The sequence below is a fragment of the Salvelinus fontinalis genome, chromosome 2 (genome assembly GCF_029448725.1).
Source record: "Salvelinus fontinalis isolate EN_2023a chromosome 2, ASM2944872v1, whole genome shotgun sequence".
NCBI classification, from domain to species: domain Eukaryota; kingdom Metazoa; phylum Chordata; class Actinopteri; order Salmoniformes; family Salmonidae; genus Salvelinus; species Salvelinus fontinalis.
The window spans coordinates 92864176-93008354 of NC_074666.1; the positions used below are offsets into that span (position 1 = coordinate 92864176).

The 144179-nt window shown below is 42.6% G+C and overlaps 4 protein-coding genes, 1 long non-coding RNA gene and 1 pseudogene across 6 annotated transcripts; 4 read left to right on the plus strand and 2 right to left on the minus strand.

The window, feature by feature from the left end:
• The first annotated feature begins 9566 nt into the window (after window positions 1–9566).
• LOC129867645 (NLR family CARD domain-containing protein 3-like) lies at window positions 9567–21454 on the plus strand. The gene is made up of 6 exons (XM_055941214.1): window positions 9567–9585; window positions 14291–16076; window positions 16342–16515; window positions 20066–20239; window positions 20415–20461; window positions 20904–21454. Exons 1-6 carry the CDS (start codon window positions 9567–9569, stop codon window positions 21452–21454), a joined length of 2751 nt encoding a protein of 916 aa, XP_055797189.1.
• A 10831-nt stretch (window positions 21455–32285) lies between these two features.
• Window positions 32286–41621, plus strand: LOC129867651 (uncharacterized). Its single transcript, XM_055941227.1, has 3 exons — window positions 32286–33184; window positions 33305–34034; window positions 41604–41621. Exons 1-3 carry the CDS (start codon window positions 32994–32996, stop codon window positions 41619–41621), a joined length of 939 nt encoding a protein of 312 aa, XP_055797202.1. The 5' UTR covers window positions 32286–32993.
• Window positions 41622–44298: 2677 nt separating this feature from the next.
• On the minus strand, window positions 44299–45385 carry LOC129832051 (uncharacterized). The gene is made up of 3 exons (XR_008755861.1): window positions 44947–45385; window positions 44852–44899; window positions 44299–44325 (listed from the first exon to the last, which is right to left on the minus strand). It is a non-coding gene; the product is annotated as an uncharacterized LOC129832051 (long non-coding RNA).
• Window positions 45386–49874: 4489 nt separating this feature from the next.
• Window positions 49875–67906, plus strand: LOC129831990 (NLR family CARD domain-containing protein 3-like). Its single transcript, XM_055895690.1, has 9 exons — window positions 49875–50058; window positions 53313–53429; window positions 53805–53889; window positions 54014–54242; window positions 54648–56439; window positions 56704–56877; window positions 59150–59323; window positions 66198–66244; window positions 66659–67906. Exons 1-9 carry the CDS (start codon window positions 49931–49933, stop codon window positions 67207–67209), a joined length of 3297 nt encoding a protein of 1098 aa, XP_055751665.1. The 5' UTR covers window positions 49875–49930; the 3' UTR covers window positions 67210–67906.
• Window positions 67907–85697: 17791 nt separating this feature from the next.
• LOC129867658 (NLR family CARD domain-containing protein 3-like) lies at window positions 85698–88189 on the plus strand (annotated as a pseudogene).
• A 9769-nt stretch (window positions 88190–97958) lies between these two features.
• On the minus strand, window positions 97959–140937 carry LOC129831838 (protein NLRC3-like). 2 transcript variants are annotated; one of them, XM_055895336.1, is made up of 18 exons: window positions 140883–140937; window positions 131577–131633; window positions 128010–128129; window positions 127593–127712; window positions 126317–126436; window positions 125900–126019; window positions 124569–124688; window positions 124152–124271; window positions 122880–122999; window positions 122463–122582; window positions 121132–121251; window positions 120715–120834; window positions 104009–104244; window positions 102042–103842; window positions 101540–101713; window positions 100096–100269; window positions 99888–99934; window positions 97959–99443 (listed from the first exon to the last, which is right to left on the minus strand). In XM_055895336.1, exons 3-18 carry the CDS (start codon window positions 128075–128077, stop codon window positions 98920–98922), a joined length of 4104 nt encoding a protein of 1367 aa, XP_055751311.1. In that variant the 5' UTR covers window positions 128078–128129; window positions 131577–131633; window positions 140883–140937; the 3' UTR covers window positions 97959–98919. The 2 variants fall into 2 exon arrangements, with proteins under 2 accessions (XP_055751311.1, XP_055751319.1); XM_055895344.1 differs by lacking the exons at window positions 131577–131633; window positions 140883–140937 and adding an exon at window positions 130933–131162.
• Between the last annotated feature and the right edge of the window lie 3242 nt (window positions 140938–144179).

Consider the following 144179-nt stretch of genomic DNA (forward strand, 5'->3'; position numbering starts at 1 on the left):
GGGTATACTGCACCAGCCCTACGCATGGTGTCCCCGGTTCGCCAGCACAGCCCAGTGCGACCTGTTCCAACTCCCCACACTTGCCGGGCTACAGGGGGTATCCAGCCAGGACGAGTTGCTCGAGACCTCCAGTGCGCCTCCACGGCCCAGTGCATCCGGTGCCTCGGCCAAGGACAAGGCCTCCTGCATGTCTCCCCAGCCTGGTGAGTTCTGTGCCTGTGCTAAGCCCTAACCCTCCTGCATGTCTCCCCAGCCTGGTGAGTCCTGTGCCTTCTCCCAGAGCCAGGCCTCCTGTGTGTCTCTCCACTCCAGTGATGATCCATGGCACGAAGCCTCCAGTGATGATCCATGGCAAGAAGCCTCCAGTGATGATCCATGGCACGAAACCTCCAGTGATGATCCATGGTAAGAAGCCTCCAGTAATGATCCATGGCACGAAGCCTCCAGTGATGATCCATGGCACGAAGCCTCCAGTGATGAACCATGGCACGAAGCCTCCAGTGATGATCCATGGCAAGAAGCCTCCAGTGATGATCCATGGCACGAAGCCTCCAGTGATGATCCATGGCACGAAGCCAGTGATGATCTTTGCCACGAAGCCTCCAGTGATGATCCATGGCACGAAGCCTCCAGTGATGATCCAGGGCACGAAGCCTACAGTGAGGATCCATGGCACGAAACCTCCAGTGAGGAGTTATTGTACGAGGCCTCCAACGAAGGCCGTCAGTGTTCCAGAGTAGATAGTGTTCCAGAGTAGAGAGTGTTCCAGAGTAGAGAGTGTTCCAGAGTAGAGAGTGTTCCAGAGTAGAGAGTGTTCCAGAGTAGAGAGACACACAGTAGCAACTCTAATTGAGTACTGACAGTGTCTGCTGTGGCAGGTGGGAAGGTGCAAATTACCTGAAAAATATCTAATTTCTCAATGTTCTAATCTCTCAATCTCAAAGTGCACCAAATTCATGCATTTAGCTGTTGAAATGCCCCGGACCCCAATACTGGCTTTGGGCTAAGCCCCCAATGTCTTCAAATCCTAGAAAAGCCCCTGGACAGGCCTCACTCCAGTCACAGCTACAACCACCACCACCGACTACCACCGCTGCTACCTCTGAGAGAGAGTAACTTCTACCCCTGGAGAGAGAGGAGTTGCTACACCTGGAGAGAGAGGAGTTGCTACCGCTGGAGAGAGAGGAGTTGCTACCCCTGGAGAGAGGGGAGTTGCTACCCCTGGGGAGAGAGGAGCTGCTATTAGGAGAAACTTCGACCCTGCTCGGGAAATGCTTGCCAGGAGCTTTAGTGACGAATGTTTGGCAGGAGCTTCAGTGGCGAAGACTGCTCAACTTGCTGATGTTTCACAATATGCCATGGTCGTCTCAGTAACCAGGTCCCAACCCAATTGAACACTTATGGGAGATCCTGGAGTGGCGCCTGAGACAGTGTGTTCCACCACCATCAACAAAACACCAAATTACGGAATTTCTTGTGGAGGAATGATGTCGCATCCCTCCAATAGAGTTCCAGACACTTGTAGAATGTATTTCAAGGCGTATCTACACCAAGGAGCATTGTTCTGGCGGCTCATGGTGGCAAAACGTCCTATTAAGACACTATGTTGGCGTTCACTTTATTTTGGCAGTTACCTGTAGGTGTATGTCGCTCATCGCTGCAATTCATCTGTTGTTGTACTTTATGCTGGTCTACATCATTGACATAGATCCGTTGTTGTACTTTATGCTGGTCTACATTGACATAGATCTGTTGTTGTACTTTATGCTGGTCTACATTGACATAGATCTGTTGTTGTACTTTATGCTGGTCTACATTGACATAAATTTCATACAATCATGTCTCTTACATACATTCTAATGCCTCAAATGAAAGTTGAATTGATGAGTCAGTTGGTACTAAAATATTATATTTCTTGGAACTTTTGAGCCAATGATATGTTTCTGTACATTTCTGTTTAATTTAGTAAATGTTTTATTTGTTCCATTGGTTGGCTGTGTCTGTGTCTGTGTGTGTGTGTGAGAGAGAGAGAGAGAGAGAGAGAGAGAGAGAGAGAGAGAGAGAGAGAGAGAGAGAGAGAGAGAGGAGAGAGAGAGAGAGAGAGAGAGAGAGAGAGAGGAGAGAGAGAGAGAGAGAGAGAGAGAGAGAGAGAGAGAGAGAGAGAGAGAGAGAGAGAGAGAGAGAGAGAGAGAGAGAGAGAGAGAGAGAGAGAGAGAGAGAGAGAGCAGGCAGAACAGGCAGAACCTGATATGGAGTTTAGTTGAGCAAACAAAAGTATCTTTCGATGACCGAATGATCATTCCAGACTCTGCTTCTGTTGAGAACAATTAAAGGTAAGACGACGATTGTTATGTGTATTCATATAGTTGATGATATTGTTATGTGTATTCATATAGTTGATGATATTGTTATGTGTATTCATATAGTTGATGATATTGTTATGTGTATTCATATAGTTGATGATATTGTTGTGTGTATTCATATAGTTGATGATATTGTTGTGTGTATTCATATAGTTGATGATATTGTTATGTGTATTCATATAGTTGATGATATTGTTATGTGTATTCATATAGTTGATGATATTGTTGTGTGTATTCATATAGTTGATGATATTGTTGTGTGTATTCATATAGTTGATGATATTGTTGTGTGTATTCATATAGTTGATGATATGTTGTGTGTATTCATATAGTTGATGATATTGTTATGTGTATTCATATAGTTGATGATATTGTTGTGTGTATTCATATAGTTGATGATATTGTTGTGTGTATTCATATAGTTGATGATATTGTTGTGTGTATTCATATAGTTGATGATATTGTTGTGTGTATTCATATAGTTGATGATATGTTGTGTGTATTCATATAGTTGATGATATTGTTATGTGTATTCATATAGTTGATGATATTGTTGTGTGTATTCATATAGTTGATGATATTGTTGTGTGTATTCATATAGTTGATGATATTGTTGTGTGTATTCATATAGTTGATGATATGTTGTGTGTATTCATATAGTTGATGATATTGTTATGTGTATTCATATAGTTGATGATATTGTTGTGTGTATTCATATAGTTGATGATATGTTATGTGTATTCATATAGTTGATGATATTGTTATGTGTATTCATATAATTGATGATATTGTTATGTGTATTCATATAGTTGATGATATTTTGGGTGGACAGAGTGTTATAACAGGCCTACTCTCCTTAAAATGTATTTGATGTAAATTAGATGCGGGGGGTGAATTGGTTCCGTGCCCGTCTGTGTTCCCCAGGGTGATCTCCTACTGTATCATAGGCCTATAGGATTGTCTTCTCCAAACAGCCTTAAAACACAACAAACAACACACAAACATTTTCTCTTTCTAATCTACTGTTAACTCTTTTCACTCTGGAATGTATTTTGTGTGAAAGAGAGACAAATAAATATTGTGGAAAGACTAACAGCAACTTACACTTTCTCAAAACAGGTTGTGTGTGTTCATTAGTGTCCACCGTAGCAAAACGTTTGGCAACTTAAACCGTTTAGGTCACCTTGTACGGCGTTTGGAGCAAATCGTTTATGCATTGTTGCAAAACTTGTGGCTGCGGTGTAAACTAATGAATACGACCCAGGTAGTAGCCTATGACTCGGTTTGTTGATGCCTGCCTGATGCTGAAACCTGAGCGTAGCCTGAGGGGTGTACTATGATGCAAGCTAGATATACTGGTTTTCTAAAGTTAGCTAGCTTCAGTTGGCTTCACATTCCAGCTCAAAGCCTCATCCATAGGAATGTACAGAGCGCTAGTCATCAGGAAGGTGCTCTCAGCAGAAGGGGAAAATATAAAATGACTTGACAGTTTAATCATACAAAATGGCGCTAACTGGACGTGAGCAAGGCAAATTCAATCAGTGGAGGCTGCTGAGGGGAGGACGTTCCACCTATTCCGCTCCAGCCATTACCACAAGCCCGTCCTCCCAAATTAAGGTGCCACCAACCTCCTGTGAATTCAATATATAAATTTTCATTCATCCTAATTCTACATTTCACATTTTGTATGATAAATGTAATTGTATCATAGTTCAACTATAGTGTAGTGATCTATACAACTTCCGGTGTGCGTTTACTGTGAACACTGAGGGTGTACCCGCCTCAGTTACAGTTTTAACAGTGACCAAGTAGGATATTTGATCACAATGTAGGCCTACCAGAGTGGCCTACAATCAAAAACAATGTAAAAAAGGCGTCCAATAACATTTAACATGGAAATAGCTGTTCTATCATTCGGTGTACAGTAGCAGCCAATGTGTGGTGTTCTACATTCCATTAGACTTATTTTTTAAACATGCAGAGCTTGACAAATTAAGATCTTACATCTGTACTCAGAATTTTACTTGGTGATATGGTGCTGCTAGTGATAGACAACATTTAGAGACAGAATACAGACAGAGGAGTTTACACAACAGTTTATGTATAACATCATACATAAATAGCTAGAGTGAGCATTGAGCTATAAGAGAATGAGGAGGATATACACATTTATACACAGAGGATATACACATTTATACAACGGGTGGGTCTAATCCTGATTGCTGACTGGTTTAAACTGCATTCCAGCCTGTGTCTATTCCACAAATTACCACCGGATAAATATATGATATTAAATTCCTATATACTCTGTTCCATTTGACTGCGCAATCCACTATCTCATCAGCCCAGCCAGGCAATTTATACAGTTGATGTCCACTGTAAAAAGCATCTAGACATTATCTCACGTCTTTTCTTTTTGTATAAACCTTGCTGTCTGTCTCTCCGACAACATTGTTTCAATATTCAAATTCCATCTCTAGCTGTCGCAAAGTAATGAACGTGTCATGAATCGGGATGAGACAGATTGGCAGGAAGCTTTTCTCAGCCAGCCGAAATCATGAATACAAAGAAAGTCATTCCAGCTTCTATTTGAAGTTATTGTGTTAGCTGTGTTGTTGGCTAGCTCTTCTGAATAACAGTGTCCTGACGAGAGAGCACATATTCTATGCCAGGTGAAATTGTGCATCATTAGCTCATTGTCATGGATTTATCCAAATAAATGTCAATAGAAAACAGCTTAAACAAACGCAAATGCAGTTACTTTGCTGTTATTCTGGCTGCACTCTTTGACGTGACTAAGTTATCCGTAGTTGGTTAGCTAGCAAGGGCAGGAGATAAGAACTTTGCCACCCAGTATGGGAATGGAACATTTAGAACGAACGACTGGGTCGCGTCCATAGATACAGAACGAAAGACTTAACTACTGGATTGCGTGTCTGGCAACCGAACCGATAAAACAAACGACCAGCCGGCTTGGGTATCAACACTAGATTTGTGTCAGAACTATATCTTGTGGAAGGATGGAATAGTATGAATAAATTCATCAATAAAGTTTTGAATGAAAATGTGTCAATCATTATTTAAATATGTTGGTAACCCATTGAACAAAAGTGATAATGCCCTCGAAACCGGTGTTTGGAGGATATTTTGGCACAGTTTGCCTTACAAAACCCGTGCCAATATATCTTCCAAACAACGGCTTTTCTTGCATTATCACTTAAATACAGTACAGTGGGTATACAGTTGATTTACATAAATATATCTGAGAGAGATAAAAAGAGTGCAAATGCAGTGCAGTTGTTTAGTGTCCAGTTCAGAGATGGCCACTCAGAGGTGTGGTAGATCAGTGGTAGATCACCAACAATGATGAAACAACCTATAGGGAGGAGGTCAGAGACCTGGCCGTGTGGTGCCAGGACAACAACCTCTCCCGCAACGTGATCAAGACTAAAGAGATGATTGTGCACTACAGGAAAAGGAGGGCCGAGCATGCCCCCATTCTCATCGGCGGGGCTGTAGTGGAGCAGGTTGAGAGTTCCTTGGCGTCCACATCAGCAACAACCTAACATGGTCCAAACACACAAAGACAGTCGTGAAGAGGGCCCGACAAAACCTATTCAGGAGACTGAAAAGATTTGGCATGGGTCCTCAGATCCTCAAAAGGTTTTACATCAGGACCTCTATACCAGGCAGTGTCAGAAGAAGGCCCTAAAAATTGTCAAAGACTCCAGCCACCCTAGTCATAGACTGTTCTCTCTGCTTCCGCATGGCAAGCGGTACCGGAGCGCCAAGTTAAGGTCCAAGAGGCTTCTAAACAGCTTCTACCCACAAGCCATAAGACTCCTGAACAGCTAATCAAATGGCTACCCAGACTATTTGCACCCCCCGATACGCTGCTACTACTCCCTGTTATTATCTATGCATAGCCACTTTAATAACCCTACCTGCATGTACATAATTACCTCAATTACCTCGACACCGGTGCCCACCGCACATTGACACATTGACTCTGAACCGGTACCCCCTGTATATAGCCCCACTATTGTTATTTACTGCTGCTCTTTAATTATTTGTTTTTCTTATCTCTTACTTTTTTTGTATTTTCTTAAAACTGCATTGTTGGTTAGGGGCTTGTAAGGAAGCATTTCACTGTAAGGTTCACCTGTTGTATTCAGCATTTCACTGTAAGGTCTACACCTGTTGTATTCAGCATTTCACTGTAAGGTTCACCTGTTGTATTCAGCATTTCACTGTAAGGTCTACACCTGTTGTATTCAGCATTTCACTGTAAGGTTCACCTGTTGTATTCAGCATTTCACTGTAAGGTTCACCTGTTGTATTCGGCGCATGTGACAAATACAATTTGATTTGATATTTGAGGGTTAAAAAGGCTTTTGAAAAATGTCCAGTAATTATAATCCACATAATAATTAAAATGTCCTGTTGCTTCACGATTATTTTCCTGCTGTAGCAAACTAGTTCAAATTAAGATCCAACATCTGTATCAATATACCTGTCTTTAATGTACATGACTATATCAGGAGGACATGATTCTCTTTTGACCATTGTTTTTTGACCATTTGACATTTTATTTACTGTTGTTCAGGCTGGTTGAATGAGTTCCCTATGCGAGGCTACTTCATCTGCAAGAAAACAGGCGGCCGCACCAGTTTCCTCATATGAAATTAAAAGTAAGTTTGTGACCTAACACACTTACAAATTGGCTGTTGAAACTGTGGGACATATTTCTCTGCAACATTAGAAGTTGGATAAATGTGTCGATTTGAAGGAAAGATGAGCAGACTGGTAAGTCTAGGCTACATAGAACTATTATATTATAAAGGTAAGTCGTTGTCAGACTTTCAATATTCAGAGTAGGTTTGATATATGATCACTTCTCATGCTGACCAACCTGATGGTCTCGTTGGAAATGTGAAAAATATCAGGTCTATGCTACCTGCTCTGTCCTGACACTGGTAGGCCTATATTGTTATATGAACTAGCACTAACAAACCACTATTATACAGTTGAAGTCGGAAGTTTACATACACTTAGGTTGGAGCCATTAAAACTCGTTTTTCAACCACTCCACAAATGTCTTGTTAATAAACTGTAGTTTTGGCAAGTCAGTTAGGACATCTACTTTGTGCATGACACAAATAATTTTTCCAACAATTGTTTACAGACAGACTATTTCACTTATAATTCACTGTATCACAATTCCAGTGGGTCAGAAGTTTACATACACTAAGTTGACTGTGCCTTTAAACAGCTTGGAAAATTCCTGAAACTTATGTCATGGCTTTAGAAGCTTCTGATAGGCTAATTGACATTATTTGAGTCAATTGGAGGTGTACCTGTGGATGTATTTCAAGGCCTACCTTCAAACTCAGTGCCTCTTTGCTTGACATCATGGGAAAATCAAAAGAAATGAGCCAAGACCTCAGAAAAGAATTATAGACCTCCACAAGTCTGGTTCATCCTTGGGAGCAATTTCCAAACGCCTGAAGGTACCACGTTCATCTGTACAAACAATAGTACGCAAGTATAAACACCATGGAACCACGCAGCCGTCATATCACTCAGGAAGGAGACGCGTTCTGTCTCCTAGAGATACATGTACTTTGTTGCAAAAAGTGCAAATCAATCCCAGAACAACAGCAAAGGACCTTATGAAGATGCTGGAGGAAACAGGTACAGAAGTATCTATATCCACAGTAAAACGAGCCCTATATCGACATAACCTGAAAGGCCGCTCAGCAAGGAAGAAGCCACTGCTCCAAAACCGCCATAAAAAAGGCAGACTACGGTTTGCAACTGCACATGGGGACAAAGATTGTACTTTTTGGAGAAATATCCTCTGGTCTGATGAAACAAAAATAGAACTGTTTGGCCATAATGACCATCGTTATGTTTGGAGGAAAAAGGGGGATGCTTGCAAGCCAAAGAACACCATCCCAACCATGAAGCACGGGGGTGGCAGAATCATGTTATGGGGGTGCTTTGCTGCAGGAGGGACTGGTGCACTTCACAAAATAGATGGCATCATGAGGTTGGAAAATGATGTGGATATATTGAAGCAACATCTCAAGACATCAGTCAGGAAGTTAAAGCTTGGTCGCAAATGGGTCTTCCAAATGGACAATGACCCCAAGCATACTTCCAAAGTTGTGGCAAAATGGCTTAAGGACAACAAAGTCAAGGTATTGGAGTGGCCATCACAAAGCCCTGACCTCAATCCTATAGAAAATTTCTGGGCAGAACTGAAAAAGTGTGTGTGAGCCAGGAGGCCTACAAACCTGATTCAGTTACACCAGCTCTGTCAGGAGGAATGGGCCAAAATTTACCCAACTTACTGTGGGAAGCTTGCGGAAGGCTACCCAAAACGTTTGACCCAAGTTAAGCAATTTAAAGCAATGCTACCAAATACTAATTGAGTGTATGTAAACTTCTGACCCACTGGGAATGTGATGAAAGAAATAAAAGCTGAAATAAATCATTCTCTATACTATTATTCTGACATTTCACATTCTTAAAGTAAAGTGGTGATCCTAACTGACCTAAAACAGGGAATTTTTACCAGGATTAAATGTCAGGAATTGTGAAAAACTGAGTTTAAATGTATTTGGCTAAGGTGTATGTAAACTTCCGACTTCAACTGTACATTATAACTTAGCCTACATTACATAATATAAAATAACTTACTTGTTGCAAAAATCTTACTGAATGTATAAATTATTTCCCCCTCATATCAATTATTCCCATTTTAGCCCTTCAGTCTACATTCTCAGATTCGTTTAGAAAAGAACAGATTGACAGATAATAAATAGCCTACTTTTAGTGAATACAAATAAGTGTGAGACATGGCCTTGTGTTGCTGCACAGTCTATAACTACCTTAACAAACAGTGACTTATTATTAGTAGTATTAGTGACAGTTACCATGGAGATGAGATGTCACAACTACATGTTCATGTGATTGCATTTAATAATCTGACTGTTTCAATGTGTCTGTTAGTAAATGTTTTTATTTCTGAGAGATAATGAATAAAAGAGAACATTTGACATTCAAGAATTAGTTGTCACTATGTTAACCACAACCAACATGCTGGATCTCTGTTTAGTTGTCAGTGGTCTAAGATGAGTCTCTCTGGGGAGAGAGAGGAGGGGGGCCCTGCCTCTAAAATGAGTCTCTCTGGAGAACATGACACCACAGCTAAAAGGTGAGATGACAAGTTTGTTCATATGAAGAGTGTATTTCCAACATGCTATATCCCAATCACATTTGTTTTCATCAGAAATGATTGCTCATGGTTACTTTCTATCGGTTGGGTTGCCAGAGACGCGACCCAGTAGTTAAGTCTTTTTGTTCTGTATCTATGGATGAGACCCAGTAGTTAAGTCTTTTTGTTCTGTATCTATGGATGAGACCCAGTAGTTAAGTCTTTTTGTTCTGTATCTATGGATGAGACCCAGTAGTTAAGTCTTTTTGTTCTGTATCTATGGATGAGACCCAGTCGTTAAGTCTTTTTGTTCTGTATCTATGGATGAGACCCAGTAGTTAAGTCTTTTTGTTCTGTATCTATGGATGAGACCTAGTCGTTAAGTCTTTTTGTTCTGTATCTATGGATGAGACCCAGTCGTTAAGTCTTTTTGTTCTGTATCTATGGATGAGACCCAGTCGTTAAGTCTTTTTGTTCTGTATCTATGGATGAGACCCAGTCGTTAAGTCTTTTTGTTCTGTATCTATGGATGAGACCCAGTAGTTAAGTCTTTTTGTTCTGTATCTATGGATGAGACCCAGTAGTTAAGTATTTTTGTTCTGTATCTATGGATGAGACCCAGTAGTTAAGTCTTTTTGTTCTGTATCTATGGATGAGACCCAGTAGTTAAGTCTTTTTGTTCTGTATCTATGGATGAGACCCAGTAGTTAAGTCTTTTTGTTCTGTATCTATGGATGAGACCCAGTAGTTAAGTCTTTTTGTTCTGTGTCTATGGATGAGACCCAGTAGTTAAGTCTTTTTGTTCTGTATCTATGGATGAGACCCAGTCATTAAGTCTTTTTGTTCTGTATCTATGGATGAGACCCAGTCATTAAGTCTTTTTGTTCTGTATCTATGGATGAGACCCAGTAGTTAAGTCTTTTTGTTCTGTATCTATGGATGAGACCCAGTCGTTAAGTCTTTTTGTTCTGTATCTATGGATGAGACCCAGTAGTTAAGTCTTTTTGTTCTGTATCTATGGATGAGACCCAGTCGTTAAGTCTTTTTGTTCTGTATCTATGGATGAGACCCAGTAGTTAAGTCTTTTTGTTCTGTATCTATGGATGAGACCCAGTAGTTAAGTCTTTTTGTTCTGTATCTATGGATGAGACCCAGTCATTAAGTATTTTTGTTCTGTATCTATGGATGAGACCCAGTCATTAAGTCTTTTTGTTCTGTATCTATGGATGAGACCCAGTAGTTAAGTCTTTTTGTTCTGTATCTATGGATGAGACCCAGTAGTTAAGTATTTTTGTTCTGTATCTATGGATGAGACCCAGTAGTTAAGTCTTTTTGTTCTGTATCTATGGATGAGACCCAGTAGTTAAGTCTTTTTGTTCTGTATCTATGGATGAGACCCAGTCGTTAAGTCTTTTTGTTCTGTATCTATGGATGAGACCCAGTCGTTAAGTCTTTTTGTTCTGTATCTATGGATGAGACCCAGTAGTTAAGTCTTTTTGTTCTGTATCTATGGATGAGACCCAGTAGTTAAGTCTTTTTGTTCTGTATCTATGGATGAGACCCAGTAGTTAAGTCTTTTTGTTCTGTATCTATGGATGAGACCCAGTAGTTAAGTCTTTTTGTTCTGTATCTATGGATGAGACCCAGTCGTTAAGTCTTTTTGTTCTGTATCTATGGATGAGACCCAGTAGTTAAGTCTTTTTGTTCTGTATCTATGGATGAGACCCAGTCGTTAAGTCTTTTTGTTCTGTATCTATGGATGAGACCCAGTAGTTAAGTCTTTTTGTTCTGTATCTATGGATGAGACCCAGTCGTTAAGTCTTTTTGTTCTGTATCTATGGATGAGACCCAGTCATTAAGTCTTTTTGTTCTGTATCTATGGATGAGACCCAGTAGTTAAGTATTTTTGTTCTGTATCTATGGATGAGACCCAGTCGTTAAGTCTTTTTGTTCTGTATCTATGGATGAGACCCAGTAGTTAAGTCTTTTTGTTCTGTATCTATGGATGAGACCCAGTAGTTAAGTCTTTTTGTTCTGTATCTATGGATGAGACCCAGTCATTAAGTCTTTTTGTTCTGTATCTATGGATGAGACCCAGTCATTAAGTCTTTTTGTTCTGTATCTATGGATGAGACCCAGTAGTTAAGTCTTTTTGTTCTGTATCTATGGATGAGACCCAGTAGTTAAGTCTTTTTGTTCTGTATCTATGGATGAGACCGAGTCATTAAGTCTTTTTGTTCTGTATCTATGGATGAGACCCAGTAGTTAAGTCTTTTTGTTCTGTATCTATGGATGAGACCCAGTAGTTAAGTCTTTTTGTTCTGTATCTATGGATGAGACCCAGTAGTTAAGTCTTTTTGTTCTGTATCTATGGATGAGACCCAGTCGTTAAGTCTTTTTGTTCTGTATCTATGGATGAGACCCAGTCGTTAAGTCTTTTTGTTCTGTATCTATGGATGAGACCCAGTAGTTAAGTCTTTTTGTTCTGTATCTATGGATGAGACCCAGTAGTTAAGTCTTTTTGTTCTGTATCTATGGATGAGACCCAGTAGTTAAGTATTTTTGTTCTGTATCTATGGATGAGACCCAGTAGTTAAGTCTTTTTGTTCTGTATCTATGGATGAGACCCAGTCGTTAAGTCTTTTTGTTCTGTATCTATGGATGAGACCCAGTAGTTAAGTCTTTTTGTTCTGTATCTATGGATGAGACCCAGTCGTTAAGTCTTTTTGTTCTGTATCTATGGATGAGACCCAGTAGTTAAGTCTTTTTGTTCTGTATCTATGGATGAGACCCAGTCGTTAAGTCTTTTTGTTCTGTATCTATGGATGAGACCCAGTCATTAAGTCTTTTTGTTCTGTATCTATGGATGAGACCCAGTAGTTAAGTATTTTTGTTCTGTATCTATGGATGAGACCCAGTCGTTAAGTCTTTTTGTTCTGTATCTATGGATGAGACCCAGTCGTTAAGTCTTTTTGTTCTGTATCTATGGATGAGACCCAGTCGTTAAGTCTTTTTGTTCTGTATCTATGGATGAGACCCAGTCGTTCGTTCTAAATGATCCATTGCCAAACTGGGTGGCAATGTTCTTATCCATTGCTAGCTAGCCAACTACAGATAACTTAGTCACGTCAAAGAGTGCAGCCAGAATAACAGCAAAGTAGCTGCATTTCCATTTGTTTAAGCTGTTTTCTAGTGACATTTATTTGGATAAATCCATGACAATGAACTAATGATGCACAATTTCACCTGACATAGAACATGTGCTCTCTCGTCAAGACACTGTTGTTCAGAGTGTAGTTTAAACTATCAAAGCAAATTTACCAACATTTCTGAAAACGGATATATAGCGTTTTGGAATGAAACTCTTCTTATGTTCACCCATCTGAGTTCAGAGGAGATGAGAGATGTAATGTTTGTCTCTGTTGTGTTGAAGCCCAATCAAGCAGGAGAGACCAGCCTCCCCTGTACCCAGCTGTGTGTCCATGAAGAGTGACCGGTCTATGGGTCTACCTATAATGTTTAGAGAGGGAGACTTTTCTACTGAACAAAGGTAAGAGGAACTCATGGGTCATGGTCAGTGAGTTAAACAACACTGTCTCTAGTCATTTCTACTCTCCCATTTTTTTATTTATTTTTGTTGTTTTAATAATCCATAGGTGAATCCTTTTTTTCATTTTCATAGTTCATTTTCATTTTCATAGTCCTAAGCAATGTTAAACAACCACAACATTCCCTGTGTCTGTGTGTGTGTGTGTGTGTGTGTGTGTCTGTGTGTGCGCGAACTCCTTGGATGTTTTGTCCACAGAAACCATCAGGAGAGATCAGAGTCAGAGATTCTCAGTGGTCAGTCTTCCCAGAGTCATCAAACAGACCTGGCCTCCATATTCAGTGTATGTGGTCCTGTTATGTACATTTGTTTTTGTTTACCTCAAGAAAAAGTTGATCTGTCAATTATTTATTATTTATTATTCATTATGTGTTAATGAGAAACTATTTATTTCATTGCTTAACTTATTTACTTTATTTATTTCAGTTGCTTGAAGAGAATATTATGACATTTGTGAAGAACGAGCTGAAGATGTTCAAGAGGATTCTGAGTCCAGAACTCCCAGAAGGCTTTGAGAGTCAGAAGCAGGATAAGGAAGTGGTGGATGCTGAAGATGAGAAGCAGGAGAGCAGTGCCAGAGAGGGGGCTCTGAAGATCACACTGCACATCCTGAGGAAAATGAATCAGAAGGAGCTTGCTGACACACTGGAGAAAAGTAAGATCTGTCTAACTCATGTTAAATGCTGTTTTATAACAAACATTTAAAAGCTGTAACTAAAGTAGAGCTAAAGTAGCTGTGTAACTCAATGATATTGTAGCAGACTTAACACAACACCGAGTGACCTCATCAAGTACAGTACCAGCAGGGATGTGTTGTGGTGATTCATTTAGACGAGAGTGAATTAATATAGATATATATAATATAGATAGACAGACAGAGAGAGAGGAACGAGACAACACGAATAATACCATCAATAATACCAATAATGATATGAATCAGTCACACATCATTATGAAAACATTTACATATTTATACAGGAAGTTACAGTAATAGAATAAATTATTACAATTTAAACATTATAGCACAGTCTAACAATACTGTAGGCATTAAATCAGACTAAATAATATTAATATCCTTTGTGTTGTTTCTTCATTCAGATGAGCTTGCTGTGATTTGCCAACGTGATCTCAAATCTAATCTGAAGAAGAAGTTTCAATGTGTATTTGAGGGGATCGCTAAACAAGGAAACCCAACACTTCTCAATAAGATTTACACAGAGCTCTACATCACAGAGGGTGGAACAGGAGAGGTCAATAATGAACATGAGCTGAGACAGATTGAGACAACAACCAGGAAACAAGCAAGGCCAGAGACTGCAATCAAATGTAACGACATCTTCAAACCGTTAACTGGACAAGACAAACTTATCAGAACTGTGCTGACAAAGGGGGTCGCTGGCATTGGAAAAACAGTCTCTGTGCAGAAGTTCATTCTGGACTGGGCTGAAGGAAAAGCAAATCAGGATGTCCAATTTGTATTTTCATTCCCTTTTCGGGAGCTGAATTTGATGAAAGGGGAAAAACACACTTTGATTAAACTTCTCAATCACTTCTCAATGGAAACCAAAGAATCAAGAATCTCCAACTATGACAAGTACAAGGTTCTGTTCATCTTTGATGGTCTGGATGAGTGCCGACTGCCCCTAGACTTCCAGAAGAACAAGATCTGTTGTGACGTCACAGAATCAACCTCAGTGGATGTTCTCCTGACAAATCTCATCAAGGGAAATCTGCTTCCCTCTGCTCTCCTTTGGATAACTACCCGACCTGCAGCAGCCAATAAGATCCCTTCAGGGTGTGTTGACCAGGTGACAGAGGTACGAGGGTTCAATGACCCACAGAAGGAGGAGTATTTCAGGAAGAGATTCAGTGATGAGGATCTGGCCAGCAGAATCATCTCACACATAAAGACATCAAGGAGCCTCCACATCATGTGCCACATTCCAGTCTTCTGTTGGATTTCTGCAATAGTCCTTGAACCCATGCTGAAACATAAGAAAGAAGAGATGCCCAAGACTCTGACTGAGATGTACACACACCTTGTGGTGTTTCATACCGAACAGAAGAATGAAAAGTATCTTGGGAAAGAAAAGACAGGTCCACACTGGAATAAAGAGAGCATTCTGTCACTGGGAAAACTGGCTTTTCAACAGCTTGTGAAGGGCAATCTGATTTTCTATGAAGAAGACCTGAAAGAGGCTGGCATTGACTTCAATGAAGCCTCAGTGTACTCAGGATTGTGCACACAGCTCTTTAAAGAGGAATGTGGGCTGTACCAGGACAAGGTGTACTGCTTCGTGCATCTGAGCATTCAGGAGTTTCTGGCTGCTGTGTATGTGTTCCTCTCATTCATCAACAACAATGAGAATCTAATGGCCAAACCACAATCAACGTTCATGAACTTTTATGTGAGGATCAAAAGTAAAGTCACTGTCTACAAGAGTGCTGTGGATAAAGCCTTACAAAGTGAGATGGGAAACCTGGACCTTTTCCTCCGCTTCCTTCTGGGCCTCTCACTGGATTCCAATCAGAAGCACTTACGAGGTCTTCTGACAAAGACAAGAAGCAGCTCACAGAGTCATGAAGAAACAGTCAAGTATATCAAGGAGAAGATCAGGGAGAATCCCTCTCCAGAGAAGTGCATCAATCTGTTCCACTGTCTGAATGAACTGAATGACCATTCTCTAGTGGAGGAGATCCAAAGATACCTGAGATCAGGAAGTGTCTCCAGTGAAGAACTGTCACCTGCACAGTGGTCAGCTCTGGTCTTTGTGTTGCTGACTTCAGAAAAGGATCTGGATGTGTTTGACCTGAAGAAATACTCCAGATCAGAGGAAGGTCTTCTGAGGCTGCTGCCAGTGGTCAAAGCCTCCAGAGCTGCTCTGTGAGTACATAAAACAACATTTAAGTACTAATCATCAGGAAGAAATATTCAGTTTAGAGAAAAATATATATTATTGCATAACATATTGAATCAGTGCATTGCTGTTCACATTAGTATAACAATAGGACCATACAATTCTAGGAGACGGAAGATGAATCTATATGTTGTTTGAGAGAATAAACCAAATGCATCTACCATTGTCCTTCTACACTGCTGGTGTTAAATTAACAGTGAGTTTGAGAAATGATGATGATCTCTCTGTCAGGCTGTCAGGCTGTGGAGTCACGAACAAAGGCTGTGCTTCTCTGGTCTCAGCTCTGAGGTCAAACCCCTCACACCTGAGAGAGCTGGACCTGAGTAACAATGACCTGAAGGATTCAGGAGTGAAGCTGCTTTCTGCTGTACTGGGGAATCCCCACTGTAAACTGGAGACTCTGAGGTCAGTATTCCTGTAGTTGGTCAACAAGTGATAACTGTTCACCAGATCCACGTGTTTACCAGGCACACATAGTCCACACCATATGTGTTTTGACAGTGAAGCTTACAGTTTTAAATTTGGCACTGGAGACATGGTGCGTATAAATCGGCACACATTGTACCGGAACGATGACACTCTCCTCAAAGCGAATGTGGAGAGCTGGCACAGGTGGTATCGGACGGCTAACACGCTCCTCAGGGCGACTGTCTTGCCTCTCCAGCCAAACCAACAGCTCTCTCTCATCACTCTTCTCAACTTTCACCAACCAGTCCTCGCTCAATCTATCCCAATATTCCTCCTCGGTCTCTGACTCACCCCTCAGCTCCACCGACCACCCCGTGTGCCCCCTCCCCAAAAAATGTTGAGACTAATTCTTGGGCTTACGTCATGGCCGCGAACCCCGGTGTCGTCGCTGTCTCCTGCCAGTATTTCGTCCCAAGTCCAGGATGTCCTCCACTCCTGGCTTTCCTCCCAGGCCCAGGATCCCTGCATCTCCTGGGCACGCTGCTTGGTCCGTGGGTGGTGGGATCTTCTGTCACAATCGTTGATGTAAAGATGGTCGGACCAAAGTACAGCGTGGTTTGGGTTCATCATCTTTTATTATGTGAACCGGCACAAAAACGAATGAAAAGAAACAAATGTGCAGCTTTGTCGTGCTCAAAGGCAACAATACAAAAACAAGATCCCACAACAAACAGGTGGGAAAAAGCTGCCTAAATATGATCCCCAATCAGAGACAACGATAGACAGCTGCCTCTGATTGGGAACCATACCAAGCCAACTAGAATGCCCACCCTAGTCACACCCTGACCTAACCAAAATAGAGAATAAAGGATTTCTAAGGTCAGGGCGTGACAACAGGATTAAGATTGAATCCTACTACACCGGCTCTTACCCTCGTCAGATGTGGCAGGGCTTGAAAACTATTACGGACTACAAAGGGAAACCCAGACGCGAGCTGCCCAGTGACGCAAGCCTACCAGACGAGCTAAATACCTTTTATGCTCGCTTCGAGGCAAGCAACACTGGAGCATGCACGAGAGCACCAGCTGTTCTGGATGACTGTGTGATAATACTCTCAGTTGCTGATGTGAGCAAGACCTTTAAACATTTACAAAGCCACGGAACAGATGGATTAAAAGGACGTGTATTTAAAGCATGTGGAGACCAACTGGCAAGTGTCTTCACTGACATTTTCAACCTCTCCCTGACTGAGTCTGTAATGCCTACATGTTTTAAGCAGACCATCATAGCTTGTGCCCAAGGAAGCATAGGTAACCTGCCTAAAATGTTTACCTGTAGCACTCACGTCGGTAGCCATGAAGTGCTTTCAAAGGCTGGTCAAGTTTCACATCAACAGCATCCTCCCGGATAGCCTAAACCCACTCCAATTCGCATGCAACCCCAACAGATCCACAGATGACGGAATCTCAATTGTGCTCCACACGGTCCTTTCCCACCTGGACAAAAGGAACACCTATGTGAGAATGCTGTTCATTGACTACAGCTCAGCGTTCAACACCATAGTGCCTATGATGCTCATCACCAAGCTAAGGACCCTGGGACTAAATACCTCCCTCTGCAACTGGATCCTGGACTTCCTGACGAGCCGCCCCCAGGTGGTAAGGGTAGGCAACAACACGTCTGCCACGCTGATCCTCAACACTGGGGCCCCTCAGGGGTGTGTACTTGGTCACCCACGACTGCGTGGCCAAACACGATTCCAACACCATCATTAAGTTTGCTGACGACACATAAGTAGTAGGCCTGATCACAGACAACGATGAGACAACCCATAGGGAGGAGGTCAGAAAACTGGCAGTGTGGTGCCAGGACAACAACCTCTCCCTCAATATGGGCAAGACAAAGGAGCTGATAGTGGACTTCAGGAATAGGAGGGCCAAAGAGGCCCCCATTATTTTATTTTTATTATATATTTTTGTATTTCACCTTTATTTAACCAGGTAGGCTGGTTGAGAACAAGTTCTCATTTACAACTGCGACCGGGCCAAGATAAAGCAAAGCAGTGCGACAAAAACAACAACACAGAGTTACACATAAACAAACGTACAGTCAATAACACAATAGAATAATCTATGTACAGTGTGTGCAAATATAGAAGAGTAGGGAGGTAAGGCAATAAATAGGCCATAGAGGCGAAATAATTACAATTTAGCATTAACACTGGAGTGATAGATGTGCAGATGATGATGTGCAAGTAGAGATACTGGGGTGCAAAAGAGCAAGAGGTTAAGTAGCAATATGGGGATGAGGTAGTTGGGTGTGCTATTTACAGATTGGCTATGTACAGGTACAGTGATCTGTGAGCTGCTCTGACAGCTGATGCTTAAAGTTAGAGAGGGAGATATAAGACTCCAGCTTCAGTGATTTTTGCAATATGTTCCAGTCATTGGCAGCAGAGAACTGGAAGGAAAGGCAGCCAAAGGAAGTGTTGGCTTTGGGGATGACCAGTGAAATATACCTGCTGGAGTGTGTGCTATGGGTGGGTGTTGCTATGGTGACCAGTGGGTTTGGCAACGAATATGTAGTGAGAGCCAGCCAATGAGAGCATACAGGTCGCAGTGGTGGGTAGTATATGGGGCTTTGGTGAGAAAACGGATGGCACTATTTTTTGCTATTTTGTAAATGACATCGCCGAAGTCAAGGATGGGTTAACATCAATGGGGATGTAGTGGAGCGGGTCGAGAGTTTCAAGTTCCATGGTGTCCACATCAACAACGAACTCATGGTCCAAACACACCAAGACAGTCGTGAAGAGGGCACAACAAAACCTTTCCCCCCTCAGGAGACTGAAAAGATTTGACATGGGTCCCCCGATCCTCAAAAAGATCTACAGCTGCACCATCGAGAGCATCCTTACCGGTTGCATCACCGCCTGCTATGGAAACTGTTCGCCATCTAACCGTAAGGCGCTACAGAGGGTAGTGTGTACGGCCCAGTACATCACTGGGGCCAAGCTTCCTGCCACCCAGGACCTATATAATAGGCGGTGTCAGAGGAAAGCCCATAAAATTGTCAGAGACTCCAGTCACCCTCGTCATAGACTGTTTTCTCTGCTACCGCACGGCAAGTGGTACTGTAGCGTCAAGTCTAGGACCAAAAGGCTCCTTAACAGCTTCTACCCCCAAGGACATACGACTGCTGAACAATTAATCAAATGGCCACCTGACCATTACATAGACCTTTAATAATTTTTTATTTAGTTTTTTACTTTAGTTTATTTGGTAAATATTTTCTTAACTCTTCTTGAACTGCACTGTTGGTTAAGGGCTTGTAAGTAAGCATTTCACGGCAAGGTCTACACTTGTTGTATTCGGCGCATGTGACAAATAAAGTTGGATTTGATTTTGATTTGATTTTGTTTGGTGTGGACTGAATACTCAATACAATCTAAATATGATACCTCACTGTGTCTTTTGACTGATACTGTTTTTTAAATGGTCTGGTCAGTTAACAGTGTGTTTGTGAAATGGCAATGATCTCTTTGCAGACTGTCAGGCTGTCTAGTCACAGAGGAAGGCTGTGCTTCTCTGGTCTCAGCTCTGAGGTCAAACCCCTCACACCTGAGAGAGCTGGACCTGAGCTACAATCACCCAGGAAACTCAGGAGTCAGACTGCTCTCTGCTAGACTGGAGGATCCACACTGCAGACTGGAGAAACTCAAGTATGTAGAAGGTTTATGTCAATGTTCATATCAGACATGTTGGACTTATCAGACTAGTTAAGACAAACATTCTTACCACCACTTGGACAAATTATATGCTGACTGTGGGTGTTGTGTGTGTGTGGGTTGACGTGTATCCCTCAATGACTGTCTGTTCTTCTGCTTACCGCTACAGTGTGGAACATGGTGGAGAGCACACAATGAAACCTGGGCCTAGAAAATGTGAGTGTTGACTGCTGTGAAGAATATGACTAAGAATAAGTCTTAATTCAAGTTAAGTCAAAGTCAAACACCATCATTACTTACTTGATCATATTAAATATAAGCTGTTGTTCTACAGAAGAAGAAATCAGGGACACCAACGTTTATAAAGTGTTGCTTTGACAATGTTTGTGTCTGTGTATGTGTGTGGCATGTTCGTGTTACATTAGAAATGTGTGTGTGTTCATGCATGCATACAGGTGTGTGTGTGTAATTATTGTGAATAAGTGTGTTTTATATTACCATACAGTATAACATATGATCATTCAACAAGTCTCAAGTTACCTTAACTTCTCCTTTTGATACCTAGAAACATCTACATTAAACAAATTAGTGAAAAGTGAGTTAACATTCTAATGGAATGATGATGATTTCTAATATTGTGTCTGGTTTCATCCATCAGATGCCTGTGATCTCACACTGGACCCAAACACAGTAAACAGACTCCTCTCTCTGTCTGAGGAGAACAGAAAGGTGACATGTAGGAGACAGGAGCGGCGGTATCCTGTTCACCCAGATAGATTTGAGGACTGTGAACAGGTGCTATGTAGAGAGGGTCTGACTGGGCGCTGTTACTGGGAGGTAGAAAGGAGTGGGAGAGGGGCTGTTATGGGAGTGACATATAAAGGAATCAAAAGGAGAGGAGGGGGTATTGACTGTGGGATTGGATACAATGACAAGTCCTGGAGTCTGGTCTGCTCTGACAACAGTTACAAGGCCTGTCACAATAATAATCACATTACCATAGACGTCCCCTCCTCCAGCTCCCACAGAGTAGGAGTGTATCTGGACTGGCCAGCCGGCACTCTGTCCTTCTACAGAGTCTCCTCTGACACACTGACCCACCTGCACACATTCAACACCACATTCACTGAGCCCCTCTATCCAGGGTTTCGGGTTTATGATGTTAACTCCTCAGTGTCCCTGTGTCAGGTGGTCACTGTGTCACTCTAATCATGTGTTTTATGTTTGATCACAATATGACATTTAAATACATGGAGTAACACAAACCAGTTTGGACCAGTTTATTCCTTTAAATAATAACCATGGTAACTCTGTGTCTGTATCTTTCTGTGAACCTGCGCCCTGTGAGAACACACACATTGTACACACACACTGGACTCACACACACACACAAGTAACGGACACACACACACACGCACTAGACACACATACAAATACTGGACACACATACTGGACACACACACACACACTGGACACACACACACACATACACTCACACACACACTCGTACATAAATGGCGCCGGAGAAGAAGGCAGACGTTCTACGTGTCTCCAACCGATTGTGTTTTTTTGTTAGTTTGTTTGCGTTGTTTGTAACTTATTTCTTTACTTATTTTGTACATAATGTTGATGCTACCGTCTCTTATGAACGAAAATAACTTCTGGAGATCAGGACTGGGATTACTCACCACGGACTGGCAGAAGCCTTTTTTCCCTTTAACGAGTCTGACGAGCCCGACGCGAACGATATACTGCTTTCTCGGGAACAGGCCCGGATCCTCGTGAATTGTGTGAAGAGGATGCGGAGAAAAAGGGGCCGGAGGGCGGGCTGGGTGTTGGGGTGGTCCCAGGAGGGGTTGGAGGGTGGGCTGGGTGTTGGGCTGTGTTAGAGGGTGTGTTGGGGTGGTCCCAGGAGGGGTTGGAGGGCGGGCTGGGTGTTGGGGTGGTCCCAGGAGGGGTTGGAGGGCGGGCTGGGTGTTGGGGTGGTCCCAGGAGGGGTTGGAGGGCGGGCTGGGTGTTGGGGTGTGTTGGGGTGGTCCCAGGAGGGGTTGGAGGGCGGGCTGGGTGTTGGGGTGGTCCCAGGAGGGGTTGGAGGGTGGGCTGGGTGTTGGGGTGGTCCCAGGAGGGGTTGGAGGGTGGGCTGGGTGTTGGGGTGTGTTGGGGTGGTCCCAGGAGGGGTTGGAGGGCGGGCTGAGTGTTGGGGTGTGTTAGAGGGTGTGTTGGGGTGGTCCTATGAGGGGTTGGAGGGTGGGCTGGGTGTTGGGGTGGTCCCAGGAGGGGCCGGAGGGCGGGCTGGGTGTTGGGGTGGTCCCAGGAGGGGCCGGAGGGCGGGCTGGGTGTTGGGGTGTGTTAGAGGGTGTGTTGGGGTGGTCGTTGGAGGGTGGGCTGCCTTCGGAGAATTCGTAGGCGATCGAATAAACCCCCACTTCCCTCCATTCTGCCAGCAAATGTGCAATCTTTGGACAATAAAATAGATGACCTACGCGGAAGATTAAACTACCAACGGGACATTCAAAACTGTAACATCTTATGCTTCGTATCTGAACGACGACACTATCAACATACAGCTGGCTGGTTATACACTGCACCGGCAGGACAGAACAGCGGCGTCTGGTAAGACAAGGGGCGGCGGACTATGTATTTTGGTAAATAACAGCTGGTGCACGATATCTAAGGAAGTCTCGAGCTATTGCTCGCCTGAGGTAGTGTGGTCTACAGCTTATCATGAGATACTCTATCTACCTAGAGAGTTTTCATCTGTATTTTTCCTAGTTGTTTACATACCACAACAGTCAGAGGCTGGCTCTAAGACAGCATTGAATGAGCTGTATTCCGCCATAAGCAAACAAGAAAACGCTCACCCAGAGGTGGCGCTCCTAGTAACCGGAGACTTTAATGCAGGGAAACTTAAATCTATTTGACCAAATTTCTATCAGCATGTTAAATGTGCAACCAGAGGACAAAACACTCTGGACCACCTTTACTCCACACACAGAGACGCAAACAAAGCTCTGCCTCATCCTCCATTTGGCAAATCTGATCATTATTCTATCCTCCTGATTCCTGCTTACAAGCAAAAATTTAAGCAGGAAGCACCAGTGACTAGATCAATAAAAAAGTGGTCAGATGAAGCAGATGCTAAGCTACAGGACTGTTTATCTAGCACAGACTGGAATATGTTCCGGGATTGCTCCAATGGCATTGAGGAGTACACCACATCAGTCATTGGCTTCATCAATAAGTGCGTCGATGATGTCATCCTCACAGTGACCATACGTACATACCCCAACCAGAAGCCATGGATTACAGGCAACATCCGCACTGAGCTAAAGGCTAGAGCTGCTGCTTTCAAGGAGAGGGACTCGGAAGCTTATAAGAAGTCCCGCTATGCCCTCCAACAAACCATCAAACAGGCAAAGCATCAAACAGGAGAAGGGTCAATACAGGACTAAGATCGAATCGTACTACACCGGCTCTGACACTCATCGGATGTGACAGGGTTTGAAAACCATTACAGACTACAAAGAAAGCACAGCCGAGAGCTTCCCAGTGACACGGGCCTACCAGACGAGCTAAGCTACTTCTATGCTCGCTTCGAGGCAAAAAACACTGAAACATGCATGAGAGAACCAGCTGTTCTGAAAGACTGTTATCACGCTCTCCATAGCCGATGTGAGCAAGACCTTTAAACAGGTCAACATTCACAAGGCCGCAGAGCCAGAAGGATTACCAGAAAGTGTACTGTGAGCATGTGCTGATCAACTGGAAGGAGTCTTCACTGACATTTTCAACCTCTCCTTGTCTGAGTCTGTAATACCAACCTGTTTTAAGCAGACCACCATAGCGCCTGTGCCCAAGAACGATAAGGTAATCTGCATAAATGACTACCGACCCATAGCACTCACGTCTGTAGCCATAAAGTGCTTTGAAAGGCTGGTCATGGCTCACATCAACACCATTATCCCAGAAACCCTAGACCCACTTCCATTTGCATACCGCACCAACAGATCCACAGATGATACAATCTCTATTGCACTCCACACTGCCTTTCCCAACTGGACAAAAGGAACACCTATGTGAGAATGCTATTCATTGACTACAGCTCAGCGTTCAACACCACAGTGCCCTCAAAGCTCATCACTAAGCTAAGAACCCTGGGACTAAACACGTCCCTCTGCAACTGGGTCTTGGACTTCCTGATGGGCTGCCACCAGGCGGTAAGGGTAGGTAACAACACATCTGCCATGCTGATCCTCAACACAAGACAAGACAGCCTATAGGGAGGAGGTCAATGACCTGGGCGTGTGGTGCCAGGATAACAACCTCTCCCTCCACGTGATCAAGACAAAGGAGATGATTGTGAACTACAGGAAAAGGAGGAACGAGCACGCCCCCATTCTCATCGACGGGGCTGCAGTGGAGCAGGTTGAGAGTTTCAAGTTCCTTGGTGTCCACATCACCAACAAACTAGCATGGTCCAAGCACACCAAGACAGTCGTGAAGAGGGCACGACCAAACCTATTCCCCCTCAGGAGCCTGAAAGATTTGGCATGGGTCCTCATATCCTCAAAAGGTTCTACAGCTGCACCATTGAGAGCATCACGACTGGTTGCATCACTGCCTGGTATGGCAACTGCTCGCTGGACACACTGGACACACACACACACACACACACACACAAACAGACACACACACTGGACACACACACACACACACACACACTGGACACACACACACTGGACACACATACACACTAGACACACACACACACACACACACACACACAATACAACACACACTCTCTGTAAATGAACATTTTAATTGTATTTGTCCACATAACTGAGCATGTGACTAACCTTGTGAAACTGTCCTATTATAATCTCCTGTTCTTCTGAGTATAATTCTGTGCATAAATCAGTTTGCTCCTGTGTCCTTGTATAGATAAAAAGGGAACAGAGAGTTCCGCCCAAGAATAGGAACTAGAAAGATATGTGCTGATCAACCAATGCTTTGGAATTCAGGCTGTCTACACTTTGTATTCTGAGGTCAGAAATAAAGAATCTTGGTTTGACTCCAGCAGATCCTCATTTTTATATATCCACAACAACACACACACTGGAAACACTGGACACACTGGACAGGAGGGGTTGTGGGGTGGGGTGGTCCCAGGAGGGGTTGGAGGGTGTGTTGGGGTGGTCCCAGGAGGGGTTGGAGGGTGTGTTGGGGTGGTCCCAGGAGGGGTTGGAGGGTGTGTTGGGGTGGTCCCAGGAGGGGTTGGAGGGTGTGTTGGGGTGGTCCTAGGAGGGGTTGGAGGGTGTGTTGGGGTGGTCCCAGGAGGGGTTGGAGGGTGTGTTGGGGTGGTCCCAGGAGGGGTTGGAGGGTGTGTTGGGGTGGTCCCAGGAGGGGTTGGAGGGTGTGTTGGGGTGGTCCTAGGAGGGGTTGGAGGGTGTGTTGGGGTGGTCCCAGGAGGGGTTGGATGGTGTGTTGGGGTGGTCCCAGGAGGTGTTGGAGGTGGGTTGTGTGGTGGAATATTCTATTCAGGTGAGAGATACTTTTTTATTTCCTCAAACAGTCTTGACTGTTGGGCTGAGAGCCTACCCTTTACAGACCATGCTGTTCCTTATCCTTATATACCTGATACCAAGATTGCTCAGTCATAGCTGGTTCAACTCCCCACCCCATATAGATTGTCTCTAGCTGTATAACCATTCCTGCTGCTATTTGTTCTGATATATATTTTAACACTATTGTGTCTCCAGCTGTATAACCATTCCTGCTGCTATTTGTTCTTGTCTGTGTTCCTTTAAAATAAATAAAAAGTTGATCACAAAAAAGGAAAAGTGCACAGAGTTTCAACTGAAAATCAGAGACCGGGAAATCAAGTCACATGCTTCCACTGTGGCAAGGTGGGACGTCAGGCTTCTACATGTTGATGTAAGGACATGGATTGTCCAGCCTGTGGTAAAAAGGGACGTCAGGTTTCGACATGTTGATGTAAAGACATGGATTGTCCAGCCTGTGGTAAAAAGGGACGTCAGGTTTCTACATGTTGATGTAAGGACATGGATTGTCCAGCCTGTGGTAAAAAGGGACGTCAGGTTTTTACATGTTGATGTAAGGACATGGATTGTCCAGCCTGTGGTAAAAAGGGACGTCAGGTTTCTACATGTTGATGTAAGGACATGGATTGTCCAGCCTGTGGTAAAAAGGGACGTCAGGTTTTTACATGTTGATGTAAGGACATGGATTGTCCAGCCTGTGGTAAAAAGGGACATCAGGTTTTTACATGTTGATGTAAGGACATGGATTGTCCAGCCTGTGGTAAAAAGGAACGTCAGGTTTCTACATGTTGATGTAAGGACATGGATTGTCCAGCCTGTGGTAAAAAGGGACGTCAGGTTTTTACATGTTGATGTAAGGACATGGATTGTCCAGCCTGTGGTAAAAAAGGAACGTCAGGTTTTTACATGTTGATGTAAGGACATGGATTGTCCAGCCTGTGGTAAAAAGGCACGTCAGGTTTTTACATGTTGATGTAAGGACATGGATTGTCCAGCCTGTGGTAAAAAGGAACGTAAGGTTTTTACATGTTGATGTAAGGACATGGATTGTCCAGCCTGTGGTAAAAAGGGACGTCAGGTTTCTACATGTTGATGGAAGGACATGGATTGTCCAGCCTGTGGTAAAAAGGAACGTCAGGTTTCTACATGTTGATGGAAGGACATGGATTGTCCAGCCTGTGGTAAAAAGGAACGTCAGGTTTTTACATGTTGATGTAAGGACATGGATTGTCCAGCCTGTGGTAAAAAGGGACATCAGGTTTTTACATGTTGATGTAAGGACATGGATTGTCCAGCCTGTGGTAAAAAGGAACGTCAGGTTTTTACATGTTGATGTAAGGACATGGATTGTCCAGCCTGTGGTAAAAAGGAACGTCAGGTTTCTACATGTTGATGGAAGGACATGGATTGTCCAGCCTGTGGTAAAAAGGAACGTCAGGTTTCTACATGTTGATGTAAGGACATGGATTGTCCAGCCTGTGGTAAAAAGGGACATCAGGTTTCTACATGTTGATGTAAGGACATGGATTGTCCAGCCTGTGGTAAAAAGGAACGTCAGGTTTCTACATGTTGATGGAAGGACATGGATTGTCCAGCCTGTGGTAAAAAGGAACGTCAGGTTTCTACATGTTGATGTAAGGACATGGATTGTCCAGCCTGTGGTAAAAAGGAACGTCAGGTTTCTACATGTTGATGTAAGGACATGGATTGTCCAGCCTGTGGTAAAAAGGGACATCAGGTTTCTACATGTTGATGTAAGGACATGGATTGTCCAGCCTGTGGTAAAAAGGAACGTCAGGTTTCTACATGTTGATGGAAGGACATGGATTGTCCAGCCTGTGGTAAAAAGGGACGTCAGGTTTTTACATGTTGATGTAAGGACATGGATTGTCCAGCCTGTGGTAAAAAGGGACGTCAGGTTTCTACATGTTGATGGAAGGACATGGATTGTCCAGCCTGTGGTAAAAAGGAACGTCAGGTTTCTACATGTTGATGTAAGGACATGGATTGTCCGGCCTGTGGTAAAAAGGGACTTCAGGTTTCTACATGTTGATGGAAGGACATGGATTGTCCGGCCTGTGGTAAAAAGGGACATCAGGTTTCTACATGTTGATGGAAGGACATGGATTGTCCGGCCTGTGGTAAAAAGGGACGTCAGGTTTCTACATGTTGATGGAAGGACATGGATTGTCCGGCCTTTGGTAAAAAGGGACATCAGGTTTCTACATGTTGATGTAAGGACATGGATTGTCCGGCCTGTGGTAAAAAGGGACATCAGGTTTCTACATGTTGATGGAAGGACATGGATTGTCCGGCCTGTGGTAAAAAGGGACATCAGGTTTCTACATGTTGATGTAAGGACATGGATTGTCCAGCTTGTGGTAAAAAGGGACATCAGGTTTCTACATGTTGATGTAAGGACATGGATTGTCCGGCCTGTGGTAAAAAGGGACATCAGGTTTCTACATGTTGATGTAAGGACATGGATTGTCCGGCCTGTGGTAAAAAGGGACATCAGGTTTCTACATGTTGATGGAAGGACATGGATTGTCCAGCTTGTGGTAAAAAGGGAGATCAGGTTTCTACATGTTGATGTAAGGACATGGATTGTCCAGCCTGTGGTAAAAAGGGACGTCAGGTTTCTACATGTTGATGTAAGGACATGGATTGTCCAGCCTGTGGTAAAAAGGGACATCAGGTTTCGACATGTTGATGTAAGGACATGGATTGTCCAGCCTGTGGTAAAAAGGGACGTCAGGTTTCTACATGTTGATGTAAGGACATGGATTGTCCAGCCTGTGGTAAAAAGGGACGTCAGGTTTTTACATGTTGATGTAAGGACATGGATTGTCCAGCCTGTGGTAAAAAGGGACGTCAGGTTTTTACATGTTGATGTAAGGACATGGATTGTCCAGCCTGTGGTAAAAAGGAACGTCAGGTTTTTACATGTTGATGTAAGGACATGGATTGTCCAGCCTGTGGTAAAAAGGCACGTCAGGTTTTTACATGTTGATGTAAGGACATGGATTGTCCAGCCTGTGGTAAAAAGGAACGTCAGGTTTTTACATGTTGATGTAAGGACATGGATTGTCCAGCCTGTGGTAAAAAGGAACGTCAGGTTTTTACATGTTGATGTAAGGACATGGATTGTCCAGCCTGTGGTAAAAAGGGACATCAGGTTTTTACATGTTGATGTAAGGACATGGATTGTCCAGCCTGTGGTAAAAAGGAACGTCAGGTTTCTACATGTTGATGTAAGGACATGGATTGTCCAGCCTGTGGTAAAAAGGAACGTCAGGTTTTTACATGTTGATGTAAGGACATGGATTGTCCAGCCTGTGGTAAAAAGGGACGTCAGGTTTCTACATGTTGATGTAAGGACATGGATTGTCCAGCCTGTGGTAAAAAGGGACATCAGGTTTCGACATGTTGATGTAAGGACATGGATTGTCCAGTCTGTGGTAAAAAGGGACGTCAGGTTTCTACATGTTGATGTAAGGACATGGATTGTCCAGCCTGTGGTAAAAAGGGACGTCAGGTTTTTACATGTTGATGTAAGGACATGGATTGTCCAGCCTGTGGTAAAAAGGGACGTCAGGTTTTTACATGTTGATGTAAGGACATGGATTGTCCAGCCTGTGGTAAAAAGGAACGTCAGGTTTTTACATGTTGATGTAAGGACATGGATTGTCCAGCCTGTGGTAAAAAGGCACGTCAGGTTTTTACATGTTGATGTAAGGACATGGATTGTCCAGCCTGTGGTAAAAAGGAACGTCAGGTTTTTACATGTTGATGTAAGGACATGGATTGTCCAGCCTGTGGTAAAAAGGGACGTCAGGTTTCTACATGTTGATGGAAGGACATGGATTGTCCAGCCTGTGGTAAAAATGAACGTCAGGTTTCTACATGTTGATGGAAGGACATGGATTGTCCAGCCTGTGGTAAAAAGGAACGTCAGGTTTTTACATGTTGATGTAAGGACATGGATTGTCCAGCCTGTGGTAAAAAGGGACATCAGGTTTTTACATGTTGATGTAAGGACATGGATTGTCCAGCCTGTGGTAAAAAGGAACGTCAGGTTTTTACATGTTGATGTAAGGACATGGATTGTCCAGCCTGTGGTAAAAAGGAACGTCAGGTTTCTACATGTTGATGGAAGGACATGGATTGTCCAGCCTGTGGTAAAAAGGAACGTCAGGTTTCTACATGTTGATGTAAGGACATGGATTGTCCAGCCTGTGGTAAAAAGGGACATCAGGTTTCTACATGTTGATGTAAGGACATGGATTGTCCAGCCTGTGGTAAAAAGGAACGTCAGGTTTCTACATGTTGATGGAAGGACATGGATTGTCCAGCCTGTGGTAAAAAGGAACGTCAGGTTTCTACATGTTGATGTAAGGACATGGATTGTCCAGCCTGTGGTAAAAAGGAACGTCAGGTTTCTACATGTTGATGTAAGGACATGGATTGTCCAGCCTGTGGTAAAAAGGGACATCAGGTTTCTACATGTTGATGTAAGGACATGGATTGTCCAGCCTGTAGTAAAAAGGAACGTCAGGTTTCTACATGTTGATGGAAGGACATGGATTGTCCAGCCTGTGGTAAAAAGGGACGTCAGGTTTTTACATGTTGATGTAAGGACATGGATTGTCCAGCCTGTGGTAAAAAGGGACGTCAGGTTTCTACATGTTGATGGAAGGACATGGATTGTCCAGCCTGTGGTAAAAAGGAACGTCAGGTTTCTACATGTTGATGTAAGGACATGGATTGTCCGGCCTGTGGTAAAAAGGGACATCAGGTTTCTACATGTTGATGTAAGGACATGGATTGTCCGGCCTGTGGTAAAAAGGGACATCAGGTTTCTACATGTTGATGGAAGGACATGGATTGTCCGGCCTGTGGTAAAAAGGGACATCAGGTTTCTACATGTTGATGGAAGGACATGGATTGTCCAGCTTGTGGTAAAAAGGGACATCAGGTTTCTACATGTTGATGTAAGGACATGGATTGTCCAGCCTGTGGTAAAAAGGGACGTCAGGTTTCTACATGTTGATGTAAGGACATGGATTGTCCAGCCTGTGGTAAAAAGGGACATCAGGTTTCGACATGTTGATGTAAGGACATGGATTGTCCAGCCTGTGGTAAAAAGGGACATCAGGTTTCTACATGTTGATGTAAGGACATGGATTGTCCAGCCTGTGGTAAAAAGGGACGTCAGGTTTTTACATGTTGATGTAAGGACATGGATTGTCCAGCCTGTGGTAAAAATGGACGTCAGGTTTTTACATGTTGATGTAAGGACATGGATTGTCCAGCCTGTGGTAAAAAGGCACGTCAGGTTTTTACATGTTGATGTAAGGACATGGATTGTCCAGCCTGTGGTAAAAAGGAACGTCAGGTTTTTACATGTTGATGTAAGGACATGGATTGTCCAGCCTGTGGTAAAAAGGGACGTCAGGTTTCTACATGTTGATGGAAGGACATGGATTGTCCAGCCTGTGGTAAAAAGGAACGTCAGGTTTCTACATGTTGATGGAAGGACATGGATTGTCCAGCCTGTGGTAAAAAGGAACGTCAGGTTTTTACATGTTGATGTAAGGACATGGATTGTCCAGCCTGTGGTAAAAAGGGACATCAGGTTTTTACATGTTGATGTAAGGACATGGATTGTCCAGCCTGTGGTAAAAAGGAACGTCAGGTTTTTACATGTTGATGTAAGGACATGGATTGTCCAGCCTGTGGTAAAAAGGAACGTCAGGTTTCTACATGTTGATGGAAGGACATGGATTGTCCAGCCTGTGGTAAAAAGGAACGTCAGGTTTCTACATGTTGATGTAAGGACATGGATTGTCCAGCCTGTGGTAAAAAGGGACATCAGGTTTCTACATGTTGATGTAAGGACATGGATTGTCCAGCCTGTGGTAAAAAGGAACGTCAGGTTTCTACATGTTGATGGAAGGACATGGATTGTCCAGCCTGTGGTAAAAAGGAACGTCAGGTTTCTACATGTTGATGTAAGGACATGGATTGTCCAGCCTGTGGTAAAAAGGAACGTCAGGTTTCTACATGTTGATGTAAGGACATGGATTGTCCAGCCTGTGGTAAAAAGGGACATCAGGTTTCTACATGTTGATGTAAGGACATGGATTGTCCAGCCTGTGGTAAAAAGGAACGTCAGGTTTCTACATGTTGATGGAAGGACATGGATTGTCCAGCCTGTGGTAAAAAGGGACGTCAGGTTTTTACATGTTGATGGAAGGACATGGATTGTCCAGCCTGTGGTAAAAAGGGACGTCAGGTTTTTACATGTTGATGGAAGGACATGGATTGTCCAGCCTGTGGTAAAAAGGAACGTCAGGTTTCTACATGTTGATGTAAGGACATGGATTGTCCAGCCTGTGGTAAAAAGGGACATCAGGTTTCTACATGTTGATGTAAGGACATGGATTGTCCAGCCTGTAGTAAAAAGGAACGTCAGGTTTCTACATGTTGATGGAAGGACATGGATTGTCCAGCCTGTGGTAAAAAGGGACGTCAGGTTTTTACATGTTGATGTAAGGACATGGATTGTCCAGCCTGTGGTAAAAAGGGACGTCAGGTTTCTACATGTTGATGGAAGGACATGGATTGTCCAGCCTGTGGTAAAAAGGAACGTCAGGTTTCTACATGTTGATGTAAGGACATGGATTGTCCGGCCTGTGGTAAAAAGGGACATCAGGTTTCTACATGTTGATGTAAGGACATGGATTGTCCGGCCTGTGGTAAAAAGGGACATCAGGTTTCTACATGTTGATGGAAGGACATGGATTGTCCGGCCTGTGGTAAAAAGGGACATCAGGTTTCTACATGTTGATGGAAGGACATGGATTGTCCAGCTTGTGGTAAAAAGGGACATCAGGTTTCTACATGTTGATGTAAGGACATGGATTGTCCAGCCTGTGGTAAAAAGGGACGTCAGGTTTCTACATGTTGATGTAAGGACATGGATTGTCCAGCCTGTGGTAAAAAGGGACATCAGGTTTCGACATGTTGATGTAAGGACATGGATTGTCCAGCCTGTGGTAAAAAGGGACATCAGGTTTCTACATGTTGATGTAAGGACATGGATTGTCCAGCCTGTGGTAAAAAGGGACGTCAGGTTTTTACATGTTGATGTAAGGACATGGATTGTCCAGCCTGTGGTAAAAATGGACGTCAGGTTTTTACATGTTGATGTAAGGACATGGATTGTCCAGCCTGTGGTAAAAAGGCACGTCAGGTTTTTACATGTTGATGTAAGGACATGGATTGTCCAGCCTGTGGTAAAAAGGAACGTCAGGTTTTTACATGTTGATGTAAGGACATGGATTGTCCAGCCTGTGGTAAAAAGGGACGTCAGGTTTCTACATGTTGATGGAAGGACATGGATTGTCCAGCCTGTGGTAAAAAGGAACGTCAGGTTTCTACATGTTGATGGAAGGACATGGATTGTCCAGCCTGTGGTAAAAAGGAACGTCAGGTTTTTACATGTTGATGTAAGGACATGGATTGTCCAGCCTGTGGTAAAAAGGGACATCAGGTTTTTACATGTTGATGTAAGGACATGGATTGTCCAGCCTGTGGTAAAAAGGAACGTCAGGTTTTTACATGTTGATGTAAGGACATGGATTGTCCAGCCTGTGGTAAAAAGGAACGTCAGGTTTCTACATGTTGATGGAAGGACATGGATTGTCCAGCCTGTGGTAAAAAGGAACGTCAGGTTTCTACATGTTGATGTAAGGACATGGATTGTCCAGCCTGTGGTAAAAAGGGACATCAGGTTTCTACATGTTGATGTAAGGACATGGATTGTCCAGCCTGTGGTAAAAAGGAACGTCAGGTTTCTACATGTTGATGGAAGGACATGGATTGTCCAGCCTGTGGTAAAAAGGAACGTCAGGTTTCTACATGTTGATGTAAGGACATGGATTGTCCAGCCTGTGGTAAAAAGGAACGTCAGGTTTCTACATGTTGATGTAAGGACATGGATTGTCCAGCCTGTGGTAAAAAGGGACATCAGGTTTCTACATGTTGATGTAAGGACATGGATTGTCCAGCCTGTGGTAAAAAGGAACGTCAGGTTTCTACATGTTGATGGAAGGACATGGATTGTCCAGCCTGTGGTAAAAAGGGACGTCAGGTTTTTACATGTTGATGGAAGGACATGGATTGTCCAGCCTGTGGTAAAAAGGGACGTCAGGTTTTTACATGTTGATGGAAGGACATGGATTGTCCAGCCTGTGGTAAAAAGGAACGTCAGGTTTCTACATGTTGATGTAAGGACATGGATTGTCCGGCCTGTGGTAAAAAGGGACATCAGGTTTCTACATGTTGATGGAAGGACATGGATTGTCCGGCCTGTGGTAAAAAGGGACATCAGGTTTCTACATGTTGATGGAAGGACATGGATTGTCCGGCCTGTGGTAAAAAGGGACGTCAGGTTTCTACATGTTGATGGAAGGACATGGATTGTCCGGCCTGTGGTAAAAAGGGACATCAGGTTTCTACATGTTGATGTAAGGACATGGATTGTCCGGCCTGTGGTAAAAAGGGACATCAGGTTTCTACATGTTGATGGAAGGACATGGATTGTCCGGCCTGTGGTAAAAAGGGACATCAGGTTTCTACATGTTGATGTAAGGACATGGATTGTCCAGCCTGTGGTAAAAAGGGACATCAGGTTTTTACATGTTGATGTAAGGACATGGATTGTCCAGCCTGTGGTAAAAAGGAACGTCAGGTTTTTACATGTTGATGTAAGGACATGGATTGTCCAGCCTGTGGTAAAAAGGAACGTCAGGTTTCTACATGTTGATGGAAGGACATGGATTGTCCAGCCTGTGGTAAAAAGGAACGTCAGGTTTCTACATGTTGATGTAAGGACATGGATTGTCCAGCCTGTGGTAAAAAGGGACATCAGGTTTCTACATGTTGATGTAAGGACATGGATTGTCCAGCCTGTGGTAAAAAGGAACGTCAGGTTTCTACATGTTGATGGAAGGACATGGATTGTCCAGCCTGTGGTAAAAAGGAACGTCAGGTTTCTACATGTTGATGTAAGGACATGGATTGTCCAGCCTGTGGTAAAAAGGAACGTCAGGTTTCTACATGTTGATGTAAGGACATGGATTGTCCAGCCTGTGGTAAAAAGGGACATCAGGTTTCTACATGTTGATGTAAGGACATGGATTGTCCAGCCTGTGGTAAAAAGGAACGTCAGGTTTCTACATGTTGATGGAAGGACATGGATTGTCCAGCCTGTGGTAAAAAGGGACGTCAGGTTTTTACATGTTGATGTAAGGACATGGATTGTCCAGCCTGTGGTAAAAAGGGACGTCAGGTTTCTACATGTTGATGGAAGGACATGGATTGTCCAGCCTGTGGTAAAAAGGAACGTCAGGTTTCTACATGTTGATGTAAGGACATGGATTGTCCGGCCTGTGGTAAAAAGGGACATCAGGTTTCTACATGTTGATGTAAGGACATGGATTGTCCGGCCTGTGGTAAAAAGGGACATCAGGTTTCTACATGTTGATGGAAGGACATGGATTGTCCGGCCTGTGGTAAAAAGGGACATCAGGTTTCTACATGTTGATGGAAGGACATGGATTGTCCAGCTTGTGGTAAAAAGGGACATCAGGTTTCTACATGTTGATGTAAGGACATGGATTGTCCAGCCTGTGGTAAAAAGGGACGTCAGGTTTCTACATGTTGATGTAAGGACATGGATTGTCCAGCCTGTGGTAAAAAGGGACATCAGGTTTCGACATGTTGATGTAAGGACATGGATTGTCCAGCCTGTGGTAAAAAGGGACATCAGGTTTCTACATGTTGATGTAAGGACATGGATTGTCCAGCCTGTGGTAAAAAGGGACGTCAGGTTTTTACATGTTGATGTAAGGACATGGATTGTCCAGCCTGTGGTAAAAATGGACGTCAGGTTTTTACATGTTGATGTAAGGACATGGATTGTCCAGCCTGTGGTAAAAAGGCACGTCAGGTTTTTACATGTTGATGTAAGGACATGGATTGTCCAGCCTGTGGTAAAAAGGAACGTCAGGTTTTTACATGTTGATGTAAGGACATGGATTGTCCAGCCTGTGGTAAAAAGGGACGTCAGGTTTCTACATGTTGATGGAAGGACATGGATTGTCCAGCCTGTGGTAAAAAGGAACGTCAGGTTTCTACATGTTGATGGAAGGACATGGATTGTCCAGCCTGTGGTAAAAAGGAACGTGAGGTTTTTACATGTTGATGTAAGGACATGGATTGTCCAGCCTGTGGTAAAAAGGGACATCAGGTTTTTACATGTTGATGTAAGGACATGGATTGTCCAGCCTGTGGTAAAAAGGAACGTCAGGTTTTTACATGTTGATGTAAGGACATGGATTGTCCAGCCTGTGGTAAAAAGGAACGTCAGGTTTCTACATGTTGATGGAAGGACATGGATTGTCCAGCCTGTGGTAAAAAGGAACGTCAGGTTTCTACATGTTGATGTAAGGACATGGATTGTCCAGCCTGTGGTAAAAAGGGACATCAGGTTTCTACATGTTGATGTAAGGACATGGATTGTCCAGCCTGTGGTAAAAAGGAACGTCAGGTTTCTACATGTTGATGGAAGGACATGGATTGTCCAGCCTGTGGTAAAAAGGAACGTCAGGTTTCTACATGTTGATGTAAGGACATGGATTGTCCAGCCTGTGGTAAAAAGGAACGTCAGGTTTCTACATGTTGATGTAAGGACATGGATTGTCCAGCCTGTGGTAAAAAGGGACATCAGGTTTCTACATGTTGATGTAAGGACATGGATTGTCCAGCCTGTGGTAAAAAGGAACGTCAGGTTTCTACATGTTGATGGAAGGACATGGATTGTCCAGCCTGTGGTAAAAAGGGACGTCAGGTTTTTACATGTTGATGGAAGGACATGGATTGTCCAGCCTGTGGTAAAAAGGAACGTCAGGTTTCTACATGTTGATGTAAGGACATGGATTGTCCGGCCTGTGGTAAAAAGGGACATCAGGTTTCTACATGTTGATGGAAGGACATGGATTGTCCGGCCTGTGGTAAAAAGGGACATCAGGTTTCTACATGTTGATGGAAGGACATGGATTGTCCGGCCTGTGGTAAAAAGGGACGTCAGGTTTCTACATGTTGATGGAAGGACATGGATTGTCCGGCCTGTGGTAAAAAGGGACATCAGGTTTCTACATGTTGATGTAAGGACATGGATTGTCCGGCCTGTGGTAAAAAGGGACATCAGGTTTCTACATGTTGATGGAAGGACATGGATTGTCCGGCCTGTGGTAAAAAGGGACATCAGGTTTCTACATGTTGATGTAAGGACATGGATTGTCCAGCTTGTGGTAAAAAGGGACATCAGGTTTCTACATGTTGATGTAAGGACATGGATTGTCCGGCCTGTGGTAAAAAGGGACATCAGGTTTCTACATGTTGATGTAAGGACATGGATTGTCCGGCCTGTGGTAAAAAGGGACATCAGGTTTCTACATGTTGATGGAAGGACATGGATTGTCCGGCCTGTGGTAAAAAGGGACATCAGGTTTCTACATGTTGATGGAAGGACATGGATTGTTCAGCTTGTGGTAAAAAGGGACATCAGGTTTCTACATGTTGATGGAAGGACATGGATTGTCCGGCCTGTGGTAAAAAGGGACATCAGGTTTCTACATGTTGATGGAAGGACATGGATTGTCCGGCCTGTGGTAAAAAGGGACATCAGGTTTCTACATGTTGATGGAAGGACATGGATTGTTCAGCTTGTGGTAAAAAGGGACATCAGGTTTCTACATGTTGATGTAAGGACATGGATTGTCCAGCCTGTGGTAAAAAGGGACATCAGGTTTCTACATGTTGATGTAAGGACATGGATTGTCCGGCCTGTGGTAAAAAGGGACATCAGGTTTCTACATGTTGATGGAAGGACATGGATTGTCCGGCCTGTGGTAAAAAGGGACATCAGGTTTCTACATGTTGATGTAAGGACATGGATTGTCCAGCCTGTGGTAAAAAGGGACATCAGGTTTCTACATGTTGATGTAAGGACATGGATTGTCCAGCCTGTGGTAAAAAGGGACTTCAGGTTTCTACATGTTGATGGAAGGACATGGATTGTCCAGCCTGTGGTAAAAAGGGACGTCAGGTTTCTACATGTTGATGGAAGGACATGGATTGTCCAGCCTGTGGTAAAAAGGGCCACATCGAACAAGCCTCCAGAAACAAAGAGAACGGGAAAAAAAGTAAAAACTGAAAACAAGAAACAGACATTTCCAACAAAAGACAAATAGACATGTTCACACTGTTGAGTAAGAGAACACTGAGGTGAGTGACTCATCAGACCAGGAAGTCACACTGAAACGTTTTCCTGCCAGCAGCACGGCTACCATATCTCCCCCTCGCTAGAGGGACAGCCGGTGTGTATGGAGATTCAAGTCAAATTTTATTTGTCACATACACATGGTTAGCAGATGTTAATGCGAGTGTAGCGAAATGCTTGTGCTTCTAGTTCCGACAATGCAGTAATAACCAACGAGTAATCTAACCTAACAATTCCACAACTACTGCCTTATACACACAAGTGTAAAGGGATACAGAATATGTACATAAAGATATATGAATGAGTGATGGTACAGAACGGCATAGGCAAGATGCAGTAGATGGTATCGAGTACAGTATATACATATGAGATGAGTAATGTAGGGTATGTAAACATAAAATTGCATAGTTTAAAGTGGCTAGTGATACATGTATTACATAAAGATGGCAAGTTGCAGTAGATGATATAGAGTACAGTATATACATATACATTATATTAAGTGGCATTGTTTAAAGTGGCTAGTGATACATTTTTGATCAATTTCCATTATTAAAGTGAGCTGGAGTTGAGTCAGTATGTTGGCAGCAGCCACTCGATGTTAGTGGTGGCTGTTTAACAGTCTGATGGCCTTGAGATAGAAGCTGTTTTTCAGTCTCTCGGTCCCTGCTTTGATGCACCTGTACTGACCTCGCCTTCTGGATGATAGCGGGGTGAACAGGCAGTGGCTCGGGTGGTTGTTGTCCTTGATGATCTTTATGGCCTTCCTGTGACATCGGGTGGTGTAGGTGTCCTGGAGGGCAGGTAGTTTGCCCCAGTGATGCGTTTTGCAGACCTCACTACCCTCTGGAGAGCCTTACGGTTGTGGGCGGAGCAGTTGCCGTACCAGGCGGTGATACAGCCCGACAGGATGCTCTCGATTGTGCATCTGTAGAAGTTTGTGAGTGCTTTTGGTGACAAGCCAAATTTCTTCAGCCTCCTGAGGTTGAAGAGGCGCTGCTGCGCCTTCTTCACAATGCTGTCTGTGTGGGTGGACCAATTCAGTTTGTCCGTGATGTGTACGTCGAGGAACTTAAAACTTACTACCCTCTCCACTACTGTCCCGTCGATGTGGATAGGGGGGTGCTCCCTCTGCTGTTTCCTGAAGTCCACAATCATCTCCTTTGTTTTGTTGACGTTGAGTGTGAGGTTATTTTCCTGACACCACACTCTGAGGGCCCTCACCTCCTCCCTGTAGGCCGTCTCGTCGTTGTTGATAATCAAGCCTACCACTGTAGTGTCGTCAGCAAACTTGATGATTGAGTTGGAGGCGTGCATGGCCACGCAGTCGTGGGTGAACAGGGAGTACAGGAGAGGGCTCAGAACGCACCCTTGTGGGGCCCCAGTGTTGAGGATCAGAGGGGTGGAGATGTTGTTACCTACCCTCACCACCTGGGGGCGGCCCGTCAGGAAGTCCAGTACCCAGTTGCACAGGGCGGGGTCGAGACTCAGGGTCTCGAGCTTGATGACGAGTTTGGAGGGGACTATGGTGTTAAATGCTGAGCTGTAGTCGATGAACAGCATTCTCACATAGGTATTCCTCCTGTCCAGATGGGTTAGGGCAGTGTGCAGTGTGGTTGCGATTGCGTCGTCTGTGGACCTATTGGGTCGGTAAGCAAATTGGAGTGGATCTAGGGTGTCAGGTAGGGTGGAGGTGATATGGTCCTTGACTAGTCTCTCAAAGCACTTCATGATGACGGAAGTGAGTGCTACGGGGCGGTAGTCGTTTAGCTCAGTTACTCTAGCTTTCTTGGGAACAGGAACAATGGTGGCCCTCTTGAAGCATGTGGGAACAGCAGACTGGGATAAGGATTGATTGAATATGTCCGTAAACACACCAGCCAGCTGGTCTGCGCATGCTCTGAGGACGCGGCTGGAGATGCTGTCTGGGCCTGCAGCCTTGGATCAGGGAATGGATCAGGGAATGGATCAGGGAATCACCCGCATCAAGAGCGACATCGTTGATATATACAGAAGAAAGGGTCGGCCCGACAATTGAACCCTGTGGTACCCCCATAGAGACTGCCAGAGGTCCGGACAACAGGCCATCCGATTTGACACACTGAACTCTGTCTGCGAAGTAGTTGGTGAAACAGGCGAGGCTGTCATTTGAGAATCCAAGGCTATTGAGTCTGCCTATAAGAATACGGGGATTGACAGAGTCGAAAGCCTTGGCCAGGTCGATGAAGACGGTTGCACAGTACTGTCTTTTATCGATGGGGGTTATGATATTGTTTAGTACCTTGAACGTGGCTGAGGTGCACCCATGACCAGCTCGGAAACCGGATTGCACAGCGGAGAAGGTACGGTGGGATTCGAAATGGTCAGTGATCTGTTTATTAACTTGGTTTTCGAAGACTTTAGAAAGGCAGGGCAGGATGGATATAGGTCTATAACAGTTTATGTCTAGAGTGTCACCCTCTTTGAAGAGGGGGATGACCGCGGAAGCTTTCCAATCTTTAGGGATCTCGAACGATACAAAAGAGAAGTTGAACAGACTGGGAGTAGGGGTTGCAACAATGACGGCGGATAGTTTTAGAAAGAGAGGGTCCAGATTGTCTAACCCAGCTGATTTGTATGTGTCCAGGTTTTGCAGCTCTTTCAGAACATATGCTATCTGGATTTGGGTTAAGGAGAAGCTGGGGAGGCTCGGGCAAGTAGCTGCGGGGTGCAGAGCTGTTGGCCGGGGTTGCTGTATCCAGGAGGAAAGCATGGCCAGCCATAGAAAAATGCTTATTGAAATGTTCAATTATCATGGATTTATCGGTGGTGACCTAGCCTCAGTGCAGTGGGCAGCTGGGAGGAGGTGCTCTTGTTCTCCATGGACTTTACAGTGTCCCAAAACATTTGGGAGTTAGAGCTACATGATGCAAACGTATGTTTGAAAAAGCTAGCCTTTGCTTTCCTGACTGCATTATTTGCTTTATTGACCCCTGCCTGCCCTGACGCTGAGACTGCCTGTCGTTCTGGATTATTGACCCCTGCCTGCCCTGACGCTGAGACTGCCTGCCGTTCTGGACCCTTTACACCCTTTCTGGATTACTGACCACCGCCTGCCTTGACCTGTCGTTTGCCTGCCCATGTGGTTGTAAAACTCTTGTTACTTCTACACTGTCTGCATCTGGGTCTTACCTAAACGTGATTAAAAAGATAAGAAAAATCTTTTAAAAATGTTCTCTGTGACATAAGTAAAAAAAAAAAAAAAAATTCAAACACAATTAGATTTGCAGTGGTGTGGGGAGCAATAAAATACCCTCCATTGGGCTAGAAATTAATTGCAGGTCTTAAATCACTTGTTATAAAATGTTTAAACTTTTGATTATGTCATCGAGTAGAACTTTTTAACTTTATATTTGTTTCTACAAAACTTAGAAATGCACCATGTTCACATATGATTTTATTGTTACAGCTGCACTGGACCTTTTAAAGTCCGTTTTTTATTTTTTCTGTAGTTGTTACGATCGTTGATGGAAGGATCGGACCAAGGTGCAGCGTGGTAGGCGTACATCTTTCTTTATTAAATGACACCAAAAAAACAACAAATACAAACGAAACGCACAGTTCTGTAGGGCTGGAAAGCAGCAGTACAAAAACAAGATCCCACAAACTAAGGTGGAAGAAAGGCTGCCTAAGTATGATCCCCAATCAGAGACAACGATTGTAACGGCTTTCTTCTGTGGACGAAGGAGAGGACCAAAGCGCAGCGTGGTTAGTGTTCATCATGTTTAATAAAGACAATAAAAGTGAACACTACAAAATACAAAACAACAAATGTGAAAAAAACGAAACAGTTCTGTCTGGTGCAGACACACGAAGACAGAAGACAACCACCCACAAAACCCAACACAAAACAGGCTACCTAAATATGGTTCCCAATCAGAGACAATGACTAACACCTGCCTCTGATTGAGAACCATATCAGGCCAAACATAGAAACGGGAAAACTAGACACACAACATAGAATGCCCACTCATCTCACGTCCTGACCAACACTAAAACAAAGAAAACACAAAAGAACTATGGTCAGAACGTGACAACGATAGACAGCTGCCTCTGATTGGGAACCATACCCGGCCAACAAAGAAATAGAAAACATAGATTGCCCACCCTAGTCACACCCTGACCTAACCAAATAGAGAATTAAAAGGATCTCTAAGGTCAAGGCGTGACAGTAGTTTGCCTCCACAGCAACATGGACACCAGCATACTTTCATATACACACCAGAGGAGGCTGGTGAAAGGAGCTATAGGAGGACAGGCTCATTGTAAAGACTGGATTTGAATAAATGGAACAGTATCAAACACTTAATTTATTTATTCCATTTCAGCCATTACAATGAACCTGTCCTCCTATAGCTCATCCCACCAGCCTCCTCTGGGAAAATTCTTGGCTCTGGTAAAGAGAAGTTGAGAGTATCACATCTTGTTTTTGTTCATTTTCCTTGACAACATTGTAGGTAGGATGTTATAAAAAAATATATATATATATATCTCATTTATTTAAACAGGGAGTCATCGTTGAGACCAGGGTCTCTTCCACAAGGGAGCCCGGCTCATACAACTCATAGACAAAATGCAGCTCAACAAACAATCAAGAAAAACACATTCCTTAGCAAATAGTTCCCCAATTCATATTTGAAACGGCCCAATCATCCAAGTGATGTGTATTTTGAAGTTGGTTCCAGCAATGAGGTACATTAACTTATGTTGTCCTTATGTTACATGCATCTACATTAATGAACAAGTTTTGTTCTTGAGACCGGTGGGGAAGAGTGGAATGGGGTGTAGGGACTTTTGCAACACTACTGTGGTTAGCACAACCTCATGATTTATTTAACTTCCTGTTTGTCTTTGTGATACTAGGGGGGAGGGGGACTTTTTGAACTTTCTGTTTGCCTTTGCGCAGTTAACTGAGAATACTCAATAGTAAATGAATGCACTATCTCTGTGTTGTCTCTGTATCTCTGACCCTCCCTCTCAGACTTTAGATGTCACATAATCCCTTTGTGTGTGTGTGTGTGTGTGTGTGTGTGTGTGTGTAAGCGTGTGCATATGTGAGATGTAACCTAATGGTTTATTATAAGTGTCTACTTTTCATTGAAAACATTTAGTCAGAATTGTTTTCTTAAAGTTATTAGTTTTTTGGCCCATCATTTGTCGCCATAGCAACATGGACAATACTGGTTAAAGCTGACTGAATAGTTTCAGGATCTGAGATTGTTTGGTGTCTTCACCTGCAACTAACCAGAGTTTCAGTAAACCAGCTGATAAATTACAGAACACGGCTTTATAAGAAGGAAAAAGCATGTATGTCTCATATTCACTGTTATCTTTCTACCTTCCTCCATGTCTCATATTCACTGTTATCTTTCTACCTTCCCAATACCTTCCTCCATGTCTCATATTCACTGTTATCTTTCTACCTTCCCAATACCTTCCCCATGTCTCATATTCCCTGTTATCTTTCTACCGTCCCAATACCTTCCCCCATGTCTCATATTCACTGTTATCTTTCTACCTTCCCAATACCTTCCTCCATGTCTCATATTCACTGTTATCTTTCTGCCTTCCCAATACCTTCCTCCATGTCTCATATTCACTGTTATCTTTCTACCTTCCCAATACCTTCCTCCATGTCTCATATTCACTGTTATCTTTCTACCTTCCTCCATGTCTCATATTCACTGTTATCTTTCTAACTTCCCAATACCTTCCTCCATGTCTCATATTCACTGTTATCTTTCTAACTTCCCAATACCTTCCTCCATGTCTCATATTCACTGTTATCTTTCTACCTTCCCAATACCTTCCCCCATGTCTCATATTCACTGTTATCTTTCTACCTTCCCAATACCTTCCTCCATGTCTCATATTCACTGTTATCTTTCTACCTTCCCAATACCTTCCTCCATGTCTCATATTCACTGTTATCTTTCTGCCTTCCCAATACCTTCCTCCATGTCTCATATTCACTGTTATCTTTCTACCTTCCCAATACCTTCCTCCATGTCTCATATTCACTGTTATCTTTCTGCCTTCCCAATACCTTCCTCCATGTCTCATATTCACTGTTATCTTTCTACCTTCCCAATACCTTCCTCCATGTCTCATATTCACTGTTATCTTTCTGCCTTCCCAATACCTTCCTCCATGTCTCATATTCACTGTTATCTTTCTACCTTCCCAATACCTTCCTCCATGTCTCATATTCCCTGTTATCTTTCTACCTTCCCAATACCTTCCTCCATGTCTCATATTCACTGTTATCTTTCTAACTTCCCAATACCTTCCCCCATGTCTCATATTCACTGTTATCTTTCTACCTTCCCAATACCTTCCCCATGTCTCATATTCCCTGTTATCTTTCTACCTTCCCAATACCTTCCTCCATGTCTCATATTCACTGTTATCTTTCTACCTTCCCAATACCTTCCTCCATGTCTCATATTCACTGTTATCTTTCTACCTTCCCAATACCTTCCCCATGTCTCATATTCCCTGTTATCTTTCTACCTTCCCAATACCTTCCTCCATGTCTCATATTCACTGTTATCTTTCTACCTTCCCAATACCTTCCTCCATGTCTCATATTCACTGTTATCTTTCTACCTTCCCAATACCTTCCTCCATGTCTCATATTCACTGTTATCTTTCTACCTTCCCAATACCTTCCCCCATGTCTCATATTCACTGTTATCTTTCTACCTTCCCAATACCTTCCCCATGTCTCATATTCCCTGTTATCTTTCTACCTTCCCAATACCTTCCTCCATGTCTCATATTCACTGTTATCTTTCTACCTTCCCAATACCTTCCTCCATGTCTCATATTCACTGTTATCTTTCTACCTTCCCAATACCTTCCCCATGTCTCATATTCCCTGTTATCTTTCTACCTTCCCAATACCTTCCTCCATGTCTCATATTCACTGTTATCTTTCTACCTTCCCAATACCTTCCCCCATGTCTCATATTCACTGTTATCTTTCTACCTTCCCAATACCTTCCCCATGTCTCATATTCCCTGTTATCTTTCTACCTTCCCAATACCTTCCTCCATGTCTCATATTCACTGTTATCTTTCTACCTTCCCAATACCTTCCTCCATGTCTCATATTCACTGTTATCTTTCTACCTTCCCAATACCTTCCCCCATGTCTCATATTCACTGTTATCTTTCTGCCTTCCCAATACCTTCCCCATGTCTCATATTCACTGTTATCTTTCTACCTTCCTGTAACGGCTCTCTTCCTGGGGTGAAAGAGAGGACCAAAATGCAGCGCGGCTAGTGTTCAACATGTTTAATAACGAACAAGTGAACACTACAAACAACAAACAAAATAACAAACCGTGAAAACCGAGACAGTCCTCTCTGGTGCAGACAACCACAGAGCTAGGAAACAAACACCCACAAAATCCCAACACAAAACAAGCCTCCTATATATGATTCTCAATCAGGGACAACGATTACCATCTGCCTCTGATTGAGAACCATATTAGGCTGGACATAGAAACAGACAAACTAGACACACAACATAGAATTCCCACCCAGCTCACGTCCTGACCAACACTAAACAAGCAAAACACATAATAACTCTGGTCAGGACGTTACAGTACCCCCCTCCTGAGGTGCGGACTCCGAACGCACCCCTACAACTCAAAAGGAGGGTCTGGGTGGGCATCTGTCCGCGGTGGCGGCTCCGGCGGTGGACGAGGACACCACTCCACCACTGTCTTTGTCCCCCTCCTTAGCGTCCTTTGAGTGGCGACCCTCGCCCACGACCTTAGCCTAAGAATCCTCCCCAAGGCCCCCACATGATTTTGGAGGTAGCTCAGGACAGAGAGGTAGCTCAGGACAGAGAGGTAGCTCAGGACAGAGAGGTAGCTCAGGACAGAGAGGCAGCTCAGGACAGAGGGGCAACTCCGGACTAGTGGCAGCTCCGGACTGAGTGGCAGCTCCGGACTGAGTGGCAGCTCCGGACTGAGTGGCAGCTCCGGACTGAGTGGCAGCTCCGGACTGAGTGGCAGCTCCGGACTGTAGGGCAGCTCATGACTGTAGGGCAGCTCATGACTGTAGGGCAGCTCATGACTGTAAGGCAGCTCATGACTGTAAGGCAGCTCATGACTGTAAGGCAGCTCATGACCGTAGGGCAGCTCATGACCGTAGGGCAGCTCATGACCGTAGGACAGCTCATGACCGTAGGGCAGCTCATGACCGTAGGGCAGCTCATGACCGTAGGGCAGCTCATGACTGTAGGGCAGCTCATGACTGGCTGACGGCTCTGGACGCTCATGGCTGACTGACGGCTCCGGCAGATCCTGTCTGGTTGGCGGCTCTGGCAGATCCTGTCTGGTTGGCGGCTCTGGCAGATCCTGTCTGGTTGGCGGCTCTGGCAGATCCTGTCTGGTTGGCGGCCCTGGCAGATCCTGACTGACGAATGGCTCTAGCGGCTCCTGACTGACGAACGGCTCTGACGGCTCGGGACAGACGGGCGGCTCTAACGGCTCGGGACAGACGGATGGCTCAGACGGCGCTGGGGAGACGGATGGCTCAGATGGCGCTGGGGAGACGGATGGCTCAGATGGCGCTGGGGAGACGGATGGCTCAGATGGCGCTGGGGAGACGGATGGCTCAGATGGCGCTGGGGAGACGGATGGCTCCGATGGCGCTTGGCAGACGGCCAGCTCTGACGGCGTTGGGCAGACGGACAGTTCAGACGGCGTTGGGCAGACGGGCAGTTCAGGCACCGCTGGGCAGACGGCAGACTCTGGCCGGCTGAGACGCACTATAGGCCTGATGCGTGGTGCCGGAACTGGAGGTACCGGGCTGAGGGCACGCACCTCAGGGCGAGTGCGGGGAGCAGGAACAGGGCACACTGGACTCTCGAGGCGCACTATAGGTCTGGGGCGTGGTACCGGAACTGGAGGTACCGGGCTGAGGGCACGCACCTCAGGGCGAGTGCGGGGAGAAGGAACAGTGCGTACAGGGCTCTGGAGACGCACAGGAGGCTTGGTGCGTGGTGCCGGAACTGGAGGCACTGGGCTGGAGACACGCACCATAGGGAGAGTGCGTGGAGGAGGAACAGGGCTCTGGAGATGCACTGGAAGCCTGGTGCGTGGTGTAGGCACTGGTGGTACTGGGCTGGGGCGGGAAGGTGGCGCCGGATATACCGGACCGTGAAGGAGGACACACGCTCTTGAGCACCGAGCCTCTCCAACCTTACCAGGTTGAATGGTCCCCGTAGCCCTGCCAGTGCGGCGAGGTGGAATAGCCCGCACTGGGCTATGCAGGCGAACCGGGGACACCACCTGTAAGGCTGGTGCCATGGCACCCGGCTCGATGCCCAACCTAGCCCTACCAGTGCGGCAAGGTGGAATAGCCCGCACTGGGCTAAGCACGCGTACTGGGGACACCGTGCGCTCCACCGCATAACACGGTGTCTGACCAGTACGACGCCCTCTCACTCCACGGTAAGCCCGGGGAGTTGGCTCAGGTATCCAACCCGGCTTCGCCACATCCTTCCTCCACAATACCTTCCTCCATGTCTCATATTCACTGTTATCTTTCTAACTTCCCAATACCTTCCTCCATGTCTCATATTCACTGTTATCTTTCTACCTTCCCAATACCTTCCTCCATGTCTCATATTCACTGTTATCTTTCTACCTTCCCAATACCTTCCTCCATGTCTCATATTCACTGTTATCTTTCTACCTTCCCAATACCTTCCTCCATGTCTCATATTCACTGTTATCTTTCTAACTTCCCAATACCTTCCTCCATGTCTCATATTCACTGTTATCTTTCTACCTTCCCAATACCTTCCTCCATGTCTCATATTCACTGTTATCTTTCTACCTTCCCAATACCTTCCCCCATGTCTCATATTCACTGTTATCTTTCTACCTTCCCAATACCTTCCTCCATGTCTCATATTCACTGTTATCTTTCTACCTTCCCAATACCTTCCCCATGTCTCATATTCACTGTTATCTTTCTAACTTCCCAATACCTTCCTCCATGTCTCATATTCACTGTTATCTTTCTACCTTCCCAATACCTTCCTCCATGTCTCATATTCACTGTTATCTTTCTGCATTCCCAATACCTTCCTCCATGTCTCATATTCACTGTTATCTTTCTACCTTCCCAATACCTTCCTCCATGTCTCATATTCACTGTTATCTTTCTGCCTTCCCAATACCTTCCTCCATGTCTCATATTCACTGTTATCTTTCTACCTTCCCAATACCTTCCTCCATGTCTCATATTCACTGTTATCTTTCTACCTTCCCAATACCTTCCTCCATGTCTCATATTCACTGTTATCTTTCTACCTTCCCAATACCTTCCTCCATGTCTCATATTCACTGTTATCTTTCTACCTTCCCAATACCTTCCTCCATGTCTCATATTCACTGTTATCTTTCTACCTTCCCAATACCTTCCCCCATGTCTCATATTCACTGTTATCTTTCTACCTTCCCAATACCTTCCTCCATGTCTCATATTCACTGTTATCTTTCTACCTTCCCAATACCTTCCTCCATGTCTCATATTCACTGTTATCTTTCTACCTTCCCAATACCTTCCCCCATGTCTCATATTCACTGTTATCTTTCTACCTTCCCAATACCTTCCCCCAGTTCAGAGATGGCATGATGTGGTGTGCAGCATAGAGTGCATAGTCCTTCAGTCTCTATGAGCCAGATGCCGGTTGGTGTAAGAGAGGCTACTTCCTCTTCAGGACCGTCAGAAGTTATGTAAATTCCTCTTGTGTAATTGTCAGTAACTTTAAAACTTACAGTTACAAAATGGCTGTTGAAACTGTGGGCCACATTTCTCGGCAACATTAGAAGTGGGATAAATGTGTTGATTTGAAGGACATACCGGCAGACTGTGGTAAGTCCAGGCTACATAGAACTATTACAGTTAGATCGTTGTCAGACATTCAGTAGACAAAAAGCTTGAGATATGATCCGTTATCATGCTGACCGACCTGATGGTCTCCGTAGGAAATGTTGTGAAAATATCACTACATTCTCTGTTATTTAGACTTAAAACTGGTTTGAAGGTGATCAGTCCTGCCACTGATAGCCTATGTGAACTGATCTGAACAGGTTTAGGCTGGTCATCTATGATAGGTAGGCTATAGCCGAGGTATAGACCTCGATCTGTATATCACTAACAAAACGCTATTATACATTATAACCTAGCCTACTTTACATAATATAACATATCTTACTTGTTGCAAAAAACCTTTCTGAATGGATCAATGATTTTCCCCCTCAGATCAATCATGTCCGTTTTAGCCCTTCTGTCTACATTCTCCGATACGTTTAGAAAAGAACAGATTGATAGATAATAGCCTACTTTTAATTAATACAAATAAGTGTGAGACATGGCCTTGTGTTGCTGCACTGTCCATAACGACCTTAACAAACAGTGGCGTATTATTATTATTATTGACAGTTACCATGGAGAAGAGATGTCACAACTACATGTTCATGTGATTGCATTAAATCACCTAACTGTTTCGATATGTCTGTTAGTAAATGTTTTATTTCTAAGAATTAAAGAATTAGTTGTCACTGTGTTAACCGCAACCAACATGCTGGATCTCTGTTTAGGGGTCAGTGTTAAAAAATGAGTCTCTCTGGGGAGAGAGAGGAGGGGGGCCCTGCCTCTAAAAGGAGTCTCTCTGGGAAGAGAGAGGAGGGGGACCCTGCCTCTAAAATGAGTCTCTCTGGGAAGAGAGAGGAGGGGGGCCCTGCCTCTAAAATGAGTCTCTCTGGGGAGAGAGAGGAGGGGGGCCCTGCCTCTAAAACGAGTCTCTCTGGGGAAGATTACTCCAAAGCTAAGAGGTGAGATGACAATATTGTTGAATCATTTATTAAGTTTATTTCCAAAATGCTTTATCCACAATTTTTTCACATTTGTGTTTTTAGATCAGAAATGATTGCTTATGGGTAGCCTTCAATGTTATTGTTCTCACATGTTTAATTCATAGATTTTAGATGTGTATGAAAATGTTAATTTTGTCAAAACGCTATAAATCCATTGTTTAGCTGGAATGGAATGTTCGCATCCTGTATATTTGACTGTGATATGTGGTTGTTTCACCTAGCCATCCTAAAATGTATGCCTTTTTAACCCTTGAATACACTACAAGTTTGAATTTCAGGCTGTACGGCAACTGTACTGTAAATCTCTTTGCGGCCGGTTTCCTGACAGAGATGGAATTTAGGATTCAGAGTATTTTAACGATGCATCTTTCCTACATCGGCCGAAGATGTAACATACGTTTCCCAAAACACCACTAAATGCGTCATTAGAGCATGTGTCAGTACTGATAGGATGGAAAGAAAGGGAGCGCTGCTCTCCAATCAGCTTTCTCCATTCAAATCTTTCCTTAACATGATAATTAATGACCTAATAATCCCCAGCTTCCAATTGGCTCATTCATCCCCCCTCATCTCTCCTGTAACTATTCCCCAGATCGTTGCAGGATAATACAACCAAACAGCCAAACAGGGAAATGGTTCCAATCATTTTTCCACCGTTCATTTTTTTAAAACATCAAAGCAGACATTATGCTAGACTACAAATCCCTGCAAGCTCCTGCATGTCATCTCTAGCTGACACTTTTGCTAACAGGTATTGTGTCAATTTTAAACTTGCACAAGACAGTTCATAGAATTGTCCATTTAAAGAAATGTAGCCAATTTATTCATTACTACAGTACCAGTCAAAAGTTTGGCCACACCTACTCATTCCAGGGTTTTTGTAGTTCTTTTTCATTTTGGGGGGTAAATATAGTAAATATATTAAAAGATATTGTCCTAGAGAGAATAACACAGCTATCAAAGCGTCACGCCACGGTAAGCCTACACAAAACACAACCCTTATTTTAAGTGTTTCTAAAATACCCTTTGGGAAAAAATTATGGTGGAAAAACGATTGGAACCATTTCCTTATTTGACCGCTAGGTTTTATGGGTATTATGACTCATACTGTGGTACTGGTACTCTACAGGTTGGTCATCTCATCAGGGTGAGCGTTACTGTGGTCAATGTTTCCACCTAGTGGTCAAATACACAAGTGGAACCAGTAAAAGCCTACTGCCTATTCCCCCAGCAAATACAAGTGCGGCAATTGTACTCAATGCCAGTAAACCAAACGTATATAAGGGTTCTCCTACCCCGGATTGGGTCAATGTGATCTACATGATCTAAATTCTCGCAATGTGATCTACATGATTCGCTGCCTGTGCGGCTTATTTTACACATGATAGACCAAGTTACTCACTAGAATTTGTGAGTACTGAAATGCCATTTGATGTGCTGACCCCAACACCCCAGTGACCCTTCATTTCAAAGAGAGAGTTCACTCGCTTTGTGAGTTATTTTATTGGGGAATTGAACAAGTCAGCAAAAACAAATGTGTTGGAGACATCCAGAGAGTGATGTTCTGGATCCCTTCCTTGGATAGTTTAGTCCCCAGAGGTCTTAACCTACATAAGGACTATATTATGTTTTTGTGAAGGGCCCCTTTCTTTGTTAGTGTAGGCTTTCCCTGGAATGACGTTTTGATAACCGTGTAAGGAATGACGTTTTGATAACCGTGTAAATCTCTCGGAGGAGTTGACTTTTCGCAATATATCCGGCTCCATTTACTCTGATTCAAAACTGTTAATTAGCATCAAAGTAAAACTACTAGCTCCTGCACGTGATCTCTAGCTGACACCTTTGCTAAGAGGTTTTGTGTCAATTTAAAACTTGCACAAGACAGTTCACAGCACGGTCTATTTAAAGACATGTAGCCAATTTATTCATTACAATATTTAACTAACATTAGATAGTTAATCCAGAGATTAGCTTTGCATCGGCAGTCTCGCTCAGATCATCATGGCATTTCTAGTTCATTATGATAGCCACATTAGCAGCTAATTAGCGTTTCATTTTGGGAGGGTAAATACATGTGAATATATTGAGAAAAGTCACCTTTTCTTAGAGCGTTTTACACGGTTATCAAAACGTCACGGCAGGGGAAACACAGCCCTTATTTTCAATGTTTTTAAAATCCTTTATGGGAAAAATGATTGGAACCATTTCCCTGTTTGACTGCTAGGTTTTATGGGTACTATGACTCACAATGTGGCACTCTATAGTCTACCACACCCTCTCATTAGCACCACCAGGGCTGCATTCAGTATGTTTTACCTTCATGAACCTTCAATTGAACGGAAACGGCGGTGTACTGAAGGACCAGTTGAAAAACAGGGTTGGGTTGTAGGTTGGGGAACGTTGTCAGCATGGCCACAGCTGTTTAAATACATCACTCATTGCTTCAAGCAACACCTCGCCAAACGGGACCTAATGTAACCTAAAATCCATTCAAGAATGTTCAAGAAAGATTTGTGGAAACGTGTCCTTCACTTCAAATCGTTATGTAACGTAGCAAACTTTCAAGCAAACTGAACACAACTCAGCGGGAGACAATCGTAGACACTCATTCCACGTGGTGCCCTACACGAACTTGTCCATTCCCTTTGTGTGATTATTCTGATGCAGGCCATTGACGGCAGGAACGTTAATCTTTTAATCTTGCTTCAATAAACAAACCATGTTTAATGGTGAGCGAGTGTTGCAAATGTTTTTTTCTCTAATGATGATCACATGTTTTGGTCGCACCTCGACAAACGTTAGTTGAGCGCCTTCCACTACTTTCAATGCTTTCAGGAAATATAATGAGACCAATTACAGACAGTAGCCTACAAGTAGCAAGTATAACTCAATTGATTGAACATGAAATGCATTTCAATCTGAGTGAAATAGGCCTTTAGCCTTCTGTTTATATTTTAATGCAGTCATCCCAGTTTTAATTTGAAGAATAATTTTATACGTCGCATGTTTGTATTAATTGCGAAGACATTGGTAAGTTTATATTTGTAGTCAACTTTGTTCTGAAGTTATCGGCGGTCACAGAGAGAAGGATAAACCATGTGATTATTTTTGTTTATGACTTGCCAAATTAAATTAAGGTTAAATAAAATATGTTTCCCCATCTGAGCTGATAGTAGATGAGAGATGTAATGTTTGTCTCTGTTGTGTTGAAGCCCAATCAAGCAGGAGAGACCAGCCTCCCCTGTACCCGGCTGTGTGTCCATGAAGAGTGACTGGTCTATGGATCCACCTAGAGACTTCAGAGAGGGAGACTTTTCTACTGAACAAAGGTAAGAAGAACTCATGGGTCATGGTCAGTGAGTTAAACAACACTGTCTCTAGTCATTTCTCCTCTCCCATTTCCAAATTATTTTTGTTGTTTTCATAATCCATAGGCTAATCTTTTTTTTCCATTTTCATAGTCCTAAAACAGTATTAAACAAACACAACATTCCCTCTCTCTCTGTGTGTGTGTGTGTGTGTGTGTGTGTGTGTGTGTGTGTGTGTGTGTGTGTGTGTGTGTGTGTGTGTGTGTGTGTGTGTGTGTGTGTGTGTGTGTGTGTGTGTGTGTGTGCGTGTGTGTGTGTGTGTGTGTGTGTGTGTGTGTGTGTGTGTGTTTGTGCACTCTCTGGATGAGGAAATTTAATCTCAGGTTTTGTCCACAGAAACCAACAGGAGAGATCAGAGTCAGAGATTCTCAGTGGTCAGTCTTCCCAGAGTCATCAAACAGACCTGGCCTCCATATTCAGTGTATGTGATCCTGTTATGTACATTTGTTTTTGTTTTACTAAAATCGATCTGTCAATAATTCATTAATATGTGCATTAGAAAGCATTTATTCTCTTGCTTAACTTATTTACTTTATTTATTTCAGTTGCTTGAAGAGAATTTTATGACATTTGTGAAGAACGAGCTGAAGATGTTCAAGAGGATTCTTAGTCCAGAACTCCCAGAAGGCTTTGAGAGTCAGAAGCAGGATAAGGAAGTGGTGGATGCTGAAGATGAGAAGCAGGAGAGCAGTGCCAGAGAGGGGGCTCTGAAGATCACACTGCACATCCTGAGGAACATGAACCAGAAGGAGCTTGCTGACACACTGGAGAAATGTAAGATCTGTCTGCCTCAAGTTGAATGCTGTTTTATTGCAAACATTTAAAAGCTGTAACTAAAGTACAGCTAAAGTAGCTGTGTAACTCAATGATATTGTAGCAGCCTCAACACAACACCTAGTGACCTCATCAAGTAGCAGCAGGGCTGTGTTGTGTTGGAGAAAGAGAGAGAGAGAGAGAGAGAGAGAGAAAGAAGGAGAGAGAACATTAATAATGCCGTAAAAAATATTAATAATAATAGAATCAGTCACACCAGTGTGTAATGCATTATGAAAACATTTATACAGACAGTTAATAGAAAACAATGGTTATAATTTACAACTTTACAACATAGTCCTAAAACCACTGTAGGCATTAAAACAGACGTAATATTAATATCCTCTGTGTTAATTCTTCATTCAGATGAACTTGCTGTGATTTGCCAACGTGAACTCAAATCTAATCTAAAGAAGAAGTTTGAATGTGTATTTGAGGGGATCGCTAAACAAGGAAACCCAACACTTCTCAATAAGATCTACACAGAGCTCTACATCACAGAGGGTGGAAAAGGAGAGGTCAATAATGAACATGAGCTGAGACAGATTGAGACAACAACCAGGAAACAAGCAAGGCCAGAGACTGCAATCAAATGTAACGACATCTTCAAACCCTTAACTGGACAAGACAAACTTATCAGAACTGTGCTGACAAAGGGGGTCGCTGGCATTGGAAAAACAATCTCTGTGCAGAAGTTCATTCTGGACTGGGCTGAAGGAAAAGCAAATCAGGATGTCCAATTTGTATTTTCATTCCCTTTTCGGGAGCTGAATTTGATGAAAGAGAAAAAACACACTTTGATTGAACTTCTCAATCACTTCTCAATGGAAACCAAAGAATCAACCATCTCCAACTATGACAAGTACAAAGTTCTGTTCATCTTCGATGGTCTGGATGAGTGTCGACTGCCCCTAGACTTCCAAAAGAACAAGATATGTTGTGACGTCACAAAGTCAACCTCAGTGGATGTTCTGCTGACAAATCTCATCAAGGGAAATCTGCTTCCCTCTGCTCTCCTCTGGATAACTACCCGACCTGCAGCAGCCAATAAGATCCCTTCAGGGTATGTTGACCAGGTGACAGAGGTACGAGGTTTCAATGACTCACAGAAGGAGGAGTACTTCAGGAAGAGATTCAGGGATCAGGATCTGGCCAGCAGAATCATCTCACACATAAAGACATCAAGGAGCCTCCACATCATGTGCCACATTCCAGTCTTCTGTTGGATTTCTGCAATAGTCCTTGAACCCATGCTGAAACATAAGAGAGAAGAGATGCCCAAGACTCTGACTGAGATGTACACACACCTTGTGGTATTTCATACCAAACAGAAGAATGAAAAGTATCTTGGGAAAGAAGAGACAGGTCCACACTGGAATAAAGAGAGCATTCTGTCAATGGGAAAACTGGCTTTTCAACAGCTTGTGAAGGGCAATCTAATTTTCTGTGTAGAAGACCTGAAAGAGGCTGGCATTGATGTCAATGAAGCCTCAGTGTACTCAGGATTGTGCACACAGCTCTTTAAAGAGGAATGTGGGCTGTTCCAGGACAAGGTGTACTGCTTCGTGCATCTGAGCATTCAGGACTTTCTGGCTGCTGTATATGTGTTCCTTTCATTCATCAATAACAATGAGAATCTAATGGCCAAACCGCAATCAGTATCAAGCAACTTTTTTGCACTGTTCAGAGACAAGCCTGAAGTTACTGTCTACAAGAGTGCTGTGGATAAAGCCTTACAAAGTGAGATGGGAAACCTGGACCTTTTCCTCCGCTTCCTTCTGGGCCTCTCACTGGAGTCCAATCAGAAGCACTTACGAGGTCTACTGACAACGACAAGAAGCAGCTCACAGAGCCATGAAGAAACAGTCAAGTACATCAAGGAGAAGATCAGGGAGAATCCCTCCCCAGAGAGGTGCATCAATCTGTTCCACTGTCTGAATGAACTGAATGACCATTCTCTAGTGGAGGAGATCCAACGCTACCTGAGATCAGGAAGTGTCTCAGACGCCAAACTGTCATCTTCACAGTGGTCAGCTCTGGTCTTTGTGTTGCTGACTTCAGAAAAGGAGCTGGATGTGTTTGACCTGAAGAAATACTCCAGATCAGAGGAAGGTCTTCTGAGGCTGCTGCCAGTGGTCAAAGCCTCCAGAGCTGCTCTGTGAGTACATACAATGACATTTAAGTACTTATCATCAGGAATAAATATTCAGTTTAGAGAAAAATATGTATTATTGAATAACATATTGAATCAGTGCATTGGTGTTCATATTAGTATAACAATACGACCATACAATTCTAGGAGATGGAAGATGAATCTATATGTTGTGTGAGAGAATGAACCAAATGCATCTGCCATTGTCCTTCTACACTATTCGTGTTAAATTAACAGTCCGTTTTAATATCATTATGATCGATTTGTCAGGCTGTCAGGCTGTGGAGTCACAGAGGAAGGCTGTGCTGCTCTGGTCTCAGCTCTGAAGTCAAACGCCTCACACCTGAGAGAGCTGGATCTGAGTAACAATGACCTGAAGGATTCAGGAGTGAAGCTGCTCTCTGCTGGACTGGGGAATCCCCACTGTAAACTGGAGACTCTGAGGTCAGTATTCCTGTAGTTGGTCAACAAGTGGTAACTGTTATCAGATCCACGTGTTTACCAGGCACACATACAGGTCCTTCGGGAAGTATTCAGACGCTTGACATTTTGTTATGTTACAGCGTTATTCTAATACTGATTAAATACAAAGTTGTACTCATCAGTCTACACACAATACCCCATAATGACAAAACGAAAACACGTTTTTAGGAATTTTTGCAAATTTATTCAAAAAATAAACTGAATTATCTTATTTTCAGAAGTATTCAGACCCTTTGCTCGATATTGAACTCAGGTGCATCCTTTTTCCGTTGATCATCCTTGAGATGTTTATACAATTTGATTGGAGTCCACCTGTGGTAAATTCAAGTGATTGGACATGATTTGGAAAGGCACACACCTATCTATAATGTCCCACAGTTGACTGCATATGTCAGAGCAACAACCAAGCCATGAGGTCGAATATATTTTTCGTAGAGCTCCAAGACAGGATTGTGTCAAGGCACAGATCTGGGGAAGGGTACCAAAACATTTCTACAGAATTGAAGGTCCCCAAGAACACAGTGGACTCCATCAATTAAAAATTGAAGAAGTATCAGGCCTTTGTGGTAGAGTGGCCAGAAGGAAGCCACTCCTCAGTAAAGGCACGACAGCTCCCTTAGAGTTTGCCAAAAGGCACCTAAACGCTGCTGGGTTTTTCACGCTTAACAATTTCTTGTGTGTATAAAGAATGTACCACCACACAAATGACATCCAGCAGGCCAGTGGTCAAAAACAGATTATTGATGAAAGAGGACAAAGGAGGCTGACGTGAATTGTACAGAGCAACAGACAGGCTGCAGTTAGTCAACTGACAGTCAGTACAACATTGATGCCCAAGAACCATTGAAGAATGCGCAACTGTGGCATGGGGTACATGCATCAATCATGCCGTGTGTCAACATTGCATGCTGGTGGTGGTAGTGCGATGGTGGCCCTTTGGTGGCCCTTTGATAAAAGTGGAGCATTGTTTTAATGCCACAGGATATCTGAACATCATTGCCAATCAGATGCATCCCTTCATGCCAGCAGTGTATCCATCTGCAAATAGATTTTCTTCAGCAGGATAACGCCCCATGCCACAATACTAGGATTGTCCAGGAATGGTTCCACGAACACGATAGTGAATTCTGCTTACTGCAGTGGCCTGCGCAGTCACCAGATCTCAAACCAATTGAGCGTCTGTGTGATGAGATGGAACAACCTATTTGGAGTAGAGATCCACTACCAGCTAACTTAACACAACTGTGGGAAGCATTGGAGTCAACATGGGCCAGCATCCCTGTCTAACACATTTCGACACCTTGTAGAATCCATGCCTCACCGAATTTTGGCTGTTTAGAGGGCAAAAGTGGGTGCAACTCAATATTAGGAAGGTGTTCCTAATGTTTAGTACACTCAGTGTAGTCCACACCATATGTATTTGGACAGTGAAGCTTAGAGTTTTAAATCTGGTGCTATACTCCAGCATTTTGGATTTGAGATAGAATGCTTCATAATAGACGACAGAACAGAACGTCACCTTTAATTTGAAGGTATTCATACATATCTGTTTTACCATTTACAAATGAAAAGCACTTTATGTATCTAGTTCTCCCATTTGAAGAAGTCCTAATTACTTGGACAAATTCACTTTTTAGTGTATTAAAGAAGTCAAAAGTTTAGTACTTGGTCCAATATTCATATTCGACTTATGCTAGGCACTGTAAATAAAGTGTTCTCATTTCTAAACGGTGAAACAGATACGTATAAAAAATACCATAAAATAGAAGGTGACATTATATACTGTCACCTCATATGAAACATTTGATGTCAAATCTAAAATGCTTGATTATAGAGATCATTTAAAACTTGTTTCTTCTCTGTCAAAATAGATATGGTGTGGACTGTATACTCAATACAATCTAAATCTGATACCTCACTGTCATTATAGATATGGTGTGGACTGTATACTCAATGCAATCTAAATCTGATACCTCACTGTCTGTCTTTTGACTGGTACTGCTTTTTAAAATGGTCTGGTCATTCTACTCAAATATTTGTACTATACATTGTTTGTCTCTACAAGCAATACTTTGATAAAAAACATGTTTTTATAATGATACATTCATTTATGAATAGATATAGCAGGTTTCAGGACACTGATATATCTGCAAATGTTACAAAATATACACTGCCACTATTTTCACCACCAAAGAATAGCAGTGTGGTTTTAATATGATTTGACTCTTTGCAGGCTGTCAGGATGTCTAGTCACAGAGAAAGGCTGTACTTCTCTGGTCTCAGCTCTGAAGTCAAACCCCTCACACCTGAGAGAGCTGGACCTGAGCTACAATCACCCAGGAGACTCAGGAGTCAGACTGCTCTCTGCTAGACTGGAGGATCCACACTGCAGACTGGAGAAACTCAAGTATGTAGAGGGTTTATGTCAATGTTCATATCAGACGTGTTTGAGTTATCAGGCTAGCTAAGTGGTGCTTCATATACAGCACTTCTGTAACAACTTGAACTGCGGGACGCAACACGTTACAGAAACAGATTCATTGTATAGGAAGCTCTGAGGACAGGTCGTCTGGATATTGGACAACCAATATACTGGCAGATGCAAACAGATCATCATCTTTAGCGGACACTAGTTCAAGAGGGCTTAAAAAAAATGGTTTTCAATTTTGTTCATACTGATGAACTTGCGTTTGATGTTGGGCGATTAGGCCTGGCTCACAGTTGGCATTTCAATTCATCCTAAATGTGTTTGATGGGGTTGAGGTCAGGTAGCATCCTCTCGGCATCCGCCAAACCCAGATTCATCCATTGGCCTGCAAGATGGTGTAGCGTGATTCATCACTCCAGAGAGCCCGTTTCCACTGCTCCATGGTCCAACGGCGGCAAATTTACACCACTCCAGTCGACGCTTGGCATTGCACACAGGGATCTTTTTCATGAAGCTCCCAACGAACAGTTCTTGTGCTGACGTTGTTTCCAGAGGCAGTTTGGAACTCAGTGAGTCTTTTAACCGAGGACAGATGATTTTTACGCGTTTCAGCACTCGGCGGTCCCGTTATGTGAGATTGAGTGGCCTGCCACTTCGCAGCTGAGCCGGTGTACTAGACGTTTCCACTTCACAATAACAGCTCTTACAGTTGACCAGGGCAGCTCTAGCAGGGTAGAAATGTGACAAACTGACTTGTTGGTAAGGTGGCGTCCTATGACGGTGCCACGTTAAAAGTCCCTGAGCTCTTCAGTAAGGCCATTCTACTGTCAATGTTTGTCTATGGAGATTGCATGGCGGTGTGCTCGATTTTATACACCTGTCAACAATGGGTGTGGCTGAAATAGCCAAATCCACTAATTTGTGAAATGTCCACATACTTTTGTGTATATATAATGTAGCAGCTAAATTGCAGCTACATATTGTATATAGTACACTGCATAATGAAACAATCCCTTGTAAACTAGTGTTTTGAGGGTGGACTGACTGTTTATTTGACTTTGTAATAGACTGGACTTGCACGGCAACTTCTATCCAAACTGGGAGAGGGTGGTTCCGTCATAAAAAAAAAATATGTGTATGTAACCTTTATATAATCCAGGCAAGTCCGTTAACAACAAATTGTTACTTACGATGACAGCCTAGATTCATATTCAGTTACAATCTGCAATGTTAGAATTTCCAACTTGAATTACTCAACAAGTGATTGCATCATTGACACCAACCAAGTCTAAAAATGGCCGCATTGTGACACTGGGTATAACGTTGTGAAATGTTAGGTGAAAGATGTGAAAATGACGATCAAATAGGCCTACCAATAAACAGCTAAAGCAAAGCTATTCAGTCCCTGGCACCACAGAAAACCAATCATCGATTTGATAGGCCTGCAGTCGCATAGACTTGTCGCATTTTCAGCACCATGGTACAGTCTATAGCAGGGTTCCCCAACTGACGGCCAAATTTGGACCACGGGTGGTTTTATTCCCCCCCCCCCCCTCCCAAGTTTTCCGAACAAAAAATATATATATACAGCACCAGTCGAAAGTTTGGACACACCTACTCATTGAAGTGTTTTTCTTTATTTTCAATATTTTCTACATTGTAGAATAATAGTGAAGACATCAAAACTATGAAATAACACATATGGAATCATGTAGTAATCAAAAAAGTGTTAGACAAATCAAAATATATTTATTATTTTAGATTCTTCAAAGTAGCCACCCTTTGCCTTGATGACAGTTTTGCACACTCTTGGCATTTTCTCAACCAGCTTCACCTGGAATGCTTTTCCAACAGTCTTGAAGGAGTTCCCACATACACTACCTTTGAAAAGTTTGGGATCACTTAGAAATGTCCTTGTTTTTGAAAGAAAAGCGCATGTTTGTCCATTAAAATAACATAAAATTGATCAGAAATACAGTGTAGACATTGTTAATGTTGTAAATGACTATTATAGCTGGAAACGGCTGATTTTTTATGGAATGTCTACATACAGTGAGGGAAAAAAGTATTTGATCCCCTGCTGATTTTGTACGTTTGCCCACTGACAAAGAAATGATCAGTCTATAATTTTAATGGTAGGTTTATTTGAACAGTGAGAGACAGAATAACAACAAAAAAATCCAGAAAAACACATGTCAAAAATGTTATAAATTGATTTGCATTTTAATGAGGGAAATAAGTATTTGACCCCTCTGCAAAACATGACTTAGTACTTGGTGGCAAAACCCTTGTTGGCAATCACAGAGGTCAGACATTTCTCATAGTTGGCCACCAGGTTTGCACACATCTCAGGAGGGATTTTGTTCCACTCCTCTTTGCAGATCTTCTCCAGGTCATTAAGGTTTCGAGGCTGACGTTTGGCAACTCGAACCTTCAGCTCCCTCCACAGATTTTCTATGGGATTAAGGTCTGAAGACTGGCTAGGCCAGTCCAGGACCTTAATGTGCTTCTTCTTGAGCCACTCCTTTGTTGCCTTGGCTGTGTGTTTTGGGTCATTGTCATGCTGGAATACCCATCCACGACCCATTTTCAATGCCCTGGCTGAGGGAAGGAGGTACATGGCCCCGTCCATCGTCCCTTTGATGCGGTGAAGTTGTCCTGTCCCCTTAGCATAAAAACACCCCCAAAGCATAATGTTTCCACCTCCATGTTTGACGGTGGGGATGATGTTCTTGGGGTCATAGGCAGCATTCCTCCTCCTCCAAACACGGGGAGTTGAGTTGATGCCAAAGAGCTCCATTTTGGTCTCATCTGACCACAACACTTTCACCCAGTTGTCCTCTGAATCATTCAGATGTTCATTGGCAAACTTCAGACGGGCATGTATATGTGCTTTCTTGAGCATGGGGACCTTGCGGGCGCTGCAGGATTTCAGTCCTTCACGGCACAGTGTGTTACCAATTGTTTTCTTGGTGACTATGGTCCCAGCTGCCTTGAGATCATTGACAAGATCCTCCCGTGTAGTTCTGGGCTGGTTCCTCACCGTTCTCATGATTATTGCAACTCCACGAGGTGAGATCTTGCATGGAGCCCCAGGCCGAGGGAGTGACAGTTCTTTTGTGTTTCTTCCATTTGCGAATAATCGCACCAACTGTTGTCACCTTCTCACCAAGCTGCTTGGCGATGGTCTTGTAGCCCATTCCAGCCTTCTGTAGGTCTACAATCTTGTCCCTGACATCCTTGGGGAGCTCTTTGGTCTTGGCCATGGTGGAGAGTTTGGAATCTGATTGATTGATTGCTTCTGTGGACAGGTGTCTTTTATACAGGTAACAAGCTGAGATTAGGAGCACTCCCTTTAAGAGTGTGCTCTTAGTCTCAGTTTGTTACCTGTATAAAAGACACCTGGGGGCCAGAAATCTTTCTGATTGAGAGGGGGTCAAATACTTATTTCCCTCATTAAAATGCAAATCAATTTATAACATTTTTGACATGCATTTTTCTGGATTTTTTGTTGTTGTTATTTTGTCTCTCACTGTTCAAATAAACCTACCATTAAAATTACAGATGGATCATTTCTTTGTCAGTGGGCAAACGTACAAAATCAGCAGGGGATCAAATACTTTTTTCCCTCACTGTAGGCGTACTGAGGTCCATTATCAGCAACCATCACTCCTGTGTTCCAATGGCACGATGTGTTAGCTAATCCAAGTTTATCAATTTAAAAGGCTAATTGATCATTAGAAAACCCTTTTGAAATTATGTTAGCAAAGCTGAAAACATTTGTTCTGTTTAAAGAAGCAATAAAACTGGCCTTCTTTAGACTAGTTAAGTATCTGGAGCATCGGCATTTGTGGGTTCATTTACATGCTCAAAATAGCCAGAAACAAATAACTTTCTTCTGAAACTCGTCAGTCTATTCTTGTTCTGAGAAATGAAGGCTATTCCATAGAAACTGAAGATCTCGTACAACGCTGTGTACTACCGCCTTCACAGAACAGCGCAAACTGGCTCTCACCAGAATAGAAAGAGGAGTGGGAGGCCCCGGTGCACAACTGAGCAAGAGGACAAGTACATTAGAGTGTCTAGTTTGACAAACAGATGCCTCACAAGTCCTCAACTGGCAGCTTCATTAAATAGTACCAGCAAAACACCAGTCTCAACGTCAACAGTGAAGAGGAGACTCCAGGATGCTGGCCTTCTAGGCAGAGTTCCTCTGTCTTGTCTCAACGTCAACAGTGAAGAGGCGACTCTGGGATGCTGGCCTTCTAGGCAGAGTTCCTCTGTCTAGTCTCAACGTCAACAGTGAAGAGGCGACTCTGGGATGCTGGCCTTCTAGGCAGAGTTCCTCTGTCTAGTCTCAACGTCAACAGTGAAGAGGCGACTCTGGGATGCTGGCCTTCTAGGCAGAGTTCCTCTGTCTAGTCTCAACGTCAACAGTGAAGAGGCGACTCTGGGATGCTGGCCTTCTAGGCAGTTGCAAAGAAAAAGCCATATCTCTGACCAGTGTCTGTGTTCTTTTGCCCATCTTAATCTTTTCTTTTAATTGGCCAGTCTGAGATATGGCTTTTTCTTTGCAACTCTGCCTGAATGGTAGTGTATGCTGAGGACACATGTTGGCTGCTTTTCCTTCACTCTGCCGTCCAACTCATCCCAAACCATCTCAATTGGGTTTAGGTCGGGTGATTGTGGAGGCCAGGTCATCTGATGCAGCACTCCATGAGAGTGACCGGTCATTGTCCTGTTGGTTACTACATGATTCCATATGTGTTATTTCAAAGTTTTGATGTTGTCACTTTTGTTCTACAATGTGGAAAATATAAACAATTAAGAAAAATCCTTGAATGAGTAGATGTATCCAAACTTTTGACTGGTACTGTATATATTGTTGGATATAAAAGAAAATCAGCTCTACGTGATTTAATTTAAGACATCGGTTCCCAACTATTCCCACCATAATAGAGACACGTGATCATAAAGAAATGTAAGCAAGGTTTGAAAATGATTATCTTTTAGCCAAACATCATATCTGTTTTTGGCTTCTTGCGGTCAATTTGCAGTCTATTAATTATTTGTAATTATGTTCCCCCCGACCATCCAGTCAAGAAATCGGCCCGAGGCTGAATCTAGTTGATGATCCCTGGCCTATAGGATGAATCTAGTTGATGGTCCCTGGCCTATAGGCTGAATCTAGTTGATGGTCCCTGGCCTATAGGCTGAATCTAGTTGATGGTCCCTGGCCTATAGGCTGAATCTAGTTGATGATCCCTGGCCTATAGGATGAATCTAGTTGATGATCCCTGGCCTATAGGCTGAATCTAGTTGATGGTCCCTGGCCTATAGGCTGAATCTAGTTGATGATCCCTGGCCTATAGGCTGAATCTAGTTGATGATCCCTGGCCTATAGGCTGAATCTAGTTGATGGTCCCTGGCCTATAGGCTGAATCTAGTTCATGGTCCCTGGCCTATAGGCTGAATCTAGTTCATGGTCCCTGGCCTATAGGCTGAATCTAGTTGATGGTCCCTGGCCTATAGGCTGAATCTGTTGATGATCCCTGGCCTATAGGCTGAATCTAGTTGATGGTCCCTGGCCTATAGGCTGAATCTAGTTCATGGTCCCTGGCCTATAGGCTGAATCTAGTTGATGATCCCTGGCCTATAGGCTGAATCTAGTTGATGGTCCCTGGCCTATAGGCTGAATCTAGTTCATGGTCCCTGGCCTATAGGCTGAATCTAGTTCATGGTCCCTGGCCTATAGGCTGAATCTAGTTGATGGTCCCTGGCCTATAGGCTGAATCTAGTTGATGATCCCTGGCCTATAGGATGAATCTAGTTGATGATCCCTGGCCTATAGGCTGAATCTAGTTGATGATCCCTGGCCTATAGGCTGAATCTAGTTGATGGTCCCTGGCCTATAGGCTGAATCTAGTTGATGATCCCTGGCCTATAGGCTGAATCTAGTTGATGATCCCTGGCCTATAGGCTGAATCAAGTTGATGATCCCTGGCCTATAGGCTGAATCTAGTTGATGGTCCCTGGCCTATAGGCTGAATCTAGTTGATGGTCCCTGGCCTATAGGCTGAATCTAGTTGATGATCCCTGGCCTATAGGCTGAATCTAGTTGATGGTCCCTGGCCTATAGGCTGAATCTAGTTCATGGTCCCTGGCCTATAGGCTGAATCTAGTTGATGATCCCTGGCCTATAGGCTGAATCTAGTTGATTGTCCCTGGCCTATAGGCTGAATCTAGTTGATGAGCCCTGGCCTATAGGCTGAATCTAGTTGATGATCCCTGGCCTATAGGCTGAATCTAGTTGATGATCCCTGGCCTATAGGCTGAATCTAGTTGATGATCCCTGGCCTATAGGATGAATCTAGTTGATGGTCCCTGGCCTATAGGCTGAATCTAGTTGATGATCCCTGGCCTATAAGCTGAATCTAGTTGATGGTCCCTGGCCTATAGGCTGAATCTAGTTGATGATCCCTGGCCTATAGGCTGAATCTAGTTGATGATCCCTGGCCTATAGGCTGAATCTAGTTGATGATCCCTGGTCTATAGGCTGAACCTAGTTGATGATCCCTGGCCTATAGGCTGAATCTAGTTGATGATCCCTGGCCTATAGGCTGAATCTAGTTGATGGTCCCTGGCCTATAGGCCTAATTTGCTTTCTGGCTGATACATTAAATGTTGTTTTTATTTTAAGGAGGGGGGGGGGGGGGGGGACACCCACCTTGCGGGGGTCCTGAGAAACTGTGTTACACAAGTGCTGATCGTGTGTGTGTGTGTGTCTGTGTGTGCCTGAGTGAGTTCACATGTATCACTCAATGACTGTCTGTTCTTCTGCTTACCACTACAGTGTGGAACATGGTGGAGAGAACACAATGAAGCCTGGGCTTAGAAAATGTAAGTGTTGACTGCTGTGAAGAATATGACAAAGAATAAGTCTTAATTCAAGTTAAGTCAAAGTCAAAGACCACCATCATTACTTACTTGGTCATATTAAATATAATATGTAGTTCTACAGAAGCAGAAATCAGGGACACCAACGTTTAGAAAGAGTTGCTTTGACAATGTGTGTCTGTGTATGTGTTTGGCGTGCTCGTGTTACATTAGAAATGTGTGTGTAATTAATCAGAATAAGTGTGTTTTATATTACCGTACAGTATAACATATGATCATTCAACAAGCCTCAAGTTACCTTAACTTCTCCTTTTGACACCTAGAAACATCTACATTAAATGAATTTGTGAAAAGTGAGTTAACATTCTAATGTGAATGATGATGATTTCTAATATTATGTCTGGTTTCATCCATCAGATGCCTGTGATCTCACACTGGACCCAAACACAGTAAACAGACACCTCTCTCTGTCTGAGGAGAACAGAAAGGTGACATGTAGGAGAGAGGAGCAGCCGTATCCTGATCACCCAGAGAGATTTCAGGACAGGGAACAGGTGCTGTGTAGAGAGGGTCTGACTGGGCGCTGTTACTGGGAGGTAGAGTGGAGTGGGAAAGGGGCTGATATAGGAGTGACATATAAAGGAATCAGCAGGAGAGGAAGGGGTTATGACTGTGTGATTGGATACAATGACAAGTCCTGGAGTCTGGACTGCTATGACAACAGTTACACTGCCTGGCATAATAATAATCCCACTACCATAGACGTCCCCTCCTCCAGCTCCCACAGAGTAGGAGTGTATCTGGACTGGCCAGCCGGCACTCTGTCCTTCTACAGAGTCTCCTCTGACACACTGACCCACCTGTACACATTCTACACCACTTTCACTGAGCCCCTCTATCCAGGGTTTTATGTTTGGGATGACTCCTCAGTGTCCCTGTGTCAAACACAACATGATGTTTCACTCTAATCCTGGTCATGTTCAGTAAGACACACTGGAGCAACAATGTAGAATATCTCTCTAGTGTATAAACATATGTTACAGACTTTCGTTTATTTTTTCTATAATATTTGAGGTTGGACATTAGCATGTTGGGCGCACCAATTGGTGTCACCTCGTTAGTCAGTATGTGTTACACCTGTGCTGGCTTGTCATCTCGTTAGTCGGGTGATGTTTCACCTGTGTGGCTGGCCCAGTGCTCCAGTTGGCTTGGAAGATTTGGAGGGTCAACGTTTTTAGTTGGCGCTCCCCATTTTGATTTCTAGAAAACAATCCTTTATCTGATCTTGCCTGTTTTAGATTTGCTTCACTTTTTGGTTTGCTTCCTGTCTTTGGGATTTTCTTTTGTTTACCTCTTCTTGGTGAATTTAGTGGGTCTCATGGTGGGTGTCTTTTAGGTTCCAGTTGTTGTTGCTAGTCATCTTTCAGTGGACACCCCCATGGCTGTTTTTCAGAACCCCTCCTAAAACCCCATCTGTTTCCTTTTGGGTGCTGTCAGTGACTCTTTGTTATTTCCCTCTTCTGTTTAAGCGACAATTTTTGGTGTCTTGCTGGGTAACATGACAATGATTATAAATATTCATCAATAAACACCATTGAGTTGACAGACATTGTCAACTAGAGTCTTTCATTAATATAATGAATCACAACACTGTGTTGTAAAAACTGTTTTCATTTACAAATCATTGATCTTGTTATTATTGGGCTTCTTGGTGTTTGTAAATATTGTTGTCTGTAGAATGTTTTTGTTGTTTGTGATCAAGTTTTTATATTTTTGTGATTGACAAGACAAACAAAAACAAATAACCTGCATTACGCAAATACACATGTATCCCCCCTTCCCGTTCTCACATGTATCCCCCCTTCCCGTTCTCACATGTATCCCCCCTTCCCGTTCTCACATGTATCCCCCCTTCCCGTTCTCACATGTATCCCCCCTTCCCGTTCTCACATGTATCCCCCCTTCCCGTTCTCACATGTATCCCCCCTTCCCGTTCTCACATGTATCCCCCCTTCCCGTTCTCACATGTATCCCCCCTTCCCGTTCTCACATGTATCCCCCCTTCCCGTTCTCACATGTATCCCCCCTTCCCGTTCTCACATGTATCCCCCCTTCCCGTTCTCACATGTATCCCCCCTTCCCGTTCTCACATGTATCCCCCCTTCCCGTTCTCACATGTATCCCCCCTTCCCGTTCTCACATGTATCCCCCCTTCCCGTTCTCACATGTATCCCCCCTTCCCGTTCTCACATGTATCCCCCCTTCCCGTTCTCACATGTATCCCCCCTTCCCGTTCTCACATGTATCCCCCCTTCCCGTTCTCACATGTATCCCCCCTTCCCGTTCTCACATGTATCCCCCCTTCCCGTTCTCACATGTATCCCCCCTTCCCGTTCTCACATGTATCCCCCCTTCCCGTTCTCACATGTATCCCCCCTTCCCGTTCTCACATGTATCCCCCCTTCCCGTTCTCACATGTATCCCCCCTTCCCGTTCTCACATGTATCCCCCCTTCCCGTTCTCACATGTATCCCCCCTTCCCGTTCTCACATGTATCCCCCCTTCCCGTTCTCACATGTATCCCCCCTTCCCGTTCTCACATGTATCCCCCCTTCCCGTTCTCACATGTATCCCCCCTTCCCGTTCTCACATGTATCCCCCCTTCCCGTTCTCACATGTATCCCCCCTTCCCGTTCTCACATGTATCCCCCCTTCCCGTTCTCACATGTATCCCCCCTTCCCGTTCTCACATGTATCCCCCCTTCCCGTTCTCACATGTATCCCCCCTTCCCGTTCTCACATGTATCCCCCCTTCCCGTTCTCACATGTATCCCCCCTTCCCGTTCTCACATGTATCCCCCCTTCCCGTTCTCACATGTATCCCCCCTTCCCGTTCTCACATGTATCCCCCCTTCCCGTTCTCACATGTATCCCCCCTTCCCGTTCTCACATGTATCCCCCCTTCCCGTTCTCACATGTATCCCCCCTTCCCGTTCTCACATGTATCCCCCCTTCCCGTTCTCACATGTATCCCCCCTTCCCGTTCTCACATGTATCCCCCCTTCCCGTTCTCACATGTATCCCCCCTTCCCGTTCTCACATGTATCCCCCCTTCCCGTTCTCACATGTATCCCCCCTTCCCGTTCTCACATGTATCCCCCCTTCCCGTTCTCACATGTATCCCCCCTTCCCGTTCTCACATGTATCCCCCCTTCCCGTTCTCACATGTATCCCCCCTTCCCGTTCTCACATGTATCCCCCCTTCCCGTTCTCACATGTATCCCCCCTTCCCGTTCTCACATGTATCCCCCCTTCCCGTTCTCACATGTATCCCCCCTTCCCGTTCTCACATGTATCCCCCCTTCCCGTTCTCACATGTATCCCCCCTTCCCGTTCTCACATGTATCCCCCCTTCCCGTTCTCACATGTATCCCCCCTTCCCGTTCTCACATGTATCCCCCCTTCCCGTTCTCACATGTATCCCCCCTTCCCGTTCTCACATGTATCCCCCCTTCCCGTTCTCACATGTATCCCCCCTTCCCGTTCTCACATGTATCCCCCCTTCCCGTTCTCACATGTATCCCCCCTTCCCGTTCTCACATGTATCCCCCCTTCCCGTTCTCACATGTATCCCCCCTTCCCGTTCTCACATGTATCCCCCCTTCCCGTTCTCACATGTATCCCCCCTTCCCGTTCTCACATGTATCCCCCCTTCCCGTTCTCACATGTATCCCCCCTTCCCGTTCTCACATGTATCCCCCCTTCCCGTTCTCACATGTATCCCCCCTTCCCGTTCTCACATGTATCCCCCCTTCCCGTTCTCACATGTATCCCCCCTTCCCGTTCTCACATGTATCCCCCCTTCCCGTTCTCACATGTATCCCCCCTTCCCGTTCTCACATGTATCCCCCCTTCCCGTTCTCACATGTATCCCCCCTTCCCGTTCTCACATGTATCCCCCCTTCCCGTTCTCACATGTATCCCCCCTTCCCGTTCTCACATGTATCCCCCCTTCCCGTTCTCACATGTATCCCCCCTTCCCGTTCTCACATGTATCCCCCCTTCCCGTTCTCACATGTATCCCCCCTTCCCGTTCTCACATGTATCCCCCCTTCCCGTTCTCACATGTATCCCCCCTTCCCGTTCTCACATGTATCCCCCCTTCCCGTTCTCACATGTATCCCCCCTTCCCGTTCTCACATGTATCCCCCCTTCCCGTTCTCACATGTATCCCCCCTTCCCGTTCTCACATGTATCCCCCCTTCCCGTTCTCACATGTATCCCCCCTTCCCGTTCTCACATGTATCCCCCCTTCCCGTTCTCACATGTATCCCCCCTTCCCGTTCTCACATGTATCCCCCCTTCCCGTTCTCACATGTATCCCCCCTTCCCGTTCTCACATGTATCCCCCCTTCCCGTTCTCCATCCCACCCACAGGACCTTCTCCCCCCTTCCCGTTCTCCATCCCACCCACAGGACCTTCTCCCCCCTTCCCGTTCTCCATCCCACCCACAGGACCTTCTCCCCCCTTCCCGTTCTCCATCCCACCCACAGGACCTTCTCCCCCCTTCCCGTTCTCCATCCCACCCACAGGACCTTCTCCCCCCTTCCCGTTCTCCATCCCACCCACAGGACCTTCTCCCCCCTTCCCGTTCTCCATCCCACCCACAGGACCTTCTCCCCCCTTCCCGTTCTCCATCCCACCCACAGGACCTTCTTACTTATGTGCATATCATGTATCCCCCCTTCCCGTTCTCCATCCCACCCACAGGACCTTCTTACTTATGTGCATATATTAAAGTCATGATTTATACTGCCAAGTGTTGTAGTCCATATGTTAATATTCTCTGATTTTGCACCATGCAGTTGAGATTTTGACATTTTAAATCAGTTATATCCATTAATAAATGAATCCATTGATGATGGAAGAGTGTGTGGGGCTTGCCATCTTAGGGTAACCATTCTCTTGGCTGCTCTTAGGCCGGCAAGCCAAATCCTTCTCTATCTGTATGTTAAATTCAGTGAAGAGTCATTAGGCAGTAACACATTGGGCAGACATCAAATAAAAACATTTTGGTCACATACACATGGTCAGCAGATGTTAATGGTCACATACACATGGTTAGCAGATGTTAATGGTCACATACACATGGTTAGCAGATGTTAATGGTCACATACACATGGTTAGCAGATGTTAATGGTCACATACACATGGTCAGCAGATGTTAATGGTCACATACACATGGTTAGCAGATGTTAATGGTCACATACACATGGTTAGCAGATGTTAATGGTCACATACACATGGTTAGCAGATGTTAATGGTCACATACACATGGTTAGCAGATGTTAATGGTCACATACACATGGTTAGCAGATGTTAATGGTCACATACACATGGTTAGCAGATGTTAATGGTCACATACACATGGTTAGCAGATGTTAATGGTCACATGCAGATGTTAATGGTCACATACACATGGTTAGCAGATGTTAATGGTCACATGCAGATGTTAATGGTCACATACACATGGTTAGCAGATGTTAATGGTCACATACACATGGTTAGCAGATGTTAATGGTCACATACACATGGTTAGCAGATGTTAATGGTCACATACACATGGTTAGCAGATGTTAATGGTCACATACACATGGTCAGCAGATGTTAATGGTCACATACACATGGTCAGCAGATGTTAATGGTCACATACACATGGTCAGCAGATGTTAATGGTCACATACACATGGTCAGCAGATGTTAATGGTCACATACACATGGTCAGCAGATGTTAATGGTCACATACACATGGTCAGCAGATGTTAATGGTCACATACACATGGTCAGCAGATGTTAATGGTCACATACACATGGTTAGCAGATGTTAATGGTCACATACACATGGTCAGCAGATGTTAATGGTCACATACACATGGTCAGCAGATGTTAATGGTCACATACACATGGTCAGCAGATGTTAATGGTCACATACACATGGTCAGCAGATGTTAATGGTCACATACACATGGTCAGCAGATGTTAATGGTCACATACACATGGTCAGCAGATGTTAATGGTCACATACACATGGTCAGCAGATGTTAATGGTCACATACACATGGTCAGCAGATGTTAATGGTCACATACACATGGTCAGCAGATGTTAATGGTCACATACACATGGTCAGCAGATGGTTAATGGTCACATACACATGGTCAGCAGATGTTAATGGTCACATACACATGGTCAGCAGATGTTAATGGTCACATACACATGGTCAGCAGATGGTTAATGGTCACATACACATGGTCAGCAGATGGTTAATGGTCACATACACATGGTCAGCAGATGTTAATGGTCACATACACATGGTCAGCAGATGTTAATGGTCACATACACATGGTTAGCAGATGTTTAATGTGAGTGTAGCGAAATGCTTATGCTTCTAGATCTGACAATGCAGTAATATCTAACAAGTAATCTAACAATTCCCCAACAACTACCTTATACACACAAATCTAAAGGGGTGAATGAGAATATGTACATATAAGTATATGGATGAGCGATGGCCGAGCGGCATAGGCAAGGTGCAGTAGATGGTATAAAATACAGTATATACATGTGATATGAGTAGTGTAAGATATGTAATCAAATCAAATCAAAGTTTATTTGTCACGTGCGCCGAATACAACAGGTGTAGACCTTACAGTGAAATGCTTACTTACAGGCTCTAACCAATAGTGGGTAAAAAATGTTGTCTGTGTGTGTGTGTGTGTAGTTAAGTAAAGAAATAAAACAACAGTAAAAAGAATCCTAGCAGGACAAATTCAGACTTAGTGTAAGGGGCCAGGAGAGAGTTTAGGGCAGGTAAGGTACAGGCCTCTTGAAAAACAAATTATAGTCCCACTAAGCCCAAACCAGAAGGGATGGCGTATCGCTGCAGAATGCTGTGGGAGCCATTTTGGTTAAGTATGCCTTGAATTCTAAATAAATCACAGACAGTGTTACCAGCAAAGCATCCCCCACACCATAACACCTCCTCCATGTTTTACGGTGGGAAATATACATGAGGAGAAAACCTCTGGGCATAAAGACACGGCGGTTGGAACCAAAAATCTCAAATTTGGACTCCAGACCAAAGGACAACTTTCCACCGGTTGAATGTCCATTGCTAGTGTTACTTGGCCCAAGCAAGTCTCTTCTTATTATTGTTGTCCTTTAGTAGTGGTTTCTTTGCAGCAATTCGACCATGAAGGCCTGATTCACACAGTCTCCTCTGAACAGTTGATGTTGAGATGTGTCTGTTACTTGAACTCTGTGAAGCATTTATTTGGGCTGCAATTTCTGAGGCTGGTACCTTTAATGAATTTATCCTCTGCAGCAGATGTAACTCTGGATCTTCCATTCCTGTGGCGTTCCTCATGAGAGCCAGTTTCATCATAGCGCTTGAATGTTTTTGCGAAAGCACTTTAATAAGCTTTCAAAGTTCTTGACATTTTCCGTATTGACTGGCCATCATGTCTTAAAGTAATGATGTACTGTCTTTTTTCTTTGCTTATTTGAGCTGTTCTCGCCATAATATGGACTTGGTCTGTTACCAAATATGGCTTCTTCTGCACACCCCCCTATCTTGTCACAACACAACTGATTGGCTCAAACACATTAAGAAGGAAAGAAATTCCACAAATTAACTATTACAGTAGGAAGGCACACCTGTTAATTGAAATGCCCTCCAGGTGACTACCTCATGAAGGTGGTTGAGAGAATGCCAAGAGTGTGCAAAGCTGTCATCAAGGCAAAGGGTGGCTATTTGAAGAATATCAAATATATGTTGATTTGTTTAACAGTTTTTTTGTTTACTACGTGATTCCATATGTGTTATTTCATGGTTTTGATGTTTTCACTATTATTCTACAATGTAGAAAATAGTACAAAAAAATTAAAAGTTCTAAAACTTTTGACCAGTAGTGTAGCTCACTATTTGAATTATTTATTCTATACAGTCATTTTTGCTCATCTTTATCAAGGGTGTCAATAATGTGGGACCCCATTGTATACTTCAAAGTTAGAGAAATGTTGAACCTGGATCCATCATAATGATTCTACATGTTATAGTATGAACCTGGATCATCATAATGATTCTACATGTTATAGTATGAACCTGGATCATCATAATGATTCTACATGTTATAGTATAAACCTGGATCATCATAATGATTCTACATTTTATAGTATGAACCTGGATCCATCATAATGATTCTACATGTTATAGTATGAACCTGGATCATCATAATGATTCTACATTTTATAGTATGAACCTGGATCCATCATAATGATTCTACATGTTATAGTATGAACCTGGATCATCATAATGATTCTACATGTTATAATATGAACCTGGATCATCATAATGATTCTACATGTTATAGTATGAAACTGGATCATCATAATGATTCTACATGTTATAGTATGAACCTGGATCAACATAATGATTCTACATGTTATAATATGAACCTGGATCCATCATAATGATTCTACATGTTATAGTATGAACCTGGATCCATCATAATGATTCTACATGTTATAATATGAACCTGGATCCATCATAATGATTCTACATGTTATAGTATGAACCTGGATCATCATAATGATTCTACATGTTATAGTATGAACCTGGATCATCATAATGATTCTACATGTTATAATATGAACCTGGATCATCATAATGATTCTACATGTTATAATATGAACCTGGATCATCATAATGATTCTACATGTTATAGTATGAACCTGGATCATCATAATGATTCTACATGTTATAATATGAACCTGGATCCATCATAATGATTCTACATGTTATAGTATGAACCTGGATCATCATAATGATTCTACATGTTATAGTATGAACCTGGATCATCATAATGATTCTACATGTTATAATATGAACCTGGATCATCATAATGATTCTACATGTTATAATATGAACCTGGATCATCATAATGATTCTATATTTATAGTATGAACCTGGATCATCATAATGATTCTACATGTTATAGTATGAACCTGGATCCACCATAATGATTCTACATGTTATAGTATGAACCTGGATCCATCATAATGATTCTACATTTATAGTATGAACCTGGATCATCATAATGATTCTACATGTTATAGTATGAACCTGGATCATCATAATGATTCTACATTTATAGTATGAACCTGGATCATCATAATGATTCTGCATGTTATAGTATGAACCTGGATCCACCATAATGATTCTACATGTTATAGTATGAACCTGGATCATCATAATGATTCTACATGTTATAGTATGAACCTGGATCATCATAATGATTCTACATGTTATAGTATGAACCTGGATCCATCATAATGATTCTACATTTTATAGTTATGCCATGGCCTTTACTGGCCAAAGGTTAACCTACTGTTATGTTTATGATATAATATGGTGTTGTGTCACTAGACTTTGACCAGAAATGATTGCATCCAAAGATCAACTGTACCTAGAACATAGATACAGAGACACTTGTCATCAGGAAGGTGCTCCCTCAGCACAACGGATAATATCTCAATGACTTGACATGTTCTGGTTGTGAATTCAGGCTACAAGGTAAGAATCTTCCCAGGGATTATTGTAAACTGTGTAGGGACATTAAATGTATGATGTTGTCTTAGTATAGAGAATGACAGTAAAACACTCAGATCTAACAGTCCATTTCACCTGGGACAGGTACGTGACAGTTCAATCATACAAAATGGCTCTAACTGGGCGTAGGCAAGTCAAATGTAAAAACATCTCCTATTACAGGATTCGTATTTCGTGGTTATTTTAAAATTCGTAAAAATGTTAATGTATCATAGTTCTAAATCATCTGACAGAATATCAGAACATTTGTTGTTTTCAAAATTACAATGATTTCCTGTTTCTTGTGTAATTTGGTATGAAACCACTGAACATACTTTTCTTAGCATTGTTATTATGAATTAAATGTAGTAATAGTATAATAATAGCATTCCTGTTGAACAAAGCAACACACTGGAATGAGTGAAATGATTAAAAGAGAAAGTGAGATATTATTATCAATAGTTCCACTACATGGAGAAGAGGTGAAACCTACCAGTCATGACTACATGTTCATGTGATGCATTAAATCACCTGACTGTTTGGATGTGTCTGTTAGTAAATGTTTTATTTCTAAGAGATAATTAATAAAAGAGAACAATTGTCATTCAATAATTAGTTGTCACTATGTTAACCACAACCAACATGTTGGATCTCTGTTTAGGGGTCAGTGCTCAGAAATGAATATCTCTGGGGAGAAAGAAGAGGGGGTCCTTGCCTCTAAAATGAGGCTCTCTGGGGAGAGAGAGGAGAGGGTCCCTGCCTCTAAAATGGGTCTCTCTGGGGAATATGACACAAAGGCTAAGAGGTGAGATGACAATGTTGTTTAAAACTTCTTGCAACTATAGGGGGTGCTGTTCCGCATTAGCATATTTGGGTCTCCAAATTAAACTGCCTCGTGCTAAATTCTTGATCGTACAATATGCATATTATTGTTATTATTGGATAGAAAACACCTTCTAGTTTCTATAGAAGTTGGAATTTTGTCTCTGAGTGGTACAGAACAATTTCTACAGCACTTTTCATGACAGGGTTCAGATTTCAGAAATTTTTACCCCTGATCTGGGGTCTGTTTTTAAGGCGACAGTGAATGCTATGAAGAAACCGACACTGCCTACGTCTTCCTCTGGGTGTCTGTACGTCATCACGTTTTGAATGAAATCTATTGCACAATCCCAGCCATTATAAAACCACAAAATGTTTAGGGACCGCCCTTTCTCGTCGTGCGCCTGAAGCGTGAAGGCCATCGGACTTGCCTCGTTCCAAATCGTTGTCTAACCAGCAATATTTCTCCGGTCATGTTTTCAGTCGTTATAGTTGTTAAAAACATCATAATGTAGTTAATTTGAACCGTTTTATAGCAATTTATATCCGTTTAGTGCGATTTTGAGGAATTTCTTTGTTGTGCACTCTGAAAGTTTGGACACGTTTTGGGGTCCCGTTCGATCGTTAGTGGATATTTCGAAGGACAGAGGACATCTATCGACCAAAAGACGTTTATAACATAGAAAGGATACATTGCCCAAGAATCTGATGGAAGAACAGCTCAAAGTAAGCAATATTTAATATGATAAATCGTGTTTCTGTCGAAATATTTTAAACGCATATTTCGCCATTTTGTTTGGTATAGCTTCACTTGGCGAACCCTGTATTGAAAAGTAAGGATAATTTTAAAAATGTAAATCAGCGGTTGCATTAAGAACTAATTTGTCTTTCGATTGCTGTCAACCCTGTATTTTTTAGTCAAGTATATGATTAGCTTTCAATTAAACTAGATCACTCTGATAGATGACGTCAGACATATTGAGGCTTGATTTCCTAGTATTTTTATTGTGTAACCACGGTTTTGTATGGCTAAATATGCACCTTTTCGAACAAACTGTATATGTATATTGTAAAATGATGTTACAGGAGTGTCATCGGAAGAATTCTGAGAAGGTTAGTGAAAAAATTAATATATTTTGGCGGTGATTACGTTATAGCGCTCTTTGGCTGGAATCGATGCTCTGGTAACGTTTGCACATGTGGTATGCTAACTTATCGATTTATTGTGTTTTCGCTGAAAAACGCTTAGAAAATCTGAAATATGGTCTGAAATCACAAGAACTGGGTCTTTCCATTGCTATGCTTTGTCTATTTTTATGAAATGTTTTATGATGAGTAAATTGGTCATACACGTTGCTCTATCTAGTAATTCTAGTCGATTTGTGATGGTGGGTGCAATTGTAAACTGTGATTTCTACCTGAAATATGCACTTTTTTCTAACAAAAACTATCCTATACCATGAATATGTTATCAGACTGTCATCTGAAGAGGTTTTTTCTTGGTTAGTGGATATCAATATCTTAGTTGAGCCGAATTGGTGATAGCACCTGAAGGAGTAAGAAACTGATGGAGTTAGAATAGTGGTGTATTTTGCTAACGTGTTTAGCTAATAGATTTACATATTTTGTCTTCCCTGTAAAACATTTTAAAAATCTGAAATGGTGGCTTTATTCACAAGATCTGTATCTTTCATCTGGTGTCTTGGACTTGTGATTTAATGATATTTAGATGCTACTATCTACTTGTGAAGCTATGCTAGCTATGCTAATCAGTGTGTGGGGGGATGGGGGGTGATCCCGGACCCGGGGTAGAGGCTCGTTAGAGGTTAATAACTTATAAAGAGTTTATTTCTAAAACGTTATATTTCACATTTGTCATTTTTCATCAGAAATTATTTCTTATGAGAACCTTCATGTGTCTGTAAAATACTGTTGTTCTAAGAATTTAATTAATAGATTTGTGTAGGAATATTTGTTTTGCAAAATGCTATATAGCTGGAATGAAATGTTTGTATCCTGTATATTTGACTGTGATATGTGGTTGTCTCACCAGTACACACACACACACACACACACACACACACACACACACACACACACACACACACACACACACACACACACACACACACACACACACACACACACACACACACACACACACACACACACACACACACACACACACACACACACACACATCTTTGCCAACATACACACACATATCTATATAATTTTTGCATGACACAATCATTTTGCCTACTCATATTTATTGCCTAATATAATTGATATTCATTATATGCAAACACACTGGTGGCCAGGGAGGCATCTCTTTGTTTGAACGATGGCCCACGTCAACTCTGGCTGACAATACAATACAATATATTACAATGAAATACAGTACAACTTTGTCCATTAGTTACAGCAAACAACAGCAACGTGTGTTCTGCTCCGTTCTCAACCCCTCAAACAGCAGACCTCACACATACAGTTGAGACGACCTCAGGTTCAACCTCAGTGCAGCTCCCCTGGATGGAGAGCATGTTGTGGGGTTAACTAGGGTATTAAATCCCCAATACTTATTATACATAATTATTATACATAAATCATTGTCAAAGGCACAAGACATACTGTTGCATGTAGGTCTATATAATTTATGGATTGATCATATAGAAATAATAAAACATTATTTTTAACTACTCCAAAGCAATTACATGTGGTGCAGGAACCACTGACTCGCTGCATTATTCTATAGTATTATCAAGACACCTGCTCTTAACTCTTAACTACTTAGGACAGCTCACGAGGTGTCCTAAATATCTACCAACTAGGTGGGACTAGAGGCTTCATGCATATCTTTAATTTATACCCATAAGTGTAAATTGTATTTATTCTCAGCACCTATACAGCCAATTTTCTACTCTGAGACGCTTAGTGGACATGGGCCAATATCTCAAAATAATTTAGGTTTAGATAATAAAAATAATAAATATATATATATATATTACTAATGTAACTCAGTGTGGCACTGCTCATGTCCTCGTTCTGGAACTGTCCGCGTCCCCATACAGAACTGTCCTCATACAGAACTGTCCGCGTCCCCATACAGAACTGTCCGCGTCCCCATACAGAACTGTCCGCGTCCCCATACAGAACTGTCCGCGTCCCCATACAGAACTGTCCGCGTCCCCATACAGAACTGTCCTCATACAGAACTGTCCGCATCCCCATACAGAACTGTCCGCGTCCCCATACAGAACTGTCCGCGTCCCCATACAGAACTGTCCGCGTCCCCATACAGAACTGTCCGCGTCCCCATACAGAACTGTCCGCGTCCCCATACAGAACTGTCCGCGTCCCCATACAGAACTGTCCGCGTCCCCATACAGAACTGTCCGCGTCCCCACACAGAACTGTCCGCGTCCCCACACAGAACTGTCCGCGTCCCCACACAGAACTGTCCGCGTCCCCATACAGAACTGTCCGCGTCCCCATACAGAACTGTCCGCGTCCCCACACAGAACTGTCCGCGTCCCCACACAGAACTGTCCGCGTCCCCACACAGAACTGTCCGCGTCCCCACACAGAACTGTCCGCGTCCCCACACAGAACTGTCCGCGTCCCCACACAGAACTGTCCGCGTCCCCATACAGAACTGTCCGCGTCCCCATACAGAACTGTCCGCGTCCCCATACAGAACTGTCCGCGTCCCCATACAGAACTGTCCGCGTCCCCACACAGAACTGTCCGCGTCCCCACACAGAACTGTCCGCATCCCCACACAGAACTGTCCGCATCCCCACACAGAACTGTCCGCATCCCCACACAGAACTGTCCGCATCCCCACACAGAACTGTCCGCATCCCCACACAGAACTGTCCGCATCCACGCACAGAACTGTCCGCATCCAGGCACAGAACTGTCCGCATCCAGGCACAGAACTGTCCGCATCCCCACACAGAACTGTCCGCATCCCCATACAGAACTGTCCGCATCCCCATACAGAACTGTCCGCATCCACGCACAGAACTGTCCGCATCCACGCACAGAACTGTCCGCATCCACGCACAGAACTGTCCGCATCCCCACACAGAACTGTCCGCATCCCCACACAGAACTGTCCGCGTCCCCATACAGAACTGTCCGCGTCCCCATACAGAACTGTCCGCGTCCCCATACAGAACTGTCCGCGTCCCCATACAGAACTGTCCGCGTCCACATACAGAACTGTCCGCATCCCCATACAGAACTGTCCGCATCCCCACACAGAACTGTCCGCATCCCCATACAGAACTGTCCGCATCCCCATACGGTGTGGCGCCAAGGATATTGTCCAGTTACACACAGAGTGGGCTGAGGTGAACTTGGGGAATAATGGAGTTCGTTACAGTGTTGAGACACCAAAGTTTATTGTTCAATTTGCTTTTTGCTTAATGGTCAGGGACAGTATGAGTGTAGCCAGATCCTTTTCACTCGCTATCCTTGTTTAATTTTGTGGTTCACCGGATTTGTCATCATCCTCGAGACGAGTGACAGACGAACGACCTGCTAGCTAGCCAAGTTAGTCGGTACAGCTAGGTAAGCTATTGTTGACTAACCCCATTCCGTACAAATTTGTGTAACCGCAAATTCAAACGAGGCTGCAATGGAAACTAATGGGACTGTAGCGACTGTGTAGGCATCAAAATATGGGGTGTGGGGCCTCCCGGGTGGCGCAGTGGTCTAGGGCACTGCATCGCAGTGCTAGCTGCGCCACCAGAGTCTCTGGGTTCGCGCCCAGGCTCTGTCGCAGCCGGCCGCGACCGGGAGGTCCGTGGGGCGACGCACAATTGGGCTAGCGTCGTCCGGGTTAGGGAGGGTTTGGCCGGTAGGGATATCCTTGTCTCATCGCGCTCCAGCGACTCCTGTGGCGGGCCGGGCGCAGTGTTCGCTAACCAAGGGGGCCAGGTGCATGGTGTTTCCTCCGACACATTGGTGCGGCTGGCTTCCGGGTTGGAGGCGCGCTGTGTTAAGAAGCAGTGCGGCTTGGTTGGGTTGTGCTTCGGAGGACGCGTGGCTTTCGACCTTCGTCTCTCCCGAGCCCGTACGGGAGTTGTAGCGATGAGACAAGATTGTAATTACTAGCGATTGGATACCACGAAAATTGGGGAGAAAAGGGGATAAAATTTAATTAAAAAAATAATAATAATACAAATATAAAAATATAAAAAATACATCTGGGGTGTGAACTACGTTTCTATTCAAGCGTTGCTTGACATGGTAATGGTCCGATAGTATTGGAGAAAAGTTGAAAAAACTGACCCCCTGACACTGTACGTTAAATTGTGACATGTCATGACGTAACGTATAGCACGCATGATGCAACTCATTCTGCGTCATACAGCCTCTTTCCACCAGGTGTAGCGCTTCTCTCGCAGATTAAAAACAAGAAAGGGACAGGGCCAGGGTAAGGGCCAGGGCCAGGGACAGGGACAGGGACAGGGGGGATACCTAGTCAATTGTACAACTAAATGCATTCATTTTTGCGTCATCACTGACTCTCAAAATCTGCGACAGCCGCTGTTAACTTCTGAAGATAACTTTAGCGCCGCCCTAAAAACCCGATTCAAATTCGACAATAACCTTCAAATAGGTATGTAATGAAACATTATATAAACTCTTTATGGTGTTTTATTTACATTTTTAAGGTGATAAGTTGGACAGATCGGGAGAAAAAAGCCGTCTCCCCACACGGCTTAAATACCCCTTTCACTATCACGCAGTACGTTTCGTTTCCCAACTGTACATTTTTTAAAAGACCTGACGGAGCTCATTGCCTTCTTCAATCATGCAGAGACGGGCAGCATAAATGGCTCGTCATTGATTTTGCTGAAAAGAGGAGAAATTGTGCTTTACAATGGTATTCATATTACAGTTGACCTGGAAGTATTAGGTTTTTTGGGCGCTAAAAAAAGGTCAATTGTACGGACCTGCGCAATGTACAAAAGTGCATTACTCACCACGAACTGCGAGAAGCTTTTTCCTTTAATGAATCCGACGAGAAGAATATCCTTTCTAGGACACACGTTCTGCTAGCGGAACCCCCCCCAACATTCCGCTGAAAAGGCAACGCGGGAAAAGTTTTTTTTGTTGTTGAAATATTTAACTTTCACACATTAACAAGTCCAATACAGCAAATGAAAGATAAACATCTTGTTAATCTACCCATCGTGTACGATTTTTAAAATGTTTTACAGCGAAAACACAACATATATTTATGTTAGATCACCACCAAATCCAAAAAACACACAGCCATTTTTCCCAGCCAAAGATAGTAGTAACAAAAGCAGAAATAGAGATAAAATGAATCACTAACCTTTGATAATCTTCATCAGATGACACTCATAGGACATCATGTTACACAATACATTTATGTTTTGTTCGATAATGTGCATATTTATATCCACAGATCTCGGTTTACATTGGCGCCATGTTCAGAAATGCCTCCAAAATATCTGGAGTAATTACAGAGAGCCACATATAACAGAAATACACATCATAAACTTTGATGAAAGATACATGTTTTACATATAATTAAAGATACACTGGTTCTTAATGCAACCGCTGTGTCAGATTTTTAAAAAACTTTAGTAAAAAGCACACCATGCAATAATCTGAGACGGCGCTCAAATATAAATAACATTTCTCCGCCATGTTGGAGTCAACAGAAATACGAAATTACATCATAAATATTCCCTTACCTTTGATTATCTTCATCAGAATGCAATGCCAGGAATCCTATTTCCACAATAAATAGTTTTTTTTGTTCGATAATGTCCATTACTTTTGTCAAATTAGCAACTTTAGCTAGCATGTGTAGTACGCGTGTCCAAACACTGGCGCAAGTGAAGGCAAACGTCGGACGAAAACTTCAAAAAGTTATATTACAAGTCGAATAAACTGGTCAAACTTAGTAGAGAATCAATCTTCAGGATGTTGTTATCATTTATATCCAATAACGTCCCAACCGGAGCATTTCTTCATGTCTGTATAAGTAATGGCACACATTGCCATTCCATGACTAGCGCGCATGACCAGGAACTGGCAATCTGCCAGACCAGTGACTCAAATAGCTCCCATCCGGCTCCACATCACACTAGAGGCTTCCTTCCACGTTCTACTGACTGTTGACATCTAGTGGAAGGCGTATGAAGTGCAAACAGATCCATAAATTACAGGGAATTGAATAGGCGATGACTTTCACATCGACCATTTTCAGAATTCTCACTTCCTGTTTTGAAGTTTGCCTGCCATATGAGTTCTGTTATACTCACAGACATAATTCAAACAGTTTTAGAAATGTCAGAGTGTTTTCTATCCAATAGTAATAATAATATGCATATATTATCATCTGGGACAGAGTAGGAGGCCGTTCAATTTGGGCACCAATTCATCCAAAAGTGAAAATGCTGCCCCCTATCCCTATAAAGATATGCTGCTCTCCCGGGGACAGGTCCAGATCCCTGTCATTTGCATGAAGAAAAGACGGAGGAAAATAGGACGCAGATCAGACTGGCTTTTGAGAATACTTAGGCGAGCGAGTAAACTCCCACTGCCATCCATTCTACTTGCTAACATGCAATCATTGTAAAATAAAATGGATGACCTACGGTTACGATTATCCTACAAACGGGACATTAAGAACTGTAATATCTCATGTTTCACCGAGTCGTGGCTGAACAACGACAGGGAAAGTATAGAGCCAGCGGGATTTTCAATGTACCGGCAGAACAGAGAAGCAATGTCTGGTAAGACGAGGGGTGGGGGTGTGTGTCTTTTTGTCAATAACAGCTGGTGTGCGATGTCTAATATTAAAGAAGTCTCGAGGTACGGCTCGCCTGAGGTAGAGTACATTATGATAAGCTGTAGACCACACTATCTACCAAGAGAGTTCTCATCTATATTATACATAGTCGTCTATTTACCACCACAGACCGATGCACTAAGACTGCACTCAACCAACTCTATAAGGCCATAAACAAACAAGAAAATGCTAGAAGAGACACTTCTAGTGGCCGGGTACTTTAATGCAGGCAAACTTTCTAGAGTTTTACCAAATTTTTACCAGCATGTCACATGTGCAACCAGAGGAAAAGAAACTCTAGACCACCTTTACTCCACACACAGAGAGGCATACAAAGCTCTCCCCCGCCCTCGATTTGGCAAATCTGACTATAATTCTGTCCTCCTGATTCCTGCTTACAAGCAAAAACTAAAGCAAGAAGTACCAGTGACTCGCTCAATACGGAAGTGGTGAGATGACGGGGATGCTACACTACAGGACTGTTTTGCTAGCACAGACTAGAATATGTTCCGGGATTCATCATCCAATGGCATTGAGGAGTATACCACATCAGTCTTTGGCTTCATCAATAAGTACATTGACGATGTCCTCCCCACAGTGACTGTACATACATATCCCAACCAGAAGCAATGAATTACAGGCAATATCCGCATCGAGCTAAAGGCTAGAGCTGCCGCTTTCAAGGAGCGGCACAATAATCCGGACGCCTATAAGTAATCCCGCTATGCCCTCAGGCGGACCATCAAAAAAGCAAAGTGTCAAAACAGAATTAAGATTAAATCCTACTACACCGGCTCTGACGCTCGTCAGATGTTGCAGGGCTTTAAAACTATTACGGATTACAAAGGGAAACCCAGGTGCGAGCTGCCCAATGACACGAGCCTACCAGATGAGCTAAATGCCTTTGATGCTTGCTTCGAGGCAAGCAACACTGAAGCATGCACGAGAGCACCAGCTGTTCTGGATGACTGTGTGATAAGACCATGTGAGCAAGACCTTTAAACAGGTCAACATTCACAAAGCCGCAGGGCCAGATTGATTACCAGGACGTGTACTCAAAGCATGCGCGGACCAACTGGCAAAAAAGCATTTCTTCTCTTGCTTAACTTATTTACTTTATTTCAGTTGCTTGAAGAGAATATTATGACATTTGTGAAGAACGAGCTGAAGATATTCAAGAGGATTCTTAATCCAGAACTCCCAGAAGGCTTTGAGAGTCAGAAGCAGGATGAGGAAGTGGTGGATGTTAAAGATGAGAAGCAAGAGAGCAGTGCCAGAGAGGGGACTCTGAAGATCACACTGCACGTCCTGAGGAAAATGAACCAGAAGGAGCTTGCTGACACACTGGAGAAAAGTAAGAGCTGTCTGCTTCGTGTTGAATGCTGTTTTATAACAAACGTTTAAAGCTGTAACTAAAGTACAGCTAAAGTAGCTGTGTAACTCAATGATATTGTAGCAGCCTTAACACAACACCTAGTGACCTCATCAAGTAGCAGCAGGGATGTGTTGTGTTGATTAATTTAGACAGAGGAGAGAGGAAGAGGAGAGAGGAAGAGGAGAGAGAGAGACAGAGGAGAACCAGAGGAGAGACAGAGGAGAGAGAGAGAGACAGAGGAGAACCAGAGGAGAGACAGAGGAGAGAGGAAGAGAAATACAGTGATAGAGAGACAACATTAATGACACGATCAGTAATATGAATAATACAATTATAATCAGTCACGCCAGTGTGTAATGCGTTAGGAAAACATTTACACATTTATATAGGCAGTTAAGAGAATAAATTATTACAATGTACAACTTTATAACAGTCCTACAATAATTTAGGCATTAAAACATACATAATATTAATACCCTCTGTGTTATTTCTTCATTCAGATGAGCTTGCTGTGATTTGCCAACGTGAACTCAAATCTAATCTAAAGAAGAAGTTTCAATGTGTATTTGAGGGGATCGCTAAACAAGGAAACCCAACACTTCTCAATAAGATCTACACAGAGCTCTACATCACAGAGGGTGGAAAAGGAGAGGTCAATAATGAACATGAGCTGAGACAGATTGAGACAACAACCAGGAAACAAGCAAGACCAGAGACTGCAATCAAATGTAACGACATCTTCAAACCCTTAACTGGACAAGACAAACTTATCAGAACTGTGCTGACAAAGGGAGTCGCTGGCATTGGAAAAACAGTCTCTGTGCAGAAGTTCATTCTGGACTGGGCAGAAGGAAAAGCAAATCAGGTTGTCCAATTTGTATTTTCATTCCCTTTTCGGGAGCTGAATTTGATGAAAGAGAAAAAACACACTTTGATTGAACTTCTCAATCTCTTCTCAATGGAAACCAAAGAATCAAGAATCTCCAACTACGACAAGTACAAAATTCTGTTCATCTTTGATGGTCTGGATGAGTGCCGACTGCCCCTAGACTTCCAGAAGAACAAGATCTGTTGTGACGTCACAAAGTCAACCACAGTGGATGTTCTGCTGACAAATATCATCAAAGGAAATCTGCTTCCCTCTGCTCTCCTCTGGATAACTACCCGACCTGCAGCAGCCAATCAGATCCCTTCAGGGTATGTTGACCAGGTGACAGAGGTACGAGGGTTCAATGACCCACAGAAGGCGGAGTACTTCAGGAAGAGATTCAGTGATGAGGACCTGGCGAGCAGAATCATCTCACACATAAAGACATCAAGGAGCCTCCACATCATGTGCCACATTCCAGTCTTCTGTTGGATTTCTGCAATAGTCCTTGAACCCATGCTGAAACATAAGAGAGAAGAGATGCCCAAGACTCTGACTGAGATGTACACACACCTTGTGGTGTTTCATATCAAACAGAAGAATGAAAAGTATCTTGGGAAAGTAGAGACGGGTCCACACTGGAATAAAGAGATCATTCTGTCACTGGGAAAACTGGCTTTTCAACAGCTTGTGAAGGGCAATCTGATTTTCTATGAAGAAGACCTGAAAGAGGCTGGCATTGATATCAATGAAGCCTCATTGTACTCAGGATTGTGCACACAGCTCTTTAAAGAGGAATGTGGGCTGTACCAGGACAACGTGTACTGCTTCGTGCACCTGAGCATTCAGGAGTTTCTGGCTGCTGTATATGTGTTCCTTTCATTCATCAACAACAATGAGAATCTAATGGCCGAACCGCAAGTTACTGAAGTTAATGTCTACAAGAGTGCTGTGGATAAAGCCTTACAAAGTGAGACGGGAAACCTGGACCTTTTCCTACGCTTCCTTCTGGGCCTCTCACTGGAGTCCAATCAGAAGCACTTACGAGGTCTTCTGACAAAGACAAGAAGCAGCTCACAGAGCCATGAAGAAACAGTCAAGTACATCAAGGAGAAGATCAGTGAGAATCCCTCTCCAGAGAGGTGCATCAATCTGTTCCACTGTCTGAATGAACTGAATGACCATTCTCTAGTGGAGGAGATCTAAAGCTACCTGAGATCAGGAAGTGTCTCAGAAGCCAAACTTTCACCTGCACAGTGGTCAGCTCTGGTCTTTGTGTTGCTGACTCCAGAAAAGGAGCTTGATGTGTTTGACCTGAAGAAATACTCCAGATCAGAGGAAGGTCTTCTGAGGCTGCTGCCAGTGGTCAAAGCCTCCAGAGCTGCTCTGTGAGTACATAAAATGACATTTATGGACTAATCATTAGGAAGAAATTTTCAGTTTAGAGAAAAATATATGTATTATTGAAAAACATATTGAATCTGTGCATTGGTGTTCACATTAGTATAACGATATGACCGTACAATTCTAAGAGACAGAAGATGAATCTATATGTTGTTTGAGAGAATAAACCAAATGCATCTGCCATTGTCCTTCTACAATATGGGTGTTAAATTAACAGTGTGTTTGTGAAATCATGATGATCTCTTTGTCAGGCTGTGGAGTCACAGAGGAAGGCTGTGCTTCTCTGGTCTCAGCTCTGAGGTCAAACCCCTCACACCTGAGAGAGCTGGATCTGAGTAACAATGACCTGAAAGATTCAGGAGTGAAGCTGCTCTCTGCTTGACTGGGGAATCCCTACTGTAAACTGGAGACTCTGAGGTCAATATTCCTGTATTTGGTTAACAAGTGATAACTGTTCACCAGATCCACATGTGTTTACCAGGCACACATACTGTATTCCACATCATATGTGTTTGAATAGTGAAGTTTACAGTTTTAAATTTGGTGCTATGCTCCAGCATTTTGGATTTGAGAAAGAATGTTTCATATCAGGCGACAGTACAGAATGTCACCTTGTATTTGAGGTTAATGATGAGAGGTTAGTATGTTTTGTTGTAGTCTCTAACTCTCTCACTCATTATTATTAATGATTAGTTCATGATCTTTCTCAATCTTGGCAGTCACAGCCTTGATGTAGTCATTGCTTTCAAAGAATATGGGACCAAATACTATACTTTTGACTACTTTAATACACATTCATTCATTTATGAATATGAATATACTATATACTAAAATATACTGCCACTATTTTCACCACCAAAGAATAGCAGTGTGATTTTAATATGATTTGACTCTTTGCAGATTGTCAGGCTGTCAAGCCACAGAGAAAGGCTGTGCTTCTCTGGTCTCAGCTCTGAAGTCAAACCCCTCACACCTGAGAGAACTGGACCTGAGCTACAATCACCCAGGAGACTCAGGAGTCAGACTGCTCTCTGCTGGACTGGAGGATCCACACTGCAGACTGGAGAAACTTAAGTATGTAGAGGGTTTATGTCAATGTTCATATCAGACATGTTTGACTTATCAGGCTAGTTTAGATATTTTTACCACCACTTGGACAAAGTTATATGCGGACTCTGTGTGTTTACCCGTGTGTGTGTGTGTGTGTGTGTGTGTCTGTGAGTTGACATGTATCAGTCAATGACTGTCTGTTCTTCTGCTTACCGCTACAGTGTGGAACATGGTGGAGAGTACGCAATGAAACCTGTGCTTAGAAAATATGAGTGTTGACTGCTGTGAAGAATATGACTAAGAAAATGTCTTAATTCAAGTTAAGTTAAAGTCAAAAACCACCATCATTACTTACTTGGTCATATTAAATATAAGCTGTAGTTCTACAGAAGCAGAATCTTAAATAACATATTAAATAAGCATGCCCCATTCAAAAAATGTAGAACCAGGAACAGATATAGCCCTTGGTTCACTCCAGACCTGACTGCCCTTGACCTGCACAAAAACATCCTGTGGCGTACTGCATTAGCATCGAATAGCCCCCGCGATATGCAACTTCTCAGGGAAGTTAGGAACCAATATACACAGGCAGTTAGGAAAGCAAAGGCTAGCTTTTTCAAACATAAATTTGCATCCTGTAGCACAAACACCAAAAAGTTCTGGGACACTGTAAAGTCCATGGAGAATAAGAGCAACTCCTCCCATATGCCCACTGCACTGAGGCTGTCAGGGTTTGGCCAGGATTGTTCCAGTTTTGGTCACTAGATGCCCCCATTGGGCTTTTTTGACCCTTTTGTTTTCCCTTATTTCCAGTTATTATTTGCACCTGTGCCTCATTTCCCTTGTATGTATTTAAACCCTTAGTTTTCCTCAGTTCTTTGCTCTGTGTTTGAATGTTAGCACCCAGCCCCAGCCATGCTGTGAACATTTGTTACTCCTGTTGGATTCTCTTGAGGTACTCTGGTTTTGTTCTCGTTTATTTATTTATTTGTTTATTTATTTTGATTTTTCTTTTGAGTTTTTTTGCCCCTGCTGTACTTACCACTTTTGTGGATTTATCTTTTGTCTTGGAGGATATACCTTTTTCTCTTGGTATTACTTTTGACGTTGTGGATTTATATTTTTGCCTGAAGTACTTTCCTTTTTACTTTATTAAAACACCGTCTCAAGTACTGCTGTGTCTGCCTCATCTTCTGGGTTCTGCCGACTATTAGTGGCTCAGGTTGCTAAGTGACTATTTCTCTCACCGGAGACCCGAGTTCGTAACCGGGTCCTGACAGAGGCTAGGAAACACTGTCACCACCGATAAATCCACGATAATTGAGAATTTCAATTAGCATTTTTCTACGGCTGGCCATGCTTTCCACCTGGCTACCCCTACCCCGGTCAACAGCCCTGCACCCCCCAAAGCAACTTGCCCAAACCTCCCCCATTTCTCGTTCACCCAAATCCAGATAGCTGATGTTCTGAAAGAGTTGCAAAATCTGGACCCCTACAAATCAGCTGGGTTAGACAATCTGGACCCTCTCTTTCTAAAATGATCCGCCACAATTGTTGCAACCCCTATTACTAGCCTGTACAACCTCTCTTTCGTATCATCTGAGATCCCCATAGATTGGAAAGCTGCCGCGGTTATCCCTCTCTTCAAAGGGGGACACTCTGACCCAAACGGTTACAGACCTATATCTATCCTACCCTGCCTTTCTAAGGTCTTCGAAAGCCAAGTTAACAAACAGATCACCGACCATTTCGAATCCCACCGTACCTTCTCCGCTATGCAATCTGGTTTCCGAGCTGGTCATGGGTGCACCTCAGCCACGCTCAAGGTCCTAAACGATATCATAACCGCCATCGATAAAAGACAATACTGTGCAGCCGTATTCATCGACCTGGCCAAGGCTTTCGACTGTCAAAAAACACATTCTTATCGGCAGACTCAACAGTCTTGGTTTCTCAAATGACTGCCTCGCCTGGTTCGCCAACTACTTATCAGACACAGTTCAGTGTGTCAAATCAGAGGGCCTGTTGTCCGGACCTCTGGCAGTCTCTATGGGGGTGCCACAGGGTCCTAGTCTAGTTTGAGGTGGAGGAAGCATGGCATATTTCATGTATTCGTTTTAAATCAACTTACTTAAATTTCCATATGTCAATCCATCATATTGCTTCCCGAAAGAAATCCAGCTTGAAGCTGTTCTCTTGTCTGAGAGCCCTCCTCCAAGGATTTCTATTCCAGCAAGATCTAGAAGGAAAAAGCTTGTATTGGTTTGATAGATTTCTATGTGCAAGATTTTCAACTGTGTAAAACACCGTGTACTGATTGAATTTACATTTGATTGAACCTTGAGTTCAGAACGTCAAACAACTTGTTCATTTTTTACAGGAACTAGGCTGTGCATTCCACCTCCTTAGACAGTTAGCCTAGCTCCATCATAGTCTGCCCTCCTTAGGCAGTTAGCCTTGCTGCATCGTAGTTTGCATTCCTTAGGCAGTTAGCCTAGCTGCATCGTAGTTTGCATTCCTTAGGCAGTTAGCCTAGCTGCATCGTAGTTTGCATTCCTTAGGCAGTTAGCCTAGCTGCATTGTAGTTTGCCCTCCTTAGACAGTTAGCCTAGCTGCATCGTAGTTTGCCCTCCTTACGCAGTTAGCCTAGCTGCATCATAGTCAGCCCTCCTCAGACAGTTAGCCTAGCTGCATCGTAGTTTGCCCTCAGACATTTAGCCTAGCTGCATCGTAGTTTGCCCTCAGACATTTAGCCTAGCTGCATCGTAGTTTGCCCTCCTTAGGCAGTTAGCCTAGCTGCATCATAGTCAGCCCTCCTTAGACAGTTAGCCTAGCTACATCATAGTCAGCCCTCCTTAGACAGTTAGCCTAGCTGCATCATAGTCAGCCCTCGTTAGACATTTTTTACAGGAACTAGGCTGTGCATTCCACCTCGTTAGACAGTTAGCCTAGCTGCATCATAGTCAGCCCTTCTTAGACAGTTAGCCTAGCTGCATCATAGTCAGCCCTCCTTAGACAGTTAGCCTAGCTGCATCATAGTCAGCCCTCCTTAGACAGTTAGCCTAGCTGCATCATAGTCAGCCCTCAGACAGTTAGCCTAGCTGCATCATAGTCAGCCCTCAGACAGTTAGCCTTGCTGCATCATAGTCAGCCCTCAGACAGTTAGCCTTGCTGCATCATAGTCAGCCCTCAGACAGTTAGCCTTGCTGCATCATAGTCAGCCCTCCTTAGACAGTTAGCCTTGCTGCATCATAGTCAGCCCTCCTTAGACAGTTAGCCTTGCTGCATCATAGTCAGCCCTCAGACAGTTAGCCTAGCTGCATCATAGTCAGCCCTCAGACAGTTAGCCTTGCTGTATCATAGTCAGCCCTCAGACAGTTAGCCTAGCTGCATCATAGTCAGCCCTCAGACAGTTAGCCTTGCTGCGTCATAGTCAGCCCTCAGACAGTTAGCCTAGCTGCATCATAGTCAGCCCTCAGACAGTTAGCCTTAATGCATCATAGTCAGCCCTCAGACAGTTAGCCTAGCTGTATCATAGTCAGCCCTCAGACAGTTAGCCTAGCTGCATCAGTCAGCCCTCAGACAGTTAGCCTTGCTGCATCATAGTCAGCCCTCAGACAGTTAGCCTTGCTGCATCATAGTCAGCCCTCCTTAGACAGTTAGCCTTGCTGCATCATAGTCAGCCCTCCTTAGACAGTTAGCCTAGCTGCATCATAGTCAGCCCTCAGACAGTTAGCCTAGCTGCATCATAGTCAGCCCTCAGACAGTTAGCCTTGCTGCATCATAGTCAGCCCTCAGACAGTTAGCCTTGCTGCATCATAGTCAGCCCTCAGACAGTTAGCCTTGCTGCATCATAGTCAGCCCTCCTTAGACAGTTAGCCTTGCTGCATCATAGTCAGCCCTCCTTAGACAGTTAGCCTTGCTGCATCATAGTCAGCCCTCAGACAGTTAGCCTAGCTGCATCATAGTCAGCCCTCAGACAGTTAGCCTTGCTGCATCATAGTCAGTCCTCAGACAGTTAGCCTTGCTGTATCATAGTCAGCCCTCAGACAGTTAGCCTAGCTGCATCATAGTCAGCCCTCAGACAGTTAGCCTTGCTGCGTCATAGTCAGCCCTCAGACAGTTAGCCTAGCTGCATCATAGTCAGCCCTCCTTAGACAGTTAGCCTTGCTGCATCATAGTCAGCCCTCAGACAGTTAGCCTAGCTGCATCATAGTCAGCCCTCAGACAGTTAGCCTTGCTGCATCATAGTCAGCCCTCAGACAGTTAGCCTTGCTGTATCATAGTCAGCCCTCAGACAGTTAGCCTAGCTGCATCATAGTCAGCCCTCAGACAGTTAGCCTTGCTGCATCATAGTCAGCCCTCAGACAGTTAGCCTAGCTGTATCATAGTCAGCCCTCAGACAGTTAGCCTAGCTGCATCAGTCAGCCCTCAGACAGTTAGCCTAGCTGCATCATAGTCAGCCCTCAGACAGTTAGCCTAGCTGCATCATAGTCAGCCCTCAGACAGTTAGCCTAGCTGCATCATAGTCAGCCCTCAGACAGTTAGCCTAGCTGCATCATAGTCAGCCCTCAGACAGTTAGCCTTGCTGCATCATAGTCAGCCCTCAGACAGTTAGCCTAGCTGCATCATAGTCAGCCCTCAGACAGTTAGCCTAGCTGCATCATAGTCAGCCCTCAGACAGTTAGCCTAGCTGCATCATAGTCAGCCCTCAGACAGTTAGCCTAGCTGCATCATAGTCAGCCCTCAGACAGTTAGCCTTGCTGCATCATAGTCAGCCCTCAGACAGTTAGCCTAGCTGCATCATAGTCAGCCCTCAGACAGTTAGCCTTGCTGCATCATAGTCAGCCCTCAGACAGTTAGCCTAGCTGTATCATAGTCAGCCCTCAGACAGTTAGCCTAGCTGTATCATAGTCAGCCCTCAGACAGTTAGCCTAGCTGTATCATAGTCAGCCCTCAGACAGTTAGCCTTGCTCCATCATAGTCTGCATTCCTTGAGGAAGTAAAGCATTCATTAGTACTACTACATCATGTTTTATGATGTTCCATCTTTTCATGACAACATTTATTCATATTTGTATAGTTATGTTGTAGTACAGTTTTTTCAACCAATAACAGGTTAGTGTAGTGTCTTGAATGTATAAAGTGTATGAATTTCTAAATTATTGTGGATATTTATGTTGATGTGCTTCTTAACTTGCAGAGACAGTGTGGCTAAACACCTGTGTTGCCAGATTCACTCACATTGGTGTCATCCTGATTGGGTGCCTTTTGTCCATCTTGTAAAACAACACCAGATGGCCCCAAAGTATTTCATAATCTCTGATCTGGTAAGGTAAAAGGACTGACATTAGTCCATTTTTATTGTTAAAAAATTATATTTTCCATTTAATTGTAATTATAACATATAATCTACCTTCATCCCATGACGCTTGAAGTTGTTCCGTACTGATTTGACCTAGTGAGGAACATCAAAGATGATGGAGGTTCTGTGGTCTTCAACTGTGATGCAGTGGGCCCCGTCAGTGTGGTCTTCAACTGTGATGCAGTGGGCCCCGTCAGTGTGGTCTTCAACTGTGATGCAGTGGGCCCCGTCAGTGTGGTCTTCAACTGTGATGCAGTGGGCCCCGTCAGTGTGGTCTTCAACTGTGATGCAGTGGGCCCCGTCAGTGTGGTCTTCAACTGTGATGCAGTGGGCCCCGTCAGTGTGGTCTTCAACTGTGATGCAGTGGTCCCCGTCAGTGGTCTTCAACTGTGATGCAGTGGGCCCCGTCAGTGTGGTCTTCAACTGTGATGCAGTGGGCCCCGTCAGTGTGGTCTTCAACTGTGATGCAGTGGGCCCCGTCAGTGTGGTCTTCTTCTAGATGGGCACCATTGTTCCTGTATCCAAGAATGCAAAGGTAACTTAACTAAATGACTATCGCCCCGTAGCACTCACTTCTGTCATGAAGTGCTTTGATAGACTAGTCAAGGATCATATCACCACCTTATGGAATATGTCTTCTGAGCAAATCAAATTGTATTTGTCACATGCGCCGAATACAACAGGTGTAGACCTTACAGTGAAATGCTTACTTACAAGCCCTTAACCAACAATGCAGTTTTAAGAAAATACTAAAAAATAAGTAATAGATAAGACTAACAAATAATTAAAGAGCAGCAGTAAATAACAACAGTGGGGCTGTAAACAGGGGGTACCGGTACAGAGTCAATGTCAATGTGCGGGGGCACCGGTGTCGAGGTAATTGAGGTAATATGTACATGTAGGTAGAGTTATTAAAGTGTCTATGCATAGATAATAACAGAGAGTAGCAGCAGTGTTTCAGATGTTCAGATGAGGGCGGTGGGGGGAGAATGCAAATATTCTGGGTAGCCATTTGATTAGCTGTTCAGGAGTCTATTGGCTTGGGGGTAAAAACGATTTAGGAGCCTCTTGGACCTAGACTTGGCGCTCCGGTACCGCTTGCCGTGCGGTAGTAGAGAGAACAGTCTATGACCAGGGTGGAGTCTTCGACAATTTTTAGGGCCTTCCTCTGACACCGCCTGGTATAGAGGTCCTGGATGGCAGGAAGCTTGGCCCCATTCGCACTACCCTCTGTAGTGCCTTGCGGTCGGAGGCCGAGCAGTTGCCATACCAGGCAGTGATGCAACCCATCAGGATGCTCTCTGTAAAACCTTTTGAGGATCTGAGGACCCATGCCAAATATTTTCAGTCTCCTGAGGGGGAATAGGTTTTGTCATGCCCTCTTCACAACTGTCTTGGTGTGCTTGGACCATATTAGTTTGTTGGCGATGTGGACGCCAAGGAACTTGAAGCTCTCAACCTGCTCCACTACAGCCCTGTAGATGTTAATGGGGGTGTGCTCGGTCCTCCTTTGTATATAGTCTACAATCATCTCCTTTGTCTTGATCACGTTGAGGGAGAGGTTGTTGTCCTTGCACCACACGGTCAGGTCTCTGAACTCCTCCATATGGGCTGTCTCATCATTGTCGGAGATCAGGCCCACCACTGTTGTGCCATCAGCAAACTTAATGATGGTGTTGGAGTCGAGCCTTCCCATGAAGTCATGAATGAACAGGCAGTACAGGAGGGGGCTGAGCACGCACCCCTGAGGGGCCCCCGTGTTGAGGATCAGCGTGGCGGATGTGTTGTTACCTACCCTTACCACCTGGGGACGGCAAGTCCAATAAAGTCCAACAAGTCCAATACAGCAAATGAAAGATAAACATCTTGTTAATCTACCCATCGTGTCCGATTTAAAAAATGCTTTACAAAACACAACATATGATTACGTTAGATCACCGCCAAGTCCAAAAAACACACAGCCATTTTCCCAGCCAAAGATAGGAGTCCCAAAAACAGAAATATAGCTAAAATGAATCACTAACCTTTGATGATCTTCATCAGATGACACTCATAGGACATCATGTTACACAATACATGTATGTTTTGTTCGATAATGTGCATATTTATATCCAAAAATCTTAGTTTACATTGGCGCCATGTTCAGAAATGCCTCCAAAATATCCGGAGAAATTGCAGAGCCACAACTAATAACAGAAATACTCATCATACACGTTGATGAAAGATACATGTTTTACATAGAATTAAAGATACACTTGTTCTTAATCCAACCGCTGTGTCAGATTTCAAAAAAACTTTACGGAAAAAGCACACCATGCAATAATCTGAGACGGCGCTCAGATATAAAAAACATTTCTCCGCCATGTTGGAGTCAACAGAAATACGAAATTACATCATAAATATTCCCTTACCTTTGAAGATCTTCATCAGAATGCACTCCCAGGAATCCTATTTCCACAATAAATTGTTGTTTTGTTCGATAAAGTCAATTATTTATGTCCAAGTAGCTACTTTTGCTAGCATGTGTTGTACACGTGTCCAAACGCTCGCGCAGATCCATGCGAAATCGGACGAAAACTTAAAAAAGTTATATTACAGGTCGAAAAAACTGGTCAAACTAAGTAGAGAATCAATCTTCAGGATGTTGTTATCATATATATCCAATAACGTTCCAACCGGATAATTCCTTTGTGTCTCTAGAAGTAATGGACCGCAAGACGATGTCATTTGGAATGCGCATGACCAGGAACTGGCAATCTGCCAGACCACTGACTGAAACAGTTCCCATCTGGCCCCACATCACAGTAGAGGCTTCATTCAACGTTCTACAGACTGTTGACATCTAGTGGAAGGGGTAGGAAGTGAAAACAAATCCATATCTTACTGGGATTTGAATAGGCGATGAGTTGAAAATCAACCACACTCAGAATTTCCACTTCCTGTTTGGAAGTTTGCCTGCCATATGAGTTCTGTTATACTCACAGACATAATTCAAACAGTTTTAGAAACGTCAGAGTGTTTTCTATCCAATAGTAATAATAATATGCATATATTAGCATCTGGGACAGAGTAGGAGGCAGTTCACTCTGGGCACGCTATTCATCCAAAGTGAAAATGCTGCCCCCTATCCCTAAAAAGTTAATCTACGGATATTTCATCCACCCGTGCACGGTTTCGGTGTCTTTCTGGACCGACAGAAGCAGGTATTGAGATCAGGCTCGAAGGACCAAAATGTCACGAGAATTTTCAATCCCAATGATAATAACAATCAATCAATAGCTTTGACCAATCCCCGAGGTTTGTAAAACCATGGGTTTAATAATAATCAGTTAAAGACTCAGCTTATGCAAAAGGTTAGTACAGTTTATTCACGAGAACGTTCTGAAGTCCATTATACAAAGACATCCATTTTATAGCGGCGCACATACATACACACGAACAGTAGGTATCCTACCCACATACTGTATCAATACCCAGCCGACAAATATTAGGGACCGTGAGAAGTACTCCCTGCCCTCTCCCAAATCTCTGTGGCCCCTAGCCAAGGTCGGCACCGAATCTTGCTCAGACAGTCTGTGTTTAAGATACTGTTTTACCCTAATTCTGACTAAAACTACACACATCATTAATTATAATTTTACTGACTAAAACTACACACATCATTTATTATAATTTTACTGACTAAAACTACACACATCATTTATTATAATTTTAATGACAAACTACACAGATCATTAATTATAATTTTATGATTCTAATCAATTTCATACAATTATATGGTTTCAGGGTGGAATATTCTAATCACTCATTTAAACATATAAATTCCATCAACAGAAAGATACAACATTTTTGTAAAACATCACAGCACAGTTGAAAGATATAGGGCACATGGAAACCAAACAAGGGTGGTCTGTCATGATAGCTGGGATGGGCTGAGAGTGGCTGAGGGTTGGGATTAAAGAATTTGTTTGGTAATGTATAGGCTGAGGAGAGCGTGATCACACAGTTGTCCGGAACAGCTGATGCTCTCATGAATGTTTCAGTGTTACTTGCCTCGAAGCGAGCATAGAAGTTATTTAGCTCATCTGGTAGGCTCGTGTCACTGGGCAGCTCTCAGCTGTGCTTCCCTTTGTAGTCCGTAATAGTTTTCAAGCCCTGCCACATAAGACGAGCAACAGAGCGGGTGGGGACGACATCCTCAATGCCCTTATTGATAAAGCCAGTGACTGATGTGTTTGTGTGTCCAGTGTGTGTGTCCTATGTGTGTGTGTGTGTGTCCAGTGTGTGTTACAATGGTTATTATTTACAGGGACAGTGAGGAGTCAACATACTGAACACTAAACCCTGGATAGAGGGGCTCAGTGAATGTGGTGTAGAATGTGTACAGGTGGGTCAGTGTGTCAGAGGAGACTCTGTAGAAGGACAGAGTGCCGGCTGGCCAGTCCAGATACACTCCTACTCTGTGTGAGCCGGAGGAGAGGACGGCTATGGTAGAGGGGTTATTATTGTACCAGACAGTGTATCTGTTATTAGAGCAGAACAGACACCAGGACTTGTCACTGTATTCAAGCCTACAGTCCTTACCCCTTCTCCTGCTGAGTCCTTTATATGTCACACCCATAACAGCCCCTCTCCCACTCCACCCTACTTCCCAGTAACAGCGCCCAGTCAGACCCTCTCTACACAGCACCTGTGGCCAGTCCTCAAATCTCTCTGGGTGATCAGGATATGGCTGCTCTTCTCTCGTAAATGTCACCTTTCTGTTCTCCTCAGACAGAGAGAGGAGTCGGTTTACTGTGTTTAGGTCCAGTGTGAGATCACAGACATCTGATGGATGAAACCAGACACAATATTAGAAATCATCATCATTCACATTAGAATGTTAACTCACCTTTCACTAATTCATTTATTGTAGATGTTTCTATGTATTAAAAGGAGAAGTTAAGGTAACTTGAGACTTGTTGAATTATCATATGTGATACTGTACGGTAATATAAAACACTTATTCTGATTGATTACACTCTCACACCTGCATACATGCATGAACACACACACACATTTCTAATGTAACACGAACACGCCACACACATACACAGACACACATTGTCAAAGCAACACTTTATAAACGTTGGTGTCCCTGATTTCTGATTCTGTAGAACTACAGCTGATATTTAATATGACCAAGTAAGTAATGATGGTGGTCTTTGACTTTGACTTAACCTGAATTAAGACTTATTCTTAGTCATATTCTTCACAGCAGTGAACACTCACATTTTCTAAGCCCAGGTTTCATTGTGTACTCTCCAACATGTTCCACACTGTAGTGGTAAGCAGAAGAACAGACAGTCATTGAGGGATACATGTGAACTCACACACACACCATATAACTATGTCCAAGTGGTGGTAAGAATGTTTGTCTTAACTGGCCTGATAACTCAAACATGTCTGATATGAACATTGACATAAACCCTCTACATACCTGAGTTTCTCCAGTCTGCAGTGTAGATCCTCCAGTCCAGCAGAGAGCAGTCTGACTCCTGAGTCTCCTGGGTGATTGTAGCACAGGTCCAGTTCTCTCAGGTGTGAGGGGTTTGACCTCAGAGCTGAGACCAGAGAAGCACAGCCTTTCTCTGTGACTAGACAGCCTGACAGCCTGCAAAGAGTCAAATCATATTAAAACCACACTGCTTTTCTTTGGTGGTGAAAATAGTGGCAGTATATATTTTGTAACATTTTCAGATTTATCATTGTCCTGAAACCTGACATATCTATTCATAAATAAATATCATAATTAGAAATGATCAATTTATTGCTAGAGGAGAGAAAAATGTATAGTACAAATATTTTAGTAGACTGACCAGACCAGTTTAAAAAACAGTATCTGTCAAAAGACAGACATTGAGGTATCAGATTTACATTGTATTGAGTATACAGTCCACACCATATCCATTTGACAGTGAAGCTAACATTTTAAATGTGGCTCTATACTCCAGCATTTTCGATTTAAGCTCAAATGTTTCATATGATGTGACAGTATATAATGTCACCTTTAATTTGAGGGTATTTTCATACATATCTGTTTCACCCTTTTGAAATGAAAGCACTTTATGTATCTAGTCCCCCCATTTGAAGAAGTCATAAGTATTCGGACCAATTCACTTATAGTGTGTTAAAGTAGTCAAAAGTTTAGTATTTAAACTCGTTGGTTGATTTTGCAGTGTGTTGTGGTTGTGTTTGGGGTTATGTTTTGACCAATAGTAACTGAATGGTGGATGATGACTGGATTAATCTTCTGTCTAAGTGAGTAGATAACATGTTTCTAGACACTACAAAAAGGAATCTGTGTGTGTCCAGTGTGTGTGTGTGTCCAGTGAATGTGTGTGTCCAGTGAATGTGTGTGTGTGTCCAGTGTGTGTGTGTGTGTGTGTGTGTGTGTGTGTGTGTGTGTGTGTGCGTGCATCCAGTGCGTGTTTTTCCAGTGTGTGTGTCCAATGTGTGTGTGTGTCCAATGTGTGTGTGTGTGCATCCAGTGCTTTTTTGTCCAGTGTGTGCCCAGTGTGTGTGTCCAGTGTGTGTGTGTGTTTGTCTAGTTTGTATGTGTGTCCAGTGTGTGTGTGTCTGCAGTGTGTGTCCAGTGTGTGTGGGGGGGTGTCCAGGTCCAGTGCGTGTGTCCAGTGTGTGTGTGTTTCCAGTGTGTGTGTGTGTGTGTCCAGTGTCCACACACACACACACACTGGACACACACACACTGGACACACACACAGTGGACACACACACAGTCGAAAATGCTGGAGCATAGCACCACATTTAAAACTGTAAGCTTCACTGTCTAAACACATATGGTGTGGACTATGTGTGCCTGGTAAACACATGTGGATCTGGTGAACAGTTATCACTTGTTGACCAACTACAGGAATACTGACCTCAGAGTCTCCAGCTTACAGTGGGGATTCCCCAGTCCATCAGAGAGAAGCTTCACTCCTGAATCCTTCAGGTCATTGTTACTCAGATCCAGCTCTCTCAGGTGTGAGGGGTTTGAGCTGAGAACTGAGGCCAACACTTCACAGGACGTGTCTGTGAGTTTACAGCCAGCGAGCCTGTCAATACAGAGTAAAAACAATGGCAGACAGGTTGTATGAAAATGTTACGCTTAGCTTTCCCTGCTCACACTGTTTGCCGTGAACGAATAATGTGTACGCCGTGCATACATGGCTCAATGCTACAACTTTTCTGATCAGTTTGTATTATAGTTTGTTTTCAGCTTATATAAAGTTTATTCAGCCAATTAAAATGCTGTTGTTCCTACATACAGTAAAGTTTGGTCTGAGGGATAGTCACATGAGTACTTACAGAGCCAGTCAGCCAATGAAAATACTGCTATAACTACAATTTATTTTGGTATGCGATATTTACATTAATACTTACAGAGCTTTCCTGCAGTGCCTCACAGCCGGGAGCAGTCTCCTACGACCCTCCTCTGATGTCTTGTATTCCTTTGGGTCAAACACATCCAGAACCTCCTCTGATATCTGCAGCATGTAGGCCAGCGCTGAACACTGAGCAAGTGTGAGGTTTTTGGATCTGTTCTCTGACCTCAAGTACTCTTGGATTTCCTCCTGTACTGAATGGTCTTTCATCTCTATCAGACAGTGGAAGAGATTGATACACCTCTCAGGGGAGACGTTCTTCCTCTGCATCACCTTAAGGGATCGGATCGTTTTCTGGATGCTCTCCGGACTGCTTTCTGTCTGTGTCACCAGACCTCGTAGGAGTTTCTGATTGGACTCCAGTGACATGCCATGAAGGAAGCGGACAAAAAGGTCCAGGTGTCCATTCTTGCTCTCCAAGGCTTTATCCACGGTACTCTTCAACAGCTCATGCAAGGTTAGCTCTTCAGACGCGGCTCTAGACTTTCCCTTGAGGAAGGGCTTCAGTGCATCCATGTTCTTGGTTGTGTAAATATTGTAAATGTAGACAGCTGAGAGAAACTCCTGAATGCTCAGATGAACAAAGCAGTACACTACTCTCTGAAAAAACACAGACTCTTCTGTAAAGATTTGTGTGCACAATCCTGAGTACACTGAGGCTTCTTTGACATCAATGCCACACTCTTTCAGGTCTTCTTCATAGAACATGAGATTACCCTTCTCCAGATTCTCAAACGCCAGCTTACCCAGCTTTAGAAGAATTTCCTTATCTGACTCCATGAGCTCCTCTTGATCCATCTCATCTCTTCCATGATACTTCTGGTTCTTCAGGCTGGTCTGAATGAGCACGAAGTGTATGGACATCTCAGTCAGAGTCGTGGGCATCTCTCTCCTCTTGTCGGTCCTCAACATGTGTTCAAGGACTGTTGCAGAAATCCAACAGAACACTGGAATGTGGCACATGATGTGGAGGCTCCTTGATGTCTTTATGTGTGAGATGATTCTGCTGGCCAGGTCCTCATCACTGAATCTCTTCCTGAAATACTCCTCCTTCTGTGGGTCGTTGAACCCTCGTACCTCTGTCACCTGGTCAACACACCCTGAAGGGATCTGATTGGCTGCTGCAGGTCGAGTAGTTATCCAAAGGAGAGCAGAGGGAAGCAGATTTCCCTTGATGAGATTTGTCAGCAGAACATCAACAGATGATGTCTGTGTGACATCAGACACCTTTTCATTGTGTTGGAAATCCAATGGCAATCTGCTTTCATCCAAACCATCCAAGATGAACATGGCTTTACAGGCAGTGAGTTTCTTTGCATTGCCTATGTCTAGTTCTGTGTGGAAGTCATTTAAAAGTCTGAGAAGACTGTACTGGAGATCTTTGATCAAGTTCAGCTCCCGGAAAGGAAGCACAAATATGATATGCACATCTTTGTTTGCCTTCCCTTCAGCCCAGTCTAGGATGAACTTCTGCACAGAGACAGTTTTTCCGATGCCAGCGATGCCCTTCATCAGCACAGTTCTGATGCTTCTCTCTTGGCCAGGTAAGAGTTTAAAGATGTCATTGCAGTGGATTGCTGTGTCATGTGAGGTTGGTGTCCTGGATGCTGTCTCTAGTTGCCACACCTCATGTTCATTGTTAAACCCTTCACTCTCTCCTTCTGTGATGTAGAGCTCTGTGTAAATCCTGTTGAGGGGGGTTTGATTCCCTGCTTTTTCAATGCCTTCTATCACACATTCATACCTCCTTTTCAGACTGTCTTTGTGGTTTACTATGGCTCTCTGCAGGCTGTCATCCACTAAGAGGGAAGAGTAAAAAGGACGTGTATCAGACACATTCATTGACAGGATGAAACATGGATCTTCCACAACTACAGTAACTTATATTATCTCAAATGATTGTAGTTAACTACATTTAAATCATATTGAGGTATTGACTTAGCACATGTCTGCAAACAGTCTTACTATTTTCAGAGCCTCTTGCATCCTTGGGTTCACTCAGGTGCTGTCGTACAGGAAGTGTTCTGGATCTCTTTCTACTCTGAGGACAGTCATAGTCTCCTGAAGGAGCAGGATTCTCCCAGTATCTGGTGATGCGCTGTCTGCAGAACCTGTGTCCACAGGTGATAGAGACTGGATCCCTCAGCACCTGCTGACACACTGCACACCTGGACTGATCCTCTAACAGAGTAGACCATCCACTACAGAGATAAAGGAGAAAGAGAGATACTGATTCTCTAACAGAGTAGACCATCCACTACAGAGATAAAGGAGAGAGAGATTGTAAATGTTAATACTGATCATCTAATATAGACCATCGAAAGAAGTTTCGAGAGGTTTCAGCAGGATGGCACCGACAGAGATGATCGCCTCGCTTCAAGTCCTTTTTTATGTATTATTTATTACATTGTTACCACAGGAAATCTTAAGTCTTATTACATACAGCCGGGAAGAACTATTGGATATAAGAGTGACATCAACTTACCAACATTATGACTTTCCCGAAGCGGATCCTTTGTTTGGACCACCCAGGACAATGAATGTAATCCCAGAAACCGACCCAAAACAACGTCGTCGCAGAAGAGGCAGACGAACGGCCTTCTGGTTAGGCTCCGTAGAAGTGCACATCGCCCTCCGCTCCCGAGTATACTATTCGCCAATGTCCAGTCTCTTGACAACAAGATAGACAAAACTCGAGACGTATGTAGCAAGGTCTACAGGAAATCACGGACTACAAAAAGAAAACCAGCCACATCACGGACAACAACGTCTTGCTTCCAGACAAACTAAATATTTTCTTTGCCCACTTTGAGTATAATACAGTGCCACCGTCGCGGCCCGCTAACAAGGACTGCGCTCCCCCCTCTCCTTCTCATGGCCGACGTGAGTAAGACATTTAAACGTGTTAACCCTCGCAAGGCTGCAGGCCCAGACGGCATCCTTAGCCGCGTCCTTAGCGGATGCGCAGACCAGCTGGCTGGTGTGTTTACGGACATATTGAATCGCTCCTTATCCCAGCCTGCTTCCCCACATGCTTCAAGATGGCCACCAATGTTCCTGTACCCAAGAAGGCAAAGCTAACTGAACTAAATGACTACCGCCCTGTAGCACTCACTTCTGTCATCATGAAGTGCTTTGAGAGACTAGTCAAGGATCATATCACCTCCACCTTACCGGCCACCCTAGACCCACTTCAGTTTGCATTCTGCCCCAACAGGTCCGCAGACGATGCAATCGCCATCACACTGCACACTGCCCTATCCCATCTGGACCTATGTAGAACGCTGTTCATTGACTACAGCTTGCCTTGTGCAATTTGGTCCTGGACTTTCTGACGGGCCGCCCCCAGGTGGTGAAGGTAGGAAACAACATCTCCACTTCACTGACCCTCAACACTGGGGCCCCACAAGGGTGCATGCTCAGCCCCCTCCTGTACTCCCTGTTCACCCACGACTGCGTGGCCATGCACGCCTCCAACTCAATCATCAAGTTTGCAGACGACACAACTTTAGTGGGCTTGATTACCAACAATGACGAGACAGCCTACAGGGAGGAGGTGAGGGCACCTGGGAGTATTGTGTCAGGAAAACAACCTGTCACTCAACGTCAACAAAACAACGGGGGCAAACTACCCGCCCTCCAGGACACCCACACCACCCGATGTCACAGGAAGGCCAAAAAGATAATCAAGGACAACAACCACCCGAGCCACTGCCTGTTCGCCACGCTACCATCCAGAAAGTGAGGTCAGTACAGGTGCATCAAAGCTGGGACCGACAGACTGAAAAACAGCTTCTATCTCAAGGCCATCAGACTGCTAAACAGCAATCGCTTACTCAGAGAAGCTGCTGCCTACATTGAGCCCAAAATCACTGGCCACTTTAATAAATGGATCACTAGTCACTTTAAACAATGCCACTTTAATAATGTTAACATATCTTACACTACCCATCTCATATGTACAGTTGAAGTCGGAAGTTTACATACACCGTAGCCAAATACATTTAAACTCAGTTTTTCACAATTCCTGACATTCATTTAATCTTTGGAAAAATTCCCTGTCTTAGGTCAGTTAGGATCACCACTTTATTTTAAGAATGTGAAATGTCAGATTAATAGTAGAGAGAAGGATTTATTTCAGCTTTTATTTCTTTCATCACATTCCCAGTGGGTCAAAAGTTTACATAAACTAATTGAGTGTATGGTAGCATTGCCTTTAAATTGTTTAACTTGGGTCAAACGTTCCGGGTAACCTTCCACAAGCTTCCCACAATAAGTTGGGTGAATTTTGACCCATTCCTTCTGACAGAGCTGGTGTAACTGAGTCAGGTGTGTAGGCCTCCTTGCTTGCACATGCTTTTTCAGTTCTGCCCACAAATTTTCTATGGGATTGAGGTCAGGGCTTTGTGATGGTCACTCCAATACCTTGACTTTGTTGTCCTTTAGCCATTTTGCCACAACTTTGAAAGTATGCTTGTCATTGACCATTTGGAAAACCCATTTGCGACCAAGCTTTAACTTCCTGACTGATGTCTTGAGATGTTGCTTCAAATATCCACATAATTTTCCTCCCTCATGATGCCATCTATTTTTAAGTGTACCAGTCCCTCCTGCAGCAAAGCACCCCCACAACATGATCAGTTGGGATGGTGTTCTTCGGCATGCAAACCTCCCCTTTTTTCCTCCAAACATAACGATGGTCATTATGGCCAAACAGTTCTATTTTTGTTTCATCAGACCAGAGGACATTTCTCAAAGTACGATCTTTGTCCCCATGTGCAGTTGCAAACCGTAGTCTGGCTTTTTTATGGCGGTCGGTTTTGGAACAGTGGCTTCTTCCTTGATGAGCAGCCTTTCAGGTTTTGTTTATATAGGACTCGTTTTACTGTGGATATAGATACTTATGTACCTGTTTCCTCCAGCATCTTCACAAGGTCCTTTGCTGTTGTTCTGGGATTGATTTGCACTTTTCGCACCAAAGTACGTTCATCTCTAGGAGACAGAACAAGTCTTCTTCCTGAGCGGTATGATGGCTGCGTGGTCCCATGGTGTTTATACTTGCGTACTATTGTTTGTACAGATGAACGTGGTACCTTCAGGCGTTTGAAAATTGCTCCCAAGGATGAACCAGACTTGTGGAGGTCTACAATTTTTTTCCTGAGGTCTTGGCTGATTTCTTTTGATTTCCCCATGATGTCAAGAAAAGAGGCACTGAGTTTGAAGGTAAGCCTTGAAATACATCCACAGGTACACCTCCAATTGACTCAAATGATGTCAATTAGCCTTTCAGAAGCTTCTAAAGCCATGACATCATTTTCTGGAATTTCCCAAGCTGTTTAAAGGCACAGTCAACTTAGTGTATGTAAACTTCTGACCCACTGGAATTGTGATGCAGTGAATTATAAGTGAAATAATCTGTCTGTAAACAATTGTTAAAAAAATTACTTGTGTTATGCACAAAGTAGATGTCCTAACCGACTTGCCAAAACTATAGTTAGTTAACAAGAAATTTGTGGAGTGGTTGAAAAACGAGTTTTAATGACTCCAACCTAAGTGTATGTAAACTTCCGACTTCAACTGTATATACTGTACCTTATACCATCTATTGCACCTTGACTATGCCGCTCGGCCATCGCTCATCCATATATTTATATGTACATATTCTTATTCAACCCTTTAGATTTGTGTGTATTAGGTAGTTGTTGGGGAATTGTTAGATTACTTGTTAGATATTACTGCAATATCAGAACTAGAAGCACATCTGCTAACTATGTGTATGTGACCAATAACGTTTGATTTGACTACAGAGATAAAGGAGAGAGAGACTTGTAGATGTTAATACTGATCCTCTAACAGAGTAGACCATCCACTACAGAGATAAAGGAGAGAGAGAGATACTGATCCTCTAACAGAGTAGACCATCCACTACAGAGATAAAGGAGAGAGAGATACTGATCCTCTAACAGAGTAGACCATCCACTACAGAGATAAAGGAGAGAGAGAGATACTGATCCTCTAACAGAGTAGACAATCCACTACAGAGATAAAGGAGAGAGAGAGATACTGATCCTCTAACAGAGTAGACCATCCACTACAGAGATAAAGGAGAGAGAGAGATACTGATCCTCTAACAGAGTAGACCATCCACTACAGAGATAAAGGAGAGAGAGAGAGATACTGATCCTCTAACAGAGTAGACCATCCACTACAGAGATAAAGGAGAGAGAGAGATACTGATCCTCTAACAGAGTAGACCATCCACTACAGAGATAAAGGAGAGAGAGAGATACTGATCCTCTAACAGAGTAGACCATCCACTACAGAGATAAAGTAGAGAGAGATACTGATCCTCTAACAGAGTAGACAATCCACTACAGAGATAAAGGAGAGAGAGATACTGATCCTCTAACAGAGTAGACCATCCACTACAGAGATAAAAGAGGGTGCAGTAATTGCTCTAATAAACTGTTACAACAAACTACACATTACAACAACAAAAAAATTATAATATATCTATATATATATGACATCTTGAAGATTCTCCTCTTCACTAATAATATCATACATTCTGACTAGTGACTGATCTTGGGTCAAAGGTAACTGATCCACCACCACTGGAATTGACAGCATCATCCATGGAGAAGTCACTGTTCATAGACAGACAGCTGGGAACAGTATACTCTGTTCATAGACAGACAGCTGGGAACAGTATACTCTGTTCATAGACAGACAGCTGGGAACAGTATACTCTGTTCATAGACAGACAGCTGGGAACAGTATACTCTGTTCATAGACAGACAGCTGGGAACAGTATACTCTGTTCATAGACAGACAGCTGGGAACAGTATACTCTGTTCATAGACAGACAGCTGGGAACAGTATACTCTGTTCATAGACAGACAGCTGGGAACAGTATACTCTGTTCATAGACAGACAGCTGGGAACAGTATACTCTGTTCATAGACAGACAGATGGGAACAGTATACTCTGTTCATAGACAGACAGACAGCTGGGAACAGTATACTCTGTTCATAGACAGACAGCTGGGAACAGTATACTCTGTTCATAGACAGACAGCTGGGAACAGTATACTCTGTTCATAGACAGACAGCTGGGAACAGTATACTCTGCTCTCTGAGTGTGTGATAAAATAATGTATATGTTGAAAGATAATGATAAAATAATTCCACTCTGAAACCTTATAACTGTATGAAATGTATTAGAATCATAAAGTTATAATCTGATGATGTGTGTAGTTTTAGTCAGAATTAGGTTAAACAATGTATCTGTATAGTGGAAAAACACAGACTGTCTGAGCATGGCGTAGCTTAGGATTTGAACTTGTGTGTGTGTGTGCTGAAGAAAAAAAACGAGAACAGTTAAACTGTGTTTGGACCGACCTGGCTAGGCCTCAGAGACTTATGAGAGCATAGGGAGTACTTCTCAAGGTTTCCCTAATCTCGGGGGAATGGAACTGTTGGCTGGGTAGTGATACACAGCGGTGAGAACTATGGAGAAGGATAAAACTCACCTACTGTTTGTGTGGAAGTATGTGCGTAGGATACCTACTGTTTGTGTGGAAGTATGTGCGTAGGATACCTACTGTTTGTGTGGAAGTATGTGCGTAGGATACCTACTGTTTGTGTGGAAGTATGTGCGCAGCTATAAAATGGATGTCTTTGTATAATGGACTTTAGAACGTTCTCTAAATAAACTGTACTATCTTTTTGCATAAGCTGAGTCTTTGACTAATTATTATTAAACCCATGGTCTTACCGATCTCGGGGATTGGTCAGAGCTATTGATTGTCAGTTATTATCATTGGGATTGAAAATTCTCGTGACAGTGTGGTAGTAGCCTCTGGAATGAATAACATGTCCACAGTGTCATTACTAAACTATATGAACTCAGAAGGTTGTAGAAACAGGTCTACAACCTTTAGTGTCATTACTAAACTATATGAACTCAGAAGGTTGTAGAAACAGGTCTACAACCTTTAGTGACATTACTAAACTATATGAAGGTTGTAGAAATCTTCGACAGTATAGAATGTACACACTAAGAAAAGAGGGTTCCTCAAGGATTCTTTGGGAAGGGTAATGGTTCTATGTGGAACCATAATGACTGAAAGAACCCTTCAAGCCAATCAATGGTTCTTTGCCGTTCACAAAAAGTTCTTTGCTCTTTAGTGATAATTAAAATGTAGGGGTGACGGCTCATTGGAATATTTTGGGGTGTGGTTTGTTCAATGCTAGTTTTATGTAACAGTGAGTGAGTATCATTCCAGTTTATCTAATGTGTTGTGTTATATGCAATGAATCTTAATACACACTGTTATGTAGGACTATGGCCAGTGACGGTGTCTTGTGAAAGACTCACATATGGCCTTGTGTCAATTGAGAATGGTAAACTAAGTCAGTGGTTCTCAATTCTCTCCTCAGTGAGTTAGTGATGTTATGTTTCATGCTGGAGCTCCGAGGCATGCGTCCAAATCGCTAAGCAGCTAACTTCGAAGCAGTGTGTCGATGCGTGTATCCCTTTATCAGAAGTACGTCATCAATGACGTCTGAAGATTCATTTGATCACATGCTTTTCAAACCGTGTGTTGCAAAATTTAGAGATCCCACTGATGTCACCATGGTTCCGGTGCTTTCTTCCATTAAGCTGCTTTCAAACACTGACCTCTGGATACCATACTTATACATTTAGTTAGGATTTTGTACAAGTAATTTCACATGACTGGTATCTTCGCAGGTAGAGTAGGGAACATTCCGGGACGTGGGAGTATGAGTTTGAATCTCGAGGAAGAGACACTATTTTGAACATAGTTTTGTGAAACCACACATTCTGCGCTGTTATTTAGTAAGATGTGAACTGATTGTAGGCTATTTAGATAAAATCAATGGAGTAAAAAATACCTCTATCTGATAATCCCACGCTACTATTTATTGCTGCCCAGCAGATGTCACTAATGTGCATTGTGAATTATTAATGAAGCTCTGAGTAATGAACCTATTTGACACAATTGGCTGGAAAGCATCAATGCTTCAGGAAGCTTTGTTTCCCCATTTCAGAAAAATGCATTTAGTGTTACTAGCAGACTGTAAATACCAAAGATGTTGACATAAAATGTTACAAAATGTTTAATATATCGGAAATTTTGTAGGTCGAAACATTGCATTATGTTAAAATATAAAGCACTTTTGGAAAAACTCCTGCATTACCTAACATGGTTACTAACCTATAGAAGTATGAGATACCACACCGGGTCACAGGGATGGATAACTCCTTCCTTCAGTCACTAGATATAGATGGATAACTCCTTCCTTCAGTCACTAGATATAGATGGATAACTCCTTCCTTCAGTCACTAGATATAGATGGATAACTCCTTCCTTCTGTCACTACAGATATAGATGGATAACTCCTTCCTTCTGTCACTACAGATATAGATGGATAACTCCTTCCTTCTGTCACTATAGATATAGATGGATAACTCCTTCCTTCAGTCACTAGATATAGATGGATAACTCCTTCCTTCTGTCACTACAGATATAGATGGATAACTCCTTCCTTCTGTCACTACAGATATAGATGGATAACTCCTTCCTTCTGTCACTATAGATATAGATGGATAACTCCTTCCTTCTGTCACTATAGATATAGATGGATAACTCCTTCCTTCAGTCACTAGATATAGATGGATAACTCCTTCCTTCTGTCACTACAGATATAGATGGATAACTCCTTCTGTCACTATAGATATAGATGGATAACTCCTTCCTTCAGTCACTAGATATAGATGGATAACTCCTTCCTTCAGTCACTACAGATATAGATGGATAACTCCTTCCTTCTGTCACTATAGATATAGATGGATAACTCCTTCCTTCAGTCACTACAGATATAGATGGATAACTCCTTCCTTCAGTCACTATAGATATAGATGGATAACTCCTTCCTTCAGTCACTACAGATATAGATGGATAACTCCTTCCTTCTGTCACTAGATATAGATGGATAACTCCTTCCTTCTGTCACTATAGATATAGATGGATAACTCCTTCCTTCAGTCACTAGATATAGATGGATAACTCCTTCCTGCTGTCACTATAGATATAGATGGATAACTCCTTCCTTCTGTCACTATAGATATAGATGGATAACTCCTTCCTTCAGTCACTACAGATATAGATGGATAACCCCTTCCTTCAGTCACTAGATATAGATGGATAACTCCTTCCTTCAGTCACTACAGATATAGATGGATAACTCCTTCCTTCTGTCACTACAGATATAGATGGATAACTCCTTCCTTCTGTCACTACAGATATAGATGGATAACTCCTTCCTTCAGTCACTATAGATATAGATGGATAACTCCTTCCTTCAGTCACTATAGATATAGATGGATAACTCCTTCCTTGTCACTATAGATATAGATGGATAACTCCTTCCTTGTCACTATAGATAAAGATGGATAACTCCTTCCTTCAGTCACTAGATATAGATGGATAACTCCTTCCTTGTCACTATAGATATAGATGGATAACTCCTTCCTTCAGTCACTAGATATAGATGGATAACTCCTTCCGTGTCACTATAGATATAGATGGATAACTCCTTCCGTGTCACTATAGATATAGATGGATAACTCCTTCCGTGTCACTATAGATATAGATGGATAACTCCTTCCTTCAGTCACTAGATATAGATGGATAACTCCTTCCTTGTCACTATAGATATAGATGGATAACTCCTTCCTTCTGTCACTATAGATATAGATGGATAACTCCTTCCTTCTGTCACTACAGATATAGATGGATAACTCCTTCCTTCTGTCACTATAGATATAGATGGATAACTCCTTCCTTCAGTCACTACAGATATAGATGGATAACTCCTTCCTTCAGTCACTATAGATATAGAAGGATAACTCCTTCCTTCAGTCACTACAGATATAGATGGATAACTCCTTCCTTCTGTCACTAGATATAGATGGATAACTCCTTCCTTCTGTCACTACAGATATAGATGGATAACTCCTTCCTTCAGTCACTAGATATAGATGGATAACTCCTTCCTTCTGTCACTACAGATATAGATGGATAACTCCTTCCTTCAGTCACTACAGATATAGATGGATAACTCCTTCCTTCTGTCACTACAGATATAGATGGATAACTCCTTCCTTCAGTCACTATAGATATAGATGATAACTCCTTCCGTGTCACTATAGATATAGATGGATAACTCCTTCCTTCTGTCACTACAGATATAGATGGATAACTCCTTCCTTCAGTCACTATAGATATAGATGATAACTCCTTCCGTGTCACTATAGATATAGATGGATAACTCCTTCCTTCTGTCACTAGATATAGATGGATAACTCCTTCCTTCTGTCACTATAGATATAGATGGATAACTCCTTCCTTCTGTCACTATAGATATAGATGGATAACTCCTTCCTTCTGTCACTATAGATATAGATGGATAACTCCTTCCTTCTGTCACTATAGATATAGATGGATAACTCCTTCCGTGTCACTATAGATATAGATGGATAACTCCTTCCTTCTGTCACTAGATATAGATGGATAACTCCTTCCTTCTGTCACTACTGATATAGATGGATAACTCCTTCCTTCTGTCACTATAGATATAGATGGATAACTCCTTCCTTCAGTCACTATAGATATAGATGGATAACTCCTTCCTTCAGTCACTACAGATATAGATGGATAACTCCTTCCTTCAGTCACTATAGATATAGATGGATAACTCCTTCCTTCAGTCACTACAGATATAGATGGATAACTCCTTCCTTCTGTCACTAGATATAGATGGATAACTCCTTCCTTCAGTCACTAGATATAGATGGATAACTCCTTCCTTCTGTCACTACAGATATAGATGGATAACTCCTTCCTTCTGTCACTACAGATATAGATGGATAACTCCTTCCTTCAGTCACTATAGAAATAGATGGATAACTCCTTCCTTCAGTCACTACAGATATAGATGGATAACTCCTTCCTTCTGTCACTATAGATATAGATGGATAACTCCTTCCTTCAGTCACTAGATATAGATGGATAACTCCTTCCTTCTGTCACTACAGATATAGATGGATAACTCCTTCCTTCTGTCACTACAGATATAGATGGATAACTCCTTCCTTCTGTCACTATAGATATAGATGGATAACTCCTTCCTTCAGTCACTAGATATAGATGGATAACTCCTTCCTGCTGTCACTATAGATATAGATGGATAACTCCTTCCTTCTGTCACTATAGATATAGATGGATAACTCCTTCCTTCAGTCACTACAGATATAGATGGATAACCCCTTCCTTCAGTCACTAGATATAGATGGATAACTCCTTCCTTCAGTCACTACAGATATAGATGGATAACTCCTTCCTTCTGTCACTACAGATATAGATGGATAACTCCTTCCTTCAGTCACTATAGATATAGATGGATAACTCCTTCCTTCAGTCACTACAGATATAGATGGATAACTCCTTCCTTCTGTCACTAGATATAGATGGATAACTCCTTCCTTCAGTCACTAGATATAGATGGATAACTCCTTCCTTCTGTCACTACAGATATAGATGGATAACTCCTTCCTTCTGTCACTACAGATATAGATGGATAACTCCTTCCTTCTGTCACTATAGATATAGATGGATAACTCCTTCCTTCAGTCACTAGATATAGATGGATAACTCCTTCCTGCTGTCACTATAGATATAGATGGATAACTCCTTCCTTCTGTCACTATAGATATAGATGGATAACTCCTTCCTTCAGTCACTACAGATATAGATGGATAACCCCTTCCTTCAGTCACTAGATATAGATGGATAACTCCTTCCTTCAGTCACTACAGATATAGATGGATAACTCCTTCCTTCAGTCACTATAGATATAGATGGATAACTCCTTCCTTCAGTCACTATAGATATAGATGGATAACTCCTTCCTTGTCACTATAGATATAGATGGATAACTCCTTCCTTGTCACTATAGATATAGATGGATAACTCCTTCCTTCAGTCACTATAGATATAGATGGATAACTCCTTCCTTCAGTCACTATAGATATAGATGGATAACTCCTTCCTTGTCACTATAGATATAGATGGATAACTCCTTCCTTCAGTCACTAGATATAGATGGATAACTCCTTCCGTGTCACTATAGATATAGATGGATAACTCCTTCCGTGTCACTATAGATATAGATGGATAACTCCTTCCGTGTCACTATAGATATAGATGGATAACTCCTTCCTTCAGTCACTAGATATAGATGGATAACTCCTTCCTTGTCACTATAGATATAGATGGATAACTCCTTCCTTCTGTCACTACAGATATAGATGGATAACTCCTTCCTTCTGTCACTACAGATATAGATGGATAACTCCTTCCTTCTGTCACTACAGATATAGATGGATAACTCCTTCCTTCTGTCACTACAGATATAGATGGATAACTCCTTCCTTCAGTCACTACAGATATAGATGGATAACTCCTTCCTTCTGTCACTACAGATATAGATGGATAACTCCTTCCTTCAGTCACTATAGATATAGATGATAACTCCTTCCGTGTCACTATAGATATAGATGGATAACTCCTTCCTTCTGTCACTACAGATATAGATGGATAACTCCTTCCTTCTGTCACTACAGATATAGATGGATAACTCCTTCCTTCAGTCACTATAGATATAGATGATAACTCCTTCCGTGTCACTATAGATATAGATGGATAACTCCTTCCTTCAGTCACTAGATATAGATGGATAACTCCTTCCTTGTCACTATAGATATAGATGGATAACTCCTTCCTTCTGTCACTACAGATATAGATGGATAACTCCTTCCTTGTCACTATAGATATAGATGGATAACTCCTTCCTTCTGTCACTACAGATATAGATGGATAACTCCTTCCTTCTGTCACTACAGATATAGATGGATAACTCCTTCCTTCTGTCACTACAGATATAGATGGATAACTCCTTCCTTCAGTCACTACAGATATAGATGGATAACTCCTTCCTTCTGTCACTACAGATATAGATGGATAACTCCTTCCTTCAGTCACTATAGATATAGATGATAACTCCTTCCGTGTCACTATAGATATAGATGGATAACTCCTTCCTTCTGTCACTACAGATATAGATGGATAACTCCTTCCTTCTGTCACTACAGATATAGATGGATAACTCCTTCCTTCAGTCACTATAGATATAGATGATAACTCCTTCCGTGTCACTATAGATATAGATGGATAACTCCTTCCTTCTGTCACTAGATATAGATGGATAACTCCTTCCTTCTGTCACTATAGATATAGATGGATAACTCCTTCCTTCTGTCACTATAGATATAGATGGATAACTCCTTCCTTCTGTCACTATAGATATAGATGGATAACTCCTTCCGTGTCACTATAGATATAGATGGATAACTCCTTCCTTCTGTCACTAGATATAGATGGATAACTCCTTCCTTCTGTCACTACTGATATAGATGGATAACTCCTTCCTTCTGTCACTATAGATATAGATGGATAACTCCTTCCTTCAGTCACTATAGATATAGATGGATAACTCCTTCCTTCTGTCACTATAGATATAGATGGATAACTCCTTCTTTCTGTCACTATAGATATAGATGGATAACTCCTTCCTTCTGTCACTACAGATATAGATGAATAACTCCTTCCTTGTCACTATAGATATAGATGGATAACTCCTTCCTTCTGTCACTATAGATATAGATGGATAACTCCTTCCTTCAGTCACTACAGATATAGATGGATAACCCCTTCCTTCAGTCACTAGATATAGATGGATACCTCCTTCCTTCAGTCACTACAGATATAGATGGATAACTCCTTCCTTCTGTCACTACAGATATAGATGGATAACTCCTTCCTTCTGTCACTACAGATATAGATGGATAACTCCTTCCTTCAGTCACTATAGATATAGATGGATAACTCCTTCCTTCAGTCACTATAGATATAGATGGATAACTCCTTCCTTCTGTCACTAGATATCGATGGATAACTCCTTCCTTCAGTCACTAGATATAGATGGATAACTCCTTCCTTGTCACTATAGATATAGATGGATAACTCCTTCCTTGTCACTATAGATATAGATGGATAACTCCTTCCTTGTCACTATAGATATAGATGGATAACTCCTTCCTTGTCACTATAGATATAGATGGATAACTCCTTCCTTCAGTCACTAGATATAGATGGATAACTCCTTCCGTGTCACTATAGATATAGATGGATAACTCCTTCCGTGTCACTATAGATATAGATGGATAACTCCTTCCGTGTCACTATAGATATAGATGGATAACTCCTTCCTTGTCACTATAGATATAGATGGATAACTCCTTCCTTCTGTCACTACAGATATAGATGGATAACTCCTTCCTTCTGTCACTACAGATATAGATGGATAACTCCTTCCTTCTGTCACTACAGATATAGATGGATAACTCCTTCCGTGTCACTATAGATATAGATGGATAACTCCTTCCTTCTGTCACTACAGATATAGATGGATAACCCCTTCCTTCTGTCACTACAGATATAGATGGATAACTCCTTCCTTCTGTCACTACAGATATAGATGGATAACTCCTTCCTTCTGTCACTACAGATATAGATGGATAACTCCTTCCTTCAGTCACTACAGATATAGATGGATAACTCCTTCCTTCTGTCACTACAGATATAGATGGATAACTCCTTCCTTCAGTCACTATAGATATAGATGGATAACTCCTTCCGTGTCACTATAGATATAGATGGATAACTCCTTCCTTCTGTCACTATAGATATAGATGGATAACTCCTTCCTTCTGTCACTATAGATATAGATGGATAACTCCTTCCTTCTGTCACTAGATATAGATGGATAACTCCTTCCTTCTGTCACTATAGATATAGATGGATAACTCCTTCCTTCTGTCACTATAGATATAGATGGATAACTCCTTCCTTCTGTCACTACAGATATAGATGGATAACTCCTTCCTTCTGTCACTAGATATAGATGGATAACTCCTTCCTTCTGTCACTATAGATATAGATGGATAACTCCTTCCTTCAGTCACTATAGATATAGATGGATAACTCCTTCCTTCTGTCACTATAGATATAGATGGATAACTCCTTCTTTCTGTCACTATAGATATAGATGGATAACTCCTTCCTTCTGTCACTAGATATAGATGGATAACTCCTTCCTTCTGTCACTATAGATATAGATGGATAACTCCTTCCTTCTGTCACTAGATATAGATGAATAACTCCTTCCTTGTCACTATAGATATAGATGGATAACTCCTTCCTTCAGTCACTAGATATAGATGGATAACTCCTTCTTTCTGTCACAACATATTTGGGTAAAACCGCTTTTAATCTCTTTGCACTTCATTTATGGAACAATCTTCAAAATACTGTACAGTTTGATGCATGGGTGCCTTTTGGTCAATTCAGATTGTTAGTAGAGAACCTCTTCACTGAGGAATGTGGTTGTTTTTTTATCATGGTGTTTCTTTTTCTTTCTTTTTTTTCTTTGTATGTTTCCTATGATCTTGCTCCCCTGCCTAAAATGTTAAAATAAATAACATATATCATGTTTTGATTTAGTTTCACGTCGATTGGTCTCGTTTCCACAGGTGATATCTGTGGAAACGATATCTAAGGGATAATCAACCCGGGGCTTGGCCTTCAATGGAAAATAATGAACGACGTGGAACTGACCACGGAGTTGCATTATTTTCCAGAGAATACATAGAGCCCTGAGTTGGTTGTCCATTTTATTCCATGGCTATAATTTAAAGGAAAGGTTCACCCATTTTGAATGTTATATTGTTTTTGTGCATCTCTCAGGGATTCCCCTATTGATTCCCAGGTCATTTCATGTTTATCTGAGTTATTAGCGTTCAAGCAGGCAGAAATCCGTCCGGTATGATGTAGCAAAGTTGCCCTCACTACACTGGAAGACTTTTAGATGGTGAAAACCTCTATCATTCATGTCAGATTTCAATACTGGCTGATGTTCATAACTCGGGAGGATGTCTTCGAATGAGCCATTGATCACATTTTTGCAATTTTATTACCCTGAGAAATGTGTAATTTAACAGAGGGTCTAGCACATTTCTCCTATTTGTCTGCCTCTTCAGTTAAGGGTGTATTGCATGGTGCCGTTGCCAGAGATATTAGAGAAAACAGATAGGAATCTCATTGGGAAACGAATGGAGGAACGTCGGTTGCTAAACTTATTTAACGATTCCAGGCAGATAGCTATCTTACTACAGTACAATGTCTTTCATTTGTTTCTTTTAGGAGTATGACACTCAAATAAAAAAACATGGGCTGGCACACACCCAGAGAAAATGATTTTATGTAGAGGTGCTGACTAACGGCGAATAAACTGTAAGCTATAAAAATAAAGAGTTGCTCACTCCATATTTAAACTCCCTCCCAGTAATTTATTGGGTAAATCACCAACGTTTCGGCATCACTGTGCCTTCTTCAGGGTGTATGACTCTGCCAACATCGACATGTTAATCCTGAATATGTTAACACCTCTGCAGTTTACACAGATTCCAGATTGAGATGATTGTTTCTTATAACGATGTAAAAACTTCAACATGCACTTCAGAATGAAAAGGAGCACCTCCCAAACCCTCTGCGAGGAACCAGCTACCGAAAATAACCAACCAGGCAGTCGGTCAGCCAACCATTCTAGTAGACAAGCAGCTCATGATTGTTCTGTGGTTACTAGGAAATCAAGAGTCAATCAGGTAAAATATTGTCATGCCATTATAAACAAATCTTGATCAGGTACCTAACATAATAAATCCCCATGAAACTACATTTAAAATTATATCAAAACTATATTTCAATAGATAAAATACATTACATGAAGCATTAGACAAGCTACAGACAACGAACACAATTGCATTTTATCTATGGCAATTTGAATGCAGAGATACCGTGACGAGATCCTGAGACCCATTGTCATGCCATTCATTCGCCGCCATAACCTCATGTTTCAGCATGATAATGCAGGGCCCCATGTCTCTGTACACAATCACTGGAAGCTGAAAATGTCCCAGTTCTTCCATGGCCTGCATACTTACCAGACAAGTCACCCATTGAGCCTGTTTGGGATGCTCTGGATCGACGTGTATGACAGCGTGTTCCAGTTCCCGACAATATCCAGCAACTTCGCACAGCCATTGAAGAGGCGTGGGACAACATTCCACAGGCCACAATCAACAGCCTGATTAAGTCTACGTGAAGGAGATGTGTCACACTGCATGAGGCAAATGGTGGTCACTACAGATACTGACTGGTTCTGATCCACGTCCCTACCTTTTCTTTAATGTATCTGTGACCAACAGATGCATATCTGGATTCCCAGTCATGTGAAATCCATAGATTAGGGCCTAATCTGTTTATTTCAATTGACTGATTTCCATAAATGAACTGTAACTCAGTGAAATCTTTGAAATTGTGGCATGTTGCGTTGTTCTACATAAAAAATAATATAGAAAATGATTCTATTCAACAGTAATATCATCAATGCTGACCAGTAACTTACCTGGGGTCAAAGGTTCCTGTTCCATCACTCAAATTAACAGGATGGTCCATAGAGAAGTCACTCTTCATGGACAGATGACTGGTTACTGGAGAGACTGGTCTCGGAGTCCTTTTGACACCTCTGGAATAGTTATTAAATGTCCACAGAGCAATTATAATCACAAAACAATATGAACAATATCACTTTATAAAGTTCAAAATCATAGAACTTAACCATAAAATGCTTTTATCTGTTGCATCATTAAGACAATTTGTATCTATAACAAGGCCAGAACAGATTAATGTCTACTATTAGCAGACATTTTCAGATATGGCCATATGTTAACTTATTGGGGTCAAACTGAATAGATTTTTAAGTGGCCAGAAGTTTGCAGTGTTGTGTATGTTGAGGACTAATAAATTCTGACCAGTAACTTACCTGGGGTCAAAGGTTCCTGTTCCATCCCTCAAATTAACAGGATGGTCCATAGAGAAGTCACTCTTCATGGACAGATGACTGGTTACTGGAGAGACTGGTCTCTGAGTTTGGTTGGAGATTCTGGAAAACAGAATAAATCACAATGAAACTACATTTAAAAATATATCAAAAATATATTTCAATAGATAAAATACATTACACAAAGCATTAAAATATATGCCCATAAAAAATATATCACCATGAAACATTCAAATACATTACAAATATAATTAAATATATTCAAATATACTACACTGAACATAAATATAAACGCAACATGTAGAGTGTTGGTCCCATGTTTCATGAGCTGAAATAAAAGATCCCAGAAATGTTCTATACGCACAAAAAGCTTATTTCTCCCAGAGTTGTTGCCAGAGAATTGAATGTTCATTTCTCTACCATAAGCTGCCTCCAACATAATTTTTGAAAATTTGGCAGTATGTCTAACCGGCCTCACAACCGCAGACCACGTGTACGACGTTGTATAGTCGAGCGGTTTACTGATGTCACCGTTGTGAACAGAGTGCCCCATGGTGGCGGTGGGGTTATGGTATGGTCAGGCATAAGCTACAGACAACAAACACAATTGGATTGTATCTATGGCAATTTGAATGCACAGAGAAACCGTGACGAGATCCTGAGACCCATTGTCATGCCATTCATTCGCCGCCATAACCTCATGTTTCAGCATGATAATGCAGGGCCCCATGTCACAAGGATCTGTACACAATCACTGGAAGCTGAAAATGTCCCAGTTCTTCCATGGCCTGCATACTCACCAGACAAGTCACCCATTGAGCATGTTTGGGATGCTCTGGATCGACGTGTATGACACGTTCCAGTTCCCGACAATATCCAGCAACTTCGCACAGCCATTGAAGAGGCGTGGGACAACATTCCACAGGCCACAATCAACAGCCTGATTAACTCTATGTGAAGGAGATGTGTCGCACTGCATGAGGAAAATGGTGGTCACTACAGATACTGACTGGTTCTGATCCACGCTCCTACCTTTTCTTTAAGGTATCTGTGACCAACAGATGCATATCTGGATTCCCAGTCATGTGAAATCCATAGATTAGGGCCTAATGAATTTAATTCAATTGACTGATTTCCATAAATAAACTGTAACTCAGTGAAATCTTTGAAATTGTGGCATGTTGCGTTGTTCTATTTTTGTTCAGTATAATAAAGCACTGATCATTAGCAGATGCTTTATATACTCACATAAAAAAAATATAGAAAATGATTCTATTCAACAGTAATATCATCAATGCTGACCAGTAACTTACCTGGGATCAAAGGTTCCTGTTCCATCCCTCAAATTAACAGGATGGTCCATAGAGAAGTCACTCTTCATGGACAGATGACTGGTTACTGGAGAGACTGGTCTCGGAGTCCTTTTGACACCTCTGGAATAGTTATTAAATGTCCACAGAGCAATTATAATCACAAAACAATATGAACAATATCACTTTATAAAGTTCAAAATCATAGAACTTAACCATAAAATGCTTTTATCTGTTGCATCATTAAGACAATTTGTATCTATAACAAGGCCAGAACAGATTAACGTCTACTATTAGCAGACATTTTCAGATATGGCCATATGTTAACTTATTGGGGTCAAAGTGAATAGATTTTTAAGTGGCCAGAAGTTTGCAGTGTTGTGTATGTTGAGGACTAATGAATTCTGACCAGTAACTTACCTGGGGTCAAAGGTACCTGTTCCATCACTCAAATTAACAGGATGGTCCATAGAGAAGTCACTCTTCATGGACAGATGACTGGTTACTGGAGAGACTGGTCTCTGAGTTTGGTTGGAGATTCTGGAAAACAGAATAAATCACAATGAAACTACATTTAAAAATATATCAAAAATATATTTCAATAGATAAAATACATTACACAAAGCATTAAAATATATGCCCATAAAAAATATATCACCATGAAACATTCAAATACATTACAAATATAATTAAATATATTAAAATATACTACACTGAACATAAATAGAAACGCAACATGTAGTGTTGGTCCCATGTTTCATGAGCTGAAATAAAAGATCCCAGAAATGTTCCATACGCACAAAAAGCTTATTTCTCCCAGAGTTGTTGCCAGAGAATTGAATGTTAATTTCTCTACCATAAGCTGCCTCCAACATAATTTTTGAAAATTTGGCAGTATGTCTAACCGGCCTCACAACCGCAGACCACGTGTACGACGTTGTATAGTCGAGCGGTTTACTGATGTCACCGTTGTGAACAGAGTGCCCCATGGTGGCGGTGGGGTTATGGTATGGTCAGGCATAAGCTACAGACAACAAACACAATTGGATTGTATCTATGGCAATTTGAATGCACAGAGAAACCGTGACGAGATCCTGAGACCCATTGTCATGCCATTCATTCGCCGCCATAACCTCATGTTTCAGCATGATAATGCAGGGCCCCATGTCTCTGTACACAATCACTGGAAGCTGAAAATGTCCCAGTTCTTCCATGGCCTGCATACTTACCAGACATGTCACCCATTGAGCATGTTTGGGATGCTCTGGATCGACGTGTATGACAGCGTGTTCCAGTTCCCGACAATATCCAGCAACTTCGCACAGCCATTGAAGAGGCGTGGGACAACATTCCACAGGCCACAATCAACAGCCTGATTAACTCTATGTGAAGGAGATGTGTCGCACTGCATGAGGAAAATGGTGGTCACTACAGATACTGACTGGTTCTGATCCACGCTCCTACCTTTTCTTTAAGGTATCTGTGACCAACAGATGCATATCTGTAATCCCAGTCATGTGAAATCCATAGATTAGGGCCTAATTTGTTTATTTCAATTGACTGATTTCCATAAATAAACTGTAACTCAGTGAAATCTTTGAAATTGTGGCATGTTGCGTTGTTCTACATAAAACAAATATAGAAAATGATTCTATTCAACAGTAATATCATCAATGCTGACCAGTAACTTACCTGGGGTCAAAGGTTCCTGTTCCATCCCTCAAATTAACAGGATGGTCCATAGAGAAGTCACTCTTCATGGACAGATGACTGGTTACTGGAGAGACTGGTCTCGGAGTCCTTTTGACACCTCTGGAATAGTTATTAAATGTCCACAGAGCAATTATAATCACAAAACAATATGAACAATATCACTTTATAAAGTTCAAAATCATAGAACTTAACCATAAAATGCTTTTATCTGTTGCATCATTAAGACAATTTGTATCTATAACAAGGCCAGAACAGATTAATGTCTACTATTAGCAGACATTTTCAGATATGGCCATATGTTAACTTATTGGGGTCAAACTGAATAGATTTTTAAGTGGCCAGAAGTTTGCAGTGTTGTGTATGTTGAGGACTAATAAATTCTGACCAGTAACTTACCTGGGGTCAAAGGTTCCTGTTCCATCCCTCAAATTAACAGGATGGTCCATAGAGAAGTCACTCTTCATGGACAGATGACTGGTTACTGGAGAGACTGGTCTCTGAGTTTGGTTGGAGATTCTGGAAAACAGAATAAATCACAATGAAACTACATTTAAAAATATATCAAAAATATATTTCAATAGATAAAATACATTACACAAAGCATTAAAATATATGCCCATAAAAAATATATCACCATGAAACATTCAAATACATTACAAATATAATTAAATATATTCAAATATACTACACTGAACATAAATATAAACGCCACATGTAGAGTGTTGGTCCCATGTTTCATGAGCTGAAATAAAAGATCCCAGAAATGTTCTATACGCACAAAAAGCTTATTTCTCCCAGAGTTGTTGCCAGAGAATTGAATGTTCATTTCTCTACCATAAGCTGCCTCCAACATAATTTTTGAAAATTTGGCAGTATGTCTAACCGGCCTCACAACCGCAGACCACGTGTACGACGTTGTATAGTCGAGCGGTTTACTGATGTCACCGTTGTGAACAGAGTGCCCCATGGTGGCGGTGGGGTTATGGTATGGTCAGGCATAAGCTACAGACAACAAACACAATTGGATTGTATCTATGGCAATTTGAATGCACAGAGAAACCGTGACGAGATCCTGAGACCCATTGTCATGCCATTCATTCGCCGCCATAACCTCATGTTTCAGCATGATAATGCAGGGCCCCATGTCACAAGGATCTGTACACAATCACTGGAAGCTGAAAATGTCCCAGTTCTTCCATGGCCTGCATACTCACCAGACAAGTCACCCATTGAGCATGTTTGGGATGCTCTGGATCGACGTGTATGACACGTTCCAGTTCCCGACAATATCCAGCAACTTCGCACAGCCATTGAAGAGGCGTGGGACAACATTCCACAGGCCACAATCAACAGCCTGATTAACTCTATGTGAAGGAGATGTGTCGCACTGCATGAGGAAAATGGTGGTCACTACAGATACTGACTGGTTCTGATCCACGCTCCTACCTTTTCTTTAAGGTATCTGTGACCAACAGATGCATATCTGGATTCCCAGTCATGTGAAATCCATAGATTAGGGCCTAATGAATTTAATTCAATTGACTGATTTCCATAAATAAACTGTAACTCAGTGAAATCTTTGAAATTGTGGCATGTTGCGTTGTTCTATTTTTGTTCAGTATAATAAAGCACTGATCATTAGCAGATGCTTTATATACTCACATAAAAAAAATATAGAAAATGATTCTATTCAACAGTAATATCATCAATGCTGACCAGTAACTTACCTGGGATCAAAGGTTCCTGTTCCATCCCTCAAATTAACAGGATGGTCCATAGAGAAGTCACTCTTCATGGACAGATGACTGGTTACTGGAGAGACTGGTCTCGGAGTCCTTTTGACACCTCTGGAATAGTTATTAAATGTCCACAGAGCAATTATAATCACAAAACAATATGAACAATATCACTTTATAAAGTTCAAAATCATAGAACTTAACCATAAAATGCTTTTATCTGTTGCATCATTAAGACAATTTGTATCTATAACAAGGCCAGAACAGATTAACGTCTACTATTAGCAGACATTTTCAGATATGGCCATATGTTAACTTATTGGGGTCAAAGTGAATAGATTTTTAAGTGGCCAGAAGTTTGCAGTGTTGTGTATGTTGAGGACTAATGAATTCTGACCAGTAACTTACCTGGGGTCAAAGGTACCTGTTCCATCACTCAAATTAACAGGATGGTCCATAGAGAAGTCACTCTTCATGGACAGATGACTGGTTACTGGAGAGACTGGTCTCTGAGTTTGGTTGGAGATTCTGGAAAACAGAATAAATCACAATGAAACTACATTTAAAAATATATCAAAAATATATTTCAATAGATAAAATACATTACACAAAGCATTAAAATATATGCCCATAAAAAATATATCACCATGAAACATTCAAATACATTACAAATATAATTAAATATATTAAAATATACTACACTGAACATAAATAGAAACGCAACATGTAGTGTTGGTCCCATGTTTCATGAGCTGAAATAAAAGATCCCAGAAATGTTCCATACGCACAAAAAGCTTATTTCTCCCAGAGTTGTTGCCAGAGAATTGAATGTTAATTTCTCTACCATAAGCTGCCTCCAACATAATTTTTGAAAATTTGGCAGTATGTCTAACCGGCCTCACAACCGCAGACCACGTGTACGACGTTGTATAGTCGAGCGGTTTACTGATGTCACCGTTGTGAACAGAGTGCCCCATGGTGGCGGTGGGGTTATGGTATGGTCAGGCATAAGCTACAGACAACAAACACAATTGGATTGTATCTATGGCAATTTGAATGCACAGAGAAACCGTGACGAGATCCTGAGACCCATTGTCATGCCATTCATTCGCCGCCATAACCTCATGTTTCAGCATGATAATGCAGGGCCCCATGTCACAAGGATCTGTACACAATCACTGGAAGCTGAAAATGTCCCAGTTCTTCCATGGCCTGCATACTCACCAGACAAGTCACCCATTGAGCATGTTTGGGATGCTCTGGATCGACGTGTATGACACGTTCCAGTTCCCGACAATATCCAGCAACTTCGCACAGCCATTGAAGAGGCGTGGGACAACATTCCACAGGCCACAATCAACAGCCTGATTAACTCTATGTGAAGGAGATGTGTCGCACTGCATGAGGAAAATGGTGGTCACTACAGATACTGACTGGTTCTGATCCACGCTCCTACCTTTTCTTTAAGGTATCTGTGACCAACAGATGCATATCTGGATTCCCAGTCATGTGAAATCCATAGATTAGGGCCTAATGAATTTAATTCAATTGACTGATTTCCATAAATAAACTGTAACTCAGTGAAATCTTTGAAATTGTGGCATGTTGCGTTGTTCTACATAAAACAAATATAGAAAATGATTCTATTCAACAGTAATATCATCAATGCTGACCAGTAACTTACCTGGGGTCAAAGGTTCCTGTTCCATCCCTCAAATTAACAGGATGGTCCATAGAGAAGTCACTCTTCATGGACAGATGACTGGTTACTGGAGAGACTGGTCTCTGAGTCCTTTTGACACCTCTGGAATAGTTATTAAATGTCCACAGAGCAATTATAATCACGAAACAATATGAACAATATAACTTTATAAAGTTCAAAATCATAGAACTTAACCATAAAATGCTTTTATCTGTTGCATCATTAAGACAATTTGTATCTATAACAAGGCCAGAACAGATTAACGTCTACTATTAGCAGACATTTTCAGATATGGCCATATGTTAACTTATTGGGGTCAAACTGAATAGATTTTTAAGTGGCCAGAAGTTTGCAGTGTTGTGTATGTTGAGGACTAATGAATTCTGACCAGTAACTTACCTGGGGTCAAAGGTTCCTGATCCATCACTCAAATTAACAGGATGGTCCATAGAGAAGTCACTCTTCATGGACAGATGACTGGTTACTGGAGAGACTGGTCTCTGAGTTTGGTTGGAGATTCTGGAAAACAGAATAAATCACAATGAAACTACATTTAAAAATATATCAAAAATATATTTCAATAGATAAAATACATTACACAAAGCATTAAAATATATGCCCATCTTTTCAGAGGCAGTGCCCACTTCCTCTATCTACAGAATTTCCTCCTCACCAAGCAGACTGATTGTCGAGACACATAGGGTACAGATCAGCAGAACTAAAACCCACAACATAGTCACATTACATTCATCACCGGATTAAACATGAGAGTGTGACATTTAAAAAAAAATGTACAGTTGAAGTCGGAAATTTACATACACCTTAGCCAAATACATTTAAATTCAATTTTTCACAATTCCTGACATTTAATTCTTGTAAGAATTCCCTTTTTTAGGTCAGTTAGGATCACCACTTTATTTGAAGAATGTGAAATGTCAGAATAATAGTAGAGAATGATTTATTTCAGCTTTTATTTCTTTCATCACATTCCCAGTGGGTCAGAAGTTTACATACACTCAATTAGTATTTGGTAGCATTGCCTTTAAACAATTTAAACATTTTGGGTAGCCTTCCACAAGCTTCCCACAATAAGTTGGGTGAATTTTGGCCCATTCCTCCTGACAGAGCTGGTGTAACGGAGTCAGGTTTGTAGGCCTCCTTGCTCGCACACGCTTTTTCAGTTCTACCCACAAGTTTTCTATGGGATTAAGTTCAGGGCTTTGTGATGGCCACTCCAATACCTTGACTTTGTTGTCCTTAAGCCATTTTGCCACAACTTTGGAAGTATGCTTGGGGCCATTGTCCATTTGAAAACCCATTTGCGACCAAGCTTTAACTTCCTGACTGATGTCTTGAGAAGTTGCTTTAATATATCCACATCCTTTTCCGTCCTCATGATGTCATCTATTTTGTGAAGTGCACCAGTCCCTCCTGCAGCAAAGCAACCCCACAACATGATGCTGCCATCCCCGTGCTTCACAGTAGGGATGGTGTTCTTCGGCTTGCAAGCCTCATCCTTTTTCCTCTAAACATAACGATGGTCATTATGGCCAAACAGTTCTATTTTTGTTTCATCAGACCAGAGGACATTTCTCCAAAAATTACAATCTTTGTCCCCATGTGCAGTTGCAAACCGTAGTCTGGCTTTTTTATGGCGGTTTTGGAGCAGTGGCTTCTTCCTTGCTGAGCGGCCTTTCAGGTTATGTTGATATAGGACTCGTTTTACAGTGGATATAGATACTTTTCTACCTGTTTCCTCCAGCATCTTCACAAGGTCCTTTGCTGTTGTTCTAGGATTGATTTGCACTTTTCGCACCACAGTACGTTCATCTCTAGGAGACAGAACGCGTCTCCTTCCTGAGCGGTATGACGGCTGCGTGGTCCCATGGTACTTTATACTTGCGTACTATTGTTTGTACAAATGAACGTGGTACCTTCAGGCGTTTGGAAATTGCTCCCAAGGATGAACCAGACTTGTGGAGGTCTACAATTATTTTTCGGAGGTCTTGGCTGATTTCTTTTGATTTTCCCATGATGTCAAGCAAAGAGGCACTGAGTTTGAAGGCAGGCCTTGAAATTCATCCACAGGTACACCTCCAATTGACTCAAATGATGTAAATTAGCCTATCAGAAGCTTCTAAAGCCATGACATAATTTTCTGGAATTTTCCAAGCTGTTTAAAGGCACAGTCAACTTAGTGTATGTAAACTTCTGACCTTATGGAATTGTGATACAGTGAATTATAAGTGAAAAATCTGTCTGTAAACAATTGTTGGAAAAATGACTTGTGTCATGCACAAAGCAGATGTCCTAACCGACTTGCCAAAACTATAGTTTGTTAACAAGAAATTTGTGGAGTGGTTGAAAAACGAGTTTTAATGACTCCAACCTAAGTGTATGTAAACTTCCGACTTCAACTGTATCTGACACATGGGACAACAAATAATCAAACAAAATATCACAACCGCTCAAATAACATAATAAATTGAAAGAAAAAAGCTAAAGATCTTCCAACCATTTTACTTGTAACATCGCCACATAGGCCTGGTGATTCACTTCCTCATCCCAGTTCCACTTTAACTGGGCTGAAGTAGAAGCACTTGAACATTAGTTTTGTTTACTCTATAATGTTCTCTTTGCTTTAGTCTATATTCTTATTCTTCAATGGTGCATGCCACCTACTGTTGGGTGGTAAACTATAGAACATTGCAGGAAAGGGGGGGGGGGGAAACTACAAAATGTGGAAAAAGTACATATACTTTGTTATTTTCACCTTCAACAGCTGTCACGTTGTCACCCCTTTATGTAACAACAGTAACCAGAGTGTGGCGCTAACAGTCAGTTGCATACGACAGCAGTAACTCATGACATTGTACTGAAACTTGCTTCAGGTAGTTTTTTTTTGTCCTTCAAGACATATTTTTACAATTATTTTTAGCTAAAAGTTTACTTGAAACCAGATTTAGTCATGTTTTAGTCATGCTTGGAGTGAGATGATATATGGTTCCTGAAACTGTCCATGAATGGCTTCAATAATACATAGCCTCATATCATTAATTTTCAAAGACACAAGTTGGCCGATCAGACTTCAAATATGTGATTACTGTACACTGGCAACACTGGGAAGAAGTAGAATAATACAATAGGTGTGGAGAATAACAGTAGTGTTGTTGCTGACAAGACAGTAATTATCCTATATTTTAGACCATTGGTAAGAAGGAGAATTGTTCCACTTATCAGACGAAATAAATAATTAAATCTCATATTTATTTTACTAGGCAAGTCATTTAAAAACAAATTCTTATTTACAATGACGGCCTACCCCGGACGACGCTGGGTCAATTGTGCCACCCTATGGGACTCCCAATCATGGCCGCCACTCGGGAGCCCATAAAGCTGCCCATACGCCCTAACAAAAATATTGTCATATTAATTGTCCCTCCTATAGAAATAAATGTATTCTTTAAAACATGCATCCAATCCCCTTGATCCCGTACGTAGCTATACCAATCATTTGCTTCAATGTGCCGCGGTTCTCATTGCTGTGGCAAGACAGACCGCAGTTTTCAAAATGGAAACTAATCAGTCAGGCTATGTGTTAGGTGTTGTCTGGTAAAGATGGCGCAGGAGCTTTTCAATTATAGGTTTGAATGTTTATTTTATGGGTTCTCAATCCATTTGTTCTCGACCAGCACTTACACACATGATTCAACTAATCATCAAATATTTTAAGAGTTTAATGTTTGAGGCATATAAATTAACATTCGCAAATAAAACTTTTGGGTTTGTAGGCTTGTTTACAGAGCTGCCAACTCACGCATTGACTGTGGAACACACACATCACCGCACCTCTATCGTTGAGCAACTCAGCTGAAGTAGCAGTTCTACTAACTAGTAATATCTCATTCCAGGTAGTCATTATTTTACTCTGTACTTTAGAATAGATTATTGTTCAGAAAGACTTACTTTATTGTTTACTTCTCTCCATATAGTGTTTTCTGCTCTGTCGTCTCAAAATGGATCCTGTAAAAAAGAACAACTTTACTTTCTGTTTCAGCTCAGGCGTCTCCCCACCCTGATAATAAAGTGTTTTATTGGTATCTTCCACCAGATGGCAGCAAGCACGTGCTGTAACTAGACTTTACAATAGTGTTCGGTTTCTTGGTCCTGTTGACTCCTTGTCCTTTATTCATAAAGACAGTGTCTCAGAGGAGTGCTGACCTAGGATCAGGTCCCCCCTCTCCATGTAATCTGATTCATTATGATCTAAAAGGCTAAACTGATCCTAGATCAGCTCTCCTACTCTTTATGAATACTGTCAATCATGAGCCTCAAGATGAGGCTCATGATTTATAAGTTGTATTCTTCAAGAATCAATTAATGTCATTATTTGAACTGCTTTGCCATGAACAGATCTGTGAGGTCTTAACTTAAAGGTTCTATATAGACCTAATGGTCATTTTAATGGGGTTGAACATCCATCCCATCAGATTGTGTAAAGGATTTTATGAGTTCAGAAAAATACTGACCTGGAAGCATCTCTCTGACCTCACCCTGCTGAAACACACTCAAGTCAAGACCACATAGCTACAGTTATATGCTTGTCTGTTTTTACCCACTTTTACAGCCAATGTATGGACTGGTATCCATATGAATCAGTGGAATATACAGACTAGTTAACCACCTCCCAATAAGGGTTCATCAAATCTAATTTTATTGGTCGCATACACATATTTAGCAGATGTTATTGTGGGTGTAGTGAAATGCTTGTGTTCCTACGTCCAACAGTGCAGTAATATCTAACGATACACGCAAATCTAAAAAGTAAAATAATGGAATTAAGAAATATATAAAATATGAGGCTGACATCAAGCATGCAGCACTAAACAGACAGCCATCTCAGGACATCCAACAACTCCTGGGGGGGGGGCATATCAACATTCTACATGGACTTCCACTCCTTGTCTCCTTTCCTTCATCTCAACTGACATGAGCGAACTGGACAGGTAAAAGCAATGTTTCCACACCGATTAACTACCTTAAAACCTTTTACTGTAGTGGGCTAAATCAGGTTCACACAGAGTGTTTCTTGGTAGTCTTAAACACATTTGAAACAAAAGTATACACCTCACACACATGGTTATGGGCTTTAAAAAAAGAAGACACCTTTACCATGTCAGATATAGAGTTTAAATGTATTACATTTTGAGTTTGTGTTCAATTTTTTGTTTGTATCCCAATATTACGCTTTATTTACGCCACAGAAGACTGAAATATAACCAAACCATTTGACATAGAAACACCAGATTTTTTGCGGGTCTTTTGAAATAATGTTGAATAATTGTCACGCGGGACTAGGTGGGTGCAGGAATCAGAAGCAGAGAGAGTTCCACTGGGGTTATAGTGCTCTTTAATAAGGCACACATAAAATATAAGCCCAACAAATACAGGGCGCCGACATGTAACGTGACAACCCCAAAACCACAGGGTGTCAAGTGAAAGAAAGAAAATACACCTCAGCCTACAATGCACACACGTAACAAAATAAAGACAATCCTGCACAAAACAAGGGCGGGTCTACCTACTAAATATAGGGAAGCTCATTAACCGAAAACAACAGAAACACAGGTGAAACTAATAAGACAAAACAAACAGACAAACGAAAAAGGGATCGGTGGCGGCTAGTAGGACGGTGACGACGACCGCCGAGCACCGCCCGAACAGGCAGGGGAGCCAACTTCAGCGGAAGTCGTGACAATAATTATGAAAACTATTAATAACATTCCACCCATGGAGGTGGAAGAAGAACAAGTAGTGATGAAGTCAATCTCTCCTCTACTTTGAGCCATTTATTTAACATTTATTTAACTAGGCAAGTCAGTGAGAGATGGACATGCATATTATTCATGTTAGCTCTCTGTGTACATCCAAAGGCCAGCCGTAATGCCCTGTTCTGAGCCAAATGTAATTTCCCGAAGTCCCTCTTTGTGGCACCTGACCACACGACTGAACAGTAGTCCAGGTGCGACAAAACTAGGGCTTGTAGGACCTGCCTCGATGATAGAGTTGTTGAGAAGGCATAGCTAATATTAACTACCATCTAGATGTCACCTTGATACATACAATCTACTACTCAATGGGGAGGAAATGAAAGGTAACAACACCAGGACACAGGGCCCTTGGCTCCCTCTTGACAAGCACTACTGTCCGGCGACAGCGTGGGAAGTAGCTACCTAGCCAATATCAAGGTGACAGTCACAGTATTTGTTTTACGTTTAACCTTTACTTAACTAGGCAAATTAGTTAAGAACAAATTCTTATTTACAATGACGGCTTACCCCGGCCAAACCCGGGCCAATTGTGTACCGCCCTAAGGGACTCCCAATCACAGCCGGATGTGATACAGACTGGATTCGAACCAGGGACTGTAGTGACATCTCTTGCACTAAGATGCAGTGCTTTAGACTGCCTCACCACTCTGGAGCCCTGAGTATACAACCCATGAAGCAACAGTAAACCCATTGTCAATACTTTTAATACAAAATAAACAATTGTCAGATTTATAACTGAACGTACAATTATTTGTGTAAAACAAACAGTGAAATACGATTCTGACTCATCCTCTGGCTTGAAAACAGAAATTCTAACTCTCGTGGTACAGTAGCTCAATGTACAGTAGTTGCCTGGTAAGAAACGGAAGAAAAAAACTGCTGAATCAAAACCGTCTAACCTATAGAGTAGTTCTTAAAACCGGACATGAGTTACCTCTGGTTCGTTCAACCATCCCTATGGGAAACATGAATGGGGAAAGAATAGGGTTTTGGAATAAACACTTAAAATAAGGTCTGAGGTAAACACAGGCTTAGGAGATCTTATACGTTTTGTTCTATGAGAAAACAGCAGTCAGTTAACATGACTTTGATAAATTATGAAGCCTTATGTGATTTACATATTATGTATATTTATATATACATATAGTTGAAGTCGGAAGTTTACATACACCTTAGCCAAATACATTTAAACTCAATTTTTCACAATTCCTGACATTTAATCCTAGTACAAATTCCCTGTCTTAGGTCAGTTAGGATCACCACTTTATTTTAAGAATGTGAAATGTCAGAATAATAGTTGAGAGAATGATTTATTTCAGCTTTTATTTCTTTCATCACATTCCCAGTTGGTCAGAAGTTTACATACACTCAATTAGTATTTGGTAGCATTGCCTTTAAACAATTTAAATGTTTCGGGTAGCCTTCCACAAGCTTCCCACAATAAGTTGGATGAATTGTGGCCCATTCCTCCTGACAGAGCTGGTGTAACCAAGTCAGGTTTGTAGGACTCCTTGCTCGCACACACTTTTTCAGTTCTGCCCACACATTTTCTATAGGATTGAGGTCAGGGCTTTGTGATGGCCACTCCAATATCTTGACTTTGTTGTCTTTAAGCCATTTTGCCACAACTTTGGAATCATGCTTGGGGTCATTGTGAATTTGGAAGACCCATTTGCGACCAAGCTTTAACTTCCTGACTGATGTCTTGAGAAGTTGCTTCAATATATCCACATAACTTTCCTCCCTCATGATGCCATCTATTTTGCCATCTAAGTGCACCAGTCCCTCCTGCAGCAAAGAACCCCCACAACATGATGCTGCCACCCCTGTGCTTCACAGTAGGGATGGTGTTCTTCGGCTTGCAAGCTTCCCCCTTTTTCCTCCAAACATAACGATGGTCAGTATGGCCAAACAGTTCTATTTTTGTTTCATTACACCAGGGGACATTTCTCCAAAAAGTATGATCGTTGTCCCCATGTGCAGTTGCAAACCGTAGTCTGGCTTTTTTATGGCGATTTTGGAGCAGTGGCTCCTTACTGTGGATATAGATACTTTTGTACCTGTTTCCTCCAGCATCTTCACAAGGTCCTTTGCTGTTGTTCTGGGATTGATTTGCACTTTTCGCACCACAGTACATTAATCTCTAGGAGGCAAAACGTGTCTCCTTCCTGAGCGGTATGACGGCTGCGTGGTCCCATGGTGTTTATACTTGCGTACTATTGTTTGTACAGATGAATGTGGTACCTTCAGGTGTTTGGAAATTGTTCCCAAAGATGAACCAGACTTGTGGAGGTCTACAATTTTTTGTCTGAGGTCTTGGCTGATTTCTTTTGAATTTCCCATGATGTCAAGCAAAGAGGCACTGAGTTTGAAGGCAGGCCTTGAAATACATCCACAGGTACACCTCCAATTGACTCAAATGATATCAATTAGCCTATCAGAAGCTTTTAAAGCAATTATATCATTTTCTGGAATTTTCCAAGCTGTTTAAAGGCACAGTCAACTTAGTGTATGCAAACTTCTAACTCACTGGAATTGTGATAGAGTGAATTATAAGTGAAAAATCTGGCTGTAAACAATTGTTGGAAAAATGACTTGTGTCATGCACAAAGCAGATGTCCTAACCGACATGCCAAAACTATAGTTTGTTAACAAGAAATTTGTGGAGTGGTTGAAAAACTAGTTTTAATGACTCCAACCTAAGTGTATGTAAACTTCCGACTTCAACTGTATATACAGTGGGGAGAACAAGTATTTGATACACTGCCGATTTTGCAGGTTTTCCTACTTACAAAGCATGTAGAGGTCTGTAATTTTTATCATAGGTACACTTCAACTGTGAGAGTCAAATCACATTGTATGATTTTTAAGTAATTCATTTGTATTTTATTGCATGACATAAGTATTTGATCACCTACCAACCAGTAAGAATTCCGGCTCTCACAGACCTGTTAGTTTTTCTTTAAGAAGCCCTCCTGTTCTCCACTCATTACCTGTATTAACTGCACCTGTTTGAACTCGTTACCTGTATAAAAGACACCTGTCCACACACTCAATCAAACAGACTCCAACCTCTCCACAATGGCCAAGACCAGAGAGCTGTGTAAGGACATCAGGGATAAAATTGTAGACCTGCACAAGGCTGGGATGGGCTACAGGACAATAGGCAAGCAGCTTGGTGAGAAGGCAACAACTGTTGGCGCAATTATTAGAAAATGGAAGAAGTTCAAGATGACAGTCAATCACCCTCGGTCTGGGGCTCCATGCAAGATCTCACCTCGCGGGGCATCAATGATCATGAGGAAGGTGAGGGATCAGCCCAGAACTACACGGCAGGACCTGGTCAATGACCTGAAGAGAGCTGGGACCACAGTCTCAAAGAAAACCATTAGTAACACACCACGCCGTCATGGATTAAAATCCTGCAGCGCACGCAAGGTCCCCCTGCTCAAGCCAGCGCATGTCCAGGCCCGTGAACTAAGACAAACCCTCAGCGCCACAATACTGGTAGACCAAACTGAGTGTCACCCAGGTTGGTATACTGTAAAAAGTAATAAAAACAAGGACGAAACCCAAACGAGATGGCACAAGCCAAACCGAGTGGGGGGGACAGCAGAGCACCCTGATGGATAAGCTAGCTAGCTGCTCCAAGCTATTGAATAGTTATGGGTATACTTCTGATAGAGAGGCTAGCTGGCTGCTCCAAGCTATTGAATAGCTATGGGTATACTTTTGATAGAGAGGCTAGCTGGCTGCTCCAAGCTATTGAATAGCTATGGGTATACTTCTGATAGAGAGGCTAGCTGGCTGCTCCAAGCTATTGTATAGCTATGGGTATACTTCTGATAGAGAGGCTAGCTAGCTGCTCCAAGCTATTGACTAGCTATGGGTATACTTCTGCGTTTATACACTCTAACATAGAGCTCTTACAAAGCAAATCGTTCTTCTTCGGGATTTGGTTGACAGATTGCATCCAACTTTTAGGTGCCGCCACCTACCTACATTATATTCTTTGATACAATAATACAAAGTTGGGAGAAAAGGGAAATGACCCTACCAACTATTAGCCCTCTAAGAAAAAACACCACCCATTCCACTATTTAACCCGACCTAGTCCTACTCCAGACCAACGGTCTGAGACGACATATCACTACTACTCAACACCCCCTGCAGATATTCTGCAGTAAATCCTAGCAATCCCAAGTACTTCTCTGCAGCTGCCACCACAACCTCTATTTTCTGTGACTTTCATTCCATTTCTGCAGTACATTTGACATCCATGGCTATGAAGGGCTAAAAAAAAAAATACCTTACTGAAGCTTAAGCTATTCCTATCACTCTCAGTTAACCTTGGCCTACTCACAGGGATCCTGTACCCATCTTCCTCTACCACTCTCTTCACTGCTTCATCATACAACACTTTCTGTACTACTTTAACCCTGGCAACCTCAACCAGCCTTTCTCTCACCAGACACCTACGATCTCCAGCCCCTTGATCACCCCTACAACCAACACACACAACTTTCTCCAGCGATACTTCACATTCCTTCGCCTCGTGCACTCCTGCACACTTCTCCTGCACACTACCCACATCTAGGCATCTCCCTCCTACACACTGCATCGATCATCGATCTATACGCTGACTCTGTGAGTGAGTTTATTAGGAAGTGCATTGGAGATGTTGTACCCACTGTGACTATTAAAACCTACCCGAACTAGAAACTGTGGGTAGACGGCGGCATGTGCGTAAAGCTGAAAGCGCGAACCACCGCATTCAACCATGGAAAGAGGTCGGGGAATGGACGAATATAAACAGTGTAGTTATTCCCTCCGCAAGGCAATCAAACAAATGAAATGTCGGTATAGGGACAAAATGGAGTCGCAATTCAAAGGACCAGACACGAGACGTCTGTGGCAAGGTCTACAGGCAATCACGGACTACAAAAAGAAAAACATCCACGTCATGGACAACGACGTCTCGCTTCCAGACAAGCTAAACACCTTCTTTGCCCGCTTTGAGGATAATACAGTGCCACCAATTTGGCCCGCTACCAAGGACTGCGGGCCCCCCCCTCTCCTTCTCCGTGGCCGACGTGAGTAAGACTTTTAAATGTGTTAACCCCCGCAAGGCTGCTGGCCCAGACGGCATCCCTAGTCGTGTCCTCAGAGCATGAGCAGACCAGCTGGCTGGTGTGTTTACGAACATATTAAATCGCTCCCTATCCCAGTCTGCTGTCCCCACATGCTTCAAGATGGCCTCCATTGTTCCTGTACCAAAGAAGGCAAAGATAACTGAAAGATAACTAAATGGCTATCCCCCTGTAGCACTCACTTCTGTCATCATGAAGTGCTTTGAGAGGCTAGTTAAGGATCATATCACCTCTGCCTTACCTGTCACCCTAGACCCACTTCAGTTTGCATACCACCCCAACATGTCCACAGACGATGCAATCGACATCACACTGCACACTGCCCTATCCCATCTGGACAAGAGGAATACCTATGTAAGAAAGCTGTTCATTGACTACAGCTCAGCATTCAACACCATAGTACCCTCCAAGCTCATCATCACCCCGTATCTCCCGGGTGGCGCAGTGGTCTAGGGCACTGCATCGCAGTGCTAGCTGCGCCACCAGAGTCTCTGGGTTCGCGCCCAGGCTGGGCTGGGTTCGCGCCCAGGCTCTGTCGCAGCCGGCCGCAACCGGGAGATCCATGGGGCGACGCACAATTGGCATAGCGTCGTCCGGGTTAGGGAGGGTTTGGCCGGTAGGGAGGGTTTGGCCGGTAGGGATATCCTTGTCTCAGTATGTAAAAAAAAATAAAAATAAAATGTATGCACTCTACTGTAAGTCGCTCTGGATAAGAGCGTCTGCTAAATGACGTAAATGTAAATTAAGCTTAAGGCCCTGGGTCTCATCCCTGCCCTGTGCAATTGGGTCCTGGACTTTCTGTAGGGCTGCCCCCAGGTGGTGAAGGTAGGAAACAACATCTCCACTTCGCTGATCCTCAACACTGGGACCCCACAAGGGTGCATGCTCTGCCCCCTCCTGTACTCCCTGTTCACCCATGACTGCATGGCCATGCACACCTCCGACTCAATTGTCAAGTTTGCAAACGACACAACAGTAGTGGGCTTGATTACCGACAACCTCTCTCTCAACATTAATAACAAAACAAAGGAGATGATCGTGGACTTCAGGAAACAGCAGAGGGAGCACCCCCCTATCCACTTCGACGGGACAGTATTGGAGAAGGTGGAAAGTTTTAAGTTCCTCGGCGTACACATCACGGACAAACTGAAATGGTCCACCCACACAGACAGCGTGGTGAAGAAGGTGCAACAGCGCCTCTTCAACCTCAGGTGGCTGAAGAAATTTGGCTTGTCACCTAAAACTCTCACAAACTTTTACAGATGCACAATCGAGAGCATCCTGTTGGGCTGTATCACCGCCTGGTACGGCAACTGCACCGCCCTCAACCGCAAGGCTTTCCAGAGGGTAGTGCGGTCTGCACAACGCATCACCGGTGGCAAACTACCATCCCTTAGTTTAGCAATTAATACAAATGCATGCGTTTCCCTACAGTGGGCTCTGCTGCCTCAGCAATACTGTCAATCTATCATCAATATGTCCACTCCTAATTATAGAGTTTATCTTGTGTTCTCAACAAAACAACTTTTGTTATGTAGTGATCATGAGATAAATAAGTTGTGATCTCAACAGTATGTCCTCTCTGGACTTCCTGATGACTAGCGCTCTATATATTATTATGGGTGAGACCTGACCTGGAATGTGAAGCGAACTGAAGCTGGCTAGCTTTAGAAAACCAGTATATGTAGCTTGCATCATAGTACCCCACCCAGGCTACGCTCAGGTTTCAGCATCAGGCAGGCATCAACATGCCGAGTCATAGGCTACTACCTGGGTCGTATTTATTAGTTTACACCGCAGTCAACAGTTTGCTGTAAGTTGCTGTTAGTCTTTATTTGACAATATTTATTTGTCTCTTTCACACAACATACCTTCCTGAGTGAAAAGAGTTAACAGTAGATTAGAAAGAGAACATGTTTGTGTGTTGTTTGTTGTGTTTTAAGGCTGTTTTGAGAAGACAATCCTATAGGCCTATGATACAGTTGGAGATCACCCTGGGAAACACAGATGGGCACGGAACGAATTCACCCCCCGCATCTAATTTACATCAAATACATTTTAAGGAGAGTAGGCCTATTATAACACTCTGTCAACCAAAAATATAATCAACTATATGAATACACATAACAATATAATCAACTATATGAATACACATAACAATATCAACTATATGAATACACATAACAATATCAACTATATGAATACACATAACAATATCATCAACTACTGTATATGAATACACATTACAATATCATCAACTATATGAATACCCATAACAATCGTCGTCTTACCTTAAATTGTTCTCAACAGAAGCAGAGCCTGGAATGATCATTTGCTCAACTAATTTACATATCAGGTTCTGCCTGCTCTCTCTCTCTCTCTCTCTCTCTCTCTCTCTCAAGCACATACAGACACACCCAACCAATGGAACAAATAAAAACATTGACTAAATTAAACAGAAATGCACAGAAACATATCATTGGCTCAAAAGTTCCAAGAAATATAATATTTTAGTACCAACGGACTCATCAATGAAACTTTCATTTGAGGCATTAGAATGTATGTAAGAGACATGATTGTATGAAATCTATGTCAATGTAGATCAGCATAAAGTACAACAACAGATCTATGTCAATGTAGACCAGCATAAAGTACAACAACAGATCTATGTCAATGTAGATCAGCATAAAGTACAACATATCTATGTCAATGTAGACTAGCATAAAGTACATGAAATCAAATCAAATCAAATTGATTTATATAGCCCTTCTTACATCAGCTGATAACTAGTAATATCTCATTCCAGATATTCATTCTCTGACTCTGTCCTTTAGAATAAATTGTTCAGAAATACTTACTTTATGTTTTACTCTCCAAATAGTGTTTTCTGCTCTGTCGTCTGAAAATGGATCCTGTACAAAACAACAAATGTACTTTCAGTTTCATCTCAGCCGTCTCCACACCCTCATAAATGTGTTTTATTGGTATGTTCCACTAGACGGCAGTAAACATCTACTGTAGACTAGACTGTTTCAACAGTGACCACGTTTAAATGCGCACAGTGTTATGATAGTAGCTCATATTCTGCTTAAGGTTTTTTACGGGATAAATTGTTTACTTGCACCTTTGATATCCCGCTCACGAGTATCCCTGTAACCATGAATAAACACAATATTCCTATTTGAAGTTAATTTGGGTTAAATTGAATAGTAACTAAAATATGGATACTGACTGTAGGCCTGTAACCTCTCAGCTGTAGTGTGATATTACCTCCTGCAGAATTAAGCATGATACAACAAATGCACGTTGTCTTTGGGAACAGGAGTGGAGAAATATGGTTTATTTGGGAATGGGCATGTAATGTGTTATCTTTGATTCTGTTATTCAAGCAGACCGTATTTCAACTACATAAAATATGCACCCAAGATTAAAAGTATTTAGTAGTTTTCTCAGCTTTTAATTTCCTTAAAACGGGTCAAACTGATGACATTTGGACATTTTGCACAGGACCAATCTTTCACTGTTCTGGACTTAATGTATTTTCTCCCCGGTCCCTAAACAAAACAGACAACTTTACCGGTGTTAACTAGTAGATTACTAATGCATTCATTCTATCAATGTAAAACATTACTCTGGAGAGAACTACTTTATTTAGTCTATCAATGTAAAACATTATTCTGGAGAGAACTACTTTATTTAGTCTATCAATGTAAAACATTATTCTGGAGAGAACTACTTTATTTAGTCTTCAACAAGTTATGACAGAAGAGAATCTGCATGTATCTGACTATAGTTGACAAACAAATGGGCTTCCAGATGTGGGAAATTATAATATGGCCTACCAGATGTCAGAAATTATAATATGGTCTACCAGATGTCAGAAATTATAATATGGCCTACCAGATGTCAGAAATTATAATATGACCTACCAGATGTCAGAAATTATAATATGGCCTACCAGATGTCAGAAATTATAATATGGCCTACCAGATGTCAGAAAATATAAAATGGCCTACCAGATGTCAGAAATTCTAAGGTGTTGACATGCCACAGTATTCCATCTAAGATCAGCATATCCCCGGCACACTGATCCTAGAGCAGCACTCCTCCTCTTTATGAATACTGTCACAGGTGACTCCTCCAGGTGAGGAATAGTTGTGCCTTACAGTTTTGACCGGAGTTCACAGAGGGGGAATTGGTAAATATGCGGTCAGATTGAGAGAAGAGAAAGAGGCACATCATATAAAACATTTGATCCTCCAGTCCACTCTGCTAGACTGGAGGATCCACACTGCAGACTGGAGAAACTCAAGTATGTAGAGAGTTTGTCAATGTTCATATCAGACATGTTTGAGTTATCAGGCCAGTTAAGACAAATATTCTTATCACCACTTGGACAAAGTTATATGCAGACTGTGAGGGTGTGTGTGTGTGTGTGTGTGTGTGTGTGTGTGTGTGTGTGTGTGTGTGTGTGTGTGTGTGTGTGTGTGTGTGTGTGTGTGTGTGTGTGTGTGTGTGTGTGTGTACGTGTGTGCGTGTGTACGTGTGTGCGTGTGTACGTGTGTACGTGTGTGAGTGTGTGAGTTTGACGTGTATCACTCAATGACTGTCTGTTCTTCTGCTTACTGCTACAGTGTGGAACATGGTGGAGAGAACACAATGAAACCTGGGCTTAGAAAATGTGAGTGTTGACTGCTGTGAAGAATATGACTAAGAATAAGTCTTAATTCAAGTTAAGTCAAAGTCAAAGACCATCATTACTTACTTGGTCACATTAAATATCAGCTGTAGTTCTACAGAAGCAGAAATCAGGGACACCAACGTTTACAAAGAGTTTCTTTGACAATGTTTGTGTCTGTGTATGTTTGTGGTGTGTTCTTGTTACATTAGAAATGTGTGTGTGTTAATGCATGCATACATGAAGGTGTGTGTGTGTGTGTGTGTGTGTGTGTGTGTGTGTGTGTGTGTGTGTGTGTGTGTGTGTGTGTGTGTGTGTGTGTGTGTGTGTGTGTGTGTGTGTGTGTGTGTGTGTGTGTGTGTTCAGGATGTGAGTGTGTGTTCATCAATGCGTACAGGTGTTTGAGTATGTGTGTAATTAATGTGAATAAGTGTGTTTTATAAAACCATACAGTATAGCATATGATCATTCAACAAGTCTCAAGTTACCTTAACTTCTCCTTTTGATTTCTAATATTGTGTCTGGTTTCATCCATCAGATGTCTGTGATCTCACACTGGACCCAAACACAGTAAACAGACTTCTCTCTCTGTCTGAGGAGAACAGAAAGGTGACGGAGAGAGGAGAGGGGAGAGAGGAGCAGCCGTATCCTAAACACCCAGAGAGATTTGACTACAGGAAGCAGGTGCTGTGTAGAGAGGGTCTGACTGGGTGCTGTTACTGGGAGGTAGAGTGGAGTGGATTAAGGGCTGCTATAGGATTGACATATAAAGGAATCAGCAGGAGAGGAGAGGGTGAGGACAGTCTGATTGGATGGAATGACAAGTCCTGGAGTCTGGTCTGCTCTGACAACCTTTACACTGCCTGGCACAATAATAATCCCACTCTCATAGACGTCCCCTCCTCCAGCT

Excerpts from the sequence above, each read along its gene's own strand:
- LOC129867645 (XM_055941214.1), top strand. Across the intron at positions 16,077-16,341 it reads AAAGCCTCCAGAGCTGCTCT|GCTGTCAGGCTGTGGAGTCA; the intron begins GTGAGTACATAA and ends TCTCTCTGTCAG. Across the intron at positions 16,516-20,065 it reads TGTAAACTGGAGACTCTGAG|ACTGTCAGGCTGTCTAGTCA; the intron begins GTCAGTATTCCT and ends ATCTCTTTGCAG.
- LOC129831838 (XM_055895336.1), bottom strand. The coding sequence starts at position 128,077 with ATGAAGAGTGACTTCTCTATGGACCATCCTGTTAATTTGAGTGATGGA. Across the intron at positions 104,245-120,714 it reads ACAGGAACCTTTGACCCCAG|TGGATGGTCTACTCTGTTAG; the intron begins GTAAGTTACTGG and ends TTATCTCTGTAG. Across the intron at positions 100,270-101,539 it reads TGTAAGCTGGAGACTCTGAG|GCTGTCAGGCTGTCTAGTCA; the intron begins GTCAGTATTCCT and ends GACTCTTTGCAG.
- LOC129867651 (XM_055941227.1), top strand. The coding sequence starts at position 32,994 with ATGGACGTCAGGTTTTTACATGTTGATGTAAGGACATGGATTGTCCAG. Across the intron at positions 33,185-33,304 it reads GTGGTAAAAAGGGACGTCAG|GTTTTTACATGTTGATGTAA; the intron begins GTTTCTACATGT and ends AAGGAACGTCAG.
- LOC129831990 (XM_055895690.1), top strand. The coding sequence starts at position 49,931 with ATGAGTCTCTCTGGGAAGAGAGAGGAGGGGGGCCCTGCCTCTAAAATG. Across the intron at positions 50,059-53,312 it reads GATTACTCCAAAGCTAAGAG|CCCAATCAAGCAGGAGAGAC; the intron begins GTGAGATGACAA and ends GTTGTGTTGAAG. Across the intron at positions 53,430-53,804 it reads GACTTTTCTACTGAACAAAG|AAACCAACAGGAGAGATCAG; the intron begins GTAAGAAGAACT and ends TTTTGTCCACAG.